General features: G+C 41.2%; 1 protein-coding gene across 2 annotated transcripts; it reads right to left on the reverse strand.

Annotated features, from left to right (window-relative positions):
* Positions 1-12,913: 12,913 nt before the first annotated feature.
* On the reverse strand, positions 12,914-85,378 carry AFTPH (aftiphilin). 2 transcript variants are annotated; one of them, XM_080685736.1, is made up of 11 exons: positions 85,304-85,378; positions 85,108-85,199; positions 51,755-53,712; positions 40,758-40,909; positions 38,121-38,247; positions 37,650-37,706; positions 34,740-34,862; positions 28,608-28,668; positions 27,024-27,107; positions 22,861-22,984; positions 12,914-14,058 (listed from the first exon to the last, which is right to left on the reverse strand). In XM_080685736.1, exons 3-11 carry the CDS (start codon positions 53,678-53,680, stop codon positions 13,914-13,916), a joined length of 2,799 nt encoding a protein of 932 aa, XP_080541862.1. In that variant the 5' UTR covers positions 53,681-53,712; positions 85,108-85,199; positions 85,304-85,378; the 3' UTR covers positions 12,914-13,913. The 2 variants fall into 2 exon arrangements, with proteins under 2 accessions (XP_080541862.1, XP_080541863.1); XM_080685737.1 differs by lacking the exon at positions 27,024-27,107 and having other exon boundaries at positions 85,108-85,376.
* Positions 85,379-134,506: the final 49,128 nt, after the last annotated feature.

Below are 134,506 nucleotides of genomic sequence, written 5' to 3' on the forward strand. Positions count from 1 at the left end.
CCTGCAGGCCTGGTCGCCCCTAACTGTCTTCCCCTGCAGGCCTGGTCGCCCCTAACTGTCCTCCCCTGCAGGCCTGGTCCCCTCCAACTGTCCTCCCCTGAGGGCCTGGGTCACCACCCCAACTGCCCTCCCCTGCAGGACTGGTCCTTCCCAACTGCCCTCCCCTGAAGGCCTGGGTTGCCCCCCCCCAACTGTCCTCCACTCCAGGCCTGGGTCCCCCCCAACTGCCCTCCCCTGCAGGCCTGGTTGCCCCCAACTGCCCTCCCCTGCAGACCTGGGTCCCCCCCCAACTGCCCTCCCCTGTAGGCCTGGGTCCCCCCCCAACTGCCCTCCCCTGCAGGCCTGGGTCCCCACCAACTGTCCTCCACTGCAGGCCTGGGTCCCCCCCGGCAACTGCCCTCCCTTGCTGGCCTGGTCTTCCCCAACTGCCCACAATTGCCCTCCCCTGCAGGCCATCTTGTGGTGGCCATCTTGTGTCCACATGGGGGCAGCCATCTTTGACCACATGGGGGCAGCCATCTTGTGTCTTGGAGTGATGTTCAATTTGCATATTACTCTTTTATTAGATAGGATACTTGCACATATATTTGGCCCACAGAATCTAGGGAAAGGTTAAATCCTAGTAGGAATGCAGGGATGTGACAGAACTGTCCAAGGGCACCCCCTAAGCTTAACAACTTGAAGTCTCACTGACACTTTCCTCTAAAAACCTAGAGCAAGGGAATCCTTAGCAAACCACACAGACCATGTGAGAAAGCTCTGCGGAGGCCCAGATGCTTCCGCTGGCCCTGGGTGCAGGTGCGGTCCTCTGGACCTGAGCTCCAAGATACTAAGGCCCCACTCCCAGGACTGATGAAGCCCACACGGTTCTCAGACCGGGACCCGCCAGCTAGTCCTGCTGGAGAGCTGGGGCCAGAAGGATGAAGCCAGCCTCTCTGAAGGCCTGGCCACAGGGGCATCCGGCCTGTTCAGCAGAAACGTCCAAGGCCACTGTGTGCAGTGGTGCCCGGCACTGCAGCCCCTGGGTGTCAGTGGTGCTGTTGACTCTGTGAGGGTGCCCCCTGGGGTCGTATAGTGCAAGTGCGTGTGGCCCTGGAGGCATTTCTGTTATTCAGCCCAGTTTCTAGAAACATTAGAAACAGAGCTTCCTGAGGCATCTGCACATGCACGGCCCCATGAAAAGACTCCAGGCAATGAGATGGTGACTTGTTTTCTCTGGGGGCCTTGCTACCCTCACCATCACCATCACCATCACTGTCAACACAGATGAAAGCCTTACTTCCAGCCCCACCTGCCGCACGAACCCCGAGAGCTGCCTTGCAGCAGCAGGGGACATTCCAACAGTGGACCAAGACTGGACTTATATTTAGAAACCCCAGGTCTCCAGAGCAGAGGAGCCATGTGTCATCCTAAGGATTCGTTTCCTAGGGCTGAGCAGTAACAAACTGCAAGCGTCTGGAGGCCAGAAGCCCACAGTCAGGGTGTGATCAGGGTTGGCTCCTTCCGAGGCGCAGAGGGAGTCTGCCCCGGGCCTGCCCCCAGCCTCTGTGGTTGCTGGCGATCCCCGAGGTCCTGGCTTGCAGACACAAGCGATGGGTCTCCAGTCTCTGCCTCCATCTCCACATCACCTCCCTCTGGGTGTCTCTTCTTCCTTTCTCTTCTCTCTTTTTAAAAAATTGAATTAAATTACATTGTTTATGGAAGTAAAATAGGCATAGCATAAAATGTACCATTTTGACTATTTTTAAATGTACAGTTCATTGGCATCAAGTACATTCACATCCTTCCCTCCTTTGCAAAGACAGTTATCCCTGGATAGAGAGCCTACCCTGATCCAGGATGGTCTCGTTTTGAGAACCTTATCTTAATTATATATGCAAAGACCTCCCGCCCCCCCAAAAAACGAGGTTATATTTACAGGTTTTGAGGGGGTCACCAGTCAACCTAGCATAGCCTCCAAGTCTCATCTGTGCAGTGGGAATCCTACTTCCATCTCTACCTCTATCACAGATGCCATCTGTGCTGAGGGTTCGGTGGCGGTAGGCCTGACCCATTTTGTTACTGTGTGGCCCCTAATGAGCCGGGTCTCCACATGGCCTGAGTTCCGGTACCATGGGGATTCCCTCTCCCCAGGAGAGAGAGGCCTCTCCTACTGTAAATAGACACCTGGCCACTGAAAGTGGGACGACAGGCCCGAAGGGGAGGGTCTGGGTGGGGTCGGGCTGGGGGGCTGCCTCGTTAATCTCTCTATCCATAGAAGGCATTCCTCATAACCCCCATGACTTCAATGCAGAATGGGTATTAGCCTTGAGACAGACAGGACTCTATTCCCTCCTCCACAGCCACCTTTCCCAATGGGCTGGGGCCTCTGGAAGGAGGCAATGCGATGAGGCAGAGACCAGGACCTGCTTGTGGCCTCCAGGAGCTGTCCCCGCCCCCCCCCCCGCCCTCCCCCCCCCACGCACACATCTTGGTGGCCTTCCAGATTCCCACTGCCCCCTGCTGGACTCCTCCCCTGGTCATGCCTGGCCAGAATGGCCTCTTACCCCTCTGAATTCCTTTGGCTCTTCTCTGGCTCTCAGCCCCTCACAGCGGGAAGTGCATAATGTGCAGGTGACCTTGGGCAAGTTACCCAACCTCAGCTTTATCCCCACCTACAGAGTGGAGATTATCATAGTAGATACTTCAGGGGGTGGGTGTGAGGCTCAAATGAGGTAACTAGCTTGAGAGGTCAAATAAACGCTTGGACCTGGAGCCAGGTCCTCCGGGTTTAAATCCAGTTTGCTGTGGGCTTTTGGGCAACTTTCTTAACCTCTCTGGGCCTCAGTCTTATCATCTGTAAGGTGAGATGAGAATAATGGTACCTATTTCCTAGGACTTTGGGGAGATTAATGAGCTGATACATGCGAAGCACTTGGAAGAGAGCTAGGTAAGAGCCAGTTACTATTGTTGTTGTTACCGTTGTTGTTAGGGAGTTTAACACGGTACTTGGCATGTAAGAAGCCCTGAAGAAAAAGTTGATGACAAGCAAATTAAAACCTAAGCACTCCAACCTGCCTTCTCCCCTGGGACCTGTTTTCCCAATTCGCTTGAGCTTCTAAGTGGGATGGGGGCACAGCAGGGGTTTGACAGAACTTGGTTGATTCAGGGACCGAGCTGCCAGGTGCTGTCTGTGTTTTCCTTTCTTATTTTGTGGTGGTGGTAATGGGGGTGGGGGGAGGGGGAGGCAGTGTCACCACCTTCATGGGGAAACTTCATAGAGAAGCTACAGACCTTCTCCCCAGAAAGGTGCTCGGAAGCAAACCTTTACAGTATGTCGCACAGCGTTTCGGGGATCCCTGGATCCCCTGAGGGCCAGGGTGAGAAGCCCCTCTTTGGATAACACACTCTCCCGTTGGGTGGTTTTACGCCAACCAAACAAAAGCTAGCCTTGCTCCTTCACTCATCAGTGGGCGGCACGGCTTCCACCCTGGCTGCCAGGCCCATGCTACCTCCCCCACGTCCCCTGGCTCAGTGCCCACTGTAAGCCACAGCCCCTGGCTAGGAGTTGAATACAGCACCTGTTCGGCATTTGAGGGCTTAAAAGAAGAAGAAGAAGAAGAAGAAAAAACACACAACAGACTCAACTTAAAAAAAAATCAGACAGAGGGATCCTCCTCCCAGCCAAACATTGTAAGTCCCAGGACTCTTCTGTGCTGAGTGGGACTAAAAGGCATTTATGACCAAGAGGCCCTGGACTCACCCTGAGCTGAGTGATCCAGGAGTTACCCGAACTCTGGTGGCAGGGGGACTGTGGGCTGGGAGATGAGCTAGCTTGCAGGGGAGGTTCTGTTGCTTTTATTCATGGATGATGTGATTTCCCCCCGCATTTAACGTTAAGTGTAGTTTCAGAACTTTAGTATATGTTTCTGGGAAGATGATAACCCAAACAACATCTGTTTACTTGACGTCAGTTCTGTTCTTGGAATTGGCCTACTTGCTGTGGGGCCCATCCATCCATCCATCCATCCATCCATCCATCCATCCATCCATCCATTGTTTATTAGCTGCCATCTCTATATGAGAAGCTGTTCTAGGCACTGGGGACACAGCAGTGAACAGGCAACAAAGGTCTTTGTCCTAAGGAAGTCTTGGCGGGAGAGACGGCTAACACAAAATAAACAAAAGATATATGTCAGGTGGTAATGTGTGCTGAGAAGAAAAACACAGCAGGCAGGGGCTAGAGAGGGCAGGGCGTGTACAGGAAAGGCTTCTTTGAGCAGAGGCCTGAAGGAGTGAGGGAGGGAGCCCTGCAGGGGTCTGAGGAAGGTCCCAGAGAGGAAGGAGGGCCGTCCACCAAGTGGTCAATCCTGGTTGATACCTGCAGGGCCAGTTCCCACAGCTGGGGATGTCAAGGTTTCTGGATGACCCCAGCCCTCTGCCGGAGCCCTTTCTGGGGCACAGGTCCTCTCTGGCTGTGCGCTTGGGTCTTCCTTCATGTCATGCGTAGAGGACTCTTTCTGCCTCACCCTTCCCCCCTCCCTATTATACCTATGCTTTGCAGAGCCCCAAATCTTCTGCCGAACGCTGGATGAAGTTGGAGATATTTGAAGACGTTGACCTTTAGGAAGGTTATACTATTTGCTATAGACAATGTTTGTGTCCCCCAAATTAATATGTTGAAATCCTAACCCCCAGAGTGGTGGTATTAGGAGATGGGGCCTTTGGGAAGTAATTAGGTCACGATGGTGGGATCCTCAGGTATGGGATTAGTGCCTTTTAAGAGACCCCAGAGAGCTCCCTCACCCCTTCTGCCATGTGAGGACACACTGAGAAGATGGCTGTCTATGAACCAGGAAGCAGACTTTCACCAGAACCTAGCCAAGCTAGTGCCTTGATCTTGAACTTCCCAGCCTCCACCACTGTGAGAAATAAATTCCTGTTGTTTATAAGCCATCCAATCTATGCTATTTTTGTTAAAGCAGCCTGAAGGGACTAAGGCCTATCAGAAGAAATATAGGGGGTCGAGGGACAAGCTAAAGGACACCAGCAAAAACCAATCAGATAAACCCAGAATGTGGGATATTCTACAAGACAAATGACCTGGTCTCTTAAAAGAAAAAGAAAAATCGAGGCAATGAAAAATAAAAGGATGGGAGAACTGTTCTAGATGAAAAGGAATATATAACCAAATGGGATGCATATTCCTTTAGCAGACCCTGGTTAGAACAGGCAAGCTATAAAAGACATTTTAGGGACATTTAGGGGATTTTAATAGACTGGATTTTATTGTTAATTTCTTAGGTGTGATAACAGGGTTAGCAGAAGACTATCCCTTGATTTTGGATATGATGTTGGTGTGTGTGTTTGCGGTGGGGCCGGGGGAGGCGGGGAGGCAGTGACATAATTTATTCTGAGATTGTTCAGCAAAGTAAGTAAGTAAGTAAATAAAATCTAAGATATCTAAGTTTCAGCTTGGTTCCAGGCAGGAGAATGAGATGCCCTAAGGGATACAACTCACCTTCCTGTGCTCTGCCAGGCCCAGGTGCTTGACAAACCCCAGGGTATGGCCTTTCTGTGTGATCAGGGATGGGATGTGCACCAGCACCTGGCACCTAGTAGGCCAGTTCCAAGTTGAAGGAGTGAATGGACAGTCTTTGTGGGGTTCATCTCCTAGGATGGGCTCTGGCTGAATACGCCCGCCCAACACATTTCTGTCCCACCCACCCTTCAGGCCACCATAGAACAATTGAAAACATGGGCCCATCACAAGATACGGGTGGGTGTCAGCCAGGGTCACCTTTAAGGACGTGACTAGGAAGGTCTGAGGTCTCCCTGAGTCCCCTCAGCATCTCCCTGAGGCCGGGTCTTGGAACTCAGCTATTTCCGTAGCCTCTTGGTTTAAGGCAAAAGTAGGTTGCTCATAATCTCTCAGTCATGAACAGCTGGCCTGCTGGTCCCTAATTATTTCACTGAATTGGGTGCTGCATGTTTAACAGCCTATGCTACCTCCGGGTGTCTGTTGTTCCCTACCAGGCTCCGTGAAGACATGATTATCCACAAGAGCGCGTGGTTGGCAAACCACGGCTCGCAAGCCACATGTGGCTCTTTGGCCCCTTGACTGTGGCTCTTCCACAAAATACCACGGCCTGGGCGAGTCTATTTTGAAGAAGTGGCGTTAGAAGAAGTTTAAGTTTAAAAAATTTGGCTCTCAAAAGAAATTTCAATCGTTGTACTGTTGATATTTGGCTCTGTTGACTAATGAGTTTGCCGACCACTGGCCTATACCCTAAAGGGCTCCTAAGTCAGGCACCCGATAAGAACTTAGTGATAATATTAATAAAAATAGCTAACATTTATTGAGCAGTATTTTCAAGTGTCATGCTAAGTGTTTAACACAAGTTACCTCTTTAATTCTCCTAAGTAGTTGTATCCCCTGGGGCAGCTCATTCTCCTCCCTTGAACCAAGCTGAAACTTAGATATCTTAGATTTTATTTATTTACTTACTTACTCTGCTGAACAATCTCAGAATAAATTATGTCCACCCACACATACCAACATCATATTCAAAATTAGGGGATATTCTTCTGCTAATCCTGTTATTACACCTAAGAAATCGGTTTGTTTTTTAAAAATATGTTTTTATTGATTTCAGAGAGGAAGGGAGAGGGAGAGAGAGGTAGAAACATCAATGATGAGAGAGAATCATTGATTGGCTGCCTCTTGCACACCCCACACTGGGGATCAAGCCTGCAACCCAGGCATGTGCCCTGACGGGGAATCGAACTGTACCTCCTGGTTCATACCAGTAGGTCAATGCTCAACCACTGAGCCACGCCAGCCGGGCAATTGTGGTATTTTTTTACTTGAATTCCTATCCCCATTTTACAGCTCGTTTCAGTGACACAGTTAGGAAGTGGCAGTGCCAGGACTCAAATTCTGCCACCTCGTTCCTGCTTCTCTTCCCAGAGCGATGATCAGGCCGGACTTTCTATGGCCTCAGAGGCTCGGGAGTACTTTGTGCTGGGGCCGTGAGCACTTGACAGCCACATGGGAAAGCCCTGGGCCACCAGGGCGCTAATGCTGCAACTCCGGGCGGGCGTCTGTTGTTCCCTACCAGGCTCCGTGAAGACATGATTATCCACAAGAGCGCCTGTCCCTTTCTCACATCCTTCAGAAGCACACCAAAGACAATGACAACTTGTGTCATCTTGTGTGGAAGTGCCTGGGAGGACCCTTTCCCCAGGGGTCAGCCTGGGAGGTATAGACCAGGGTGCAGACACACCCCTTCAGCTGGGAAAATGGCTTTCTTGTCAGTCATCAGGGAAAGGGCTTCCTGGCGGGATCCCCCAGCACTTGAGCTGGGACAGGTGCCCTTTCTCGTCTGTGCTCCTTTCCCTAGAACCTCCAGGTTGGTATTAGACCAACACTTGTTGTCCCGGGTGGGCTCTGCCCAGATTTCCCACCCCTGACTGCATTCTTTCAACAGGTATCTGGTGACCGGCCCACGAGCGCCAGCCTGCTTCACAGATGTTAGGTTCCAGCCACAAAACCAAAAAAAAAAAAAAAAAAAAAAAAAAAAAAAAAAAACCGGGCTGGGAAAGAGGAGTCCAGATTTCACTGCAAATGAAGCTTCCCAGAGCTGCTGACTAAGGATTTTTCTTTCCAAACATCTGAAACAGCAAACAGATTGTAAATTAAGGGGGAGTTACAAGATAGTAGCTGAAGGGAAACAGGCCTCCCTGTGTTCTGGGTTCTAGCTGTGGCCTCACTGACTGGACCTGGGCAGCCGGGAAAGGCGATTAAACCCGATGGGGGAGAGGGGGCCGGGGTGGAACAGGGGTGCTGCCGGGGCGTAGCAGGCCACTGGAGAAAGAGTGCAGGCCTCTTCTGTGAGCCAAGGGAGCGCAGTTTATCCTAACAGGAGGGGGAACACTGGTCTGTCATTCTCTTGAGCCTCTGAATTAATGAATCCCACCCAGATCAAAGTTCAGGCTCCCAAGGCAACACAGCAAAAATAAAGTGAAACGAAGTGAGACACCCCCCCCTTCAGCAACGCTCCCTTGACCAGAGCATTGAGTGAGGAGCTGGGCGGTCCTTGGGCCACACTTCTCTCCTCCCACTGAGTCAAAATACTCATTTTAGTCAAATGTCTCCAGCCAGCTGAGGGTTGGATTTATAATGAAAAAGAGCCCCGGGGTGATAATCCTGCTGGATTTGGGGTCCCAGGATGGAGTGCCTGGGCCCAGAACTTCATGGTTAGGAGCCACCTCTCCTACCATGCCCGTAGCAACTCCAGCCCCAACACGCTAGTCCTGCTTTGCCTAGCAGAAAAAAAAGGGGGGTGGGGCAAATGGGATGGTGAAAGCTGGTAGATGGCTGGGCAGGTTTCAACATGGAGCTTGACTTCAGGTGCCCTTGCCATGTCACTTGAGTTTAATGACTATCAGTGTGACGTTTCCTTTCAGGAATATCAAGCTTTGTCTGAGGGCCTAAGCGTGTGCTTTATCTGTGCCTCTCTGAGCCACACTCAAGCCTTTCTCAGGGGCCGAGAGGTGCTTGGGTTTGTTCAGAGCTTGCAGAATTGAAGCGGTGATTGATAGGATCCTATATAATAAGAGGCTAACATGCAAACCAACTGAATGGCGGAACGACCGGTCGCTATGATGCGCACTGACCACCAGGGGGCATACGCTCAACACAGGAGCTTCCCCCTGGTGGTCAGTGCGCTCCCACAGGGGGAGCGCTGCTCAGCCAGAAGCCGGGCTCACGGCTGGGTTAGGCCCGCTCCCTGTGGACATCCCCAGAGGGCTCCTGGACTGTGAGAGGGCACAGGCTGGGCTGAGGAACCCTCCACCCTGAGTGCACGAATTTCGTGCACCAGGCCTCTAGTAGGATATATTTTGGAAAAATTCAGATGGGGTTTGAGGTGGGGTTCTCAGTATCTTCGGGCAAAGGCAAAACCCAGATTTAGGAAGGATCCCTGTCCGGTTCTGGTTCCCAGGATCTCCTGCTTAAACTGGGTGAGGAAGCAAACACTGCTGGACACTGTGCCAGGGACCAGGGGACAAACCTGACCCAGAAGCTGACCCAGGAGCCTGAAGCCAAAGCCGGAGGGAGAGAGTTGAGCAAATTGGTCATCATAAAGCAAGGCGACAGGTGCTGCAACAGCCCTGGCCACACTGAGAGGCTGACACGCTGCTCTGCTTGAGCGTTCAGTCCCTGGAATCAGACAGACCCGGGGTTCAGACTCTTCTGCTTCCCGGCTGAGGGACCTCGGGGAAGTTAGAGTGCTGCGCGGCTTGGTTTCCTCACCAGGCAATGGAGGCGCGTTCAGTTCAGGCACCTCTCAGGGTTACTGGGAGGATTCGGAGAAAGGGGGCCGAGCGCAGAGCCCGTGTTGGGCGGTCTCGTGAGATTCTGGGGCCGTACAAGGTCCCTAAAAATATTCAGGCAAAGGCTGACGGGCCACCACTCCAGAGGAGATTCAGGAGAATGTAAATGAAAAGCCAAGAGTCAGGAAAACTGGCTCAGGTCCTGCCTCTGGCTACAGATGTGTAATGTTGTGCAAGTCCGTTTTCTTGTCCAGCCTTCACTCTGCAGCTCTCAGGATTTTATCATTGTTGGCTTTGAACTTTTGCTAGGAATGGAACCCACCCTTTCATCAAATGAGATCTTCTGCAATCCCTCCTCCCAGGATATAAGCCCAAGGTGTTACTGCTGGACACCCTTCCACTGCAGGACACAGAAGCAGGGCTCCTGGGAGTGGTTTGCAAAGCACTGGGCCAGCCAATGTTCCAGCCCTACCTTAGTTTTCAATTCTATAGACTTAAACCCCTCATTTATACGTGAGGTATGGGAGACTTAGAAAAGGGATTACCCAAGATCTTATAGCTGCTTCTTGGCAATTATATTTAGAACACACAACTCCTAGACCCCTTCCACCCCACCAGGATGCTCCCTACTTCCACCCATGATTTGTCTTAGCATTTGTTCCCCCAAAGGCCCAGTGCTGGCCTCTATAGATTCTCACCCAACCCCCCTCCCCCAGAAAAGCACCAGGAACATGGCAGATGCAGTCTGAAGCATCGCTGTAGCTGGAGACAACTCGTTTCTCTGTGTATTCCTTTACTCAATGAGATGCTGTTTGTATGGGCTGAGAGGTGAAAAACAGGTATAGCCCAGACTTAGGGTTGTCCTACAAACTCTGTTCTCTCCTTTTTCCTTACTACTAGACTCCTTCTTGAACTGCAACTCAGAATAAATATGTCCCAGTCTTTTTAGCAGTTACATATGGTGCCACAAGTAAACTCTGGCCAATAGAATGTAATGGGACATAATGTGTATACTTTATGGAAAGTGTCCTTAATGGGAGGAGAATACCCTTCGCCCAGGATAACTGTAGGCATGGTGGTTGTACCAACAGCCACCTGGGACCATAAGGTACAAACCATGTGTTGAGAACAGTGGAACAGGATAGTAAGAGCTTTTCTCTGATGGTCTTACGAAGCCTCTTGACCAGCCAGACTGTTTCCTTCTGTTTTACAGGCAAGAGAAATAAGCTTCTATTGTTGAAGCCACCATTACCATTTCTCATCAACTCTGTCATTGATTGTAAGATAGCATTATTTTATACATCACTAAGAAAAAGAAACCACTGCCAAATAAATGGATACTCTATCCAACTGTATGATACATTCCAACTTCAAGTGTGACACAAGTATGAGTCTTATTACATGAGACGCAGTATTTTGTGTTTTTGTTACAGCTAAGCCTAATCCTGATTCAAGAAACATGAGGGAACAGAAAGATGACAACTTCTAAAGGACATGATAATCATGTAGAGGGAAAAACAAGTTTCTGTATAAAAGAATGACTCATAAAAATAGTAGTGACTGGCCTGTGTTGCTCAATGGTTTGAGTGTCGACCCATGAACCAGGGTACATGCCGGGTTGCCGGCTTGATCCCCGATAGGGGGCATGCAGGAGGCAGCCTATCAATGATTCTCTTATCATTGATATTTCTATCCCTCTCTCCCTCTCCCTTCCTCTCTGAAATCAATAAACACATATTTAAAAAATAATAGTGACACATGGCTCAACCTAGGAAAGTTTCTCCTATACTCCCCAGTCTGGCTTGGACTGACGGGGGAATTATGCATGGCTATTTGGATTTGGCCATCCAGTGAGACTAGGGGATGAGTGAATGGGTTTTAAGCTGGTTGCTAAACCCGTCTCCACTATGTGTGACTTGGCTGTGAGGGTTGCTGACTCTTTAGTTTCTTCTCCCCAGTTCTGCAGGGTCCTCCTGGTTGACTTCGAGAAAGACAAATGGACAGCTGATGACCAGGACAAGCTTGCATCTGACAGACTCTCCCTGGGCTGAGATCACAGGACGCTCAAGGCTCTTCCTGCAGCAGCCATTGCTACTGCTTTCTGGGGCGAATGGAGTCCTGGTCTAATGCAAAAAAGAGCTGAGCACTTTCGGTTGATTAGAGCCCTGGCTTTAACCTGACAATCCAATATTAATGTATCTGTTGTGATTAAAACATCCAGAGCCAATATAATTAACAACAGGGAAATCTGCCTTATTTAAAAGTGGCTGTAAAATGAAACATCCATTCTCTGGGTCAAAAAGCAGGATTCCTTTTATGAGGAAGGTCCACTTCAGTTTTAAAATAATGCAATAACTTGTTATTCTCAGTGCTTCCTTCTTATTTTAAGAATATATTTTTATTGATTTCAGAAAGGGAGAGGAAGAGAGATAGAATCATCAATGATGAGAATCACTGACTGGCTGCCTCCTCCACGCCCCCTACTGGGGATCGAGCCTGCAACCCGGGCATGTACCCTTGACTGGAATTGAACCAGAGACCCTTCAGTCTGCAGGCTGACGCTCTATCCACCGAGCCAAACCAGCTAGGGCAGTGTTCCTTTGAGTGTCTTAAATTTACCAGGGTTCCCAAGGCCTTCACAATTTTGCTGACTCTATCATTTATTGACTATCTACTCATGTTACAAGTGTTTTACATTTATTATTTAATACATCAACCCAAGTTGGTGGTGTCGTTCCATTTTAAAAGATAATTAGGGCTCAGAGAAGTTAACTTCCTCAGGATAACACAGCTAATAAATGGGCTCTAAACTTAGGTTGGTGAAGGCTGCCATTACAATTTAGTTTTGTAATGTACTGTAGAAGCAACCATTTAAGCTTCCATTCCTGAAACATGTGAAGTTCTGCTGAGAATATTTTATCCTTCCATTCAGAAGGTCACTGGGCACTGAAGACCTGTGACTATTCTGAGGGAAAGCCTTCTCTAAAAGGAAAAAAAAGTTGGGGAAGTGACTGGGAGATAAGCATGGTCATTCCAGGCCATATTGAAATGACACTCAGGTAACTGTTGCAATGGCCTGTGTAATAACCTGGCAACACAGGAATCTCTGTCAATGATGGAGGGGCATTCTATAGCAGATGTGAGGAGCTGGGCTTCAGGGCTACTGACTGCCTATTTCTAATGAAATATATCATGTGAGTTTTGGGGGAAGCAATATTTAATATTTTACAAGCACTTTATAGAAATTTTCTGCTCACTTTAATTTTATGCCTATATTTTCCTGGAAATAAAAAAATTCTCTACAAATCCCTACTTAACCTTGCCAATTCAGATGAAGATACATCATAATGAATCATGGGAATTTCTTTTATGATCTCGTGTTCTACATAAAAAACAGCTCAGCTACTAAAATGACTGATCCAATTCTTATGGGCCAGATTCGAATTCTCTCTGGTTTTGGAAGCCCTACCAAATGGTTTTCTCTGAACTGAAGTACATTAAAATGGAGTAAGACTTCACATCCAAACTCATTACATTTTCCCCAGATACCAAAGGACAAAGACACCAGGCTACATTTCTTTTAAATTATTTTATTTTTGTGTAAGCTAAAAGGAAATTTACACACTGAAATCTCCAAAGACCTTGGGCATGCACATTACCCTTGTTAGAAGTTCTTCTACATCTCTCTCTTTTTTTCCATAGGAATTTCCCCAAACATTTAAAACCCATAGTTTTTACTGTATATACAGCCTAAACCATAGCAATCTATGATTATGTCATTTACACTGTGCAAAATCCTCAAAAAATAGTGGTATGATAGAACAAAAAAAAAAAAAAATCAGTAACAAGTAAATTTCATGGTAAGACATTCATATAATTTGGTCCTTCTCCAAACCAAACTGATTTAAAACAGACACACAATCACTTTAAACCCCTCCAATCAAGTTCTGACAATGATCCATACCCTTAACAAAGGAGCAATCGATGAAGTACCTTGCAAAAGGTCAAACAGCAATATGCCAGATTGAAAAGATTAAAAAAGAGCACAAAAATTTTAACAAAAGCCAGATCTGAAACAAATCCACCGCGCGCGCATACACACACACACACACACACACACACACACACACACACACATTTAACAATGACTTTGGAGCTTATATACGATAGTAAAAGTAATTCAACATATGATATGAAAAATTAATAGGACATTCAATGCAATCTGAAAAGACTGAAGGGGATTTCACAGACAGTGGAGATTTGAGTTTTTAATTTTCTTTTTTTTTTTATTTCAAAAGTTTTGTAAGAAGGACACCACCAGTGTATTTCACAAAGACATAAATGTATACACCCCAGCAACACAAAAAGAATAAATCTTCAAAAATGTTCACCCCCGATTATTTACATTTTTTCTAATATAAATTTAGGACTTCAGTATGTAAATAAATATACATTACTATGTATACTTTTCTAGTGTGGCTTACCAACCAATCAGCTGAACTTGAATTTCTTTTTAATTACAGCAGGTATGCTTTTGATGGTAGGGGAGGGATGGAGAGAAGGAAAAGCCACTGAAACTGTCCACTTCCTCTCAGCGATCAGTCTGCTTTCTCCTGGGAGCTCGTGGAAGGTGTTAATGTGGCTGGGAACATCAACACCTTGGCATGCATGAACGTTAAGTCAGGAAGGCTAGCGATCACCTTGATGGCTTCTTCACTGAGGTGCTCTTCTCTTTTCGGTTTCCTATCGACACATGCACAAAGAGAAGTGTGTTAATGTGACACTGCTGTGGACCAAATGGGGGAGCACCCACTCTCAAGGTGGTCAGTTAGCAATCTATGGGACTTGAGCACCTTTATCTCTGCTGGTTCCTAAACCTCATGATACGCATATGCTGTGTGCTTCCTATGCCAGATGCCAAGTTTCTTATGAAGATGCACACCTTATTTATGTATGTTCATTATAGCTGGGCATGTACATATGGATATTCACATGTACCCGCGTATAGCTCACAGCTTTACTTTTAAGGCTAGGAGCATCTACCCAGGCATCCTTTCAAAATGTTACTAAGCAGAAATATAATTCAGAAGCCCTAATAACACTTCACCCAATTGGATTTCCCCCTGCTCCCAGTGAAACTACCAAAACTACCTCAACATAAAACAAAACATGTTTGGCACAAGACCTTGTAAGCCATTTTAACCTCAGGCACTCTTCATCCCCAAAGGGGAATTCCAGGAGAGAAAGCCCTCAGTTCACAAACACCCGGCCTCAGCCCCAATGGGATGCAGACAGTGGGTCCAAATGCAGCAGCCAGGGCCGGCTGCTGACACTGAGGATGTACATAGGCAGGAGGGGCTCGGGAACAGGGGAAATCTCAAAATCCTGTGGGTTCTCTAGATGAAATACATTTTACTACAATGGCCCCAGGTGCTGGAAATGAGCAGTTTGGTGCCTAGCACATATATGAAGAACTCCTGGTGACTCATGTCTTCCCAGCAGGTGAGCCACAGAAAATGCGAACAAAGCCTCAAATGTGTCACAAATTGAGCACATGATTATAATCCAACCTTTACTTTTTCAAGGAGATTAAAGATATTGAAAGAATAGTTATAGTGATAAAAATACTAATTTTAAACCAAAGTTAATTTAAAATAATTTACTCTAAAAAGTCTGACCTCTTTTATGATAAAGGATAGTTGGTACTCTATTAGGTGTGACACAAGTTATTCCTGCCACCTAAATATTTTCTTTGTTCTGGGGATGGGCAGCAGAAAGTCAGGAGATAATGCAAGAAAGAGATGAAGACCTTTATTTTATACCTAGATTTTTCTATTGTTACCATTTTTGAATTCAGGATGAAATTAAATCAAGCGTCAGACTTTTAGGACCGAAGTTGTTCAATGGGGCATAGGGGTCAGCTTTAGGCACATTGAAACTATCAGCAGATCAACCAATACTGAACTGAGTTCTAGGGTTTCTCAGCAGAATTTTTTTCTGATAAAAATATACACTTAATTGTACTTAAATGGTGGCAAAACTATTAGGTAGATGTTTGATGGGGAACTGATATCTGCATCATTCTAAAGTAAAACCAGATTGTTCTCTTTTTAGTCTAAAAGTGAAAAAACTGGAAGTATAAAATGGAAAAGGTTAGCCCAGTGGTCGGCAAACTGCGGCTCGCGAGCCACACGCGGCTCTTTGGCCCCTTGAGTGTGGCTCTTCCACAAAGTACCATTGGCGGGCGCGCACGTACAGTGCAATTGAAACTTCGTGGCCCATGCGCAGAAGTCGATTTTCGGCTCTCAAAAGAAATTTCAATCGTTGTACTGTTGATATTTGGCTCTGAGACTAATGAGTTTGCCGACCACTGGGTTAGCCTCTCACCCATCGTCAATCTTAGCATCACCAACGATGGGGGTCACTCAGACGTTATGTGTCCTCTGATGTGACACAACACCTCTGATGCATTCTAGGCAATGGTTTACCTGTCTTCATCAACCCCTAGATATAATTTCCAGTTTACAGTAAGGGGAATCAAGAAACATACTAAATACTACGTGGACACAGACAAATCCAGAGGTTGAAATGGTCTTTGGCATAACTAGATTGATCATTTTAACATGCTAGTGTTATAAAACAAAAAACAAAAGGGATCAAGGGTAGCTAAGCTGGATTAAAAGGGACTTAAGAGCCGTAACAGCTAGGTACAATAGCATTAGATTGAATATTGGTTTGGACAAAGCAGAGAGAAAGGACATTGTCAGAGAAATCTGAATATAGCCTGGGTATTAGATGAAATGAAAAATTTTTGAAATTGACAGATGGAGATCACTGATTGCAAGAGTAGATTTAATTCAGTATGGACTATAAAAATCTCATCTTTGGCCCTGACCGGTTTGGCTCAGTGGATAGAGCGTCGGCCTGCGGACTGAAGGGTCCCGGGTTCGATTCCGGTTAAGGGCATGTACCTGGGTTGCAGGCACATCCCCAGTGGGAGGTGTGCAGGAGGCAGCTGATCGATGTTTCTCTCTCATCGATGTTTCTAACTATCTATCCTCTCCCTTTCCTCTCTGTAAGAAATCAATAAAATATTTAAAAAAAAAATCTCATCTTTGGTTAAAATAACACACATACGTGCATATTTACATAGAAAAAAAATCTGAATTTGCTCTAAGACGTTATAGTGATCTGAGTGGTAAAAATGTGATAATTTAAAATTTTTGTTGGTTTATATTTTGTAACTTTCTACAACTTAACCTACTGCTTTGCAATGATAAAAGGTTACTAACAACAGTAACAAAATTGTATCTCAATGGACTTCCTCATTTGTGGAGTACAGTTGGGGTATGGGAAAGGAAGAACCTTCTATCCAAGGAATACTTGGTAAACATTATTCTAGGGTTTCTACCATTGCCTCATTTCAGAGGCACTACTTGGAGGCAATATGAGGCTGTATTTAAAAATAAGAAAAAGTTTTCTTTGTGCATTTATCTGTAGTCACTGCACATTGATGTGATCTTGTTTTCTTAAAATATAAGGAAGAACATGCTTGTGGAGAATTTGAAAATAAAAAGTTGTATCACGACCTTTTCTCAAAGCCAAAGGCAGTGACCTAATTTTCATTTATAGTGTCTCCAGTTAAGATTTATCCTTTTTGTCAAGGAAATACAATTAAGAGTCCAGAAATAAACCTATACATTTATGGCAAATTGATTTCCAACAAGGGTGCCAAGACCATCCTATGGGGGATGAGGGGAAAGAACAGTCTTTTTTTTTTTTTCAATATATATTTTATTGATTTTTTACAGAGAGGAAGGGAGAGGGATAGAGTTAGAAACTTCGATGAGAGAGAAACATCTATCAGCTGCCTCCTGCACACCCCCATGGGGATATGCCCGAAACCAAGGTACATGCCCTTGACTGGAATCGAACCTGGGACCCTTCAGTCCACAGGCTGATGCTCTATCTACTGAGACAAACTGGTCAGGACAAGAACAGTCTTTTTAACAAACAGTGCTGGTACAAATGGATATCCACAGGCAAAAGAACAAAGTTGGACTCCTATCTCACATCATATTAAAAAATTAACTCAAAATGGATCAAAGAGCTAAATGTAAGAGCTGAAACTATAAAACTTCTTAGAAGAAAACCTAGAACGTTCTTGACCTTAAAGTAGGCATTGGTTTCTTAGACAGGACACCTGAAGCGCAAGCAACAAAAGATAAATTGTATTCATCAAAACTAAGAGACTTTCGTTAATTCTCTTCAATGAGGTGGTCAAGCAGCCTCCCCAGCGGACGCAGAGATGCGGATCTTTGTGAAGATCCTGACTGGCAAGACCAGCACCTTGAGGTCGAGCCCAGTGACACCACTTGAGAATGTCAACGCTAAAATGCAAGAAAAGGAGGGCATCCCGCCTGGCCAGCAGTGTCTGATTTTTGTGGCAAATAGCTGGAGATGGCTCCACTCTCTCAGACTACAATAGCAGAGAGTCCATCCTGTACTGGTACTTCATCTGCGGAGTGGCATCAAGGAGCCCTCCCTCCACCAGCTTGCCCAGAAGTACAACTGCGGTGAGATGATCTGCCACAAGTGTTATGCACGCCAATACCCCTGCCCGCACCCACCATGCTGTCAAATGCCGCAAGAAGTGTGGTCACACCAACAACTTGCGCCCCAAGGAGAAGAGTAAATAAGGCCTCTCCACCACCTTCTTGGCCCACAGGGTGGCCTTCCTGCCTATACCCCATGGCCCTGGGGCCTCAATAAAGTTTCCCTTTCATTGAAAAAAATAACTAAGAAACTTTCACTTTTTCAGGACACTATCAAGAATGTGAAAAACCTGCAGAATGACAAAATACTTGCAAAACATATTCCTGATCAAGGTCCAGAATCCAGAATATGTAAAGAATTCGTATAATCTATACTAATAAGAGAGAAATATGGTAATTGACCACCATGCCACACGCCCACAGCCAATCAGGAGGGATTATGCAAATTAGCGGGACAAAGATGGCAGTGGCCACGGAGCCAGCCGGAGCGGGTGGGAGGCTTGGGTCATCCCCAGTGACAGAGGAAGCCAAGCTTCCTGCCCGCCCTGGCCGGCCGCTGAAGGAGAGGCCTGTGGGCGGTGGCCACAGAGCCGGCCTGAGAATGTGGGAGGCTTGGGTCACCTAGGCCGGCTGCCGAGGGAGGGGTATGCAAACGGCCCTCAGCCCCTCACCCAGGCTGGCCACGTCACCATCGGGGTGAGGGTCCCCGCTGGGGGGCATGGCCAGCCTGCAAACAGCCCTCAGCCCTTCACCCAGGCTGGCCAGGCACCCCAGAGGGGACCCCCACCCTGAAGTGGGTGTGGCCTGCCTGAAAACAGCCCTCAGCCCCTTACCCAGGCTGGCCACGCGCTCCCAGCGGGGACTCTCACCCCATGGGGGTGTGGCTGGCCTGCAAACTGCCCCAGCCCCTCGCCCAGGCTGGCACCATCCCCAATGGGGACCCCCACCCCAATGGGGGCGTAGGTGGCCTGCAAATCACCCCAGGCCCCTAGCCCAGGCTGCCCCGTCCCCCAAGGGAACCCCCACCCTGATCTGGGACACCCTTCAGGGCAAACCAGCCGGCCCCCACCCATGCACCAGGTCTCTATCTATACTAATAAAAGGGTGATATGCTAATTAGACTGGGAGACCTTCTGGACATTCTTCTGGACAAAGCCATGGTGGCGGGGCCGAGGTAGAGGTGGTTAGGGGCCAAGAGGGGAGGGCAATTGTAGGTGATCAGGCCAGGATGGGATGGCAGTTGTGGGTGATCAGGCTGGTTGGGGGGGGGGGGCATTGGGGGTGATCAGGCCGGCGGGGGGGCCAGTTGGGGGCAAGTAGGCCATCAGTGGGGGTCAGTTGGGGGCAATCAGGCTGGTAGGGGGGGTAGTTAGGGGTGAGCAGGCTGGCAGGGGGGGGCAGTTGGGGGTTAGCAGGCTGGCAGGCAGAGTGGTTAGGGGCAATCAGGCGGGCAGGCAGGTGACAGCTAGGAGTCAGCAGTCCCGGATTATGAGAGGGATGTTCGACTGCTGGTTTAGGCCTGATCCCACAGGAATCGGGCCTAAACTGGCAGTCGGACATCCTCCAAGGGGTCCCAGATTGAAGAGGGTGCAGGCTGGGCTGAGGGACAACCCCCCCCACCCCCGTGCATGAATTTCATGCACCAGGCCACTAGTAATAATAATGACAAATTACCCAATTAAAATATTGGGAAAGGATGTGAATAGACATTTCTCTAAAGAGATACAAATGGTCAATAAGCACCTGAAAAGATGCTCAATGTCATTAGCCACCAGGGAAATGCAAATAAAAATGACAATAAGCTATCACTTCATACTCATCGGATGACTACAATCAAAAAGTCAGACAAAAACAAGCCTTGGTGAGAATATGGAGAAATGGGAACTCTCATACATTATTGGTGGGAATGTAAAATAGTGCCACCATTTTGGAAAAACAGTTTGGCAGTTACTCAAAAAGTTAAACAGAGAGTTACCATTTGACCCAGTAGTTCCTCCCAAAAAAATGGAAAACATTTGTCTACACAAAAACTCATAATAAATGCAGTAGCATTACTCATAACTGTAAAAAAGTAAAAACAATCCAAATGTCTAGCAATTGATTAATGCAATAGCAAAATGTGTTATTCCACAAAATGGGGTATTATGCAGCCATAAAAGAATACAAAGTATTGATATATGCAACAACATGGCTGAACTTGAAAACATTATGCTAAGTGAAAGAAGCCAGGCACAAAAGGCTGCATACTGTACGATTCCATCTATGTGAAACTAGAGGCCTGGTGCACAATTCATGCACCAGTGGAGTCCCTTGGCCTAGCCTGCAGGATCGGGCCAAACCCGCTCTCCAACATCACTCCGAGGGGTCCTGGATTGTAAGAGGGCACAGGCCAGGCCGAGGTACCCCACCAGTGCATGAAAGGGTCTGGGGAGGGATGTGGGAGGTTAGCCAGCTGGGGAGGGGCCGCAGGAGGGCTCCAGGGCGTGTCTGGCCTGTCTCACTCAGTCCCGATCGGCTGGACCTCAGCAGCAAGCTAATCTACCGGGTTGGAGCATCTGCCCCCTGGTGGACAGTGCATGTCATAGCAAGCAGTTGAGCAGCCTTAGCATATCATTAGCATATTATGCTTTGATTGGTTGAATGGCTGACCGGTCGACGGGACACTTAGCATATTAAGCTTTTATTATATAGGATAACCAGAATAGGCAAATGCAGAGAGAGAAAGCACTTTAGTGGTGGCCAGGGGCTGGGAAAAGTGGCTGGTGAGTATGGGGTTTCTTTTAGGAGTGATAAAAATGTTCTGGAATTAGATAGTGGTGATAGTTGTGCAACCTCATGAATATACTGAAAACCACTGAATTGTACACTTGAGAAGGATGAATTTTATCTCAATTAAAAGGTAAGAAAAAAAAAAGATGTACCCCTTTTGATAAGTAGTCCTTTGGCTTGAATAAACTTTAGTTAGAGATCTGTGGCTACTAACTGGCCACCCACTGATTAAAATTAGGAAGTAATTTTTCTATTAGTAAAGGTAAGCAAGAAGATGAAACGTGCTTTCTCTCATACATGCAAGGCACTTAGAAAGGATGGGATCTTGTTTGTTACATGTAAAATTCCTCTACCTAGACCACTGTTTCTTAACCTTTTCTTACCCTACAGTCCCTCAATGCTCTTCCGCTCTATCTTCTATATACTATCAAGAGCCAAGAAGATTTTGCTGAGCTTTACATTCTATAGTTTACTCAGAAACAAACACAAAAATGACAGAAACAAAAGGAAAACAACAAGACACCTAAAATGCTTTCTGGAGCCATATATGCCACCCCCTTTCTCTTCTCTATACAATTGAGAAGTACTTAAGGGGACATTTTATAGTATTGCCTTCAAATTGTAAGACTTGTGAATATTTGCACTTCTCACCATTTTCAAACAATTAATTCCTTAAAATAGAAAATACAAAGTTGGCAACTTGTTTTCTTTTCAATTTATTGTGTTTAAATATAAAGCTGAACAGGTAGTAGAGAGTAATTCAATGCAGCTACAATACTGATGGTTAGTAGGATACACACTATAGTTTTAGTTCATTCCATAATAGTACAGAATAAGGGGAAACATCAAAATAACTTCTTAAAGTGATAGAGGAGTTGGAAAAGTTCCCTAGTATACATACAGCATGTTTCAAGGATGAACTAAAAAGTTAGGAGAGTTAACAATGTGGTTTAGAGCTCCTCCTAATGGTGCAAAGAATGAATTCTCATCATTGGGCCGTCCATAACTCTACTAAAAATAGTTTGTTCAGTGAGACTGCAGAGGAAAAAAGGAATGGAAACAGTATGATTGTCCTTAGAAGAGACTGTTCAAAAAATAGCTGGGTAAAGCCCAAACAATAAAAACATCAGCTTTTTTTTTTTTTTTTTTTAAGTTAAATGTGCATTAGCTTTTGGTTAACATATATAGAAAAAATGGAGAAACTTGAATGAGAAGAATTTCAATTTGAAAATACGATTTATTTGGGAATAGGAAAAGTTAGAAAGCAAGCAAAACACTAACAATGACTTAATTTACAAGTAGGTTGACTTAATAGTAGGTTTTAACCATGTCAGGTAGCCTTACTATGAAGAAATAGGGGTAATGAGAGCAATGGAGAGAATCTGTGGACAAATGAGCATGTGCATGCTACAAATCCATTTCAGGGAAAAGTTAAGGGTATCCATAATTACAATTACAAAACAAATAATAATGGCTTTTCATAATTATAAATAATTTTCGTAATTTAATAATAAATCTCTGTAGAATGAATGCTTAAACATTTTAAACTGCTGATGTATCATGGATGTGGGATAGCAGAGTTGGTATGCCAATCAACCAATATTTGCTCTTGCAGTAGTGATTAGCTTCTTAATAGGAACTGGCTTATTCCTATGGCTAACATGTCATAGCAATGGCTTATTCCAGTGCTTAACCATGTAAAACTAAAGGTTTCCCAAGTAACATTTCTTGTATCTGGTTCTGACACCGAGAGATAACTGCTTTTCTAGGGCCATGTCCCTGAAGGGGGTCCCAGAAACCTCAGTAATCAGAGGTGCTGCACATGTAAGAATTCAGAAAATAAAACAGTGACTCTAGGAGTGTGAGACTGGGTTCCCAAAGATTTCAGGAATTATGAAGGGTAAGAGGGACTCTTTCTACAGTGGCTTTATGATCTCAATACTTAACCAGAATTCTTCTCTACAAAGTTGGGGGTGGGAGGAGAGAAAAATCCCTATCTGTTAGCCCTTTCTAGTTTCTCATGAAATAGCCTGCTCTAATATAGTTCATAATTAAACATCGGACACTATTTTCTAGAATTAGGCATTATTAGTTTTTACAAACATAAAGTGAATCTTAATACAATACACTGAAATACTGCCTGCCACCTTATGTGCTTTCCCATTTAGGCTGCTTAAACGCAGAATTCAAAGTCAGGGTGTAACGAACACTAACTGCTTACCTGGTAGATGTGCTTGTCTTCTCAACTGTGGACATGAGTCGTGCAAATGCATCAGTCACTTTGAGGCTTGAGGTGGAGATTTCCAGCTTAGATGTTGTTAACTCATACAACTCTGGATCCACACCTTATAGTATAAAATGATAGTCAGTGACGGCAAGCTACAATTGGTCACTCAATTAGCCACAATGCAAGATGCAAAAGGCAACTATTCTGTAAACATCTGAGTCTTTTATAAGCACAACACATCTTTAGTATACTGTACTACTGTATTTATTTTTTAAATTTTAAGTGTCACTTTTTAGAGTTCTTATAAAATAGGAAAATACTTTCAAAATTCCACTTTGGTATATGTATCGTCTTTAACATAATACCACCCAAACATTCTAAAATTCTATCTCCTGTAGAAAACTCCCTCAATTTTGGATTAGTTTGCAATATGAAAGTTAACAGTGTTTTATAAGTAGAATGCACGTGATTTGTTATACAATAGGATGACTCAATTGTTAAGTTGACTGATTAACCACATTTTTTGAACCTCCCTCTCCCGCTACCTTCTTGACCATTTTCCTGCATTCTTTTCTTTCACACCAAAGGATTTGGAAGGTAATATAAAGTTTCAAATATGGTAAATGATTTGGTTAGTTTAAATATTCTGACAATTTGAGGGAATAAGATATTACTCAAAGCATTAAATTATTACTAAAGATATATATCAAGTTGGTTTTTCCTAAGAAGTTGGGAGGGTATAATATTCTCAGAAAAAGTGAAAAAAGAACTACTTTTGGACGAAATAAAACTTGTCTCAAGGGTTACTTATATTTCTATAGTCTCATATCTAAATCTAGTAGCTATTAGACCAAATATTTTTTTTAATATATATTTTTTGATTTCAGAGAGGAAGGGAGAGGGAGAGAGAGATGGAAACATCAATGATGAGAGAGAATCATTGATTGGCTGCCTCTTGCACACCCCCTCCTGGGGATCAAGCCTGCAACCAGGGCATGTGCCCTTGACCAGAATCGAACCTGGGACCCTTCAGTTCGCAGGCTGACACTCTGTCCACTGAGCCAAACTGGCTAGTGGTAGACCAAATATCTTGTCAGAGGAATTCAAAATGAAGCTGTGTTAGAGTATTAGACTTGTTGTAAGTCTATAAAAATTCTCCCCTTATCTGACTTCAATAAAATAGACATATCTATTTTTATATTTCTCTTGAATATAGATTTATATTAAATTAAGACTATGAAAACATTGAAAAGAACAATTAAATATTTCAACTCAAGCTAAAATTTGGATAATAAAGATAATGAAATAAAAAAAATTTTAATTGTATATTCTTCTTGGTCCCAGCAAATTGAGAAAAGTTTAGTAGTTTCAGTGTTTAACAGAAAAAACAGACTGTAAGGGAGAATGTCTTATAGTTTCATCAATCTTTATTTTTTAACAAGCTCTGATGATCAGCTAATAAAATTACATATAAATGCACATATTGATATTAACAATTTTCCTCCTTTTAGGATATTTCAAGATTAAAAAAAACACAAAACCCCACAGGAACTGCCTTCAACTTAGGAAATGACTAGCAGATGTAAACACAGATCTCAGATGTTTACAGAAATCAAACAAGCAAAGCAGCTTCCACACTGACCATGTCCAACAAGGGAGGAAGGCCATAGAAAATGTTTGTTGACTCTCCCAAGTTCTTAATGTTTCATTAAGGTACAGTTTCAAAATATATCTAGAAGGCCTTTTATAATAAGTATATAGGCTATAATTAAAATGTACAAAATTATAGATGCCTGTCTGTAAAGGGACTAATCGAATCCAAAGTACCTCTTTCCTCCACTGTGAAAGGTTAGCTTCTAAGTAACCACAAAATTTCAGTAGCTGTTTAAGGAATAATGCAGAATAAAAAACTGCATTCTGACTGGCAACAGAAAATTGCTGGTAAAAATTTACTAGGACTTGTAAAATACTGGCTATTTGGCTGTCAAACAGTAAAGTGGGAGATTAAAAAACAAAATAATCAACCTCCCCCAGCCGAAAACAAACACTATCATATCACATGCACGAAAAGAAAACAACAGTACTATGGCCTTTTTAAAAAAACAAAGTAACTCCCTACTCTATACTAATAATTAGACTAATTATTTTTAATGGAAGAATTTTTTTTAAACAAAACCTTAATGAGGCATAGTTTAGTTACATAACTATAGCTAGCCAACCAAGTTCTATGCCAACCTCCTAAGTCTCACACACAAAATAATTAACCGCAAGCTGAGACAAAATGACTTTCCCAGAAACAAGTCAGAAGAAGTGCAAGCAAGTAGTGAAATGGAATACTAAGGAAGGTGTTGATACCTGTAGCTTGATGGTAAGTTTTAACAAAACCCAATAGCAATAAAAAGAAGGCAAAGCAACTTTATAGTAATCAAGTTTATACAGCAGCTAGAGCATATAATGAAAATACGGAATGAAAATATTTAAAAGGTTCCAAAGTAATGAGGACTGCATTTGACCATGCTAATTTCATTTCTATCACAGCTTTAAGCTTCCCTCAAAGCTACTGAGCCTGGTTATCAGGTCATTTCTGTACTTCTTTATATGGTTAGATTATCTATGGATGATTTTTAACTGAGTTTAGAATGTAACCAAAAATTAAATTTAAACCAGATTTTTAGGCATCCAAAAATAGCGACCTCCTTTAAATTATAATACAGTTCATGACAAAACAAAGCTAAGAGCAAATTAAAAATGGGAACTTGGTAATTCATTCTTGGGACCTGTATAGTTATAAGGAAATTGATACAGATTTTCCCCATTTAGTATTAAAAACAACTAATTAGCTCACCCAGTCATTACATAGCTCAAATGTATTTAGAAGTAATAAAAGTTAATAGTAAAATATCATTTTGAAGTCACAACCAGACACAGATTGGTTTTTTCATATGCTTGCAAAATCTTAGAAACAATGAACATGATAACCAGGGCTTAGATTGGAGGAACCGAGTCATTCTACCAAATGGCCTTGGACCTTCCTTACAGCAGGATCAGATTTCCATAACCAGACCTTGGAGAAGGGCATCCACATCCCAGGTTCACCCTTAGCTGACTCTTACTCTCCCCCATTTCCCATCATGGCACCTAAACTGCTGGAAGTGGGTGGCAGGGTTATCTAGTTGAATAGGATAAACCCAGCAAATTCTCAGGAACCAAGCTGACTGTAACTGGCCACCAGTGGGGGCACAGAGAGATCCTTGCTATGCATTCTGGGCATCAGCATCTATACATAGCACCCCAATGGCTATCTGATGATCAATGGGCATGATTACCAGATCACAAGTTGGGATGACAGAGTCATTAAAATCATATTAAATAAAATGTAAACATAAATTGCCATTATATTTTAATCTTTTATTCAGTTAGACAATGACAAAATACATTAGTTCTTTGGTCAATGAACTGAACTTTCGCAGGGCTGAACATTAACAGGCACTCCAAGTAAGGTTTATTTCTAACTTTTAGTATCTCATAGCAATTATTTTCTATTATTAACTTTTTTCCTCCACATGGAAAACTAACAGTAAACTTTCTACTTAAGAGCTACATGAAGACAATAATAGTTCTATGTGGCACTATATAACTAAGTGCTAGATTCCAACATTTTGGAACCTAATTATACATTCAGCACTAATAAACAATTAATTGAATGCTAGCATTTGTAAAGGTTTTATTATCACAGGCACTACAATGTAGTCATCTTTGTGTACTAAAATATTCTTATATCTCTAAACTTTTATTTTTTTCAAATGGCTTTATAGAATATGCTTGAAAAAATAAGCATATCAAATATCACATTTTTCATTTACAGGAAAAAAAAAACAAACTCCTGCCTTTAAATAAAGACAGGACTGTTTTATTCCTAGAAATGACTCTGAGCTCTGAATATTACACTCTGAGAAAGCTTTCCTTAAAATACATTTCACATAAGTCATTTGCTATAGTCAGCTACTGGAAAATGACAATAGTTAGGTGAAAGAAAAGTATTATAAAGACATCATAGAGAATACAATCTACTTATTTCCTTGTTTATAGGAAAGTCAAGTGATGTGGTCATGCTCTCAGTAAATAAACTAGAATTGTGGTTTTGACACTCTGCTGACCTGGGATTGTGGTGCTGCTGCTAGAGCTACTGTCATCCACGGGCCCAAAGAAATCAAGGTTCAGAAGAGTGGAACCTCCACTAGCTTGAAATTCAGTGACCATGTTGGTAGGCAGCCACACAGAAGGTAAGCCAAGGGAGGAGGGGTTATGTGTAAAAAGGGGTAAGACACACACTTGAACATGCAGGTTATAATTAGTAGTCATTACACATTTTAAAATCAACATTAAAACAATGTGTACAGTATTAGTTTTTCATTACTAAGGACATTTCTGAAGTAACAATTTAATTTGATGTACATTTTCTCATGTACAAGTTAAATAATTTAACACTTAGTAAGGTTTTAGTTAGAAGTTCAGTTCTTTCAAACTCGAAGCCATAACAGAAAGACCAAGGGAAAATATACCCGTTAAAGGGAAACAATACTTTAATCTCAACCCAACATTAAATCAATGCATATGCCCAAATCAATCTTTCATGTTAGTAATGCTGGTTTCCAATTAATAATGTTTAAAAAGTGACAAAGTTTTCCGTTTTAGGACACACACCAATACATTAATTTAGTTTAAAATAAAACAATATGTCATGACTGCCCTACCCTGATGTGCAACCTCAAGCTGTACTGTTCCCCTTTAACTCTGAAACAGTAATCAGAAATAATATACATTTTTAAGAAGTTGTTTGTTAATAAAAAGCACGATGATTTGACTAAGTAAGACACCAGACAACAGCAAAGGTGCATCCAGGCTTTCCTTCAGCACTGTTATTCAATTGGATGCTTTCCAAATATCCTAGCCCCCATTCTAAGGCAAAACTGACAGAATGCTTTAGGCAATGGCTCAAACAACTGATGACATAAAGGATTAAGAGTAATTGTATCTTAGGGTCAAATTAAAACTTGTGGTGTCAACACATTGGAAAGTTAGCATTTCACATTATTTTAAAGACTCCACATTACTAAAATAAGCTTTTCCTTTCTCAAGAATTTCTCTTAAAGCCGTGAGTGAAAACAATTATTTCTGGAACTACTTACCAGCATTTTGAGATAAATTTTAGAAAAGGATCATGAAAATCATTCACTTTCTATTTGCATATAAGTGCTTTATAAAATATTATTAAATCTGAAAACTACATTGAGTCAATAAATATGGGTCTATTTGCATTGTTTTTAGTTAAATAACTGTGCTTTGTGCTTCAAAGCAGCCTCTAGTCACAAGACTTTGCATCCAAGAAAATTCTATAAATTAAAAACTGCAGAAACAAATTTTAAGTAAATTGATACTACCTAAAATATCATTTAAACTACCTACATACTTTTAAAAATAAAGACTTTTTTGACTTAAGATGAAGAAACTAAAATTGTACCTAACTACTACTACCTATATTTAGCCATTAATGCTAATTAATAGTAGTAATGGCTGATTTCTTGAGCAATTACTATTCAGAAAGAAAGCCTGAATTTCCAAAGATAAGAATAAGAAGTTACGTTCAAACAAAAAAGGAAATCAGCAGAGAGAAGTTTGTCTGAACTTTGTAGCTTTCTTAACTCTAGCTCTGGTGCTAGAGGCTCTACGGAGAGACGTACCATCTAAAGGGTTAGTAAGGCCACTGCTACTCCAGTCAAACTGGACGGGTGGTAGAGACTCCTAGAGTTGAAAACCAAAAAATCAAAATTAATCAGTACAGAATGTATCAATGAAAAGAATCCTTTACAAAGAAAAAATCTATTATAGCAAGATAATTAGGCAATAAAATTCCTAAAGACAAAACTGGGATAATTTACAATTTCAGAAGGTTACCTGCAAATAATATTAATCCAAACTGAAATTGCAAAATTTACAAACAGTACAGCTTGACATTGAAAAAGTTATATTTGAAAAATGGAATTATCTTTACATTTCAAACAGAAATGTATGGACTGTTTCTATGTCAAGATTTCAATCAATTCTCAAATCATTATTTAAGCTATTGGCTTTATTACAATGAAAACATTAAAATGTATAAAATATCACTGACCCTTTTCACTAGTGTGATAACTTTAAATGACTTGGCACTTAAAAATGGCATAATGCAATAGAGAAGGTACCCTACTAAAATTGAGGAAATGTGGATGATCTGAAACTGAGCAACGAATCAGTAACTATTTGTATGACCATTTATGGTTAATTTAGTTGGTCTCGATATATGCAAAATGAGAAAGCTCAAAGTCCTAGATCTCCGGTTCTTTACAACTTTCCAAATTGTACATATAAGATGGAAAGTAGTACAAAACATTTTAAAAATGAGTATCGCTTTAAGAATATTCTTTTTATTTTATTTTAAAAAATATTCTTGGTGAGAAAAAATTGTGGTTTTTGGTTTTCTTTCTTTCATGTTGGGGCAGTGTTGACAACACTCACTGAAATAATCTGTGTTTTATTAGACTCAGTATCAACGTCTTTTTTTGCATGTATATATATATATATATATTTATATACACACACATACACACTTTATTGTAAGGTAAGTACTATTTAAACTTAATACTCATTTTTTTTTTCTGTGTAAAGACATTGAAAGGAGCATGAAACCATTATTCCTAAAAGTCTAAAACCATAATATTGTAATAACAATTATCTTCATAACTGGGATACCAATGACAGGCATATTACTATAAGCATCTAGTTGTCCCAAATTAGGTCAGACCTGGAGGTTGGGGGGAGGGATATAAACAAAGTAAAATGCTAACATTAGTGGGTGCCAGGGGTTAGGGATAGTTGTGGGAGTGGGTTGAGGAAGTATTAAGGGAGTCCTTTGTGCCGATGGAAAAGTTCTGTATCTGGATTGCAGTGTGGTTATATGAATATTTCCACATGATAAAAATGACATAGAACTATGCACATATATTGTACAATGGTCATATTACTTGTTTGATATTGTACCATAATAATGAAAGATGTAAACATGAGGGAAACTAGTGAAGGGTACAAGGCACCTCTTCTATATTATCTTTGCAGCTTCCTGTGAATCTATACTTATTTTAACAAAAAATGGTGAAAATCTAGTGTATAACCTACTTGTAAGACTGATAAAATTTAGAAAAGGTCTTCTTTAGCTGATCTCAAAAACTAACAAACAAACAAACAGCTCCAGGCATTCCAACAGATTCAACTTATATATTCTATTTCTACACCTTTAGTCATATTCAACATTGACTGAATGAACAAAACCCAATTTATATAGTAACAAAATTTCTGGATAAATGGAGCAAAGCTCTTTCATTAACATTTTATCTAAATGATGTCAAGTAGTTGGATACTTAGAAATATTTCAGTGATCTGCTAAAATTTTAGTTTTTCATATAGGTGTGTATGGCATTTTAAAGACATAGCCAATAACACAGGCTGGGAACAAAAGTAGGTTTACAGTTGTTTGTATGGAAAATAATACAATATTAATAAACTTGAGGCCTGGTGCATGAAATTTGTGCACGGGGGGGCAGGAGGTGTGTTCCTCAGCCCAGCCTGCACCCTCTCCAATCTAGGACCCCTAGAGGGATGTCCGACTGCCTGTTTAGGCCTGATCCTACTGGACATCCCTCTCACAATCCAGGACTGCTGGTTCCCAACTGCTCGCCTGCCTGCCTTCCTGATTGCCCCTAACCGCTTCTGCCTGCCAGCCTGATCACCCTCTAACCACTCCCCTGCCAGCCTGATTGATGCCTAACTGCTCCCTGCCAGCCTGATTGTCCCTAACTACCCTCCCCTGGAGGCCTGGCCACCTCTAAATGTCCTTCCCTGAAGGCCTGGTCACCCTTAACTGCCCTCCCCTGCAGGCCTGGTCACCCCTAACTGCCCTCCCCTGCAGGCCTGGTCCCCCCCAACTGCCCTTCCCTGCTGGCCATTTTGTGATGGCCATCTTGTGTCCACATGGTGGCAGTCATCTTTGACCACATGGGGGCAGCCATCTTGTGTGCTGGAGTGATGGTCAATTTGCATATTACTCTTTTATTAGATAGGACAATAATACAAGAATAAACTCTGTGTTTTGAGTACTCACAACTGTAAACCTACTTTTGCCCCACCTTGTATAATAATGAGGTGCTAAAACACAAATCAACATTTTGTAGAAATGAGACAGATGAAAAACTGGACACCTATGCAATTATAGGCTAACTAATGACATTGACAAGGCAACTAAAAAGAAAAGCATTGGAATGAAGCATTTTAAAACAACTTGAAGCAATATGGTATGATTACTGTGGAGACAAAAGTACTAAAAAAAAACAAGGTAATAAAAAGAGCCAAAAAATAAAAGGAGACTAGAGACAGAATACTTGGGTTCTCTGGTCTTAGCTATATCATTGATAGATGACTTGGGGCATATTACTTAGCCTTTCCAAATATGTATTATAAAGGAGAGCACAATTATAATTTTTTTCTTTTTTCTAACTCTAAAATTCATAATTGAAATAGCCACATCAAGTAGCATACAAGAGGAAGTTAGCTAGTGGTGACTAACTGAATAACTGCTAGTCAGAGAATTGAGTGTACTCAGTAGTGAATGAAATCTAAAATAATAAAAGTATAATATGCTAATTAGACTGGACATCCTTCCAGAAGACCTTCCGGATGAAGCTGGGGCTGCGAGGGAAGCCCGGGTCCCGGGTGCTGGAGGGAAGGAAGGCCTATTCATGCATCGGGCCTCTAGTATGGTTATAAGTACTGATCCTTCTAAGAGGGGAATCAGTAATGACACCAGGAATGGTGTGATCTTGAAATTCAGTGGATAAAGATAAAAACAAGACAACAAAAGCATCACTACTGCTTTTTACCTATAATCTATCTTAGAAAAAACACCAAAACACCATTAACACTTGCTAGTAAGTTATTAAATTCCTAAACAAGAGATGCAATGGTTAAAAGATTAATGAGTACAAACTAATTTGGAAGAAAGAATAAAAATTCAGTGGGTACCAAAATTGAGCTAGAATAGACAAAACAAAAAGCATGCAGTCACAATGAGAATTATGTAACTAAATTTGAAAGTCAATGTTTAATGCTGCCCAAAACAAACACTTTATAAAAGGAAGGTTTGGTATATTTTTTTTTGGGGGGGGGGGCGTGGAGAGGAAGAAAAGATATTAAACAGGTCTTTTCTGACACATTTTGTTAAGTTTCTAGCACTAAAGGCTATATAGCTTTTTAATCTGAAAATTATGAGTAGCAGGAAAACGTAACAGTCTTACTGCACGGCCAAAAAGTAAAGTAAAAGTAATATGTATGTTGCATGCCAAAGAATAGTGGTAAGAAATAGCACTTTATATAAAGATATCTTTACAACGTATAGCAGATGTTTCTTAAATATTTTAACTTGAATCACAAGTATGGAGCCAAGCAAAGATCTCACTATTTAGTGATGGCAGTCAGGCATCTCAGCACAAAGTTCTGATATGCTTACTGAAATCTGTTTGAGTGTGTTTGTACATATTAGAATGACGACTTACATAATCTCAAGTCAATTCAGAAATAAGTATGAACAACTTCCATTGGGAAGTATTATTTTCATGGGTTCTCAGAAAAGCCTAAACACTAAAGCTAAAGAGGATCACAAACTACAACAAAAAAGTATAAAATAAATTTTTAAATCCACTATCTTTTTGAAAAAAGAAATGTGTGCACTAACAGAATAAAAGGATATGTTTGATTAAAAAGACCTTTTTTTATATAAGTACCAAGAAAACAAGTTCCATTTTTTAACAAAAAAGTTAGATGTGCTTAATGTTGCTAAAAATTTCTACACTTGCCTATAAATAGGGAGACAGTAATCCTTTGATTGCAAGTACACAGGGGTGTATGTGCATGAATAGATGGCAACATACTATGGAGCTGCAACTAACCGCCATTACATTAACACATTAATTTCCATTAAAAGTCTTTCGTTAAATTGACACATGTTTGTATTAGGTCATCTAGATTTTTTTAAAGCATGTCTATAATTAAATTATATAATAAAGATACGTATAAGGTATGACTACAATGAAATACATAAGATCGGCCAGCTTTGGTAAAATAAACAATAGCTTATGGGGCTGTAATACATAGACTTAGATAGAAGGAGGAGAAGAGGGGAAGGAGGAAAGCAAAACTAGCAACAAGTGGCCTAAAATAAGAACAGCCCCATTTTTAGTAAATGAGCCAGCACTGTGAGTATAAGAATGCTGATTAAGGTAGACATGGAAATGAGTTCTAGGAGAAGTAATTTTGGAATATGCATAGGTAAGGCAGGCATGGGAGGGCAGTAGATATCCAGAGGGCAATGAAAAGAGGATAAATCTAAGGACAGATGCTACCTACTGAGATATTTTGCCTAAGCCATCTTACCTATTTCCCAAAAGAGTTGGTAAAAGACCAGGTATTTTACGCATCAGGCCTCTGCTCACGAATTCAAAGGGATGTAAACTGGCTTCAAAGGGATGTTTAGCTGTGCCCAGGTATAAACCACAGTGGTACACAGCAGTAATATCATATGTTTCTTGAAACACACTTGAAAGGGAAGGACCACGCTTTGTATCATTATTTTCTAAAGTATGTTTTTCAAAATACCAGTGCTGCAGGTGTTAAGACTCTTCTCCCCTAGTCCCTGCAGAAAAGGGTCCTGTGGCCAAGAATATTTGAGACATGAATGACAATTAAATAGGGTTATTCACTACCGGATTCTTCTGAGTCCTTAATGTGTGTGTTGTGAATCTCCAAGGGTGGCTGTAAGGCATGATATGAAATATTTCCCAAAGTTACATCACCCTAAAGCCCTTCTTTAGTGTTGCATCTCTGGGGATTAGTATTTAATGGAGCACACATTTTGGGAAAGGCTGTCCAAACATACATTTTTGTGTTAGATATAATTGAAGATGATATTTAAGGTTAAGAAATGACAAACACAGCAAGGATATGTTTTAGAAATGGTAACGTTCACTTAAAAATATCAATCTTCTAAAAAACAGTATTTAACCAGCACTAAATCCGTTTCTGGTCTGATGTGGGAAAAGTAAGCAACCTAAAATGGTTATTTTCCTCAGATAAACAGTGAGAGGGAAGCTTTGATATTATATATATTAAATAAATTTTGTGCTTAAATGTGCTAAGCAGGTAAAGAATAAGAAAGGTAAAAGAGCTTTCTTTTTTTCTTAATGGATAGTTTTGTTAAATGTCACATCATTTTCAAGTAATAGTTTTATTCAAACTTCCCAAACACCAGTTTTTGATGTAATAAACACATCTAAACTTTACAAATTTTGCAGGCTTCAAGAAAAACACACAATAGCAGACTTGAAGCGTCGGTATAAATGCAGTGTTCCCCATTTTTGAGGACATCCAGCACTTACCAGATTTGTGTATCATTAATGACCATACAATGTTCAAGCTGCAAGGGACTTTTAGAGATGCATGTTTCAAAGTCTTCATTTTAAAGGAAAAGAGACTAAGTTCTAGATAGGTTTAAAGGACTTACTCATGACCAGCCAGTTCTCAATTTGTGCCTTTTATTCTTAGAAATGAAAGATAATTTGTTCATTGTATTCCAAGTGGTGTTATTTAATAAGTAATCAAAATCACACCCATCATGAAGTCAAATTTTAAAAACATTAAAAAAATTAAGTCTATACATGTATGTCCAGTGTGTGTGGACATACATGTATAGATATGCCTGAACATATCTATACACATACAGATATTTTTACCTGGAATTGGTCAGATGTACATGTATTCATTTCTGGTGACATGGAAGTTGTCTGACCGATGGAAGCAATTTTTTCTGCAGCAGATAGTGGTTTCAAGGGTTCCTTGGTAGGCTCTAACATACCCTGAAAAAGGTATATTAGCCATTAATTTGGGGTAGGGGAATCAACCTATAAACTTTACAAGAAATTTAATCTATAAGGAAGCAGAAAGGATAAAACAGATTATTTGGAAAGTTACTAAAGATAAAAGGAACGATTCTTAAATTTTGTTTAGAGAAAATTTTATTGCACTATAATGGGAACTGTTTCACAATAATACCTTGGGAACCCAAACTTTGTGAAGTAAGACCCTGTATTTTAAATCAAATTTGTTTTGAAGTACCTGGTTGTCACTGCCACACAAAAGCAAAAGCACAAGCTGTGTTGGCGAGGATGGGGAGAATCTTTAAGCAGTGAGCACAACAGATATTACATCCCAGCCCTAAGAATCCAACAATTTTATGATGTTTCTGACACTGAATCCACAGGAAAAGGCCCCCTTCATACACATTACACCATGGTGGTGCTCGGAGAACTGAGAGCTAATTTTAAAACACATGGGAATCTAGTGTTTGATTCTAGCTCAACTAAAATATGGGAACCTTAATACTTAGTTCTTTGGACTGCCCAAGCAGAGACACAACCATTTCAGAGGAGAAAACATCTTACATGTTCCACTAGGTGTATGAAAATCTAATATGCTTTTTGAGTTAGAAAGAAAGATATGTGGAATGGGTGTAGAAATAAAGAAAAAAAAATCAGTATTTTGCATCAACACTCTACCAAACACTTAAATATAATGGGTTACTGGCCTGAAAAAAGCCAAGCTTTTATACATTTAAAACTAATACTTGGTAAGTTCTGAGTATTTATCAACCAGACCAAATAAATGTCTCCCTCTATTGGGAGTGGAGTGGGGGTGGGGGAGAATGCAAAATCAAAGCTGCTAAGTCAATAATGTTAGAATCTGTAAATTTCTAGAACCTCCCTCCCCAAAATTTAGAGCATAAGCTACCTAAAGCAGTTTATAGATTGAAGTCATGAATACACGGTCTAGCTCAATACCCCTTGCATAAATGTGCCCTTATACTAGTACAAGGAGACAATGTATTTGGCAATTACTAGTCTTAGCCAACTTTTCTAATGTGACCTATCACTTAAACCAGTGGTTCTCAATCAATAGTAGTCCTCAATCAATAGTTTCTGCATCCCCTGGGAATTTGTTAGATGTGCAAATTCTTGAGCCCCACTCCAGAACTACAGAATAAGAAACTCTGAGGGTGGTGCGCAGCATTCTGTGTTTTTAACAAGTCTTCCAAGCACTTCACATTGAAGTCCAAGAACCAGTGACTTAAATGATCATTTCAGATACTATTCCTCCAGATGAGATCAAAAGATATTGAACATCTCACACTTGTAAGGCACCATGGGAAAAATTAAGGCATAATTAAAATTTGAAGCCAGATATGAAAAAGAATAAACTTCTAAATGTAAAGCATTACTAAAATGAATGAGAAAATGATGCATTCACTAAATCAACTTTGGAATTAAAAGCTTACAAAAATAGTAAATTATTACTAACAAAGATTGTAATTAAGCTAGCAAAATAAAGCATAAATATTCATCTCTAACTCTCACAAAACTTTAAGAACTGACTAATGTGATGAGCCTATACATAAGCATTAAGTAAATTATTGCTGAATGAAAGCTCCCACAAATAAAATTCATATTTCCTACTTAGAATATGACAGTAACACCAACAACTTCGGGAATGCTATTCCTTGAGGAGAAGAAATACAAAGAACCAAAACTTTAAATAAATATTCTGGATTATATTTATCCATAGCAGAAAAGAGTGTAAGGATAATCAAGGAGTTTTGAAAATGTAAGATAACTATTTATTAAGGAACAGAAACTGGTAAGAATGAATGCAGAAAAGTTTTTGTCCAATTTCACAAAACAAACAAAACTACAAAACAGAACAAAGCAAAATGGTCCAATTCAATATCAATAATTAGAGCTTTTTCATGGGAAAAATTTTTAGATTAAAGAAAGGTCAAGCTCCACAGCAAATTCATTTTTACATGCACATAAAGAGCTAAAATTTATATTCTACACCAAGGGTTCCTTCGCTTTTTCTTTCTTTCTCAAATATAGTATTTTCAAGTTATTGGCAAAAAAAAAATTTTAAATATTTTTAGTTTACTAGATAGGACATTTTAATTCACCAATAACTCAATGACACACCAAAAACCGCAAACAAATCCAACTTTAAAATGTGACTGAATCTTGATATGGTACAGAAGGAAAATTCCTCAGTTATCCTGGACTACCTGGCATATCTAAAAAAAACAAAACAAAAACAAAAACAAAATTCAACACCTTTACAACATTAATGGTAAAACTAAGGACCAATTATGGGCATTTTCAGTTACTACAATTTTGTACTTCCAAGCTTTTATATACATCTATAGTTTCATTATTTAAATTGATCACAACTGGATTAACACAAATGGTATCTAAGTCTTCAGATATTTTAGCTTTTTCTACTTGAAAGCAATTTAGAAAAAAGAAAAATATACAAGAAAAAAGAGAGACCTCCAGAAATGCATTTTACAAAGAGTTATGAGCACTAACAGTATTAAGATAAAAGTAATTTTCAATCTAAAACAAAAGTCTGTAACTAATGGAATATAAAAAATATCCTCAGATCAAGACTTAAAGGGATTTATGACATCAAAAATAATATTATATTTATTCCCTTAATGTTCTCATACTAAATGCCCTTAAAATACATGTCATATTATGTAAATGATTTAATATAATAAATGCAGCAATGATAAATACACACAGAAACATTTTCATACTTACCAATCCTGCTGCATACATGGGCACTATAACAGGTTGCTTCTTATTGCCCGTGAAGAGCTATACATGTGTTAGAGAGAAAGAGCATATATTTAGAGAATGATCTGTCATAAAATGAAATAACTTTCCAAAATATGCTTGCAATGCTTTACTATCTACATCAAAAATGGTAAATTGAAGAAATTGTCAAATTGCTCATATGGGGTTGTAATTTTGATCTCCTAGTCCAATTCTTTCATTTTATAGTTAAGGAAAACACTACACAACTTTTTCTAAAAATAAGAAATATTGATTGGAGAAAAACTGAGATAGATTTATGTTTAAAAGTTGGCATATTCAAAATACATGAACATCTAAACCAATTAATATTTATTTTTCTGAGGAACTAGCTTATCACAGCTTAAATAGAAGTGTAATTATTTAAAAACATTCAAAAGTTGATTAAAGGATTTTCCCAGGTACTAACAAACTCACAATGTTTCGGGTGTCTATTCCCAAGGAGCACAACAGCTTCTTGTTGCTATGGGAGCCGCCCCACTGATATCTCAAGCCATGTGCATCGTGGATATCCTGTAGCTCAGTCCATACATCCAGCAGTTCCCTGTAAAGTCATGATGAAGCCACCAACAATGATTTGCTCAATAGCTTTCACCACGAATTCTACTTTTAATATGACTGTGAAATATTATACATTCCAATTAATCTTGAGTCTAACATGAACATACAACCAGTATCTGAATTAAATCAACAGCCAACACTTATAGTCATTAGAAAAGTAACTAAGTTAAACTCATTGGAAACAATATGCCAGTAATCAAGCACAAATTTAGCCTGTATGTTGTTTTTTATATTAAAGCAAAAATATTTAAAAGGAGGAAAGAAATAAACTCAGCTTTCTACCTTATTATTACAGCCATTTAATATTTGTATTTCCTCCTTGAGTTTTGATCCCCCAAAACACAGATGCAATTATAGCATATATATAATTTTGTATTCTTTTTTCAGATTTTAAGCATTTCCTCATTTACATATGTATTTTTCAATGGCTGTGTAATGTTCTATTAAGACCAATTGTACCATCATTTATTTAGCTATACTCCTACAGTTTTAAATAAGATTTTCTGTTCAGCTCTTGTTAGTAAGGCAAGAGTATCTTCATGTATTTTATGGTGTGTGTTGTTGTTGAGTTGTGTTATTTCCTTAGAATGAATCTTCTGGAAAGAGATTCCAGGGTCTAAGAGTATGAACTACCTGTACAACTAGCAATAAAAAAAGCAAACAAAAACATCAAAAACAGTTTTAAGCTGGCAAAAAATAAACATTTTTGTCCCCTTCCCTTCTCAGATTATCAACCCCAAAACAAAAATCAAGAAGCAAAAATAATCTCCATCTTCAATGAAATTAAAAGATACTTAAGACCTTGAGCCACAAATACTAAGGTCACAGAGAGCTACGAAGGGAAGACCTGTGGAGGGAAAGAATGCCTCTAGAGGTGAGAGTAAAGAAATGCAAGAGTCCAGGAATGAAAATAACGTTGAAATTAAAACTAGAAAATCAATCTAGACCCTCTAACAGCTACTAAGAGTTCCAGAAAAAAAACAGAGACAATGAAAGAAGGTAACTGTCAATACAAGCGGAACTGCCCTACACTGGAGAGCAGGAGTCTCTGGACTGAAAGGTCCCATCCAGTGCTCAGTCCAAGGAATGAAAAGACTCATATTTCATTGTGAAATTTCAGAACACCAGCAACAAAAGATCCTACATTATAAATTTAATGTGAGAGTAAATAAAATAAAACTTTATCTCCTATGTACTTTTTCCTCAGGAGGCTATTAGAGGATGTGGGGCCACCAAAATGGGATCTAAGTGAACAGAAGTCCCCAAGACAACATGTTTAAGAGGATTGAAATAGGAAGATGGAAGTTCCCAGGGAAAAAATGGAATGGCCAGCCTGACAGGTTTGATCATACGTAAAATTATATTAACAGGCTGTTGGCTGGTAGGGAAAGGCTTAGAAATGGAAAAAGAGAGTCAGGAAAAAGTTGTACTATAATGGAATTATTGGCTAAGCTAGGACCATTATTAACATCCTATATAATAAAGAGGTAATATGCAAATTAACCGTCATGCCCTTGCACAAGATGGCCACCCCCATGTGGTCACATGATGGCTAGCAGGGGAGGGCAGTTGTGGGCAATCAGGCCAGCAGGGGAGGGCAGTTAGGGGTGACCAGGCTGGCAAGAGAGGGCAGTTGGGGGCGATCAGGCCTGCAGGGGAGGGCAGTTAGGGGTGACCAGGCCGACAGGGGAGGGCAGTTGTGGGGGACCAGGCCTGCAGGGGAGGGAAGTTGGGGGCAATCAGGCCTGCAGGGGAGGGCAGTTGAGGGTGACCAGGCCTGCAGGGGAAGGCAGTTGGGGGTGACCAGGCTAGCAGGGGAGGGCAGTTGGGGGCAACCAGGATGGCAGGGGAGGGCAGTTGGGGGCAATCGCGTTGGCAGGGGAGCAGTTAGGCGTCGATCAGGCTGGCAGGGGAGTGGTTAGGGGGTGATCAGGCTGGCAGGCAGAAGCGGTTAGGGGCAATTAGGCAGGCAGGCGAGCAGTTGGGAGCCAGCAGTCCTGGATTGTGAGAGGGATGTCCGACGGATTGGACCTAAACCGGCAGTTGGACATCCCCCGAGGGGTCCCAGATTGGAGAGGGTGCAGGCTGGGCTGAGGGACCCCATCCTCCCCAGTGCATGAATTTCGTGCACCGGGCCTCTAGTGATTATCATAATGAAAATACCAAATAAAAATTTAACCGAAAACTATAAGTATATTGGGATGATGAAGGAAAATAGCAGATGTAAGATCTAAATTCTCATCTACCATACTATGAAGTCAAAAGATGGAATGTAAGATTGACTGCTTAGACTACTGATTTAGAAATATCAGAAAAAAAGCTAAAAAATGGAGACACACGGAGGTTTTAAAAAATCATGTATTTTTAGTACAATATGATTTTTTTAAACTTTAACACAATGTTTCAGAACCTTAATGTTTAAGATAACCTTATAAAATAGAACAGTTGACACCAACACATCTACATGCTATCTAACAACTGTCTACTACTTACCCACTTTCAGTTAAGGCCTCTCTTGTTTTTACTGGCAAGGTGCTTGTTTCCAGCAAGTGCTTCAGGGAAGTAACTTCCTCTTCAGTATCAGGGACAAACATGGAAGGAAAACATGCTTCGAAAATTCGCTCCAGGCGGTTTAGTAAAGCTGTCTGTACCAAAACACCCCCCAAAAGTATATTTTCATTTCTCAAGTTTTAATGTCATATTTCTTCTTCTTCATCATCATCATCATTATCAACACACACACACACACACACACACACACACACACACACACACACACACACACACACACACACACCCTCTGTCCATTACTATAAGACAGAGAGGGAAACTACCAGTCAGGTACATGTGAAAGAAGCACAACTACTCATAGAACAGCTGTTTTAAATGATTACTTTAAACAATCTTGGTGATACAGTGATGAAAAGTAAATGTAGCTACACAACAAGCATTATACCTGGTACTTTAGAAACATGTTATTTAATCCATTAGAAAATTCTACAAAGAAGAAATTATTACCCAATTGTAAAGTGAGAAAGCAATCTCAAATTCTGAATAAACTGTCCAAAGCAAAAACAAAAACAAATACTAGATAGCATTCATATTCTTTACACTACACTGGGATGTTTCTTATCACCACTCACATATTCTAGATTTAGGACCAATAAGATCGGATGCTTGTAAAAGTATGCTACTATAGTTGAACAAACCTTTTTTCTTGGACATAAACTTGAATTCTGAAAGCCTTTCAGAAACATCTCTGCTGCTAAGAGAGCATACCAAAATAGGAAAGAATGTCTCAATTTTTACTTAGAAATTCAACAGCTCATTTATTATTCTGATGATCTGTGTTATCATCTAGAAATTCCATTTCTCTACTTTTCTATGGTATGTATATATGTATTTTTGAATAAAACAATGCCTTTCCTCCAAGCAAAACTCATATATTCCCAAGAATTTTCACTAAGAAAGTTGGTATTTGGAGTTTTTTCATTAATTAAAACTTATTGGATTTAGATTAACTTACATTTTTGGTTACAACTAGGTTTGTTCTACATGTGCAACCTACAATAACATTTATTCTCACTCTCCTATTTCAGATACATGTAAAATTGAATAGTAGTTCAATTTACTAATTAAATATCAAATAGGAATACAAATTGTTAACATGTTAAAGCTTGTTGGAAGATTAAGTGTATTTCTGAAATGACACCCAGTGTACAAGAAAATGCCACATCATGGTGGTACTTCCTGCCAAGTAAGGCACACAAGTTATCACTTGATTTCTGTTGTTTAGTACAGTCAGCAAACAGGAAAACCAAAAGGAAAAATTTTCACAAACATTTTCCAAACTAAAATCTCTCTTTTGAAAGCAGTAGCAGAGCAAAAAACTTAACACTGCATCATTAGTCTCAGGTACTCTTCTGCTCTCTGCAAGTTACTCTAAAATCTTTATTATATTCATGTCTGTGATATGAGAAAAGTTCTCAGTATCAATTATGAAACTTCCAGTAAAAAGTAGACTCAAGATCCCAAGGCTTGTGAAACTTGAGTGTGTCAAGGGAACCAGCGCTTAAAGGCTTCAACAGGGGGAATGGACAGACATTACTTTTAAACGGATCAGATAACCATCTAATTGGAAACATGAGGAGTGTTGGCATCTCCTGGGCAGGGAAGGTAAACAAAACTCACATAAGACCAAACTTTTATTTCTCTGTAAATTAAAACAGAATCATTCTGGTATCTTCTTTGTTAAATGGGATAAAAACAAAAACAAAAAACATTTATCAAAGGAAGAAAGAAATGACTCCAAAACACATTCAATCATTTGGGCAATATTACACAACAAGTCTTAGATATACCAGCAAGCAAATTCTTAAATTAGTGGGATGTATGTGAGGAAACAGAACATTACATTAACCTGATTACCTCAATATTTTACTTCTTTCCCAATCTTTTCTCATAAAGAATATGAATTACATAGTAATTTGAAAAGAAAGTTCCATATGTCTAGGATTAGACATTACATTAAATTGCTTCAAATCTATTGTTGAATGAAGCAGGCAATTTTTTTCATAAAGGGTTAGATAGTAAATACTTTCGGCTTTGCAGGCCATCCATAAACCAGCAAGTGTGGGTGTCTTCTAATGAAACTTTATGTACTAAATAGGTGTCAGGACAGATTTGTCTCTTCGGCCACAGTTTACCCAACTGAGGTAGGGCAATAAACAAGTAACAAAGATTCAAGTAGCCAGAGTCCACTAGATGAACAGCACTACCCAACACATACTGCCACTATATTATAGTGTCTCAAAGCAGTTCTAAATTCAATTTCTACAAATTATAGGAGCTTTGAGGGCAAGGACTATCCCTTATCTTGAATCTCTAGTACCTAGATTCCTACACATAACTGGTACAGGAACATTAACTATATCAACCTAAAATAGACTTTTTTTTTAAAAAAAGCTTCACTTTTATTTAGGACTGCAGGGGGCATATTTGTTCTATTTACTAAAGTATATCTTATTGTAAGCCACCTAAACAATTTTTGTACACAAACTGGATATATTTATATAATTTTAACATTTATAAATAATAATAGCTGAATGAATGCCTTTATGTAATGCACTATGCTTGATGCTCTACATATATTACTTGATAAACCCTTTAAAAGAAACCCTGAAAGACAAGTATTGTGTCCATGTTATAGATGAAGAAAGTAAAGGGAGATTAATATAACTAACCAGTCACAAGCTGGCATGGTGCACAGCAAGGATTTGACCCAAAGCTAGACGCTAAAGCCTACTTTCTTTTCGTTAAATGTTTTTATCCACTTTTTTTTTTGTATTTTAAACATTTGTAGTCATTAGATAAGGTATTCAACTATTAACTGCTGATTTGCTTTAAAAAGCAAATAATTTCATTCAACACAACAATTCATAGTTTTCAACAAAGCAAATTGAAAATTTTTACTTGTCAGTGCTATGCTCTACATTAATGTGAGGGTAACAAAAGTGTACATACTTAAGCATACTAAATTTTAGCTGAGATTATAATAGTAACTAAATAAAATGATATTCACATCAAATACTTAAATTTTAAATGCCTTCAACACCACAGTCAAAGAGGAAAAAGAGCCATCAGTTCTCCCTTAAATTTGGAATTTAGAAACTGGTGACTGGTTGGCTGAATACCAGTTTATATAACTCAGTCATGTCCTTCAATTCATACAAATCTCAAATACTAAGCCTAGCAAACAGCAGCATATCTAGCCATTAAACATTTTAAGAACTGGGGGCTCTAATAAATGCAGGGTTGAAAGTCAAATGCCCTTCAAGGGAGGTGCTAGATTCCCTTTTCATTTTCTCTATTCATGTCCAGTGCTAGGAAGCCAAATAAGGAGGTTTACTACTTGCACAGAAGGACACTTATTCCCATAAGAGTTCCTACCTGTCAAAACTATTCTGAGAATGGAAACTAGCCCAAAGCAGCAGCTTTGCTCTCAAAATAGTTTGATGGGTAAATATAGAGCCAGAATTAGGGGTACTCCCACACAAATTCTCATTTGTCTCTATTACTTTCTGGTATCCACCAAAAAATCCAGTTAGGCAACACTATTTCTTACACCTCTGAAGACCACTTTCCAAGTTCATTTCTGAGATTATTCAGTAACAGTTAACATTTATTGAGCACTTATTATGTGCAAGGCACTGTGCTAATTAAGGACCTTTAGATGCACAATTTTATTTTATCTTCATAATAAGAGTTTTGAAGTGAGTACTTTGATTATTCTTTAAATCTGAGGTTCAGGGAAGTGGATAATGCAAAAGTCAGTGCTGAAACATGAATCTGAATCCAGCAGTGGGACTCCAGAGCCTTGCTTTTAGCATTATACTATGCCCAGGACCAACTTACACAATAGGCACAGGGCCTAGGGCCCACAATAATTTTAGGGGTTCATGAAAATGTTCTAATATCTAATATTAACATACTCATCTTTATACCATTATAAAAGAAAAATTTAAATATCTTTTATGGGGAAGGAGCTCACAAAAGTCCTATGTGGCCTTGGCTATCCTACTCTCCAAAGGAAAACTGGCTTTTGTAGCATTTCTCATTTCAAACATATTTGTTTTCCTATCAGCGTCCTTTATTACCTTAAGTGTTTTTATATTTTCATTTTTTTTTTCAAACCAGATAGGATTTCTGGGAAAGCAAAAACAATTAACTACCCGATTGTTTAATTCATCAATGGGGGACAAAGGATCATGCATGAATTCCCAGTTCCATCATATCTCTGTCTAAGGTTGGAGGAAGAAAGCCCTAGGACCGTGGTCAGCAAACTGTGGCTCGCAAGCCACATGTGGCTCTTTGGCCCCTTGAGTGTGGCTCTTCCACAAAATACCACGGCTTGGGTGAGTCTATTTTGAAGAAGTGGGGTTAGAAGAAGTTTAAGTTTAAAAAATTTGGCTCTCAAAAGAAATTTCAATCGTTGTACTGTTGATATTTGGCTCTGTTGACTAATGAGTTTGCCGACCCCTGCCCTAGGATAAACTAGTATAAGCAGTCTTTTACCCACTTGTGCAAATAAGTCATATTATCTAATGCAGAATTTCCCCACTGGTAGCCTCAGTCACAAACAAGTTACAAGTGTTCTAAAAATTTTGAAAGCTATACATAGACATGTGGTTCCCATATGGTTAATTTTAGGTGTCAACTTGACTGGGACATGAGGTGCTTAGAGGTTGATCAAACATTATTCTGGTTATGTCTGTGGAGGTGTTTCTAGATGAGATTAACACTGGAATTGGTAGATGGAGTAAAGTAGATTGTCTTTCCTAATATGAGTGGGCCTCATCCAATCACTGAAGACAGCTCAAAGACTGTAGAGATTGGGACTTTTCAGTCTTCAAAACGCACGAGCCACCCCCCACCCCCACCCCGCCACTCCCCTCTCATCCATTCATCCATCCATTCTCCTGGTTCTGTTTCTCTGGAGAGTGCTAACTAATACACTCTTATTTTATAAACAACTGGAGTATGAGCAGATTAAGTGTACTGAAGGTCTCATTCAGTTTTTCAAAGTAGTGTGTAAGACCAGTACAACTAGGGGTCCTAGACTCTGGTTCTTATGCCATTCAAATATGTACCTCCTTTAATGTATTTTGTATTTAAGGTAATTCCTAAAATTCCTTAAACATATTTCTAGTTAGTTTTTTCTTTCTTTCTTAGGAACAGAAGTTGATTATTGTTAATAGTTTTAATATTGATAGCATTAGGTCTTGCTCTTAAGTGGAAGTTTAGAAGAAACATAAAATCCACTGGGTAATATAATCTTCCATTTAAAAAGATACCTTATGCCTCAACACCATTAAATATTAAGTAAGATATCAAGTACAACCTACAATTGTATACTTGTCAGTTTCCAATTTTAAACTATATAAAAGCGACTGGTTATAATATTCATGAGGCTCTAAAAAGATGCTTTGCAATTTCTACATAATTTTTGGATAAATCTAATAAAACATTTCTATTTTGGAATCAAAGCCCAGAATTTCAAATTTTTTGAGGGAAAAATAACAAAAGGAATCACTATCCAAATACTTCAGATTAGCAAAGAGCTATAAGGCCAAAATCTTAATTTCTTGAGATATAATGACATATAACATTATATTAATTTCAGGTGTACAACATATGATTAGACATATGTGTATACTACAAACTGACCACCACAATAAGTCTAGTTAACATCCATCACCACACAGTTACAAATTTTTCTTGTGATGATGAGAATTTTTAAGATATACTCTCTTAGCAACTTTCAATAAAATACACTAGTATTATGAATTATAATCATCATGCTGTACCTTTCATCCCCAGGACTTATTTATTTTATAACTAAAAGTTTGTATCTTTGACCACTTAATTTCTTTATTTTGTTGCTTACTTCTGTTTTTAGTCATAAATTGAAGTGTTTCTCAAATAAAGGACAACTTTCACAAGCCTCAGGCAGATGATTAAACAAACAAAGGTGAAAATATAGGATTAGGAGAGAAACCAAGATGGTGGCCTAGGTAAATACCTAAACTGCTGCCTCGCACAACAATTTCAAAACTACAACTAAAAGACAAAACGGACATCATCCAGAACCACAGGAAGGTTGGATGAGTGGAAATTCTACAAACAGAAGGAAAGAGAAAAGCACACTGAGACTCGGAGGAGCTGCAGGAGGCAGAGGTACTGAGGCGCGCGTGTGCACGTGCAGGTGCGCGCGTGGAGAGGGCTGGCAATTGAGTGCGCGGCTGGCTTTCTCAATCAGGAGGGAGACAAAAGCTCCTGACTGCGCTGAACTCCAGTTCTGGGGAGACTCTGGGGACCCAGACTCATATGGGGTGAAACTGGACTGTCAGGAAATAGAAAGGCACACTGAGACTCAGAGCAACTGCGGAAGGCAGAGGTACTGAGGTGCATGCGCATGGAGAGGGTGGGCAACTGAGTACGCGGCTGGCTTTCTCAAGCAGGAGGGAGACAGAAGCTCCTGACTGCACTGAACACCAGTTCCGGGCGAGACTCTGGGGACCCAGACTCATTTGGGGAGAAACTGGACTGTCTGGCAGCAGGCGGAACTCGAGGGCGGCTTTCTCTCAGAGGTGCTTGCAGCGATTACCACAGGACACTGAGACACAGGGGCCAATTAGGGCAGGGCTGATGGGAAACCAATGCTGTCTGCTCCACCCTGAGACTCCGCCCCATCCAAGCTGAGCACAGAGGCTTTTGCAAGTTCTGTCTCATAAGGGTGTCTTCAGCACAGAAGTTCTCCCAGTGTAGACACAGCTGATCCTCACAGCCAATTGGCCTGGAGGTCAATACCTCCCAGTGATACCAACAACAATCAAGGCTTAACTACAACAAGACTGTGCACACAGCCCACAAAGGGGTGCACCAAGAGTGTCCACCTCAGGTAACTGGGAGGCTGAGCCACTGGGTCCTATAGGACACCTAGCACACAAAGCCACTCTATCAACTCAGGGAAGCAGCCAAAGTGCAGAGACAAAGAAACAGATCACAAATGAAAGAAATGGAGAAAAGCAAATGACTGGATATAGAGTTCAAAACCACGGTTATAAGGTTTTTCAAGAATTTCCTAGAAAAGGTTGATAAATTTAGTGAGACCCTCGAGGATATGAAAAAGGACCAACTAGAAATTAAGCATAAATTGACTGAAATAAAAAATATTATACAGAGATCTAACAGCAGACTAGAGGATCGCAAGAATCAAGTCAAAGATCTGAAATACAAAGAAGCAAAAAACACTCAACCGGAAAAGCAAAAAGGAAAAAAAATCCAAAAATATGAAGATAGTGTAAGGAGCCTCTGGGACAACTTTAAGCATACCAACATCAGAATTATGAGGGTGCCAGAAGAAGAGAGAGAGCAAGATACAAAAAACCTATTTGAAGAAATAATGACAGAAAACTTCCCCTACCTGGTGAAAGAAATAGACTTATAAGTCCAGGAAGTGCACAGAACCCCAAACAAAAGAAATACAAAGAGGACCACACCAAGACACATCATAATTAAAATGCCAAGAGTAAAAGACAAAGAGAGAATATTAAAAGCAGCAAGAGAAAAATAGTTAGTTACCTACAAGGGAGCACCCATACAACTGTCAGCTGATTTCTCAACAGAAACTATGCAGGCCAGATGGGAGTGGTAAGAAATATTCAAAGTGATGAATAGCAAGAACCTACAGCCAAGATTACTCTACCCAGCAAAGCTATCATCTAGAATTGAAGGTCAGATAAAGAGCTTCACAGATAAGAAAAAGCTAAAGGAGTTCATCACCGCCAAACCAGTATTATATGAAATGCTGAAAGGTATTCTTTAAGAAGAGGAAGAAGAAGAAAAAGGTAAAGATAAAAATTATGAACAACTAATACATGTCTATCAACAAGTGAATCTAAAAATCAAGTGAATAAAAAAATCTGATGAACAGAATAAACTGGTGAATATAATAGAATCAGGGGCATAGAAAGGGAGTGGACTGACAATTCTCGGGGAAAAGGGGGTGTGGGGGGTGCAGGAAGAGACTGGACAAAAATCATACACCTATGGATGAGGACAGTGGGGGAGGTAAGGGCAGAGGGTGGGGTGGGAACAGGGTGGAGGGGAGCTATGGGGGGAAAAAAGAGGAACAATTGTAATAATCTGAACAAGATTTATTAAATTAAAAAAAAAGGTATCTTGGCTATCAGTCAAGGTTCCTTTCTGGAAAATTAACAAGTAAACAAACAAACAAACAAACCTGTTAAAACAATATAAACAATGGTCTTTTGGAAAAAAGGACTGTTTTGAAAGAGGACTTTTGTTGTCATTCTGTTTTGTTTTAAATCTTAGCCCAAAAAGTGAAGAATAGTTTGACCTCTTTCCAATTTATACAATAGAGATACCACTACCTGCTTTTCTCTGTTAATGAGAAATATATTGAACTCTAAAAAAGAAAATTTCACTGTAGAGGAAGAATATTTATCAATACATGGTCATGTATGGCTTAAATCCCCTTTGAGGTTTGCTAGACCCATTTCTGAGAATTAGTTTATCTAAGAACATTTTATAACTTGGAAAAATTTCTTCTTGATTTTTCCCCTAAGTAACAAATTATTGCAATAAAGCCACAATAACTGATTTATCTCTTGACCCAAGGAAGAGATATTTTATTAAAATGTTAAGAGCCTTGCTGGAGTAGCTCAGCATATCCTGGAAAAGAAAGAAATTGCAGGCCACAGGCTTCCTTCACAACAGCAGGTTAAGAATGAAAGTCATTTGTAACTACTCAGTCAGCAGGGCTTACCCATTCCCCTACCTCAACTTCCTTCCAAAGTTCTCTTCTAGCCCTTTCCAGCAGTCTATTTCAACACCCACCTCCAAGTTCTGCTCTTTTTGTGTAACTCATTCAGCAAAAATAAAAGCCTAAGGACTGAGCCAAATAAATCTCAGGAAGTCTTAATGCATCTTGCCACATATACACCGTTTGTTTTATTTTTTTAAAATAGAATCATATTAAAAATTTTGGTGTTTCAGATTTTTTCACTCATTTTAAAATTTACTGTCATTTTATCTGCACAAAAGTCCTTTGAAGTATATATTACAGATAACTGAGTTCAGAGGTAACTTGTCTTAAATCATAAAGCTTATAAGAGGCTGAGTCAAGATTCAAACTCAGATACATAAGATTCCATAAGGACCATATACTTTATTACCTCCTATATTCAGTTATCAAATTATACATAAATAACTTCGATCAACTTGTATGATGCAAAAAAAAAATCCTTTTTAATGTGGTCATACTTTAAAAAATTCATTATCTGATGATGTTAAATGTTCTAACGCCATAAATTAAAGATCATCCAATACCAGTGTCACTTATACTCTAGTAAGATGAAACTAACTATGAAAAGGATTAGGTCAAAAACAACAGTCTTTGCTTTGCATTGTATAATTAATTCACTCCTTCTTTACAATTGCAAGCTTCTGCCTCAATAATAAATTTCTCATCAGATATAAAACATTAGCCAAACCATGTAATAACTGAATTAGCAAATTTAGCTATTAAGACACTCAAAGTCAAATGAAAAGTGATTAGCTGTGCATTTTGAGGGTTTCTGGGGTATCAGTCTTTTCATCTGTCCTATGTGACTGCCAGGCTTCCTTCCGATGATAAGATTCAGCAGCTTGCTAATCTCCAACTGGTAATACCATAATTTCGACAATATCTTAAAGTATTAAAGATGTTAAAGCTATGATGTATAAGCATTTCAATTAACATTCAGACTTTGGAAATACTGCCAATTAAAAATGGTTTGCTTAGCAAAAGATAACTAGAAGAATTTATAGATTCTGATTTTATTCTCATGATCTTTAAACTAAGCTTGAGGACCAAGTGTTACATATATCAATTGTCAGTATAAAGCAGTTAATTTTCAAGTGTTCTCTTCCACACCCCTGGGGTTGAGAAAAGGCAAAATGTAGCCGGAGGACAACTTGGGTATCAAGCTGCACCTCTAGGGGCTAATTTAGATGAAAATAAACCTTAAAGAATCTTCTCTAAAAGAGACTATACCAGAAGATGATAAAGTACAGGAGAATAAAAAATATTCTCCTTGATGTCCTTACTCAACGAGAGTGGCCGTAAATGTACATTTGCAAGAAATTATAAGCAAATAATACAGCCATAATAAGTCAACCATGATTGTCTCTTACTAGATCTAAACCTTACTCTCTCACCCTTACCTCAGGTCTTTTAGTACATGTTATTGGTAAATTATGAGGCCCAAATCTGTTTGTTTTTTTCAAATTCTTTTTCTATCCTTCAAGTCCCTGTAGCCTTCAGCATAGGTTGAGATTTCAAATTCTGCTTGCTTGCTTCTGCTATCAAAACTATACTTCAATTTCCTAGGTCTTTCTTTGATAGACAAAATGAAAAGACATTGTTTTCTGAAACTTAAAAAAGTCTTCTAAATATCAGTTTAACCTTCTTTTAAAACCACTGTAAAAGTAAACACTGAAGGATTCACTAGAATAATTAGCTAATTGATGAATTTTTACATTTTTGATGAATGTAAAATGGTTTGCTTAGCAAAAGATAACTAGAGAAGTAGAATTTATAGATTCTGATTTTATTCTCAGGATCTTTAAACTAAGCTTGAGGACCAAGTGTTAATTTTGATAATATTCATATTAATCAAAAAACCAGTATTTAAAGAAATATTAAAAAACTCCTTGAGACAAAGAAAATTTTTACTAAGCATTATTGTAAGACTGTTTATTTCAAGTTTACCAAAGGCTTGTAAAAAATGTAAATGACCTACAAATCAGGCAAGCATTATGTCTCATAAAGACTGCTTAACAGATTTTAAAAATGTTTTTTGAAAAGTTAAATTAAGAAGCCTCCATAGTTTATGTCATATAAAATAGAGAAAATTAGTAAATACCTGAACTGAAGTGGCCGTTTCCTGTATATAGCCACCAGCAACTGCTCCTTTGGAAGTTGCTAAAGGGACACTGTGAGTTTTGAGGGTTTCTGGGGTAGCAGTCTTTTCATCTGTCCTATGTGACTGCCAGGCTTCCTTCCGATGATGAGATTCAGCAGCTTGCTCATCTCCAAAAGCAGCCCAAGAACAACTATCTTCCTGTCCATCCTCAAAAGCATTCCAATCTACACCTTGGCTAGGACCAGCTGAACTGAAGTCCGCAAAATCATCAGAGTCTTGAAAAGCACTGCAGTCATCTTGAATATTTGGCACAGAATCAAAATCTCCAAACTCACCTTCTTGCCCAATTTTTAGTTTTGAAACTGATTCAGTTCCTGTAGACTTTCTTTCCAACTTACATTCCTCTGAAAAACTATCAGAATTTTGTTTTCGGTCTAACTCGGTAAATATAATTTCCTCTTGGCAAGAAACAGCATTTGTATCTCCAAATTCTCCAAAGTCATCACCTGGTTCACTAATATGTGGAAAGTGCTCTGAAGACTCTTCAAAAGTGACATCACTCACTGAATCTTGAGTACCAGTAACAAAAGGTGGAGTTGTGCCACTGGCTGTGCCAAAGTCACCAAAATCATCTTCATTAGTATCGTTGCAAGTCACAAAGTCGTTACTACTATCACCATTTTTTACACTTATAGGACCGCCCAAAACATTTTCTTCTGTAGGATCAATGCTGGGGCTTTGGTAATCAGTAAACTTTCTATTTTCTTCTTTGGAAGAACTAACTTCATCATCAGCATCAAAAGTTTTAACAGAATCCATGCATAGGCCAGTACATTTGGAAGTAAATAAATCAAGTTTTTCCTCAGTTTTACATTGTTCTCTCCTATTGGCTTCCAAATTATCAGCTGAGTCTACCAAAGTCCAAGCCTTTGATTGTACACTTGAATTTAAAATTTCATCCTGTTGTAATGTTGGAAGGCCTTGTATTTTAGTACTGAGACCTCTGTTACTCTTCATGCTTGTTTCTGAAAGGCAAATCTGATCCTCTCCTTCAATGTGCCCTTTATCATCAAAGCTTCTACCCAAAGACACTTCTTTTACAGAATTCAGTTCATTAGCTCTATTAATTTTATTGTTTTCCTGAATGGTTAGCGCTTCTCTATCATTTAAAATTGCACATCCTATTTCTTCTAGTTGTATCCTTTCCTTTTCGGGAAATGTGGCAAAATCTGCAAATTCCTCAGCAGGACTATGTGCACAGTCTAAATTATACTCAGTACCATGAGTGCTAAGAGGCTTTCTTCCTTTTGAATCCACTTCAGTGTCCAGATCATCTGTTCCCGGAGGATTTACAGTTTCCAATACTGTAAACCCATTTGTTAGAATCTCCAGACAAGGAGGCTTTTCACCATTGCAGCTCTCTAAATGCTTGTTTTGATTAACAACATTCATATCAGTTCTAAAATCTCTTGGAGAGAAACTTTCAGGTGTTCCAATATTCTGTCTCTGCTCCATTATTTTATTTAAATCTCCTGGACTTTCTATGCCATCAATGGAAGTATCTAAAGTTTCAGATGGAATTACTTCTTTGCTGGTGGTAGAGAGCAAAACATTAGACTGTCCTTTCACAGGAGAAGAAAGTTCAGTAGTGATATCCTTATCATTACCATTTTTAATGGACTTAAAGCTTGTAAGGCTATCTACATTTTCTGAGAAATCATGAATTGGCATAAAATGGTTTGAAGGTACAAACTCTTCCTTGGGACGAGTACAATCTGGTGTTTCAAATTCAACAAACCCTACACTGGAAGGGCTAACTTCTGAAAACCCTCCAAATTCCCCAAATTCATCCTCATCCTCATCCTCGGCTCCATTGTCCAGTGGTGGTGGGGATGAAGAGTACATTTGAATGACGTCTGGCTCCATTGTTCACTTGCTTTCAAATAATTAATTTGTAACTGGGGAAAAAAAAAAAGATATTTTTTGAGGATAAGATCTTTCAAAATTCTCTAAGCTACTTCAAAACAATGCAAATTTACAGTGCTCTGTTTTGTATATTTTAAACTATTTTCCTCTTAGGTGAGATGACTTTTCACCACTATAATAATAATCCAAAAATTTTTCTCTCTTCTAGTATATGTTTCTAAGGGCATTGGTAGTACATTACTAAATTTGGGGATTCCAACAAATTTCAAATAAACACAAAAGTATATCTAAAAAATTCTCTTTGAGGGCACTTGCTTGTTCTCTTAAGCCCTCTTTCCAGTTTACTCAGGGCTTACCTTATGAATTTGTATGAGCTCTTTATAAATAAAAGATAATGAACATTTTATCTCTAATAATTATTACAAATATTTTCCTCACTTTGCTTTTCAATTTTTTACCCAAGTTGATTCTTTTGTTTTAATATACTTTATTTTTTTAATAGTTTTAGGTTCATAGCAAAAGCACAGAAGATACAGAGATTTCTCATATATCTCCCTGCCCCCATTCATTCATAGCCTCTCCTATTAAGAATATCTTCCACCACAGTGATATATTTGTTACAACTGATGAGCCTACAGTATATTAACATATCATTAATACCTAAAGTCCAGAGTTTATATTAGGATTCACTCTTGGTGTTATGCATTCCTTGGGTTTAGGCAAATGTATAAAGACATGTGTCCACCATTATAGTATTATACAGAGTAATTTCATTGCCCTAAAAAATCCTGTGTTCCACCTGTTCATCCTTCCCACTCCCCTGCCCCTCCTGGAAATCACTGATCTTTTTGCTATCTCTTAGGTTTTGCCTTTTCCAGAATGTTATATACTTGGGATCATACAGTATATATGTAGCCTGTACATACTGTATGACTGGCTTCTTTCACATAGTAATATGCATCTAAGGTTCCTCCATGTTTTTTTCATGGCTTGATAGCTCATTTTGTTTTAGCAATGAATAATATTCCAGTGCCTACATGTACAATTTAATATTTTATAATTTTCAATTCTGAAATCATTTAGGATGCACAAGAAGAATACAGTTATCGTATATTCCACTCAGTTTCCCCCAATAATATGGTAATGATAGCACTTGATTAAACCACCTTGTTTAGTTTTTTTTCCTTTGTGTTTTGTGTGTGTGTGTGTGTGTGTGTGTGTGTGTGTGTGTTTCTAGGATATTTATCACATATATAGATGAGATTTGAGTACTGATCATCACTACAATTTGGATAAGAATTGTTGCAAAAATAGTTTAATATTCATCATATAGTTCATTCCTTTTTATTGCTAAGTAGTATTCTATTATATAGATACTAGAGGCCTGGTGCATGAAATTTGTGCACGGGGGGGGGGGGTGTCCCTCAGCCCAGCCTGCACCCTCTCCAATCTGGGACCCCGAGAGGGCAGTCGGACATCCCTCTCACAATCCAGGACTGCTGGCTCCCAACTGCTTGCCTGCCTGCCTTCCTGATTGCCCCTAACCGCTTCTGCCTGCCAGCCTGATCACCCACTAACCACTCCCCTGCCAGCCTGATTGCTCCTAACTGCCCTCCCCTGCAGGCCTGGTCCCCCCCAACTGCTCTCCCCTGCAGGCCTAGGTCCCCCCTAACTGCCCTTCCCTGCAGACCCGGTCGCCCCCAACTTCCCTCCTCTGCCGGCCTGGTCACCCCTAACTGCCCTCCCCTGCAGGCTTGATCGCCCCCAACTGCCCTCCCTTGCAGACCTGGTCCCTCCCAACTGTCCTCCCCTGCAGGCCATCTTGTGGTGGCCATCTTGTGTCCACATAGGGGCAGTCATCTTGTGTGTTGGAGTGATGGTCAATTTGCATATTATTCTTTTATTAGATAGGATTAGATAGGATAGAGGCCTGGTGCATGGGTGGGGGTCGGCTGGTTTGCCCTGAAGGGTGTCCCGGATCAGGGTGGGGATTCCCTTGGGGCATGGGGTGGCCTGGGTGAGGGGCCTGTGGTGGTTTGCAGGCTGGCCACGCCCCCCAGCAACCCAAGTGGAGGCCCTGGTATCTGGGATTTATTTATCTTCTACAATTGAAACTTTGTAGCCTTGAGCGGAGCCAAGCCTCCTGCTCGCTCTGTAGCCACAGACATTTTTGTTGGGATTTATTTATCTTGTATAATTGAAACTTTGTAGCCTTAAGCGGAGGCCAAGGCAGGCCAGGGCAGGCGGAAAGCTTGGCTTCCTCCATAGCCGGGGAAACCCAAGCCTCCTGCTCTCTCCATGGCTACAGCCATCTTGGTTGGGTTAATTTGCAAACTTGCTCCTGATTGGCTGGTGGGCATGGCTTGTGGGTGTAGAGGAGGTACGGTCAATTTTCATATTACTCTTTCATTAGACAGGATACCACAGTTTGTTTCTCCATTCACTCCACGTATGACATTTTGGTATTTCCTGTATTTTACAATTACAAATAAAGCTGCTATGAACATTTATGCACAGATTGTTCGGAGAATGAGAGTTTTCATTTCTCTAACTTAAGTACCCAGGAGTGTGAGTGCTGGGATACAGTGTTTAACTCTATAAGAAACTGCAACCCGGCCAGTTTGGCTCAGTGGTTGAGCATTGACCTAAGAACCAGGAGGTCATGGTTCAATTCCCAGTCAGGGCACATGCCTGGGTTGCAGGCTTGATTCCCAGTGGGGGGCTGTGCAGGAGGCAGCTGATCAATGATTCTCTCTAACTGATGTTTCTCTCTCTCTCATCCTCTCCCTTCCTCTCTGAAATAAAATATATGTGTGTGTATATATATATATATATATATATATATATATATATATATATATATATATACTGCCAAACCGCTTTCCCAAATTAATTTTTAAGGGGTCAAACCAATTGATCTTCTCATTAATAATTTTCTTCATTATTTTATTATTATATAAGCTTAAGATTTAGTAAATAGTATCACTTTTATTTTCTTCTGCTTTTGGAGTGTATTTTTAATATTTAATTTTTAATCCATCTAGAACTTATTTTAGTGTATGATCTAAAGCAAATCTAAGTAAAATCTTTCTTAAATAGCCAAGCAATTATCATAATCTCATTTACTTAATAATCCTTCCCATATCCTTTAGTTTATCGTGTCCTCTTTTTTTTTTATATACATTTACTTAAATTTATATCTACTTTATTCTGTTCCTCTGTACTAAACAGTCAAAAGTGCCACAAGACAGGCTAATATTAAAAGCAAAGGGAGGATTAACAACCAAAGTCCTACAATAAAATTAGCCCATAAATAATGAATTGACATTTCCTGTAATTCACAGTTGCCAGTAAGGTACAAGAGGAACAGGTTTATTACAAAATTCAATCAGTTTTGCAACTTAAAAAGAATCACTTTTTTTGAACTCTCAGAATAAAATTTTATATGATCTTCCAGTTTTAGGGAGAAGGTGCCTTAGAAATAATATTAATTTAAATTAGAGATGAAGAAAATGGGCTAAGTGATGATCAACTGTTCCAAAGGTCATACAGGTGGTTAGTAGAGAATGGCTTCAGATTTTTGAGGTCAATGACTGATCAGTCATTGAGAGTTACTTGAAAGAAATGAGCAAGTCATGAGAAAAGTAAAAGGCCCCATTGTAATATACCTACTTTAAATTGTTTTCCTTATGAAATCAGCATCACAAAGAATAATTGTTTTAGTTCTGAGATACCTTTGTGTACTGCTGATTTAAAAAGGAAAAAAAAAAACAGTAAAAGATATATGAGTGTCCCCCCAAAATGTATACACACACTTTGAATAATTATAAAGGTAGTGCTTATTGATAGATCCTCCCTTCTCCCAACTGATGGACGGAGTATGATGTAACCTGCACCTGCGGCCTGGACATTCCTGAGCACCTAACTAGGCACCTTATATGGACTATACATGGAACCACCAATCAGCACCTGCCAAATACCCTAAGCTTTTGATTCCTAAGTACCTAAGTGCCTAATCATGTGCCTTATATGAAACCACCAATCAGTGTGTGCCGAGTACCCTAAGCCCCATCCCTTCCCATTCTTCCCCTCAAAAGGCGTGTTCACCTCTGCATGTGTTGCTGTTCTCCCCTTGCGAGACAGTCCGGCAGGGTCCTTCTCCTCTAATAAAGCCTGTAGTCCTGGTTTTCGGCCTTTCTCTCAAATTCTTTCATTTGGTGCCGAAACCCGGGAGAGGTGCACAGGAGCGTGGACGATCCTCGAACCTAGCCCCAAGCTTCTGACTCCTGATATGGCTCTGCTCGGTGGCATGGTTCTGAGTTGACTGGCCCGCTCCAGACACCTCTCAAACCTTGCCGTACCAGGACATGTGGGGATCTTGTCGCTTTCTCACCAGTAGGCTTCAGGGACCTTCCTGACCACCCCCCCTCCATCGTTCCCTTGACCTGGAAGGGCCTCAGAGTTTTCCCGTCTACTCGGCTACACGAAAGCCCAGGTACCTGGCCGGGAAACTCTGCTCTACTCCACGGGAAAGGTCTCGGGGTGACGACCTTGGAACCTTCTCTCGTCTCTCTCTCTCTACAGGTTGGCTGAGGAAAACGAGGACGCTCCTTCTTTCCTCCCCAACTTCCCAGTGGCTCTTCCCTCCAGTCTTGGGAACGTCTCAGTCCAAACCCCCTTGAAACACACCCTTAGGGTGTCTCCTCGCCAATCTCTTGACCCTTGGTCTTTCTGGCTACATGAAACCAAAGAAGCTCTACCTGGCCACAATATAAACTCAACAATGTCTCTCTGTGGCCCGAAAAAGGCACTTTCGATTCCAGTATCCTCCAAGACCTAGATAATTTTTGCCACCAGACAGGGAAAGCTTTCGAGATTCCCTACGTACAGGCTTTCTTTTTCCTCCGCTCTCACCCCTCGCTTTACCCCTCATGTTCCACCCATCAGATCATCCTCGCAAAGTCCTCTTTGCCCTCTCAAACTGGTCCTCAGCCCCTTTCTCTGTCTTCTGACTCTTTCTACCCAGCCGATCATTCCTCTCCACCTCACCTGCTCCCACCACCCCTTACAACCCTGCCACAGAATCCGCACCTCACGCTCTACCTCTGAGAACTCTAACCGTCTGCCTTCCCCTGTGGGCTCTCTGCCGAATCTCCGTTTCTGTGACCGCCAGCAACCGAATTCACAGGTGGCTGGCCATTCCCTTCTCACTTTCTGATCTTCCGGAGAGCCCAAATCCTGAGAATGTGAGCTCCAAAACAGCCTTTCCCATCTAACACTCATTCTCAGGCCACCCAAAGACTGCCTTCCACAACAGCTTCTTCTATTCCCACGTCCATTCTACCCCTGAGGGAGGCAGCAGGAAATGAGGGCATAGTCTGAGTCCATGTCCCATTCTCTATGTCCAGCCTCACAGATTGAGAGGCATCTCAGGTTTTTTTTTCCAGTGACCTGACCACCTTTACTCGCCTGACATATGCCGCAAACTTCACAAAATAGATACAGGTCCACAAACCCCACAAAAAGACCTTGTTAACCTGACCTTTAAGGTCTTTAATAATAGAGACAAAGAGACCCAAATCCAAAATCAAAGGCGAGATAAGGCCAAGGCTGAGGCCCAGTAGGAGGCCTTCCAGCTCCTAGCCACCAATTTCAAACCCCAAATGACGTGCCGGTCCTCCAACTGCGGGTAAGTCAGGGGCTAAGCCTCCTCTGGGCCCATGCTTCAAATGCAGCAAGGAAAGACACTGAGCCAAGTCCTGCTCAAACCCGAGACCCCTGCCTGGGCCCTGCCCAAGGTGCAGAGGGGAAGGCCACTGGAGATCAGACTGTAGTCTGGCTCCTTCAGATCTGGCCTCAGCCAGTCCAGCATGGCCACCCTCTGGATCTGGTTTGGAGCTCCCAGACTTCTTGGGACTGGCCACCGAAGAAGCTGCCCAGGCCCTGACAGGGCCCCACAGACTTACATCACCAGGACAGAGCCTCGGGTAATGACTGTGGTGGCAGGTAAGCCGATCTCCTTTTAATCGACACTGGGGCCACTTATTCTGCCCTCCGAATTCGCTGGGACCCTTGTCCACTCCTCAGTCTCTATTATGGGGTTGACGGATTAGTCTCACAGCCATTAGCCACCTCACGTCTACACTGCATCTTACTAAATTCCCCCATTCACTCTTTTCTCATTCTACCTCGGTGCCCAGCCAGGGCTACCATGCATCCCCTCATAAAACCCAGTTGTCCCAAACCACAGTCACCTACCTCAGTTTCACTCTCTTGACCCACAAGGCCGAGCCATTCCTGGGACTGTAAATGCTTTATCTCCTTATCTCCTCTAAGACTGTCCCCTCCTCTGAACAAGAAATTTTCTCCTTTCTCAGGCTCACTGGGTACTCTCGCCTCTGGGTTCACAACTTTCGTCTTCTTACAAAGCTCCTCTATGACATGACATGGCGAAGGGACCCCCCTCACTGAACCTTTAGATCCCAAGGCCAACATTCTCACCCCTTTAATGCTCTGAAAACTGTTCTGACCTCAGTGCCTTCTCAGCCCGCCCCCTCCCCCACTCCACCCTTCCCAAAGAACAACTTTCTTGACTGCACAGGCTTATCAGAAACTGAGATCTTTATCTCTAGGAAAAATGCAGCAGTTTTAAAATTCAAGTGACTAGAGGCCTGGAAACAGGCTGCGGGGCCTACTCCCTCCTCCCCCTGCCTTTTCTCCAGCCTCATCTTCCATTTGTCCTTTCCTTCCCTTTCTCTTTTCCCTTGGATAACAGCCCATTCTAACATTCCCTCCCACTTTCACTGCAATACAATCTCAATCACTCATCTGTCACCCCTTATTGGTAGCCCCATGGCGACTACCCTCTCAGCTTGGAGTGCGGAACTAGAAAAAGGAATCTCATACCCTTTAGTCCACCTCTTCTCCTTATACCTATCAGCTTATCTCCGTGATCAGGGATTTTTCTTCCTCTGTGGGGAAAACACATATATCTGTCTCCCCATCAGCTGGATAGGAACCTGTACTCTTGTCTATCTCTCACCCAATGTAGATGTAGCCCCCAACGATCAGTCTTTACCTGTCCCCGTAACCCATCATATCTGACACAAAAAAGGAGTCCAGATAATCCCTCTCCTCATAACCCTCGGCATCACAGCAGGGGTTGGAATTGCCATACGGAGCTTAACCACTGCTCTACCCATACTTTGAAACCCTGTCGCAGGACCTACAAGAAACATGTGGATGCCCAGCAAGGGGCAAAACTGGGAAAACAAGAACCTTACCCCCAGGATAACCTATTCTCCCCTTTCATATCACTAGTGAGGCAACTGAGACCCCTACTCTTTCCCCCCCCTAAAAATAACATCTAGGTCTCAGTTGTATTTCAGCTCCAGGCCCAGAAAAGCAGCAAAACCAGACAAGTGATGCTGTGGCAGCCTCAGGACCAGCTTTTACCTCCCAAGTGACTCAACAGGGTCGCTCTCGAGACTTCACCAACCAGTCTCTTGGGGAAATAATGCTGCTGCACCCCTTGTCCAGCACGGAAAACACTACCTGTTTTTCGCTCACTTACTCCATGGCTCCTCCCACTATTAGGTCCACTGGTATTTATTCTTTTAATTTTGCTCTTTGGCCACTGTCTCATGTGCTGTTTCACTAGTTTTTTGCAGAACAGAATGCAGGCAATCGCCAACCAGAAGGTGGGAGAGATCTATCTGGCCTTGAATTAAGAACCTAGAGACACCTATGTCACCAGAATCTTTGAGACCCCGGGTAGATGCCCCTGACAACGCCCCCTCTCAGCAGGAAGTAGCTATGGAAGACGGACCTTCACCCCCTGACCTTGCCCGGACTCTCAATTTTTTTTTAAATATTACCAAAAGCCTGGAATGATAGATCCTCCCTTCCCCCAACTGATGGACGGAGTATGATGTAACCTGCACCTGCGGCCTGGACATTCCTGAGCACCTAACCAGGCACCTTATATGGACTATACATGGAACCACCAATCAGCACCTGCCAAATACCCTAAGCTTTTGATTCCTAAGTACCTAAGTGCCCAATCATGTGCCTTATATGAACCACCAATCAGCGTGTGCTGAGTACCCAAAGCCCCATCCCTTCCCATTCCTCCCTTCAAAAGGCGTGTTCACCTCTGCACATGTTGCTGTTCTCCCCTTGCGAGATAGCCTGGCAGGGTCCTTCTCCTCCAATAAAGCCTGTAGTCCTGGTTTTCGGCCCTCTCTCTCATTCTTTCACTTATTAAAATAAATTTCATTTTCAAAACTGAGCTATTAGCTGTTAAAGTGTGTATACATTTTTCTGGGACACCCTGTATAAAGTAAGTCCTGTTTTTTCCCCTTGTTTAGAGTCCTGTTATCTCCTTCCAATGTTTAGTGTACAGGGTAATTTGACTTCTAACAGTTTCCCTATAATTATGAAGTTCCTATTATTTAAAAATAGTCTGATTGTTAATGAGAGTGTGGAGAAACGGACACCTGGCACATACATACTGCTGGTGGGTGTGCAAATTGTTATAAAGCTTGCAGAAGGCAATCTGGCTATACTATACAAATTCCAAAAAAAAAAAAAAAAAAAAAGGAAAACAAAATGCTCCAAAGAGATTATTTATACAAATTATGTTATATTCTTACAATAGCATACTATGTAGCATTAATGTCATGATTCTTTTTTAAAATTTAAAACATTTATAATGATGGGAACATGTTAAAAAAAAACACAAAAACCAGCTTAAAGGGTTCCAACCAGTTAAATCAGGGACAACTGAACATCAAAATAAAAATAACTGATTGTAATCCACTGAATAAAATAATAAACTCAATTCTCACAGATATAAACATGTAAGTGAATAAATTGAAAGTTAGATGAAGAACAGGATATGCACAGCTTCAAAATACCTCCCCACAACATAATTATAAAGGAAAAAGTGTAACTTTATAGTGGTGAAGCCTGACACTTAATCAAGTGATCAAAGTGAACATCATTAGTAATAGGAATATTGAAATCATGCATCAGTTGACAAATGCAATGAGAAGAACGTAGAATCACTTTCGGAATATTCCTGCCAAAAATATATAACCTCAACTGAATCATGAGGAAACGTCAGACAAACTCAAATTGAGAGACAGTCTTCAAAACAATCTTCACAAGTATCAATGTCATGAAAATTAAGGAAAAAGTGAAGAACTGTTCCAGATTGAAGATGACTAGAGAGACATGACAAGTAAATGAAGCATTTCACTCCCAAACTGATTCCCAGTTTGTAAAGGTCATTATTGGGATGATTATAAAATTTGAATATAGTCCAAGGATTAGATAACAGCAACGTATTGATGCTAATTTCTTGATTTTGATGGTAGTATTATGGTTATGTAAGAGAATGTCCTTGGTTGTAGGAAATACACATTAGAATATTTGGCAGAGATAGGACATTGGGTTGGTAAATCTCAAAATTATTTTGGGAAAATTATTTGTACTGAAATTGCAACTTTTTCTAAATCTGTGACCATTTCAAAATGAAAAAAAAAAAAACACTAGTAACACTCAAGGAGATTTACATTTGTATTTAAATATGTATGTTTTATAATAAACGTGTTACTTATACAATAAAACCTTATTTTAAAAAATATGACAAAATATACATAACAAAATTTACCATATTAACCATTTTTAAGTATGGTTCGATGGCATTAAGTACATACACACTGCTGTGCAATCTTTATTACCATCCATCTTTTTTTTTAATCTCCCCAAATATCAAAGTATTTTCTCTACCCATTAAACAATAACTCCCCCTTTCCCTTCACTACTCCACCACCCCCCAGCTCCTGCAACCATCATTCTACTTTGTCTCTATGAATCTGACTACCCTAGATACTTCATAAAAGTGAAATCATATAGTATCTGTTCTTTTGTGACTGGCTTTATTGATTTTATATTTTTATTGCATTTTAGAGAGAGAGGAAGAGAGAGGGAGAAAGAGAAACATCAATGTGAGAGCAAAACATTGATCCTCTGCCTCCTGGACGCCCCCTACTGAAAATCAAGCCTACAACTGGGGCACGTGTCCTCACGGGGAATTGACCCAGAGACCTTTTGGTGTATGGGACAACGCTCAACCAACTGAGCCACACTGACCAGGGCTATCATTTGTTGATGGGTTGCTTCCACCTTTGGCTATTATGAATAATGCTACTATGAACATAGGTGCACAACATACCTTATTTTTTTTTAACTTTTTATTCTGAAATAATAATAGACTAACAGAAAGTTGTAAAAATAGTAGTCCTGTGCATCCTTCATCCAGCTCCCCTTAATGGTGATATCTCATATAGCTCTAGTAAAATAGCAAAACTGGAAATTGATCTTGTTTACACATTAGTATTAATTAGACTACAGACCTTACTCAGTTCATTAAAAACAATACAAAACAAAACCTTGCAATCTTTTGGGTTTGTGTATAGTTCTGACCAATGTATCCCATCTACAGATGTGTGAAACTACCACCACTACCCTTATTCCCACACCCCATCCCTGTCCTTGGACAACCATTAATTTGTTCTCCATCTCCATAGTTTTGCCATTTCAAGAGTGTTATGTAAGTAGAATCATACAGTGTGTAACTTTCTGAAGTTAACTTTTTTCACTCAGTATGAGTGCCCTTAAAGTCCATTTTGGTTGTTGCATGTATCAACAGGTCAATCATTTTTATTGTTGAACTAGAGGCCCAGTGCACAAATTCATGCACCAGTGGGGTCCCTTGGCTTGGCCTGCGGGATCGGGCTGAAACTGGCTCTCTGACATCCCCCAAGGGGTCCCGGATTGCGAGAGGGCGCAGGCCAGGCCGAGGGACCAGGGACCCCACTGGTGCACAACAGGTGCTGGGGAGGGACTGCGGAAGGGCTCCAGGGCGTGTCCGGCCCATCTTGCTCCGTCCCAATCAGTCAAACCCAAGCAGCAAGCTAAACTACTGGTCAGAGTGTCTGCCCCCTGGTGGTCAGTGCATGTCATAGCGAGCAGTTGAGTGGCCTTAGCATATCATTAGCATATTACGCTTTGATTGGCTGGCTGAACAGCCGATCAGTCGACCGGACACTTAGCACATTAGGTTTTTATTATATAGGATAGTATTCTACTGTACACATATACTAGTTTGTTCAACCATTCACCAACTGAATACATATAGGTTATTTCCAGTATTTTGTTATAAATAGTATGCATACATTAATAATACCTATACTAATAGTATGTTTAACTAATCTATATATATAAAAAGCCAGCGACTGGAACGCTGTTAACGACTGGAACGACCAGTCGCTATGATGCCCACTGCAGCCAGCAAACCGGCCCAGTTGGGGGGTGGGGCCAGCTGGTCAACCTCCTGCAGCTGCTCCCCCCGGCTGGCCCGCCCCTGATTCCCTCCCTCCCCTGAATAGGGGGCATGACTGGCCTGCCAACCGCCTGCGGCCCTTCCCCCCCAGCTGGCCCCACCCCCGATGGACCCCCACCACCCCGATTGGCCTACAGCCCCTCCCCCGGCCTGCCCTCCCTACCCCAACAGGGTGCGGGGCTGGCCAGCCAACCTCCTGCAGCACCTCCCACCCCCCAGCCCCACCCCACATTGGCCCCCCGACTTGGATCAGGGGCAGAGCTGTTGGCCCAGGGGTGGGCAAACTTTTTGACTCGAGGGCCACAATGGGTTCTTAAACTGGACTGGAGGGCCGGAACAAAAGCATGGATGGAGTGTTTGTGTGAACTAATATAAATTCAAAGTAAAGGAGCAGAGGGGAGAGCAAGAGAACCGGATAGAACAGCCGGATCCGGCCCGCGGGCCGTAGTTTGCCCAAGGCTGTGTTGGCCAACCACCCATGGCTCCTCCCCAAGACCACTGGCCCCCGATTGGCCTCTCCAACCCCATTCGGGGGCAGGGCCGGCTGGACCACCACCCACAGCCCTTCCCCACGGCGGGCCCCACACCGATCAGCCCCCACCACCCAGATTGGCCTGCAGCCCCTCCCCCCAGCCAGCTCTGCTCCCAATTGCTCCCCTCCCACACACCAATTGGGGGTGGGGCTGGCCAGCCAACCTCCCACAACCCCTCCACCAGTTGATGAACCCCAATTGGCCCCCCGACCCCAATTGGGGGCAGGGCCTGCCAGCCAATCGCCCATGGCCCCTCCCTCCAGCCGGCCCAGTCCTGATTGGGCCCCGATCAGGGTGGGCCAGCCAGCTAACCTCCTGCCATCTCCTTCTCTTGACAGGCCCGGCCCCGATCCGCCCCAATTGGGGCCTGGCCGGCTGGACCCCACCCATGCACAAATTCACGCACTGGGCCTCTAGTCTATATAGTAAAAGCCTATGTGACCATTATGGCAGAACGACCAGAATGACTGGTCGCTATGATGTGTTCTGACCATCAGGGGGCAGACGCTCAATGCAGGAGCTGTCCCCTGGTGGTCAGTGCACTCCCACAGGGGGAGCGCCACTCAGCCAGAAGCTGGGCTCACAGCTGGCGAGCACAGCAGGAGCCTCTCCTGCCCCAAGGCAGTGCTAAGGAGCAGTGAGCTGGCGGGTGGTAAGGAGCGAGGGGTCCCGGACTGAGAGAGGGCGCAGGCTGTGCTGAGGGATCCTCCCCCCGCCCCACCAGTGCATGAATTTTGTGCACCGGGCCTCTATAATAAAGTATATAATAAAGATGTTAAGAGCATTTATATACAGGTTTTTATGTGAACGTAGTCCTCATTTTTTTTCTGGGATAAATGCCCAAGAGTATAATTACTGTGTCCTATGGTAGATGTATGTTTAGTTTTGTCAAAAAACAAACAAACAAACAAAAAAAACCATCAAAACCGCCCCCCAAAACCAACAACTGCCAAAGTATTTTCCAGAGTGCTATACCATTTTACATTCCCATAACACTTTATTCTTGAAGAAACATCTGATCTTTGTTTTAGTGAAACCTGGTTGTGGTTAACTGCTTTTTCTAAAATGTTTTGTTTAAAAAATGAAATATTTTATTGGTTTAAGGCCTATTTCAAACTCAGATATTAAGGCAAATACAAGGACCTGTATCAAGGACTTTGTAACCATACCAACAACACAGAGAGCAGTTTTTCTTCCTATCACACCTTGGCAATGTATGCTCCCTTTTTCTCCTTCTAGGTGTAACAGGCTGTATCAGACTCCCGGACTATGATCATTTCCTTATTCCTCAAATCTGTGTTAACTATTGAGGGAAGAACTTGGGTACACATTCTCCTTTAGCAGGTGTCTTGGTTCTGGCCCAACTCACCCTTCAGAAACCTATGAGTGCCACTCCCAAGTTTCAGCCAAGAATGCCAACCAGTCAGTGTGGAGGAGGTCTGAAACTTTCCAGAAAATTCTTCTGTGTCCAGGCCAATTCACTAATATTTGTTAACTGAAATATTATTTAGTAATTGTTAATTCAAGTATTTTTTGTATAATGAATTTACCTATTAAACCTGACTTAGACAAATCTACATTTTTAACATAGAAAATATGGATTTTAAATAGTTATTTCTACTTAACAGAAAAAGAAAAAGGGATAGAGGAGTTACCTACTGTGCCTGGCACATAGTAACCTCAAGAAATGTTTCTTCATCCCTCTTATTTCGCACCACAAGGAATCCTAATCAGTGATCTATTTTCTTTACAACCTGAACAAAGTCACGTGTGTATGTGCAGTACACGAAGAGGGATGTGTGTTTAACTTGCTATTTTTATGTCTGCTTATTCCGAAACCTACTAGAGGGGAGTAAACAAGTAATGGGGGTATCCAAAAAAGATTCAGACTACAGTATATACAAATACTAGTAGTAGACATGAAGTTCTCATGATTGAGTAGTAAATGGGGTATCTTAAAGGTAGTTAGAACATGAAGATAGAGAATTTGGACAGATCTCCTCTACTCTGAAGATTTGTCCATGGGAAATCACATCTTCAGAGAGAGATTTGTGGACAATATAGACTTTTCAACAAATGGTGCTAGATCAACTGGACAGCCACACAAGTAGAAAAAAAAATTGATTCTACCGGACACCTTACACTAAAATCAGCTCTGGATGGATTGTGAACCTAAATAAACCTTCTAGAAGATAATTTCAGAGATTATTTTCATGACCTTAGGAAAGGCAAGATGTTTTAAACAAGACCCAGAAAGCAGTAATCATAAAAGAAATAATTATAAATTGGACTTCATTAAGATTAAAAACTTACGTTCATCAAAAGAACAACATTAAAAGAGTGAAAAGGCAAGCACTGCCTGGGAGATATTTATAGTAAATGTAACTACCAAAGAAGTCATATCCAGAATATGTAAAGAATTCCTACAAATCAATATGAGAAAACCCAATAAGAAATGGCCAAAATATCTGAACAGGATTCACAGAAGAGGATCCAAAGGCCAATAAACATATGAAAAGTTATCAGGAAAATGCGCATTAAAACCACAATAAGACACCACTACACACCCACCAAAATGGCTAAAATTAAAACAAACAAAAAAATTTAACCATAGCCACTGATGGATGGCAAAGAGCAACTGGGATTCTCATATTTTAATGGTGGGAGTGTAAACTGGTATATCCATTTGGAGAATTACTTGGCAGTATCTACTAAAACTGTACCAGGTACATACCCCACAAAAGTGAGAACATACATGCCCTGAGAGACATGTACAAGACATTCACAACAGCTTTATTTTTAACTGAAAATAATGCAAATATCCATCAACAGAAGAATGATTAAATAAACAATGGAATACAATGAGATACTTGGCATTATTATTACTATGGGCAACAACATGGATGACTATCACAGACATAATGTGTGAAAAAGCCAGACAAACACACACAAAATACATACTATACGATTCCATTTCTATGAAGTTCAAAACAGGCAAAACTAAATCTACAGCCGAAACCGGTTTGGCTCAGTGGATAGAGCGTTGGCCTGCGAACTGAAAGGTCCCAGGTTCGATTCCGGTCAAGGGCACGTACCTTGGTTGCAGGCACATCCCCAGTAGGAGGTGTGCAGGAGGCAGCTGATCGATGTTTCTCTCTCATCGATGTTTCTAACTCTCTATCCCTCTCCCTTCCTCTCTGTAAAATATCAATAAAATATATTTAAAAAAAAAATCTACAGTGGTAATGCAGAATAGTGGTTACTTACAGGGAGTTGAATACTGACTGGAAGAGGACAAAAAAGAGTCTGCTAGATGTCCATATTATTTCTTGATCTAGATATAATTACACAGGCACAAACATTTGTAAAAATTCACCCCATCGTACACTTAAACGATTTGTGCATTTTGCTATATGTATGTTAGACATCAATAAGAAACAAAAGTTGTTTCTCAGAAAGTCAACATACTTAGATTAACAGCAGCTACATTACAAGTAAATGAACATATGACCATAGTTATAAATATACTATTTTAAAGTTTACTTATTTATACCTTGCCTTATTCTGGGATTTAAGGCAATATATGTATGTCTCAAGTGGATAGTAGTATATAGTATGGGGGAAAATCTTGGACTTGGAGTAAAATGGATCCTAGGTTCAAATTCCAGTTTCCTCATTTACTAATAACTATGAGTTTGCTTTCTCTGAGCTTCAGTTTCCTATCTATAAAAAAATAATCTAGCAGTTCCTACCTTTCAATGCTGTTATGAGAATTACAGAAAATAGACCTTCAGTACCTGGTACATTCTGTGCACTCAGTAAATTATCAACTATCATCACATTTTAACTTTCACCAAGTCTGTGGCTCAAATCATAATCTACCCTTAACAAAATCTAAGCCAATGTTTGCTTAGTTAGCACAAACATTCACATGACTCTGCATATACTTTACTAGTTTACATGCCTGCTTAAGAGTCATCTTGTCTTATGTATTATAGGATTGTACACCTGAAACGTATAACGTTATTAACAAATGTCACACCAATAAATTCAATAAAAATTAGTAAGTTTAGAAAGGATAATCTTGTCATAAAGAAACTGAAGAGCTCTACTTCTGAGCCACATGAAGATTTGGATTTTAGTTAACTATTTGATTTTCAATACATCTAGAGATGACTGAACCATATGTTGAAAAGTTTTCATGCCTCTAAAATTTAACATCTACAAAAATGATCTTTTTATTTTCTCTTTTTGAGTGCTTTGTTCTCAGCATATTAATTCCATAGCAGCCAACAAAACAGGGAGAGCCCCTAAAAAGAGATACTTTTTAGTAAAGAATTGAGGAAGGTTTTGTTGTTGTTTATTATTAGGACTACCATCCTCTCACTTCAAACAAGCTGCAAACTTTAAGGCTACTTAAACTTCCACAATCCCAAAGCTAAATATTTTTCAGAGATCTCATAATTCCTTCAAACTTGTCAATTTAAAAACTAAAACCCAAGACACTATAGGTATCAACTATATCAATATGTCACTATGTCCTCAACTGCATAATAATATGCAGTATTATTTAAAACATCTATTAAAAATAGTACTAGTATCCTAGTAATTCCACGTGCTTTTGTTCTCTGTTTACACCAATATCAAATTAGTATGCATTCAATACTTACTATGTGTGTGGATACTTTATGAAAAGCGCTCATTAATTATCTCATTTAGTCCTTACACTAGGCCAGCCTTGGGCAAACTACGGCCCGCGGGCCGGATCCGGCTGTTCTATCCGGTTCTCTTGCTCTCCCCTCTGCTCCTTTACTTTGAATTTATATTAGTTCACACAAACACTCCATCCATGCTTTTGTTCCGGCCCTCCGGTCCAGTTTAAGAACCCATTGTGGCCCTCGAGTCAAAAAGTTTGCCCACCCCTGCACTAGGCCATAAGGTAGGACTTGCTATCATCATTTTACAGTGAAAAAATAAAACCTTAAAGAGGTTAAACAATTCCTCAAAGTAGTATTACTAGTAAGTGGTGGTGAATCAGTCACAAGCTAATAAAATAACTGAAAAATGTCTTACTGCATTAACTCCTGATATAACTGATAGCAAATGTTAGAATTAGTCTTCCCTAAAAGATTTCTGAGTTGTTCAGAAAAAGGTTTCTGAAACTTCCAAAAAACTTGAAGGAGAAAAATAGGTGCTTACAAACTAAGATGAAGAAAAAATAAACAAGAAAAATGCCAAGAAGTGAATCTCTTGTTTCAGTATTAATGTACATAGTAGTAAAAATGCAGTGAACTTTTTATCTTCCTGGTTTTGATATCAATAAGGATGATACACAAAAGTACGAATACATAATGTGAATGACAACATGAGCAGCAACATACAGTGTATGTTACTAAACTGCAATGAGTTATCATTTTATAGAAGCTAGTTTTCAAAGATTCCTAAGAACTTTTCTTTTACTGTATATTTTAGCCTTCTATTCAAGTCCATAAGCCAGTTTACTTATGTTTGTACTAGTGGCCCGGTGCACAAAATTCATGCACTTGGGGGGGGGGTGTCCCCCAGCCTGGCCTGTGCCCTCTCACAGTATGGGAGCCCCGTGATCAATCGCCCCAAAGAGGTAGGCCCTGCCCACCCATCCAGGGCTCCTCGATGGATTACCCCAAAGAGGTAGGCCAGAGCTGGGGGTCCTGCCTCTGCAGCACTTGCGGGGCCATGGGAAGCCCAGCAGAAGCCCGGTGGAAGGAAGCCGCGTGGAGCAGCCGCCGGGACCCACCTCCGCAGCGTGCGTGGGGCCACGGGAACCCCAACCCGCCCCCGCAGCATACGCGAGGCTGCAGGACCCCCAGCGGAAGCCACGTGGAGCGGAAGCCGCGTGGAGTAGCCGGAGTAGCCGCCGGGACCTGCCCCCACGCTGTGCATGCAGCATCAAGCCCTGCCCACCCTGGTGATGGATTGTGACGACGTGACAACCACCTAGGCTTTTATTAGTACAGATAGTTTCACAGTCAAAATTAAACAAGATAAAAACATTAGAAATTGTTTTAACTTCAACTCATCATATCAACTATTTTTTGAGAGTTTACCAGCTATTTTTCTCACAAGGCACTTCTAATTGAATTAGAATAAATGACATTGGATAACTACTGATAACAAAGGCAAAAGAACAGAAGCAGCAATGAGGATAGATACATTAGCCCTTGGAAAACAGGTTTTTCACCCCCAGTACTTTTTACTTTTGTTATATTATTGCAAAATGAATTAGCCACTGTAATTTCCACCCTAACATTCCCGAAACTTTACAATCTAAAAGCAGGGGTGGGAGGTAGTAAAAAAATAAATAAATAAAAATAAAAGCAGGAACTACTTCAATTTCATGCCCTTCACTAAAATCTTGCTTACACCCACAATATTGTCCAGAGATAACCCCTGGACATTCCATTGATTTCTCAATTGCTTGCTCAGGGGGCTCTTTGAATTTCTTCATTATTACTGATGCTTTCTCATCAGCCTATAAATGTTCAAGACTCTACCATCCTCAAACAAATCAGATCAAAACAAAACAAATCCCTTCCTTCCGTGTTCTTCGAGCTCTCCTCCTCCTTACCACGAAGCTTCTTGAAAGAGCCCTGTTTACTATCTCTACTTCCTAACCTCCCACTTACTCCTCAATCCAGCACAATATGGCTTCCACCTCACCACTCCACTGAAACCGCTCTTGTAGGAATTACTTTACTTGAGCTCAAAAGACTGGAAATGTGCAGACATAGGCCTCTGTTGTTGAACACCCATCCTCAGGGCCTGGCTCATAGTAGGAACTGAACACATTACTGTATTATTGTTCTTACTGGGGCATTTATTCCACTGGCCACTCTTGAATTGCCGCCCCCTTCCCCTCAACACGCTATCTTTCTATAACTCTAGCTCTGGAACCCTAGCTCTATTCCACCAAATAAATTAGGAAATATCTAAATTCAATCTTAGGTAAGTGTGACCTGAGAGAGGCTGGCCTGAAATGTGACACATGAAAGAAAACAAGTCCAATCGTTTGTGCTGCAATGTTATCTGAAGAAAGAATATATTGAGAAGGGTGGTACTCACATGCAAGCCAAGAAAATAAAACCAGCTAAAGGACAACAATTTGTTCATGCATTTTTAACGGACTAGCTAACATGAATATGTGCTTTGACTTGAGTCAGTTCCTCAGAATAAGTGGAGGTGTCAGCTGGTGTCACCAGAGTGTGATGCTACTCTGGACAGTCCATTTAATTTCCCTTGCTCTTATTCTTTGCTCCCAGCAACTTTCTTTAGTACTTCATGTAAATTTTCCCACAGATTTTGCAATCAGCTGACGTGAACAGCTGACATGCTTTGAAAGAAATTTCTTGCTGTAAAGTTTTAAATTAGCATTCTGGACAAGACTGATGAGTTAAACCTCAAGAGCCCAGGGAATTTTTGGGAAAAACAAACAAACAGGAAAACCCACTTTGTGGACTTTTAAAACTAAAGACACCACTCTAGTCTGTAACTAAAATATGTACACCCTGGCAGGCCCTTGGCAGATGGCTTCCTCAGACAGTACTACTCTTTATTATAAATGTCCACAGTGAGAGCAACTCACCTTTTAAAGAAAACATCTACTGAAAGTTATAAAACTACATCCAAATACAGTTAAAATTCAATTACCTGGGCTAATGAGGAAGGAAGCAGACAACGTCTTAGATAATCTAAAACTTACAAATTTGGCCTTAAAATATGACCTATGTAACAGAAGATTTATCTCATAAGCTATGTCTTTGTCAAGCGCTATTAGTTTTACTTTGTTTCTTGACCATCCGCTGACTGAGAAAAAAAAAATGACCTAGAGACATGTGAGGCAACAGGAGGAAATCAGACAATGAACCACACTTAAAAATAGTCATAAATTATCAACAGATAATAATGTATAATGACATTCTTGGGGGGAATTATCATAAAAAAAGCTTTGTATAGTTGAAAAATCAGATATAAACACATTCCAAAATAGTGCTCATGATAGTACGTGTGTGTAGTATATAAAGCTAATGCCACAAGTGGATCTACCTGTACCAATAACTTCATGGAAACTATGGAAGGAATTCCCATCACAAGCAGATTTCTAGCTGGTTGACCTTTTAATAGTGTCATTGCTTGGTTTAAAGTTTTACTTTCTCTTGGTAGAAAGGCTAAAGGGTAAAAGGAAAACATGTAACATTTATTACTTGCAATGTGCCATTATACCGCTGATTAGAAATTTTTTGAGGATTAACCTGCCTTATAAAGCAGAATTTTTCAAACTTTATACCTGTAAACCACAGAAAAATACATTTTGCATGATGACCTCCATATACACACATGCACAGAGGCGGTTAGGGGCGATCAGGCCAGCAGGGGAGGGCCGTTAGGGGCAATCAGGCCAGCAGGGAAGGGTGGTTAGGGGCAATCAGGCCAGCAGGGGAGGGCCATTAGGGGTGATCAGACAGCAGCGGAGGGCAGTTAGGGGCGATCAGGCAGGCAGGCAGAGTGGTTAGGGGCGATCAGGCAGGCAGGCAGGCAGATGAGTGGTTAGGAGCCAGCGGTCCTGGATTGCGAGAGGGATGTCCGACTGCCGGTTTAGGCCCGATCCCACAGGGCAGTCGGACGTTCCCCGAGGGGTCCCGGATTGGAGAGGGTGCAGGCCGGGCTGAGGGCACCCCCCAACCCCGTGCACAAATTTCGTGCACCGGGCCTCTAGTAGGGTAAATAAAAAGTGTCGCTATTTTAAAAAGGATAAAGCTGTATACTAGTATGACTAATAGGTAAAGGGGTCTAAAATACATTTTTTAAGTGAAAAAGCACTTTTGAGAGGCACTCCTTCTTAATTCTCCTCCTACCTATTATATCTGTTCTTTCTCCTCCTTGAATGGATCTGCTTCTTCTGCCTGCCTCATAAGTGTCAGTCTTCCCCGGGCCTTGGCCTCCCTATATCCTTATCCCTGTGAGATCTCATCCAGCTTCTGTTTTTATATGCTCGTAATGCTCAAACCTCTATCTATCTGTAGGCTGCCCAAATTCCAGATCTGTCTACCCAAATACCTTTCTGAATATCTTTACCCGAATGTCCCAAAGTCATATCATATTCTCCAATTCCAAAACTGAAGTTAACCTCTACTCAAAAATCACACTGAAACCACTTGTTTCTATATGATACTCTGAATTTTAAGTCCAGAAAAAAATTACCCCTGACTGCTTCCCCTTTTATATCCCACTGCCCAAAATTAAATCAATTACAAATTAAATCCTTAACATCTCTTAACCAATACCTTATTTTAGGGCCTCATTATTTTTGGCCAATATTATGGCAATCCACTTGAAACTACTTATCTTAGCCAATATGGCTAAGATATTCTCTCTTTGCTCCAGCCAGACAAAACTACCCCCTGGATCCTCCACTGGCACCATGCTATCTCCAAATTGTCACACTTGCCCTTTTTTCTAATTTCCTATTCCTGTCTGTTCAGAGAACCCACTGACTAAGCCTTCAAAAACCCTATTCAGTCATGAAGTTTTCTGTGAAGTGAGAGCAGCAATATTTATCAAGTCACTATGTGATAGGTATTGTGCAAGGTGCTTATTCATACATTATACAATTTAATCCCAACCATCCATTTTATAGATGAAAAAACAGGTTCAGTGGGGTCATATAATCACAGTTTAAGGTCCCATAAAGAGTAAGTATAGAGAGTAGGGCTTTAACATTAAAGCCTGGGTACTTTATGTGAGGTCGACTGTCAGAATAAAGCCTCCTTCTTTATATCTACCTCTTTTATTGCATTTAACAAAGTGAATCAAATTTGTTTCACCTACTAGACTATAAACCAATGCTTCTCAATTTCAGTTTTGTATTAAGTTTTTTTTTTAATAGAATAGGTGCATTTTAAGTATGCACCTGAATATCTGCATTTAAAAAGGGGTTTCAAAGATGATTCTGATCGTTAGCGAAGGCTGAGAACCACTGTGTTAAGCTCCAGAGGATAAAAGTATTATGGACTGTATAACTTTGGGGATGATATAATGTCTCTAAACTTCACTGCTTAGCTGAGAAAGGTAAGTCAATGAAACAGTTCTTTTTCTTTTAAAAATTTTCCCTTACAATTATTTGGTTGTACAAATATTTCTTGAAGTTCTGTCATACACATTTACCCGAGACTATCACTAAAAAATTAACACTCTTAAGACTTCAAATACAAAAAGCTCACAACATTAAATCTTCAATACTTTTCTTAAAAATGAAACTTGGAAAATTTCCTTAATGGATCAAATTTAAATTACTGCAATAATCCTTGAAACAGATAAAATAATGTATATAATTTAAATATTATACAATTATTGGAAAAAATACAGCACATTTAAAAAATTAATCACAGTTTCACTTGCAACTGAACTTTAAGAAATAAATGTGAACATGAGAAACTTTTCTACACTTCCAGAAACCAAGGTCACTGGTAACCTGATTAAAATCTGTACTTTTGTTTTTAGGTGTAACACTTGCACTGTGCTTCATGTAAACTTCTGAAACCTAATGAGACAGAAACACATCATCTATTGGCTCATGATGATGTAGGGGAAATAGTCTAATAAAATATGTAAAGGAATGCAAAGAAATGGTGACTTAACTACAAGTAAAAAGTGGATATTCAAACATTCTGTTTGGGTTTCGGGTAAGAGAAAATTTGAATTTGATAGCTGAAACTCTTGGTACAATTTTTTTAAAAAAAGGAACAAAAATGTTATATGAACATTCAGTATAAAAAGAGTTAAATGATCTCTTGACGATAGGTTCATTGTTTTTTATAAATAGCTACTAAAAACAAAAGCTTTAAGAGAATACATCAATTTTCACATTTTGAATGTCTCTGCAGAAGTGTTTTATCTGCAAATATTCCAAAGTCAACATTTCTACATCCACACAATAAACAAGATTGGAGATGCTAAACCACAGAAAATACTACAAAACATAAGCAATGACTAAGAATAAAACAACAAAAATACCTACTAGGGAGAGTAGGTGAGGCAGAAACATTCATTTCATACATTCAAAAAATTGTGGTCTCATTAAGACACATGCAAATATTAAAGATCCTACTCCTATAAGTCTTCCTTTGAAAAATATTTAAAGTTAGCATTGCAAGAATAAGAAAGTGTGACTTAGGAATGGTCTCCTCTATTATTATCAAAACTGTTAATTTTATTTAACATAAAAATTTAATGTGTAGCAATGTAGGGTTTTTACCTTTGTTGTTAAATTTATTGTTAGGTATTTTACCGCGCGCCTCCTCCCCCCCCCCGCCCCCCCCCCCCCCCCCCCCCCCCCCCCCCCGCTGCCACCCAGTTGCTCATTGTAAAATGCGGTCTCTCCACTTCTGTTTTCTAATTGGTGAGTACTGTTTATAAAAGTGAAAGCTCGTGGTATACCATACCATCACATCATAAGCAAATTGGGGTGCAATGGTTGCCCTTTTCTTTTCAATTCTTATGTCTTCATTTTTCCTATTGATTACTAATGCCTCCAATACCAAATCTAATGTGATCGCAGGAATCTGGTATTCCCCTGTACGGTAATGATTTTTGGTTTGAGATATATGTTTTACAGATTTTCTCATAAGTATTAACACACTCAGATTAGCATATAAATTCTTCCAGGTTTTATCCAGGTTATCTTCTCATAATTCTCACACAAACAATCTTATCTACCCAAGGGCTTTAACTATAGCCCAACCCTCAAACTTGAGCTTCAGTCCAGCCAAGTCAACTCTCTACTAGTCCTCTCTACTTGAATTCCTTAAGATTTTGACCTAGCTTAACAATAACAGTGTTCAAGTTCCCTCAAATCTTACCCTGTTCCAGGGCTCTCTAACTCAGAGAGTGTCCCTACCACACATCCACTTACTAAGCCAGAAACTTAAGACTTCCCCACCCTCCACTATCTCTAAAGAATGATTTTTATTTCATAAACGCCGCAATTTTAAAATATCTCTTTTCACTACCCTTGTTCTGGTCTAAGCAGCCATTACCATCTAGACGAGTTTCATGAACTATTATTTAATCATGTTCAATCCAAATATCTTTTAAAAAGCCAATCTGATCATGTAAAATGCTTGTGATGTCTAAAAAAAAAAAAATAAAACACAAAAATACCCTCTAAGTTTATTAAGCCCAATTCCATTTCTTTAGCCACACTACTTCACCTCTCTTTCCCCATTGTTATCAATTCTTTAAGCTAGGCTTTCTTTCAGTTTTTGAAAGGCAGACAATAACATTCTTTTATGCCAAAGGGCCTTTGCACCTACATTCCCATTGCCTAAAACATTCCCACATATTTTTCAATCCTCACCCGAGGACATGCTTACAGAGAGGAAGGGAGAGAGAAACATCAATGTGAGAAACATTGACCAGTTGCCTTCCATACATGTCCCCAACGGGAAATCGAACCCACAACCCAGATATGTGCCCTGACCAGGAAACGAACCAGAAACCTTTTGGTGCACAGGACTACGCTCAACCAACTGAGCCACTCCAGACAGGCACATCTTTTAATTCTTACTAGTAGATGAAGGATTGATTCCTCAGGTAAGTTTTCTAACACCTTTCCCCAAGTCCTCTTACTGGTACATATACTGCATAGTATTTCTTTCAGAGCATAAGAACTGTAGTAACTTATGGTTTGTAATCAAACACTTATAACTTGAAAAATGACTATGCAAACTGTGTATACTATGAAAAACATATTGGCAGGCTTAAGTATTTTTTAAAAACCTACTTACTACTTTCTAGAATAATAAAGTTAATTTTATATTTCTTCATAAAAAAGTCAGTGTCATGCTCAAGAGCAGCATTGCCCACTTTAAATACAAGCCTCATATATAATTTATTTCCCAGTAGCCAATTAAAAAAGAAACAGATGAATTTATTTATAATTATTTTACTTAACCCAAAGTATCACAAATATTATTATAACATGTAATTGATGTAAAATAAATTATTATATATTTTACATCAGTTTTCAAAAACTGGAGTGAATTTACACTTAAAACACATCTTACTTTGGACTATCTTTATTTCAAACGCCATATGTGGATAGTGGCTACTGTACTGGACAACACAGTTTTAGAAAATAATATTCTATTTCTTGTACTTAAATAGCTTATTAACAGAGTCAGAATTATTTTCAAAAGAGCATGGCATTAAGCAATGTTAACCTCTCATCAAACAAGGGCACATCTCAAGTTTAAACCCTACAAAAAATTTTAAATGACGCAAACATTCCACACTGCTAAAAAGCCTAAATAAAGATTATTCAGATAAATAATTTAAAAACTGCATGTTTACTGATCACCTAAGGAGATTACAGGAAGATGGCTACTCTCAACCACTGCTGATAGCAATATTATTACATATAACCTCTTGGAAAGCAATTGGCTTGCCCTTTGGTTTAGTAACTCCACTTCTAAATGTCAGTCCTATGGAAATAACCAAGGACAAAGACAAAGATTTGCATTCAAACTTGTTCACAGAAATGTTTTTCTATGATAGCAAAAACTGGAAAAAAACCCAAAAATTTGTAGGAAATAGCAGAGAAAACTTGAAACTCACCGGATGGCATTCTACACAGCCATTAACAATCATGTTTTAAGGAATATTTAATAACATGAGAAAATGCTCACATTTTAATAGTAAAAGAAAAATCTATGCAATGATTCCTAAATATATGTTGTGTGTATAGATACACATATACAGGGTGTCCCCCAAAAAGTATACACACTTTTTTATGATAGCTCAACTGATGTTTCTTTCTTTTCAGATTTAACCCATTGGAATTAATAATTATTCAAAGTGTGTAAACATTTTTTGGGGGGACACCCTATAAATGTGAATGACATATATCCATAGGAAGAAAAAAATAACTAAAGGAAAATAAAAATGTTAAGTTACCTTTGTAGTGTGATGACTAGTAATTTTTTCTTCTATTATTCCTTTAAAAATATGTATTTATTGACTTCAGAGAGGAAAGGAGAGGGAGAGAAAGCATTATCAATGATGAGAGAGAATCATTGATTGGCTGCCTTCTGCAAGCCCCCCTGGGGATCAGGCCCACAGTCCAGGCATGTGCCGTGACTGGGAATTGAACCGTGACCTCCTGATTCACAGGTCCATGCTCAACCACTAAGCCAAGCCAGCCAGGCTATTATTCCTTTTAATATACATTTACCGATTACTACTCTGTGCCAGGCATTAAAACAGAAGGCCTCTGCCATCAAGGGGCATCCTGGTTTTCTTTACATTTTCCACAAGGAGTATATATATGTTATCCTTCCATAATCTTAAAAACCATAAAATTATAATATGGAGTGAATGCTAATTTTGGCAAATCAGCTGTAAAGCAACATTTTTGGATCAGCTGAGGAAGAATGTGAATATGGCCTTTTTAGGTGAAAATTTCCTGTGATGACAGGAGGAGTCACTAACTGAAACAAAACAAAAAAACTATAAAGCCGTCAGTACAATAAGATTTCATTTTTGTAAAACGTACATATATGCATGGAAAGATATGTACTAAACTGTTAACAGTGGGGCTCTCTGGGTAGTGAAATTGTCATTTCTTTCTTTTCTATTTTCTACAATGCTCCTGTATTCTTTTGTACTAACAGATTATTTTTTTAAATTAAAAAATATGTACATCCACTATTTACTGAGCACCTACTATATACAAACTCTAGGTTCTATAAGGAGAAGTGAGTAAAAGGAGTCATGACCTTTGAAAAACTAACTATTAATTAGGGGGGACAATACAAGAAAACAGTAAAAGCCAATTAATGAGGCAGAATATAAACACCATATGAACTAAAATGTGGCTATAAGGATTCTAAGGAAAAGATCTTACTTGACTGGGAAGAGGGAAAAAATGCTGAAATGAGGAAAAAAGCTTCATAAAGGAGAAAGAATTTGAAATGGGAAGGATTTTAATTGAGAGAGGAAAAGGCAGGCACTAAAGATAAAGCATGTGACAACTGTCAAGGAGCAGGAAATCACATAGTAGAGTCTGGTTAGAAAGCTGGATAGTTGGAATAAGGCAGTTATGCTGACGACCTTGAATTTTATTTATTTATTTATTTTTAAAATATATTTTATTGATATTTTACAGAGAGGAAGGGAGAGGGATAGAGAGTCAGAAACATCGATGAGAGAGAAACATCGATCAGCTGCCTCCTGCACACCCCCCACTGGGGATGTGCCCGCAACCAAGGTACATGCCCTTGACCGGAATCGAACCCAGGACCCTTGAGTCCGCAGGCCGACGCTCTATCCACTGAGCCAAACCGGTTTCGGCGACCTTGAATTTTAGAAGGTGGCACCTCTGTGTAAGTTTTTTGAGTTTAGCAATGGGAAAATTATTAAAGGTTCCAATTCAAGAAACTGTTCTACCACTTCTCATCACCTCTGTTGTCACCACCATCTAGGTTCAAGCCACTATCATCTCCTAGCTACATCACTGTAACCACCTCCTAACGGAATCTTCCTGCTTTCACTCTTGCCAAACAGATCCTTTTGAGTTCTCTACTCAAAAACCCTGCAATGGTTTCCCATCTCACAGAGTAAGAAGCCCAAGTCACTGGATTGTCTACAAAGTCCCTACAACATTGCCCTCTCACCCTCTAACTTGCTGATCACAGCTACTATTCCTCTGCTTGTAATTTCTTGAATATTCCAGGCATACTTTTACCTCTCTCCCCCTTATTCTCTTCTCCTTCTTCAGAAATGTCTTGAGCCTTTTCTAACTCAATCCTATATAAAACTGCAAGTACCACCAACCTCCCACCCCAATTCAAAGTAAAAAAGTTTATACTTGTCTATCTATTTTTCTCCATAATATTTAACATCATCTGCCATCTCTGTATTTCATTTGTCTATCCACATATACAAACATGTGTGTGCACATACATATAAGAAATTGAAGCCCTATGATGGCTAATTTTTTTCTTTGATTGTTCATTTCATATCACCAGGTAAAACAAAGCCTGATATATACAGCAAGTGCTCAGTTAAGTACTTGCTGTATGAATGGCAGGAAAAGAATACCATGGTGTTAGTAGATACTTAATTGAAATGATTTGCAGCATATTATAAATATTTATGTAAATATGTGAATTTATTCTAATTTACTAGATTTTCCTCTGGGAACTATTCACCAAAATACTGCTTATAGATTAAGCTTTGAGCATACAGACAACCTTTAATTTATTAGCAATTTATCTTTGCAAGGTTTATTTAAGTTATTCATAATGGGGTGGTAGTGACTGAGGAATGATAGGACAGAGTCTTAAATCTATTTTCCTTCTCTTTTCACTCCTCCCAAACTAATAAGCAATGACTCCCCATCTTCCTATTACTGTATAGTTTCAGACCTTTTCCCTTTCTCAGGGAATAGGTCTAATCCGAACTTATGAGCCCCTACCCTAGGGTAAGGCCAGAAATGGAAACTAGGCGTGTGATACAGAGCTACTGAGATCACTGGCAGCAATCAGAGGAGAGTCCAGGCAAGAGAAACGGCTGCAGAGGAACCTGGAGAGGGCAACATTTCTTAATTCAAATACTTTTAAGTTAGAGGCTTCTTGAATTTTAAAAGTCAACACAAAATGACACCAACTCCTTCCCTTTCCTCTTTTAAAATATACCATGCTGAAAGACAGAGTGATACTTTATATAGCTTTTTAAACGAAAACCTGAAACTTTTAATTTTATTATGATTTCAAGCATACAACAAAGTTTGGGGGGGGGGTGTAATGAATGAGCAAGTACCCACCACCTAGTTGTGTTGAAACTTAATCTTTTACCAAATCAGCTTTAGATTTAAAGACAGTAAATTTATGGTTCAAAACCCTTGGGCCCTTCCGAGATCCTTTATCCCTCTCTAATTTTCCAGAGGTCACTTTTAATTCTGATTTGTCATTTACCATTCCCAGGTATATTTTTATACTTTTGCTACATATTCCATGATTTCCAGAAAAAAATATTGTATATTTTTGCATATGTTAAAACTATATAAATGGTATATTACAGTGGTTGGCAAACTGCGGCTTGCAAGCCACATGCGGCTCTTTGGCTCCTTGAGTGTGGCTCTTCCACAAAATACCACGTGCGGGCGCACACGTACAGTGCGATTGAAACTTCGTGGCCCATGCGGCAGAAGTCGGTTTTCGGTTCTCAAAAGAAATTTCAATTGTTGTACTGTTGATATTTGGCTCTGTTGACCAATGAGTTTGCCGACCACTGGTATATTATATCCTGGCTGTCACTTAACAGCTGTTTGACTTTAAGCAAGTTACTGACATCTCTCTGCCTCAATTTGCTCTCTGGAAAATGGGGATAAGCCTACTAGCTTATAGAGTTGTTGTGAGGATGAAATGAGTTAATATACTGTATATCACTTAGAAAAGTAGTGTCTATTAGTGTTAGTAATTATATAAAGTTGCAAAAAGACCTGCGACTGTGTATATATGTTTGTGTATTAGTTTTTAACTAACTGTAAGCAGAACAAATTAATATTTAAAATATTTTATAATAGGATTTGCCTAGATACATGATTTTCATAAAGGCAATTGGAGTCTGCAAAATTTATCATGCAATTATGGACACATTATCTTTGTTTTGATATGGAATTATTTTTATAACAGTCTCTAGGTAAAAAAAAAATCAAGAAAACATCAAAATTGTAATGCCCTACATATTATGCTAAATCTACTCAATTTATTTCAAGAGCCTTTTTAATATTTAAAAATACCTATATTTTGAAGATTAATATATTTAACTGATACATAAACAGAATAATTAGATCTAAAGAGCATTTACTAGGTTCCATGTAATGGGCTATCAGCCGTGGGCAAACTACGGCCCGCGGGCCGGATCCGGCTGTTCTATCAGGTTCTCTTGCTCTCCCCTCCGCTCCTTTACTTTGAATTTATATTAGTTCACACAAACACTCCATCCATGCTTTTGTTCCGGCCCTCCGGTCCAGTTTAAGAACCCATTGTGGCCCTCGAGTCAAAAAGTTTGCCCACCCCTGCCCATCTCAGATGTTTTACGCAGGATCTGTCTTTTAATCCATGTGAAATATCTTCATGGACAAAATTTAGAAGACTACCACAGGTACTTTGTTTAAACATGTATACAGGGTATGGTAAAAATAGGTTTACAGTTGTGAGTATGCAAAACAGTTTATTCTTGTATTATTTATTAACTATTGTATTACTTTCCATATGAACAAGTTGCCCCATCCTATACTTCTGTGAAGAGTTAAAAATTACTACAAAAACGAACATTTAAGCCGGCAAAGGGCATAAATGTAAACTGCATAAATTTTATCAACACAATAGTGTTGAAACATTTGTTTCACCTAGAGTTTGGCAAATATCTGTGTCTAAAAGGTTAACTGAAAGCAACAATTTAAATGTAACATAAAGGATTAAACTCTCTCCCCCCCCCAAAAAAAAAAAAAAAAAACTGGGGAGTACCAACGTAGCCAGTGAAAGGGAAGATTCAAGTTCTACTTTTCTTCTCCTAAAGCGAGAACTTTGAAATGGAACCTTTGCTTTTATTTCATTTATTCCCAGTAAAATATTCACATGTATGAGTTAATCCTTCCCTGGCCCCAGTAGAAAATTTAGTGGGAAACCAAGCTATAACTTGCATTAACCAACAAAAGAAAAACCTAGCCATGCTCAGTACTTTCCTAAAGGAGAAGGGGCCCAAGCAAGACATGAGCACCTGCCAAGCTGGGCGCTTAAAGAATGGTCCAACTTTTCGAACGCAATCTGGGGAAGAGATGCAGTTTATTTCTTGAGGAGCGCAAGAAGGGAGCAGAAAAGGTCCTCTCAGGAAGGGATGCATGAGCTTTGGGGCCGTCTCCTCCGCCCGTAGGAGAATTCAAAATCCGCTTGCTTCAGAGACCCTTGGGAGCAGCACACTGGTCGCGGCCAGCCTCCGGCCTGGGCGAAGCAGGCAGTGTTTACACCTGTCACGAGGGAGGAGGAGGGAGAAAAAGGGAGCCCCAGCAAAGCCCCAAACTTCTCAGCAGCTCCCGGGAGGGAGCGGCCGGCGCGGAGCTGTGGACAGGTGGAAGCGGAGGGACAGGGCGAGCCGGCGGCGGCCGGGGAGGTGACGACGACTCTCACTTCCCCGGCCGGTGCCTGGGGTGGCAAAGGAGGAAGCTGTACGCTTCGGGCGCCGCCGCCGGCTTCCCCGCACCCGCCGCGGAAGAGGGCAGAGCCCAAGCCCGGAGCCCGCAGGCCCGCAGAGCCGGCACCTCCCCGCAGCCCCCGGCTCCGCGGCAGACAGGTGCCCCCTGCCCCGGCGAGGGTCTGGCGGGTGGGCTGGGTCCCCTCACCCTCTTCCCCCAAGCGTAGCTGGGGGAGAGGAGCAGTGGCTCTTACCTGGCTCGTCTGGGGCGGCCGCGATGGGCATGGCTCAGGGGACCGGGGAGGAACTGGCTCCCCGGGGAAGGACTGGCTATTCCGACGCGGAGCTGGTGAGAGCGGAAGGCAATCTACTCACAGCCCTGTCAGCGAAGCAGCGCCATGGACGCCCACCCGGAGTTTCAGCGCTGCCGCGGAACCCCCATCCCATTACCCTCCGCCCTCTTCCGCCGCCGCCGCCGCCGCCGCCTCCACCTCCTCCTCCGCGGAGACCCCCCGCCCACTCCACACACTCTCCCATCATGCAGCGGGGGAACCGCTGCTGCCTAACGTCACTTCCGGGCGCAGGTGGCTAGGTCGGGGCCGGACGCTTGTGGGTGCTGGAGAGACGTGTGGGGGGGCAAACTCCATGCGAGTTAGTGTCACAGAACGCTACCCCACGCAGGCGCCATCGCGCAGAGCGCCGGCCGCCATTTTGGGTGAGGGCAAGTTGCCCCATTCTCTACTTCCTTGGGAGTCACGGAGTCGTTCGAGGTCGGGAAAGGGCGGCGACGTCCTTCCGCACTCCGCCGCCCGCCGAGGCAGCCCTCGGGGCGAGGGACAGGTGCTTCTTAGCCGATTAATATTAACGTTCAGCTCAGGACGAGTTAAGTCTCTTGCTCGCCAAATAAAATTACTAAGGTTTTAAAATACCGTATCGTATCTTTAAAAAACAAAGTGGAGCAATGATCAGCTTGTCCTTTTCGCCCCGAAAAACGACTTTTTCATTCACTAATATCTTCCTCTTTTTAATTCAATATGACAGAAGAGGAAGCTGATATTTAACAAATAAAGAAGAGATTGTTATACATGAAACTTACGAGGGGAAGAAAGAGGGAAAGTCGCCGCCGAACTGACAAATCGTCTTGGAGACCAACACCACAAAAACGGGATTTTGTTAACGGATGGAGACTGTGTTTTGTTTTGTTTTGTTGGTTTTTTTTTTTTTTTTAACCGATGCTGCGGGAGAATATCCGATGAAACTAAAGACATCAAATAAACTTCTGCGTTTCTCTAACAGGTCATAACAGATTCTTTTTCTGTCATCAGTCTTAGCAGTTGGTCATTGCGTGTTTATAAGTTTCCCCCCGCGTTTATCATGAATAGTTAGAACGCCGCCACAGTGAAAATCAGAGTGCAAGGCTACAAGGATTATTGTCATGGTCTGGGGTGATGAGCCGGGGCTCCTACCCTGCAAATCGTGAGCCCTTCTCACACTTGCCATACCTGCAACGGTAATCGGAATAATTTAAAATATTCCAAAACAGCAAAGCTCAACAGCTACCCAGAGAAACAGGATGAAAAACACCCCCGTCAGCCACCGGGAAGTGTCCACCCCTTTGAATGGAGGAATTTCACAAATCGGGGAAGATAAGGACAAAAGCAGTTCATCATGGTTTATCCCATCTCTGCAATGTTCTAGGCAAATTAACTTGGAGCGCTAAAATAGACCCGCATTTATCTCTACAACTCATTCGCTGTCAGATATGCGTAGACTACATAATTTTAAATTGGAGTACCATCAATTGCTTCGTGGCCGTGCTGGATTTTTGGTTATTGTTAAAGCGAGAATAATCTACTAGAATATGTATGGCTTGTCAAATTTATTCCTATTGTATTTCGCCCCCTGCTGGTTTTAGCTCTCGTGCATGATTGAATATACATATATATGTTAGTGTAAGTTTATTACCAAAGAAGGAAGGAAAGAAAACTATTTGTGTGTGTGTGTGAGAAGTAACTGGAAATCAATTATTTCAGATGAACACATGCCTGTTTTTATTTGATAACTCTACTCAATAGAAATATCAGAATAATAAGAACATATGACAAAATCTTAAAGCTGAACCTATATCAAGAAAATGTTTAAAGTGAAATATTTAACTTAAACATCAAAACATTCAAAAGAAAACCCTGTTTTCAGAAAAAAAAACCTTCCTGATTTCATAACATGGGATTATGATTTTTTTCAGGTAAATGCAGAAGCCAATTCTGTTCACTAAGGACAATTAAGAAATCAGAGTCCAACGTTGTACATAGAACTATTTGGCCAGCTGACTTGTGAGTGCAATCAACCAATTGTAACTGGTAATCCTACCATAATTCTGAAGACAGCATTTCAATGCTTGTGAAATTGTATTGCAAAAGCAAAGTCTTTATCTCTGAATGTTTTTAAGATGATGAATCTGTGGGAAACATACTTACTATATTCATTGCATTTGGGTCCAATGATAGTATTGTTTTTGTTTACCTTTTAAAAATTATGACCATAACTACATTAGCTAAAATTTTGTATCAAGAAAAGAAAAAAATAAATGACCAGTTATCATTTGTTGTATTTACTTTGTTTTTTTCCTCCTGTGCAGAATTTTTATAAAGTTGTAGTCATCATATAAGGTGATTTTGTATCCTTTTGTTCACTTACTAGTATGTTATAACTATTCCTTACTATTGCTTAACATTTTATAGAACCTTAATTTTACTTTCCTACATCATTTCAATGGAGTAGACAGGCTGATTTATCCATTATCCTACTCATAGATATTTTCCACTATTATAAATAATATTTTGATGAACATTTTTTTGCATGTGGCTTTGTCTGATTTTAGGGATTTCTTCTCAATATAAAAATGGTTGAGCCAAAAGGCTATATTTTACTGGTACTTCATCATCTCAGGTTATTTATTAAAAGACTTCCAATTTACAATGTCACCAGTGATATAAGAATGTACCAATTTTATCTCCTCACCAGCAGTGGATAATAATTAAAAGAAATCAAAAGATAAAATTGTATTTTATAGACTAAAAGTTGAAAGAAACTTAAACTCATATTGTATAAGATATCAACAAACAAACAAGCACAAAACCCCTGCAATGTGTGGTTCTGGAAAAGTAATTTACACTGACTTTGTATAAATTACTTAACCTCTCTGGTTCTCATGTCAAATGAGAGAAGAACTAGACCACAGATTCTCAGCTCTACTAGGACAAGTAACTACTGTGTTTAGCACATGTATCTCTTTGAGAATATGGTCAAAGATTTGTCCCTTTCTGCAGAAAATGCTCATCCCCCAGATGCTCAAATTTCTTAAACCTAAATCTCATTAATGGAAGAGAGTCTATAAATGCCAGTTTAAGAAACCCTGTACCAGAAGGTCTCTAAGGTCCTTTCCATATTTAAATATTTTCCTATGATTTTATTTTATAACCCAGTAAACACTTTTTAGTGGATAAATAGTGATATATTCATAGATGCATTACTATTCAGCACACTTAAACTAGAGCTATAGGTATCAATCTGATTAGATTATAAAAACAAAAGTGAATTTTCTGAATGAATAAGTATGAATTTTACAATGAATGTTACTTTAAAACTAAGTCAATACTTTATTACTTATGGATGTGCATTTTATAGTAAAGTATAAAAATATGGACTGGCATGATATATACAAATTCATTATGGCCTAGTATGAAATGGGTCAAAAAGTATTAAATAAGACTTATCTGTAATTACAATGTTTTATATCTTTAAAAGATCTGATGTAAATGTGACAAGCCATTTATATTTTTTCCAGATATATTAAGATATATTTGGCAAATAATTACATACATTTAAGGTGTAAAACTTGATGTTTTGATTAAATCATTTACATTTAATTCTAGGTGGAGGGTACATGGATGTTTGTTATATAATTATGTGCCATGTTCTATATTCATTTTTTTATGGTTAAAAAAATAACTTTTCTAGGACCAGTTAGTTTAAAACTATGAATTGTGAAAAGGGTCCTAGAGATAGTTCTTGATTATGCTAATGCTAATATATAGATTTGCAGAATATTTCAAAGTGCCTTTAAGTATATTATATCTTCTGATTCTCACACAGATCCCTATAGAGCCAATTAATGCCATTTTTCAGAAGATGTGGCCATATATTTTGAGATTTGTACAAGATCAAAAAGTTAGAGATGGAATTAGGACTAGAACTGTGACCTCTTGATTCACAGCCCCACCCTCCTATACCATCTGGCCTTCTCACTCTACAGAAGAGGAATATTATGGTCCCTCAGTTTCTTCATGGGTAAAAGAAAATTTGCCTCATTTTGTCATTTAATACGCTTTTTCCATTTTCTTTATGTTTTAATTATTTTCTTTTTTAAAAAATATATATATTTTATTGATTTCAGAGAGGAAAGGAGAGGGAGAGAGAGAGATAGAAACATCAATGATGAGCGAATCATTGATTGGCTGCCTCCTGCACGCCCTCCACGGGGGCTGGAGCCCGCAACCTGGGCATGTGCCCTTGACTGGAATCGAACCCGGGATCTTTCAGTCCGCAGGCCGACACTCTATCCACTGAGCCAAACCAGCTAGGGCTTGAATTATTTTCTAATGGAGTTTTTTTCTTCTTACAATGAGTAAGGTTAATAAATGGAACAAGCTTTTACTATAATCTAAAGTACCATACATACAGAATTGAAGCCATTGAATTTGCTGTAAAAAGTTTAGCAGCATGGGAAATCATGTAGTCCAAAAGTAGTCTCTCCCCCTAGTTTAAAAAATATATTTTTAAATTTATTTTAGAGTGGAAGGGAAAGGGAGATAGAAACATCAATGATGAGAAAGAATCATTGATTGGCTGCCTCCTGCATGCGCCACACTGGGGATCGAGCCTGCAACCCTGGCGTGTGCCCTGACCAGGAATCAAACCATGACCACCTGGTTCAACCACTGAGCCACGCCAGCTGGGCCCCCCAGTTTTACAGGTAAGATTCATAATGTCCTAAGAGGTTAAATGACAATGATGTCCTCAGTCATCCAGTTGGATTCTTGAGAACTAGAAACCAGATTTCATGTTCCTAATACAGAGTAAATTCCATTTTTACTCCACATTACTTCTTGTTTGATACAATCTTCTTTTTCACCAAAGCACATAAGAAACCAAAACTATTTGGGACCCAAATAAACTTGTTTTCTATATACTCAGCTAGCTATGACCATAATATAAGATGTGCTGAAGATAAACATTCATGCTAGGTATAAATTGTGTTAATCACATGGAATAACAGTATAAAAAGAAGCTTGTTTTATAACAACAATACAATTAAACCTTTTTGTTGCTAATGTTTTTGTTGCTGGTTTGATGGAGACTTCCCCATTTTATACTTGGTGAAACAACAGAGATTTTGTTTCTTAATCATTCCCACTGGTCTTTGTAGGACTTGCTTATCAAGTCTATTGCATAAATAATGAAAATTACAATTTAATGTTTTGATACTTTCTGGATTACTGGGTAGCTAGAACATTCTGGACAAATATTCAAAATGTCAGGACAGTATAGACCTTTCCAAAGATAAAGTTTTAAAGGATAGGCTCCTGGTGGTAGGAATTCAAATTAATACATAAGTAAGGACCCTGAAGACATTTCCTAAATGTAGAGGAAGAAAGGCTCATACCTAAATTTGACTCCTCTTTAGTTGGCTTTATTAACATGTTGAAATGACCATCACAGAAGTCACTGGCAAATTAAATGTGCTACTTAAAAAAATAACTAGAGCTACATTCATTATTCAATATGATAGCTACTAACCACATGTGGTTGTTTAGCATTCAGAACTTGTATAGTCTATATTCAGATGTGCCACAGGATTTTGAAGACCTAGTTCAAAAAATAATTTAATAATTTAAAGCTATTGATTACATTTTAAAATATGTTAGATATATTTGATTAAATAAAGATTTTGAAATTTATTTCTTCCGTTTCTTTTCACTTTGAAAAAATGTAGCTACTAGAATATTTTACATCACATAGTAGTTCAAATTCTATTTCTATTGGACAATGCTGAACTAGAGTATTACCTCTGTGGAAAACTTACGTCTGTTTTTAACTTTGTGTGGTAGTGGGATCCAGAGAAATGTGGCAGAGATAGTTTCATGCAAATTATACTTGCACGAGGGCAGAGATTTCTGTCTGTCTTATCCATTTCCATGTTCCCAACTTCAAGAACATTGCCTGGTACATGGTTGATGAAATAATATTTGTTGAAGATATAACATTTTCTTAAACCAATGGACTCTTTCTAAAAAAAATTTAATAGTTAATTGTTACTAGCTTTTATGAGGCTTTGCTATTTATCATGTTCTTCAATGGTTTTATAGTTACCCTATTCTTGATTACTTTTGTAATTTGTCTTTTAAGTTAATTAACAATTATGCACTCGGCATTGTGCTGAGGGACTGTAAAGAAATAGGCCTTGGTTCTTGCCCACAAACAAAAGGTTTTACAGTCTAGTTAGGGAGAGAAGACTAATATACTTGAAACAACTACAACATTGAAACTTCTGATTCTATAAAATGGAGAACAATTAAATGCTGAGGTGCATAGGACTAACAAAGAAACGGAGGTTCGGAGAAGAGGAAGATCTGCTGTCATAGTTGGGAGAAGCTTCACTTCAGATATGGGTTTGCTCTCGTGTATCTGATTGGTTCTACTGGAGGGGTACTTCTCCAGACTCGTCCATGCCCAGTGCCTGAGGCCTGCCCCTCCACGCACCAGCCCTTCCTTCCTAGGGTGTTCTCTCAACACTATGCTACTTAGTGAAGTGTGGTTCGTGTAAGTAGTGTGCTCATGCTGTAACTCCTGAATTACCTCTAGGATCTTCTACATTACTGGAAGAACTTGAGTACAATCCTCTCATTGTTATTTCTCAGGGTCCTACCATGTTTTGTCCTCCATGTTTTTAATATGTTGCATTATTCCCCCACTCCAAAGCCATGTTTCTGTGACCCTCATGGCTATCCTTTCTTCACCTCATTGGTCAGGTCAGGTAGCAGCAGCCCCATGAAAACCATCAGTGGAAACCTCCCTGTACCCCTGAAAACTCCTACCAGCGCAATGCTGCTAAGCCAGTAGATGCTCCCTGCCCACAGCCAATGCTCCTTCAAGTCTGCCCCATCACACTCCTGACCTGCATTGAAGCTCAGAGCTTGCAACCAGGCTTGGGATGCCGGCATTCTGGCGACTGCTCCTGTTGTCACAAAGAGAAGCAGCTTGGTACATGGAAAGAGAATTCCATTTACAGTGGGGTATACCCAGGTCAGGACCTTAGCAACATCAAGCCCCTTGCACAGAGCTTTCCTCAGCTGTAAAAATCAACACAGAGCCCTTGTCTCAGAGCTGCTATCCAGATGAGATGAACTACTGTGTGTAAGAGATTCCAACACAGAGCCTGGTGTTGGTCCTGTAATGGAAAATCCTACTGCCACTCAACTGACCTGTCCCCCCAGACCAGTAATTCAAAACCAGGGTTGATTTTTCCTCTCCCACCACACTCCTACCCCGGGATATTTGGTAATGTCTGGAGGAACTTTTGGATGTCACAGCTTGGGTGGGGGTGTAACTGGCATGGAGGAGGTTGAGGCCAGGGAAGCCACTATGGCTTCTGCAATGCAGAGGGTGACCTCCACAAGAAATAATTATTCAGCCCAAGACATCAGTAGTGCTGAGGTTGAGAAACCCACAACTGCCAGTTGCGTCTGTACTGTCTCAGGTAATTCTGTCCACTGGGGCCACTACTCCTGAGTCCTTCTGCCACTGCTCCCAAACGCTTAAAATCAATCCAGGAACCAAATTGCTTTCCAGAGAACTCCCTACTTCCATTTTGGACCTCTGCTGGCATGTTAGAGCTGACAGAGACAATAATTCCAGAGTACTAGCCTCTGGGCCCATATTAAGTGCACCAGACCCTTAATTCTTACTGCTCTGTGGATCCCATGAAGTAAACATTGCTGTACTGCTTTTCCTTTTAGGAAATCAGACCAGACTTCTCCCAGAACAGGGCATGAGAGACTTGTGCAGGGCCTCTGCTGGGACCTTCCTATTCTTCAAGGTGCAGGAGGACAAATCCTCAGACCCCAGCCAGGATCTTTGCCTCCGTTAATACTATCAAGATGAGAATCACTCCTATTAGGTGAGCCAGTCAGCCCAAAGCTAAGGACTCAGAAGCACACAGCATCCCTGGGAGCTGGCTCTCACTTCTCTCCGCACCTTTAGTCCTGCTGTGACCCTGTCTTAGAATATTTTGCCTCATCCAACCTGGTGTACATTACGTTTGCTCCCCACTTCCCAGACTGAAAGGCAAAGACAGCTGGACACAGTGAGCTTCCTGATGTGATGTAAAGTGAAGTACAGAGACCACAGATGAAACAGGCAGATCACAGCAGTACAGAGAAGGCAGAAGTACACAGTGTTCATGCCAAATATAGTTAACCTGAATCTAAATTAGCCTCTAAATCTACCTTCCAGGTGACAGGAAATACTGGAGGAACAAGTTAAACAGGATTACAAAGAAACAGTCATACCGATCCAGTACTTAGATTATTCCACAAAACAAAAAACTTTCAAGAGGGATATTCTAGATTAAAAGAGGTTTAAGATAAGTAACAACCAAATGCCATGTGTGGTTCTTTATAAGATCCTTATTTGAATAAACCAGTTATAAAGGACATTTGGGGGATAATTGAGGAAATCTGAATATGGACTGGCATTAAATGCTCTTGAGAAATGACTATTACATTTTTAAGGTATAATAATGAAATTATTAATATGTATGAGAACATCTTTACTGTTTAGAGGTGACTAAAGTGTGATGATGTATGTAATTTATTTTAAAATGGTTCAACGCCCCCCCCTCCATAAACATAGAGATAAAGCAAATATGGCAAAGTCTAGCAATTATTGAACCAAATGTAGGTGGTTGATACTTGTTTATTGTATTATTCTTTCTACCCTTCTGCTCTTTCGAATAATGCGAAGTGAAAGAAAAGACTACTGAAAAATAGCCGCCTGTACAGATGAGGTCTGGCTCTCCCTTACACTTATTTCCAAACTCCTGCATCCCCTGGGCAATCATCGTCAGACGCACATTTCCGATTCTGGAGCAGCTTGAGTAAACAGTGACCTTGTTAAGGGTTTTAAAGGTGTAGAAAGGGGAAAACGAACACAGACTGCCACTTCCAAATCAATTGTAATCAGTTTAAACCCTCTAATATGCACAAATACAGTAGAATTGCAAGTCTGCTCAACAAGGAGTTCTCTAATGCAGTGTTAGCAGGAGAACAGCGGGAATTATATTATCATTGGTAGTGCACTATTTAAGCGGCAGTACCTGCTGAAGCCCTCTCTGTGGCTTTCCAGTACTGTTTCTCTGCTTGGAGTGCCCTTCCTGCTTCTTGCTTCTTACAGTGAACAATTGTCTTTTTTTTAAAAAAGAGAGGTCAGCATCTGAACTCCTTTTCTATGTTTAGGAAAATCGTCAACTTATGAATCTTTGCCTTCCACTGTAATTTTGCTACTGTTAATGAATCGTAATGTAAATATCTGTGTTTTCCGATGGTCTTAGGCTCTACAGCAGCAGTCGCCCAAGACCATGGGAAAACACAGATATTTACATTACGATTCATAACAGTAGCAAAATTACAGTTATGAAGTAGCAACGAAAATAATTTTATGTTTGAGGGTCACCACAACATGAGGAACTGTATTAAAGGGTCGCGGCATTAGAAAGGTTGAGAACCACTGCTCTAGTATAAAAGCTCAAAGTGCCAGCGTGGAGAATTAAAGACAGCTGCAGAAAAAATTTTTGCCACTCTTTACATTTGAGATGGGGTTTGTCTTGCTCTTCTTTGAGTGCATGCTAGCCGGTGGCTTGATTTGCCCAATAGAATGGGTGAAAGTGGTGCTGTGTACCTTTCCAGGCTGAGCATTAAGAGATCTGGAGCTTCTACCTTTGCTGCTTAAAATGCTCCCTCTTGGAAGAGAGACACCATGTGAAAGGTACAGCTTCCCTGAGGGCACCACACTGTGGGAAGCCCAGTGGATGTGATGAGGACCCAGGGAGGAAAAACGGACTGCTCGAGTTCCATCTCTTTCTCAGTCTCATTCCCCCCTCAACCAAATAATGCTCCACCAATCAACACTGGCTGATTAGGTAGAAAAGAAACTTATTGAAATGATACTAAGCAGCTCACAGAAGAATATTAGGTAGCTGGCTGAGCTCCCAGCCCACAGCCAGCCATATGAGTGAGCCAGATGAGCCTTCAGATGATTTTAGACTCAGCAGACACCACTTGGAGGAGGACTGTCCAGTTGCACCCAGTCGACCTATAGAAGCTGGAGATATAAAATAATGGTTGTTGATGGTAAGCCACTCAGTTTTGGGGGTGGTAGTTATCCAACAAAGAAAGCTAGGCAGATACTTCCCTAGCTTCTTTTGCATCTAGGTGTAGCATGTGACCTAGGCCTTGCTAAGCAGATGCCTCTCCCAAGACTTTGAATTAGGAACTAATGACACATAGAAACAAGAACCACAGAGAACTTTCCCCAATAGTGATGGTAGCAATTGCAGCAAGACTAAACTGAGGCAGCAGGAACTAGTTGCTGTTTAATGTTCAGGAACTATTAATAATATGTATGAGAACATCATACCATGGCATGATTATCTCTGGCATGATTTTGGGAGATGTTTCTGTCTGTGTGGACTCTGAACCTGGTTCTTGAGTCATCCAGGAAACTCTGAGCTACCTAATATATTTTTAATAAATTTCTTTCCTAGTTAATTTAACGAATGCCAATTTCTGTTGCTTATGATTAAGAACTCTGATACATACATACTCCTCAAACTAGCTGGCTTTGTTTTTTTTCCTTAAGATAAAATTCAAAGCTTAAGAAAAATTCCTCCAGGACACCTTCACAGACATCTTCTCAGTATTCTACCCCTCCCCTTCATTTTTTTTCTTTTCTTTTAAGCCCCTGAAGTGCCTTGTGTGTATGTATAATAATGCTCTTATCATATTTATTGTAATTTTCAATTTAATAAACTATCTCTAGTGCCTAGTATAGTGTTCATCTAACATTTGTTGGATGAAAAATTGAATAAATGAAATTTAGTATATTTGTAACAGTTCTGGACACAAATAGACATCATTTCAAAAAAAATTTTTTTTACCACTCATAGAATTGTCAAAATAGAGCAAATTTTAGAGCATTGCTTTTATAAAATACTACTGTAAATTCTTTGGATATTACTGATAATCATCTTAATGGATTCCTTCTCATCCTAGTAACTGTTTCCCTTTTATGCACTGCCAGAGAAATTTCCATTTTTATTCCCATGATTACTTTTATTCTTTTTTTATGTAAAAATGTTGAGAGTGTGGGTTTAAAAATCCATTTACTGATATTCGCTAAATTTAAATATTTGAAAGGAGGAGTTGTATAAGAAAAATCATTTTAGAAGAAAAGAGATGATAGATACATATCATAGAGCTTCTAGTCTCATGTTTAGTGAAATCATGGCAAACACATTCTTCTCATTTGAGTTAAAGGTGAGTACAACTATTTGTATGGTCAAAATCCAGCTATGATGAAGGATTCTCCCATTGCACCAGGGTCTCCAGGTGTGGGCAGTGGCGACTGTGTCATTCAAAGTTCCACAGGTGAGAGTGAAGTGCACCAAGAATTGAGACTTGTTAAGACAAGGGACCATTTGTTTTCTTTTGGCTATTAGCTTATTAAGCCCTAACAACACTAACACATTGCGGACCAGTAGTTTTTTGTTTTTGTTTTTTAAAATATATTTTATTGATTCTTTACAGAGAGGAAGGGAGAGGGATAGAGAATTAGAAATATTGATGAGAAACATCAATCAGCTACCTCCTGCACACTCCCCACTGGGGATGTGCCCACAACCAAGGTACATGCCCTTGACCGGAATCAAACCTGGGACCCTTCAGTCCGCAGGCCGATGCTCTACACACTGAGCCAAACCGGTTAGGGCAGGGACCAGTAGTTTTATTGCTAGCTTTACCCAGTGGCCAGGTAAGTTTCTATTGAACGAGTACAACGTTTCACATAAATGTTAAAGGCACGCTTTAAAATTAAATACCCATTGCATTTTGAAGTTATTCATTACATGTTCTTACAATCTAATATCTTTTTAAAGTATGATACTTTGTAAAACACTGTGTAATATGAAGTGGAACTAAACAAAACTGGCAAATTCCCGTGATCCGTCCACAATGTGTTAAGTAGTGTTTCAAGGCTCCATCTCAGGTGCTGAGGGCGTATACAGATGAATAAGATACTCCCTGTCCTCCAGGAGTTTGCAAATTGGTATCAGGTCCATACAAAAATTTTGCATGTTTTATGTACTTTTCTATATGTTTTATAATCTCATAAGACAATTGCTAAAAAAATAACAGTCTCTCGCTCAAGGATCTATGTGAGATCTAGGTGAGATGCTGCAAATAAAGTATTAAATACAGGGCTTAGGACATAATAAGTTCCAGCAAATGTCAGCTGTGACTGATGTTGTGGTGATTCCATGGGTGTTGTATACCTACCGATGGAGAGACAGAACCAATCTCTTCCTGCCGTATCAACGGCATGGAGTTTAAGATGGACACCTGATGCCAAGAAGAGGATGGCATACCTTGAACACTGTGGCTCATCTCAGGACTCCTGAGCATGGGTTCAAGTGGATCAGTGTTCTAGGTTTCTGAAGGTTCTTCCTTCCCTGTTGTTCTCAAAGCAGTTTCTGGAGTGTGGTGAAGCAGGGTTGAATCTTGGGTTATACCCAGGTATAAAAGAGAAACTACAAAATCCGCGCACTAAGGAACTGGGGTTTTTGGTTCCCGGCTCTTGGGAGCTTTCATGAGCTCGCCATGGTGCTTTTATCCTCCCACAGTATAAAACATGTATGATACCCAAATGTTTACTGAATGAGTGAGCACATAAGTCTCAAATACATCACCTGTGTTAAGTCTGTTACCTTCCACAAAATATGTCCATCCCGACCAACTGACTTACCAAGGCGCCTGCTAGGAGAACGCAAGTTAATCCTCTTTGTAGCACCCAACCTGGAGAAGTGTGACTAAAGCTCGCTCTTGCCAGCTCCATCACAGGTCAGCCATCTAGATCTGCAGCCATGCAGCCACATAGGCCCACCACTCTCTGGTGGGGCATGTCTCAATACTCCCTTTGTTGACCATGGTCTGAGAGCCACTTCTGGATATGCTGGGTACCTTGCCATCTGTCACTTTTTGCCACTCCAGCCTCTTTCAAATTCAATCTTGAAGCTGTTTCCAGAGTGACCTATCTGTATTACAAGTATAATTGTGTCATTTATTATCCAAAACATTTCACTCATTTCTCCCAGTCTGCCTGGATGATAAAAGCCAGAACTATTTTGCTTAGTAAATAAGATCTTTCATAATCTGTTCTCAGCTTCTTGTTTTGCTACTTCTTTATATGCACTCAGTTACTTGGAGCTCCCTAAACAGTTTTCAAGCACACCTGCATTTTTCCCACTTGATTCCCTCTGCCTAGAACACCTTGCCCTTCTCTAACTGGTTAATGACTTTGAGTCCTTTAAGACTTGCTTAGACATCAACTTCTTTGAGAAGATGTTCTGACTCACCCATCTGAAAATGCCATTTTTCTATGCCCCACAGCACACACTGGGTGACACATATCACATGGCACAGTAATAATTAAGGTCCTTGAGAACAAATTAAATAGGATTAGGGAATATGAGTTATTGAGATTAACACAATCAAAATTAACAACACTTGCTGGTAAGGTCCAGGGAACATTTAGTTTATACCAGTGCTGCTCACACTTTAATGTTACCTGAGTTCTTGTTAAAATGCAGAATCTCACTCAGTAGGTTTGGGGTGGGACCTAAGATTCTGCCTTTCTAACAAGCAGCCAGGTGATGCCAGTGGTGCTTGTTTGAGGTGCACACTTTGAGTACCAAGAGGTTTAAACTATGTAAAGGGCACTCTCTTAGCTACTGGGAATTCTAAGAAATCTAACACATTGTCACTCCTGTTGGGGAGATAGAATATACACATAAAAAGACAAACAAGGGTTAGGTAATACCATAAAATTCTACTTTTTTCAAGGTGCAAAGCATCATTATCATTGACTTAGTATTATCTGTTATCTTTCTATAGGTTAGGTTAACATACCCTAAGCATCAAACCATACATATCCAGAGACATTTGAGACCACACATATCCACAGGGTGGTGGATATCCTATCTAATAAAGAGGTAATATGCAAATTGACAATCACTCCAACACACAAGATGGCCACCCCCATGTGGTCAAAGATGACTGCCCCATGTGGACACAATATGACCACCACAAGATGGCCAGCAGGAGAGGGCAGTTGTGGGCGATCAGGCCAGCAGGAGAGGGCAGTTAGGGATGACTGGGCCTGCAGGGGAGGGCAGTTGGGGGAAATCGGGCTGGCAGGAGAGGGCAGTTAGGGTGACCAGGCTGGCAAGGGAGGGAAATTAGGGGTGACTGGGCAGCAGGGGAGGGCAGTTAGGGGTGACCAGGTCGGCAGGGGAGGGCAATTAGGGGAACCGGGCCAGCAGGGGAGCAGTTAGGTGTTGATCAGGCTGGCAGGGGAGTGGTTAGGGGGTGATCAGGCTGGCAGGCAGAAGCGGTTGGGGGCAATCAGGCAGGCAGGCAGGTGAGCGGTTGGGAGCCAGCAGCCCTGGATTGTGAGAGGGATCCCAGATTGGAGAGGTACACTGGGCTGAGAGACACCACCCCTGCTCCATGCACGAATTTCATGCACCGGGCCTCTAGTATTCTATAAATAATTATTTTTATTTTAATAAGTAAATTATTCATTTAAATGTTTCAGAGTTCATTATGAAAACAGAAAATATATATGATAACTCCCATGAACCATTCCAGCATCTGTGCCCAAGGAATAAGAATCAGACTACCCATTGCAACTCTGTTTATAACAGCAGGAGAGTGGAAGCAATCTAACTGTTCACCTGTAGGAGGATGGGTAAATTAAATGTGGCTATTCACACTTAACATGATTGAAAAAGCAAATTGCTAAAGGATAGATGTAGCATGAAATTGTCCATGTAAATTTAAACATAACACAGAATGTAGGCTATCTATACTAATAAAAGGGTAATATGCTAATTAGACCAGACATCTTCTTGACATCCTTCTGGATGTCCTTCCAGACAAAGCCACAGTGGTGGGGGCCGAGGCAGAGGCGGTTAGGGGCAATCAGGCTGGCAGGGGCAAATGGTTAGGGGCGATCAGGCTGGCAGGGGAGAGCAGTTAGGGGTGATCAGGCAGGCAGACAGAGTGGTTAGGGGTGATCAGGCAGGCAGGCAGGCAGGTGAGCGGTTAGGAGCCAGAGGTCCCGGATTGCGAGAGGGATGTCCGACTGCCGCGGGGATCAGGCTTAAACCAGCAGTCGGACATACCTTGAGGGGTCCCGGATTGGAGAGGGTGCAGGTTGGGCTGAGGGACTCCCCCCCCGCCCCTGTGCACGAATTTTGTGTACCGGGCCTCTAGTTTTATAATATAAAAACATGCATGGAAAATGGTAGATGCAAACTGTAGGACAATGGAATTAGCTCTCTGGAAAGGGAGGTGTGGGTTGGGAGGTTGGGCTGATCTTTGTGAAGAGACATCAGAGAAAGTATTGGAAGGGGAAGACTTAGTTTTTTCCTGCCATATTTTATGTCTTAAAAAGAGAGAAATATTTATAGTAAGGCATAATGTTAACATCTGCATAATCTCCAAGGTGGGTAGCGCCTGAGATAAGGAACCAAAGACCCCCACGTCATACATGTTGAAAGTTAAAATTAAGAGGTCCTTAATGTTCTACCAATGCTTGTTCTTCAGAACAAATATAGTGACTCCCTTTGTCTTCAAGTGCATATTTTTATTTTATCCTTTCACATAAGTGTTTGAAATTTGTTTATAGGCAAGTCATGGGTCCCAGACCATCCACCAATGCTGACTATGAGTGGCTCTGACTCTACCACATCTGGATCTACTCCTACAAATAAACAGGAAAAGGTAAATATCCCAATATAGTATGAACAAAGAATATTAAGTAATTCACAGAAGAAGGAAACGCAAATGACCAATAACCATAAAAAGATTCCCAATTTTGCTGGTCATCAGAAAAAAATATTAGGACCACAGTAAGACATAATTTAACACATGTTTATTTGCCAAATTAAAAAAAAATACTAATAGCACTGAATGTTGATAAAAATGTGTAGCAACAGGAACTCTTATTTTCTTGAAGGTAGGAATCCATTCTGGAGAACAATTGGCCAATACCCAAAAAACAATTGCATATACCCAATGAACCAGCTGCAACTCTACCTCAGAAGTACATCTCAGAGAAACCCTTGCAAGCCAGCACAATGAGACATGAATGTTGATGGCACCATTGTTTGTAATAGCAAAAATTTGGAAACAAATTATGCCAGCATTCAAGAGAATGGATAAATAAATTATTCTACAGTTATGTAGTATAGAACAGTTAAAATTAATGACCTTTATAGAGCTACTAGAGGCCCGGTGCATGAAATTCGTGCATGGGGGTGTGTGTCCCTCAGCCCAGCCTGCACCCTCTCCAATCTGGGACCCCTTGAGGGATGTCCGATTGCCCATTTAGGCTCGATCCCAGTAGGATTGGGCCTAAACAGGCAGTTGGATATCCCTCTCACAATCCAGGACTGCTGGTTCCCAACTGCTCACCTGCCTGCCTTCCTGATTGCCCCTAATTGCTTCTGCCTGCCAGCCTGATCACCCCCTAACCACTCCCCTGCCAGCTTGATTGATCCCTAACTGCTCCCCTGCCAGCCTGTTTTCTCCTAACTGCCCTCCCCTGCAGGTCTGGTCACCCCTAACTGCCCTCCCCTGCAGGCCTGGTCCCCCCCAACTGCTCTCCCCTGCAGGCCTGGGTCCCCCACAACTGCCCTCCTCTGTTGCATGTTTGATCGCCCCCAACTGCCTTCCCTTGCAGGCCTGGTCCCTCCCAACTGCCCTCCCCTGCTGGCCATCTTGTGGCGGCCATCTAATGTCCACATGGGGGCAGAAATCTTGTGTGTTGGAGTGATGGTCAATTTGCATATTACTCTTTTATTAGATAGGATAGAGGCCTGGTGCCTGGGTGGGGGCCAGCTGGTTTGCCCTGAAGGTTGTCCGGATCAGGGTGGGGGTTCCCTTGGGGCATGGGGTGGCCTGGGCGAGGGGCCTGTGGTGGTTTGCAGGCCGGCCACGCCCCCCAGCAACCCAAGCGGAGGCCCTGGTATATGGGATTTATTTATCTTCTATAATTGAAAGTTTGTAGCCTTCAGTGGAGCCAAGCCTCCTGTTTGCTCCATGGCCGCAGCCATTTTTATTGGGATTTATTTATCTTCTATAATTGAAACTTTGTTGCCTTGAGTGGAGGCCTAAGCCGGCCAGGGTGTGCAGAAAGCTTGGCTTCTTCCATTACAGGGGAAACCCAAGCCTCCTGCTCGCTCCGTGGCCGCAGCCATCTTGGTTGGGTTAATTTGCATACTCGCTCCTGATTGGTTGGTGGGCATGGCTTGTGGGTGTAGCGGAGGTATGGTCAATTTGCATATTACTCTTTTATTAGATAGGACATGCATAAACATTACCTTTAAGAAACATGTATGTTGAGTAAAGGTAATGTTGAGTAAAAAAAAAGTTGCCAAAGGATACATACAATATGATACAGAGTGGGGCAAAAGTAGGTTTGCAGTTGTGAGTTCGTGAAATACTTTATTCTTGTATTATTTTCCAAATGAACAACCATCAACCTACTTTTGCCCCACCGTGTATTATGTATGTATAATATATGGAAACTTTACAATATCATTTATCATTTAGGGATACTTAACATATGTAATAAAAGCATGAAGATATACCTGGAAGTGACAAACATCAAATTGCTAGAGGCAATTGAAGCTCTGACAAATGGCAGAAATTGCTGAGATGACATGTTCTCATCCAGGGACGTCAACAACTGCCATGGCTCCGGTCAGGCAGACCCGGTCATCAAAGTTGACCTCACCATTAAAATGAGCTTTCTTGTGTGAGGAGACAGCTTGATTCTCCGCTGGGAGGACACAGCAGCAGGGAATCAGGATACAGATTGAGGCATCTTAAAAGCAGTCTTTTTGTCTCTATTATTTTTAAAAAATAATTTTTATGGTTACAAATTTTAAAAAATTGTTGTAAACATTTCAATAATTCAGCAAATACTATATTTAAAAATTAAACAAACAAACAAAAACAACACCCCAGAAGTAGATTTTCTATTAAGAAGGGAATCCGTTTTTATTAAATGGGACCTATGAAACAAATCACTGGATCTAAGATATTTTGTTTATTTAGTGCTGTGTTTTAAATGCCTTGCTCTTTTCTGATAAGGAAGCTGAAATGAGGGCCTAATGAACTAAACAACAAGCTGTTGTGAGCTGACGACTGGGGTAGTAATGAAGGTCTCAAATGAGAATGAATTTGTCTGTGCACTGATATCCATCAAGGTTCAGATTTTCTCATTAATCATCAAGGGATAAAACCATTGTTGTCAAAAGGCTTTTCTACAGAGCCTTATCCGAATCAAATGTAAACCTGTTCCATTTATATGGACATAAAGACTCGCGATAAAGGCTTAGGCAGTCCTGGAAGATAATGAAACAATTGTGGGAGATGATGTTGGTTCACAAACTGCCTATTACTAATCACATGGAGATGTGTACATGAACTTCTATTAAATTCAAAGCATTTTGTCTTCTTTCTCACCTTCCTCTGAGTTTTGTTTAAAACCACACAGTGAGATTTCTGGTGTTTGAGGCAGCAAACACCAGCTCTGTTATCTTCATTCTGCAGTGGTCTAAAAATAAACAAACAAACAAACAAACAAACAAATAAATATTCTTCTGACAATTTATAAACCTAAAACTCACTGAGGAGCTTTGTTTTTCCAGGGCGTGAAAAACATATATATATAATGAGTTAAGGAACTGGCTCTGGTGAGTGGCTGTCACACCACAGTCCTACACAACTTGAAGAATAGCTGGCAGGACGTCCCCCAAGTAGTACCTCTCCTTATAGCATCTCTTTTGATTTTTCCTTTTTCCTGCCCATCCTTCTCCTAGACCTGACTCCTTCCAACCTCTCTTAGCTGGAACTGGCTCTGATTTGCCACCTCTGGATTCACTGTGTGTATATATTCAACCCAACCCAACAAGGTGAGTCTTGAGCTTTAGCCAAACAGACCACCTGTTGTTCTTCAAACATACCTTTGGGGTCTTAAGACATCTATAAATTTTTTGTTTTGTTTATCTTATGAAGATGAAATCATCTGACTCCAGACGTAGTTTTGGGCAAATTACTTTTTAAAAATATTCAACAATATGGACATTTTCACCTATTAATTCACATAGTGCTTTCCCCTTCTTTTTATGGCTGCATAGTACTCCATAACGTGCCCAAAGTAATTTTCAAAAATCAATTTCCATGTTGATTAACATTAAGGCATTTCTCTTGTGCTTTGCTATGATTTCTTGATGGACTTGTCTGGAGAGTGGGGTAGGAAGTGGAAGGAAAGAAGAGTACTATGTTTGGAGCATGTCAAAGGGCTGCCAGCATGGTTTTGGATGTGATGATAACTCCAGTTCCTTCAGTCATCTCTTATTTGGGGAGATGGTCATTTCCTACACAGCACATTTTGCAAACAGCAAAGTAACTCTAATAGCTATAGCCCTATGTCGTATGATATGATCTATATATACTAATCTACACATATGACTGCAATCCAGGATGCAACTGGATGCTTTGGAAATGGTGTGAGCGTGAAGGAGGGAGGAAGTGGAGAAGGCAGCAGAGGAGATGGGACAAAGCCTGGACTGGTGGGCAGCCCTTGTTCCTTCCACCATTCCACTTTTTTTTAGGCAGCCAGTGATTTCTATCAATTACCAACATGGTGTTATAGAGACCTAACATTAGCTCATTTTTTTCTTAACCTATTGTATTAATAACTAGCTCTTCTCTGCCTTCATTTGGGAAGGCAGGCTAAGACCAATTGATGAAGGGTCTTTAATTTCTCACCAAGGGGTCTACAGCAATAAGGAGGCTGTAAGTGGATTGTGTTTGACTTGAGACTTCAGGTGTCAGCACAAAAGTTTGCTTTGCAATTACTCAAGTGTTCTTAGGAGATAAACAGCACAATTAGAGAACAGCCAACCTTGGGAAAGAACACAATATATCACCTGTCTGGTTGTGCTTCAACTCAATAGGTTACTTTTATCACTCAGGAGTGGCCTCATTCCTTTAACTCAACTCCATATTCTTTGTACACATTAACTGTCCATAACTATGTCCCCACAGCAACCCCATCCTCATAGCCCTGCTGGTTCTCTCTCTCTCTTATCATTGGTGGGTTCATCATGCACACTTGCAGCATCAAGCATAACTTCTAGAGATAAATACAACGAATCCCTAAGCCTGACTTTTTCTAAAGCATTTAACCTTATCATTACTTTTTTCTTCTTCATGGAATTGCTCCTTAATTCATCACTTATTTGGGAAGATGGTCATTTCCTACACAGCACATTTTACAAAGAGCAAAGTAACTAATAATTATAGCCATATGTAATATGATATGATCTGTGCATACTAAATTACATACCTGATTGCAATCTCACCCGAATAGCAAAATGCTAGAAATTCTCAATTTTGTGGAGTATATTTGAGTGTCTGAACTTGACTCAGCCTCCATGCAGGGCTGACTGCACAGGGAGGCTTTCGTTCCCTTTCCTTCTAATGTTGCTCACGTTCTGGCCAAAGCATGGCTGTGCTTCCCAAATCTCCTCCAACCTTCACTCCGTTCTTGGGTTCGGCAACTTGCCACAGGGTTTCCGTTCGACCTGGGCTTCCCAGGTTGAGATACTCAGTCTTTGTTCCCAGGACCAAGTGAGGGCAAGTTTCCCGCAGGCTGCCATTTGCCCAGAGCTTGAGCCCATGGAGAAGCCCTTCAGGGACTTGAAGAAGATGCCGTCAACATTCGGTACCTTGCTTCTGCCATCAGTCTCTTACATCGCTCCCCCGGCCAACCCTTTCCTACCCCTCTCTGGAGAACTGTCTCCTTTCCTGCCAGGGCTTTCAGCCTTCATTTCCACAGGAAATGCTTTCTCAGTCTCTCCACAAAGCCCAGGGGGAAAGGAACTGGCCTTTCATTCACAATTGGCCACAGTGTGGTATGGGAGGCAGTGAGAGTAGGAGTAAATGTTCTCCAGAGTTGACATAAATGCAGCTTCCAATAAAAACCAGATGCTGCTGTCACTGGAATGGGTAGAAAGCTTATTTTGTTAGGAATGATCAATGATGGGATTACCAGAGAGTCAATGTGTCAAGGAGTGACAGAATATCTACTGGATGAGGAAATGAAGATGGATTTCTTTTGTTCATGGTGTGTATGAATGGGTACGTGTATATGCGATTTCCTTCTTTTGTAAAGGAGCTAGTTTCTGAAAGTGAGAGGGCCAGTCTCCAAGGGGATAATTAGGATTTTCACAATTTACTGTGGGTGGAAAATTTCACTCTCTCAATATTGAGAAGTGCATGCTAATAGTTACCCCAGCCATTAGTTGTCTTGCCAAAGATTTCTATCGGACGTCGACATTCAGATAGATGTTCTAACAAGCATTGTAATCAGCAGAGACCTGTAAAGACTTTTCTGGAGGAAATCAATCTGTACCCAATGCATTATCCAGACATGTTTGTTTTCAGATTCATAAGTCATTTTGTTGTCAGAGCAGCCTTTTTTTCACTCTTGACTTTCTATTGAATTATTCTAGGCAGCTGTTCCAAATACTTTTCACTCTTCTCAAAGAACTTCTGACCTTCCCCACATACCCCCAGATGACCTGAACGACTAATTTACTGAGAAGGTCAAGGCCTCAGCTCTCCTCTCTACTGTCTCAATTTTTCTGCATCATCGTCCATCCTTTACTTTTTCCTTCATTCTTTCTACCTCTTTCCAGAGAAGCCACATCCTATTGTTATTTCCAAAGCTAACCTTTTCTGGGGTTCTTGATTTTATCACTTCTCCATCTCCTACTTTCTGGCATCTTCAAGTTCATGTTGTCTCCCAGGTCCATCCTCTAGCTATTTGAAAACGCACCCTAATGTCTTGACTGCAAAAACCTATACCATGACAAAACTTCCCTATCAGATTGCTAACCTGTCGGTTTGGAAAGTGTAGGCTATAGTGAATTTATGTGGAATCACAATTTTTATTAAAACTGGCCTCTTAAAACTCATAAATGAACTGTTTAAACGTCACTTCCAATGACCTCATCTTGCAGATTTCTGTAACCTTTGGCACTCCTGACTGTGGGCCATGATTAGAAAAGGAGGACAGTGGGAACTGGAGAGTGAGAAGGAGGTAAACCATAGTCCAGATGGGAAGTGCAGACTTTGCAAGCAGCCATTGAAGAGGTAAAGCTGAGTCAAACACACCAGGACCTTTGGCTTTGTTCCTTCTTGTGGAAGGTGGAGGGTGGAGGGTGGAGCGTGGAGGGGGCAGAGACAGGACAGCAGTTCTGTACATCCTGGTGGGCTTGGGTGCAGCACTGCTTTGACTTTTTTTTTAGGGACAGGAGTTAGACAGACACCCCAGAGGCCATGGAAGGTGGCCCCTTACTTTACGGATTTAAGCACATTGATAATGCTCACCATAGGAGTGGAAGATAACCTTAGAGGCTTTCTCTTCAGATTCTTACCAGGGTTTCCAAAACACCACACTCTTCCCCCCTCTCTGGCCTTTCTGTCACTGGCTCATCTGTTGTATGTGCTGTAAAAGCCAAAACACCCCAAAGTGCTCCTTCAGGCTGATTCCTCTTTTTTCCAAGTTTTTCTACCCTTGATTTCTCGATCGTTCCCATGCTTTCTGAAAGCTTGATGAGGCTGTCTTTGATGAGGTCCTGGGGCACAATTTATTTTAGATAATTTTGAAAGGAGGGCAAATATGCATCAAATTAGTGTAAATATGCATGAATTCACCAATTGGGAAGACTGTGCGTAGTGGTGGTGGCCACATACATACATGTTAGACATTACATTATCAGTTCCTATAGAAAGAGCAGTGCTCATTTTATAGGTTCCTGATATTGCTACATTCTTTCATTGTTTGTGACCTTTAATTTAATGGCAAGTCTCCTAGTCCAGTACCTGAGGGCCTATTCCTTTGAAATGCAGTGATATGTAATAACTCATGAGAAAATGTAGGAAGAATGATGGCATTAGAAAATTACCATTGGTCCCCACCACAGTAATAACTGTTTTGGGCAAGATGCATCAATAAAAGCTAAAATTAGTGAGCAAAAGTATGATGAGAAACAGAATATTTATGCAATATCAAATATAAAAATATTTCCCCATAAAATACTTATTAAAAAGGTTAAGTTAGTAATTTTACAATGGAGAAACCTGGCAGATACCACCTTACCCAAGTGATCAAAGGGGATATCACCATTAATGGGATAAATAGGCAACGTGTATCTCTTGACACGAAGCACAGAGAAGGCCACTACATGGCTTCTGGGATATTCCTGACAAAAAATGTATAAGCTAAACCCAATTATGAGGAAACACCAGATAATCCCACACTGAGGAACATTCTATAAAACAACTATCCTGTACTCTTAAAAATGTCAAGGTCTTTAAAAAACAAAAATGAACTTTTTCAAATTAAAAAGTATTAAAGAAACATGATAACTAAACACAATATAAAATTCCAAATTTAATTCTGGGCCAGAAAAAAGAAAATTGGTGAGGCAATTGGCAAAATCTGAGTAAAGTTTGTAGATTAGCTAGTAATACTGTTTTAATGCCAATTTCTTGATTTGGGCAATTATGCTATGGTTAAGTAGGAAAATGTAAATTTTTTTTTAGAAATACACACTGAAATATTTATATGTAAAGTGGTATCACATCTGTAATTTATTCTCAAATATTTCAGAAAAAATTGCATGTGTGTAGAGAGAGACAGAATAATAAAGTGTGATAATGTATTAACATTTGGAGAATTTGTGAAGAGTATATGGAAACTCTTTGCACTAGTCTTACAGCTTGTCAGTCTGTAATTATTTCATAATATAAAGTTTAAAAACATCTCATAATACAAATACTAACATTTATTGAAGACTTAATGGATATTTAATAAGGACTAAGTATTCTTCAATGTACCTTGCATGTATAATGTATAATTTATTTGAATTTTCACATTAACCCTATGTGGTATGGAAGCTTATTATAATCTTCAAGTTAAAAAGGAGGAAACAGGTTTAAAGAGGTTAAAAAACTTGGCGAAAGTCACACTGTTAGCAAAGGTTGAGCCATAATTTAAAGAGAGGCGGTCTGACTCCAGAGCTCATGTACTTCGCTTCTGTGCCATGTATAATTTACTGAAGATTGCTTAGATAAATTAGCCACTTGGCTGGCTTGCTCAGCTCTCTGGAAGATTTTTCAATGACATTTCATCACGTAGCTATAACCAGGCGGCTCTTGCTGCAACTGGATACACAGTTTTCTAACAGTTTTAAACAGGGTTAGGGAAGAGACGAATACTTCCTACTTGTATCCGGTTATTTCTCCTTCTCCAGAATCATAAAAAACCACACTTCCCAGCTTTCCTGCAGTTAGGCAAGGTCATGTGATTAGTTCTAGCCAATAAAATGTGAGCAGGAGTGATGTGTATCATTTCCATGGTGAAGCATTTAAGCGCAAGTGTGTCCCTTTGGTGCTCTCTCATCCCTGTCTATGGTGACTAAGCAGCCCACAAGTTGAAATGGTAGAACCACAGGTGGAAGTAACCTTGATCCTGGAATCACTGCAAGAAATACAGGTGCCTGGAAGAATCACCTGCCCCTGTTGGATTTTGTGTGAACAAAATATAAAACTTCTGTTAAATTAAGCCCTGAGCTAATGGAGCTTACTATAACTAGCCTAGCCTATAGAGACAAGAGCTTAAATAACTGTAGGGGTTTGACCAGCAGGCAATTAAAATGAGTAAGTAGCTAAGAGTGAGACTGAGAGAAGGGACTAGGGGTGGGGACTATGTTGCATTGGAGATGTGGGTCCCATTATAGAAAAGAACTGCTATCAAATCTAGCTCATCCTATCTAATAAAGTAGTAATATGCAAATGGACCATCACTCCAAGACACAAGATGGCCGCCCCCATGTGGTCAAAGATAGCTGCCCCCATGTGGACACAAGATGGCCGCCACAAGATGGCCTGCAGGGAAGGGCAGTTGTGGACAGTTAGGGGTGACCAGGCCAGCAGAGGAGAGCAGTTGGGGATGACCAGGTCAGCAGGGGAGGACAGTTGGGGGGGACCAGGCCTGCAGGGGAGGGCAGTTGGGGGGGGACCAGGCCTGCAGGGGAGGACAGTTTGGGGGGACCAGGCCAGCAGGGGAGGGCAGTTAGGGGTGACCGGACCAGCAGGGGAGGGCAGTTAGGGGTGACCAGGCCAACAGGGGAGGGCAGTTAGGGGTGACCGGACCAGCAGGGGAGGGCATTTGGGGGCAACCAGGCCTGCAGGGGAGGACAGTGAGGGGCGACCAGACTGTCAGGGGAGGGTAGTTAGGGGTGACCAGGCTGGCAGGGGAGGGCAGTTAGGGGCAATTGGGCCGGCCAGGGAGCAGTTAGGCATCGATCAGGCTGGCAGGGGAGTGGTTAGGGGGTGATCAGGCTGGCAGGCAGAAGTGGTTAGGGGCAGTCTGGCAGAGGCAGGCGAGCGGATGGGAGCCAGCAGTCCTGGATTGTGAGAGGGATGTCCGACCGCCCGTTTAAGCCAGATCCCACTGGGATCTGGCTTAAACGGGCGGTCGGACATCCATCGAGGGGTCCCAGATTGGAGAGGGTGCAGGCTGGGCTGAGGGACACCCCCCCTGCACAAATTTCGTGCACTGGGCCTCTAGTTCTCTTATGAAATACTTAGTCATTGCCAGATCTTAACCAATTTTTCTTTTCTTTCTTTTTCTAAGCTGGATATCTGGATATTGATGTGAAATCTCCCAATTTTTAAATGTTGTCAGCTCATACAGATTAATAAAACAACAACAATCCACTGAAAACAAAGCCAAAACAAAAAAGCAGATATCCTTTCTGTTGCCTAAGCATTATTGGTACATTTCTACCTCAAGGTTTTTGCACTTGCTTGCCCTTCTGCCTGGAAGGTCCTCTCTCTAGACACCTGCAAGGCTTGCTCCTTCCTCTCTTCAGGTCCCTGACCAAATGCCACCTTTTCAGCGAAACCTTTCCTGACCACCCTTTTTAAAATCACAACACCCTCTCCCTCACATCTTATGCTCTCTCCCCTTTTCTGATTTCTTCCTCTATAGTAGTTATCACCTTCTAAATAAATAATACTTTTAAAACTTATTGATTGGCCAACCCATTTCCTACCACTATCATCAAAGCGCATGAGGGCAAGATTTTTTTGTCCTGTTTTGTTCACTTAGCATGCCAAGTGCCTGGAATAGTAGTATCTGGCACATAGAAAGTGCCCAGTATTTATTTATTTGTCAAGTAAAGGAATTTTTAAAAACACCCCACTGTGTGGGTCAGACAAAGCTCAGCTGGAGATTTGGTTCAGTTCATGGGCCATCAGTTTACAATTCTGTATGAGACCATTATTGAGCAGACCATGGAGAAAAGTGCCATTGAGAGTTGCAAGCAGTTTCCTGCCTCCTACAAAGTAGACATTTGATTCATTTTGCTCTGGGAAATGGACCACAATGACTTTTAGGAAAAGTCTTGTGAATTCCAGGGAGCCTCATGCCTGCCTGTGTCTTCACAGAACACTGTGACAGCAGTCTACTTGTCATCCCATCTCTTCTATGAATCCTTAATTCATTCACACCCAATTTCTTTTCTGTTCTATTTAAAAATATATTTTTATTGATTTCAGAGAAAAAGGGAGAGGCAGAAAGAGATAGAAACAAGAAAAAGAGAGAGAATCATTGATCGGCTGCCTCTAGCACGCCCCACACTGGGGATCGAGCCCACAACCATGGCCTGACCGGGAATCAAACTGTGACCTCCCAGTTCATAGGTCGATGCTCAACCACTGAGCCATGTCGGCCGGCCTTCACACCCAATTCTTGTCTCCATTCTGGTGAGCAGACCTCTGGTTACTGTACTGCCTCCATGCCAGGACCTTACCAGTGTCAGGTGACCTTCAGGTCCTTGATTTGCCCAGGAAAAATGTCAAGGACAAGTCAGAATGAGAGCAAAGCAAGTTTTTATTCAGGTAGAGAAAAAGACAGAGGCCAGGGCATGGGCGCTGTGAAAGAAGCAAAAACTATGTGTCCGTCTGAGTGGACAGTGGCCAACTGGAGAGTGAGTTGTGGCCCGTGTGGTCAGTTAGTTCTTGGGATCTAATGTGTTTCCAAGGGTGGTGGTGGGGGGGTGGGGGGAGTGTTGTCTCCAAGCTTTGTAGAGCCAAATTCTGACTCCTCCTCTCGTTGGGAGGGGGCCTTGTTGTGACTTCCATGACCAGGGCAGGGGTTTCCTGCCATTGACTGTTTCCCTTTGGTCATGCCTAAAGGTGGGGGCTCTGGTGAGAGGAAGTCAGCTCCTACCTCCTCACTCCACTTACTGAGATCTTCCCCTAACTTCTTTCTATCCTGCCTCATTCACAGTTAGACAAGCCACTACATTTCCTTTTGCTTATTGAGGTGGTTTTTAAAAACATATTTTTATTGATTTCAGAGAGGAACAGAGAGGGAGAGAGAGATGGAAATATCAATGATGAGAGAGAATCATTGGTGGCTGCCTCCTGCATGCCCCCTTCTGGGGACTGATCTACTCAGGTTAGAAAGCTACGTGTCAGGCCCTGCCCCTGGCAGAGACACTGGTATTTTACTTCTAGTATGTCCAGGTATGTCCTCCAACATAATCCTTCCTGGCACATTTTTCTTCTTTCTGACCCCAACTCCTTGTTGCCTCCCCACCCCACTTCATGTTCTGTGTCCTGCTAAAGTCATTTTTACTTGCTAATCTGTATGTAGCCTTCAGACATTTTTAGATCTTTCATTCCTATTGTGTATTTACATTGTTCTTCCCTTCTCTATCCCTTTCCATTTTTCTTTTTTAAAAATATATTTTATTGATTTTTTACAGAGAGGAAGGGAGAGGGATAGAGAGTTAAAAACATCGATGAGAGAGAAACATCTATCAACCACTCCTGCACCACACCCACTGAGGATGTGCCCGCAACCAATGTACATGCCCTTGACCAGAATTGAACCCGGGATTTGGCTCTATCCACTGAGCAAACCAGCCAGGGCAAGGCAATCTCTTTCCATTTTTCTCTGGCATAGGTAAGACTTACTTGATCAACTCAGGTTAGAAAGCTACTTTATTTTCTTTAAATCATAATAGAGTCTGATTTGAGTCTAATCTGAGTCCGCATTTGGTATGACTGGTGGGAAATTCAGTCTTAGTCATTATTAGAGATTCCTCCCCTCATTCCAGAGTCAGATAAAGGTCCTGGGGATCTTATCCAGAGCAGAACATTTGAGGGGTGCTCCCAGTTCAGAGCAAGCTGAGTACTGTGGATATGCTTACTTTCCTAGTCTACACGGTACCCCGGGGTCTGGTAGCTGCTGGTCACGCTGGGGCATGAAAACAACAGCAATCAACATTTATGGAATGTTACTAAAGTCCAAGGAACATAGTTGTGCTTTCCATAAATAATTTCAGCTGAGCCAACTACTCTTTGATCTGGAACATACTTTTCCCAGATAACCATGGTTTTCCCTCATCTCCTTCACGTCTTTGCCACATATGACCTCAGTGAGACCTATCCCATTTACCTGCATCCGTGCCTTATCCCCCACAACTCCCCATTCCTTTCTCTGCTCTACTTTTGTTCCTATTGCACGTAACCTCCATCATAGTATGCTGTATGATTTACATAGTAGCAGTGCCTTCTGCCTGCCTGCCCCCACTGGAATGTTAGTTCCATAGGGTAGGATCTTTATTTTGTTTACTTCTGTCTCCCAAGCCCCCAGAACAGTACCTGACATAGTTCAATACATGCTGTGGAATACATAAACACTCATTATTACAGATGAAGACACTGGGGCACATAACAAGAAGTAACCATCCCATGTCACATAGCCAGAGCTTGGGTTCAAACCCAGGCCATCTGATTCCTTTTTTAACCACTGCGCTATCTTTGCATCAACTGAGTAGCCCAGATCTAGATCTAGCCCCTCCAGGCACATCACTCCTCCCGGAGGCCCCGCCGTATCCCCGGGGCACTGAGAGAGCATAGAGCGCAGGTCCCAGTCATCAAAGAACCCCTGAATCTTCCTCCTCCTCCAGTTCAGCCCTTCCCTAAACAGCGCCCGCTTCCAGAATCCTATCACACCCTCACTCACATTAAATTTTCATGGAGGCCAGGAGAAGAGTTTATCTTCTAGAAACACCAGCCTTCCACCAAGCAAGTGTTCCCGAGGCTAAGAAATATAGACTGGCCACTTTCCTGGAATGAGAAGGAGAAATATCCAGAAAACGAAACAGAATTAGCTTTGAATGTGAGTGAGTGTGCGTGTATGTCATGAGCATGCTTTTTATACCCAGAGCTCCCCTTCCCATACTGGCTGCAAGATTCTCTCTTTCTTTTCTGTTAATTCCAGCCCCCAAATCCAGCCATGATACCAAAACCTGCTGAAACGCCCCTGGATGAAACAGGCTTGCACGAAGCGCACCTGCCAAGAGTGCTGGAGGGAGTGAAGGTCCCACTGCAAGGGGGGTCTCTCACTGGGTGATTTCCCTACTTCTCTTCAATACCTTCAGCTGTTGCCTTCGATGAAAGCCTCCTGCGAAAGTGACTCCACATTTGGTGAGAAAGAATAGCTTTTCCTTTGTGTAAAGTCTCCTTCACTACCCTCCTGCCCACTGGGTGAGGGATGGAGAATGCGGTGATGTTTTGAAACAAAAGAGCGCTGGACCTGTTGCCAAGGCCCTAAAGCAAGCATGTCAAACTTGCGACCCGCTGGCCACATGCGGCCCACAACAAATACTCGTTAATGATTAGTCGTTTATTTCAGCCCTTTGTATTCAGCATGTCTCTATTGAAATAAACCTATGTTTCTATGAAAATTAAAACTTTTGCTTTTTTGTGGCCCACATAAACTTAAACCTTGTTTATTTGGCCTGTATTAGCCTTTGAGTTTGACATGCTTGCCCTAACGAGTGGAGAGGGAAAGAAAGTACTTAGAAAGAGGGAGGGAGCCATGGTTTTTCTGCTCTTTGAGAGAAACATGTGTCTTCAAAGTGCAATCTTTCCTTTCGGACCCAACCCTTTTGATGATGTTCATAAGGACACTAATGTTAACAAAGATGTTATTCTTTTCTCCTCCTCCCACCTCCCTTCTAGAAAATTAACACTCGTGAATATTATGGGGAGGGAGAGGCAGAGCATTCCCTTAATCCCAGCCTGTCAAAAAGTCCCTCGCACTTACCTGAAAAGACACCTGTGCCACACGACCAGGCTGAGGGGGATGGGTTTCCATCCTCGAACGTTTCCTGTCTTTCTAGTGACTTCCTATCTCTGTGATTGACAAGCAGTTTTACATGCTGGAGGTTGATTAAAAACAAAACCAAATTCTGTTATGATCCTTTCAGAGCTGGACCCTCCATGTTCCATCTCTGAGTGAGTGGCAGGCATGACCAGTGTGGTCAAAGAGGAGAAAGTTGAATGTTCCATCACCCCCAAGGAGAGGAAGACAGAGTGAGGGGCCCAGAGCCTGTGCTGTGGGCCCCAAGCTCTGAGGTACCCCAGTCACAGGTCTAGGAGAGGTGGGCCCACACAGAGGCAGCAAAGAGCCCTAAAAACCAGAGGAAGCCCAGGACGGTCCCTTTTACGGTCTCCCTTTTCGTCTCAGGTAATTTGGCTTGGGAGGGAATTCCCTGGCAGGCTTGCCTTTGGCAAACCATGCATTCTTTCACCTCACTGTGCTCGTTTGTAAAGGGAAGGGGTAGGCAAGAGGAACCTCTGAAATGCTGTGCTCCTGAGGTTGACAGGAGGCAGGAGGGGCCAAGTCTCAGGAAGCCACACCATCAAGCAGAGGTGGCTGCACTCTCTCTGGACCAGTGGTTCTCAAACTTGAGGATGCATCAGAATTCCCTGGAGGGCTTGCTAAATCAGCACAGACTGCTGGCCCCACCCCCAGAGATGCCTTTCTGTAGGGCTGAGGTGGGGCCTGAGAATTTACATTTCTATCCATTCCCAGGTGATGCTGGGCTGCACAGTCTGGGGATCAAGTGATGAGAGCCTCGGCTCTCATCCTCCCCCGCCCAGTGGAAGGAGCCCTCTGAGATGAGGATCACCTGGGTGGAGCCCCCCTGTAGGGGGCAGCCTGGTTCTGCCTCCGCCTGAGGAAAGGACTGGATTAACTGTGAAGTTAACTTCTGACAAAATACTCCCATTTCCTGAAAATCCCAGATAGATGCTAAAGCTGCCTCATGGATCTGGGTCTGGACCTTGAGCTGAGAGTCCTGTTAGGCTGAGTGATCCCAACCTGGGCTTGCTAGGGCTTTACTACCCCAAAGAAGGCAGCTTTGCTTATGTTGGCTTCCTAAGGGCAGGGAGTGTGTTCCCGCTGCTAGCAAAGTGCTGGATGGCTCAGTGATGGGGCCGAATAAACGTTCCACAAATTAAGACCTCCAGTATTTGTGCAAGAGCTAGTGAAAGAGAAGGGCGGAAAGGGATGGAACAAGTTCTGACATGATCAGTCCACAAAGGACACTGACCACTGTTTCTGAAAGCAAGAGTATCTTTTGAAGCTGGGTGATTCTCCCCTGTGAAACCACACAGGACTTCACAAAAGCAAAACAAAGCATTTTGACTGGCAGAGGGCTGCAGGGGCAAAAACGAGCCAGCAGGGGGAGCCTCTACCTTTGCTCCGTAGGCTCTTAGCCCCAAGTAAGGCACCCTCCACCCCCTTCAGTTTCTCTTCTTCTTAAAATAAATATCTGTTATATTGCAAGATGACTTAAACATTTATTTAAAACAGGGTAAAAATAAATAAGCAACACACAAAATAAATTCCTAAGCTAAACAAACACCTTCTATTTGTACAGCGATCAGAAGCGGACAGCCTACACAGTCCACAGGTAGACTGTTACAACAGATGACAACTTTCCCATTCACAAAGCTTCCCATTGAATAGAGTTGCCCAGTGTGGAAAAGAAGGCATTATGACTTCATAAGAGGAGCAGCAAGGCTCTGAGATGGGCAAAAGGTGTTTTTGGGGAAAAGAGAGAAGAACTAGGCTGATTCCTTTCCTTCCTCCATCCCTTAAGCCAGCTGGTCAGATTTGGGCAGAGACTCAAAGCAGGGCCTGAGGTCTATCCCAATAGTCAGATCACCTACCCTAGTGTAACCAGTTTCCCACTACCAACAGATTTCTGTCCAACCTCTAGATATTTAGAAGATGTGAAAATGGTACCATACTAGGCCACTGTCAGTAGGAGAAGCCTACTGGTTGGGTCTCTAAGGGTGGCCCTAGGCGTGTACGGCTCTGTTCCCACACTCTCTCAAAGTTCATCTAGTGACCTGACCATGCCATAGGGCCAAGCTGTGGATGTAGGTCAGAACACTTCATGCCATACGGCTGGAGATCAACTCACAGTGGACCACTGGAGTGACAACTAACATTAGCAACATTATCTGTTTCCTACACTGGTTACTGGACACATGATTGAAATCTTAGGCATCGTTATATGGCACTTTCCACTAAAGTAGTTCCTCAAGCTTTTTATCACCCCTTCTCCAAAACTAGCCTTTTTCCTGTATTGTCAGTCTGCTTTTAGTAGCGTTATCATTCACAAAGTCTTCCAAATAAGAACCTTCTTAGTTATTTTTTACTTTCTCTCTACCATACACATCCATCCAGCCAGGAAATCCTCTTAAATAATCTCTATCTTCTCCCCTCCATGGCCACTGGTTAGGACTCATCTGGATGTCTACTGGCCTTTTCTTCAATAATTCCATCTGTAACACTGATTCCAGATGATCAAAAAATCATATTTGAACATGGAGTTCCCCTGCTTAAAAACCATTGATAGCTCCCCAGTGCCCAAAGGGTATGAGGCTGCATTGCTTTCAGGAAAAAGGCAGGATTTGAATAAACAAATGAGTGAATAAGTAGAAGCAAACTGGTTGGGGAGAGGAATTGGGGGTAAGAGTTTTTTGAATTCCTGTCATATAGGAGACCACCCATTGCGATCCTGCCCTAGAGTTGAATTCTAACCAACACAGGGGAATCAAAATTGTATTTAAAATCTTTTAATCCATTATTCATGGCACCCCAATCAGGCATGCTTCTCATTTCTTTCCCTACTCTCCTTACAAATCCCTAAAGCACTTTGCACTATTTTCCTAAGACTTATACTAATGAGAAATGAGGTGCCACATGGTCAGCCCCATGTAGATAGCAGACTGCCCCCCAGAAAGCCTTTCAGGAGTCATTTGGATGGATACTTCCAACTAGTTTTCCCTTCTAGCCCTACCCAGCCTCTAGCTGGAGAAAAGAATGCGGTCTCAGAAGCTGAGACATATTTCCTCCTTTAACACAGGCCCTTGTCTTATACTCACATTAGAAAAATACATTTTTTTCTGAACATTCATGCACTGTTTATCTTCTTATAAAAACTGCTGTTACTGTTCTCATCCTCAATATTTGCATCTTGGGGTGGTTGGCCCTTGCCCTACGTTTGACAGGAGCTGACAAGTAACCACTTGTGGGTGTCACCGATGCCATGTCTGGAGTCTCTCAGGGATGAGGTGAAGAGAAGCTGGTTTATGTTTATACACCCAGGCAACCTTCACGTTTACTGTCTCTTTGGTCGTCTTCCAAACCAGGCGCACCGCACCCGTTACCATGGGCCTCCACGCTGGTTACTGACAGACTGGCCTGCCAGTTTGTGAGAAATTGTTACTTTTAACTTGAGCAATTGGTGTTTCACCCGAGGAGCAGTTTTACAAACACACTCAGAGTTTCGCCTGACAAAAATCCCTAACGCCCAATGAGGCGGTGAAACCAAAAGGTGTGGCCATGTACCCATCAGACTGTCTGCTTTTCTTCTTAAGAGACTGGTAAATATCAATCCATGTAGATTTGCTGAGATCTTCCTGTGTGTTTGACATGGATTTAGGCTTCAGAAACCCAAAGTTAAATAAGGTATGGTCTGTGAGGAGTTGTAAGTAGGTGAGCAGGACAATGTAATGCAGGGCCAACGTAGGGCTAGAAGAGCAGGCAGGAGTAAAGTGATGTGGGAGTACAGAGGAGGTGGTGGGCAATTGGGAGGGTCTGTAAAATAGTTGATATTTGAGCTGCGTATAAGAGGCAAGGGAGAACATTTTAAGAAGAACAGCATTTTAAGAAGAACAGTGTGAGGTACTTTGCTTGGTGAGATTCATATGTGATGCTCACAAAAGCCCTGTGAGAAGGAAACTATTATTTATCCCCATTTTACAGATGAAGAAGCAGAGGCTTAGGGAGGTTAAGTCACTTGCCTAAGGTCACACACCGAGTAAGTCAAGAGCTGGGACTTGAGATACTGCAGATACATAGTAAGCCCTCAGTAAACATAAGCTATTATTATTATTTTATGATGATGATCATTAAACCCAGGGCTACTTCCTCAATAGCCCATGCCCTTGACTACTGTATTATCATGGTTGCAAAAACATGTGAAGTAAATGTGTCTGGGCCTTACCCAGGATCACTAGAGGCATGAGTCTTCTATGGTGGATTCTTAGTGTTCTGAGTTAAAACTTGGAGCCTGGCCTACATTATGAAGAAGGAAGACTTGGTCTTTGTCTCCCTTGTATGCATGCCTCTTCTTTCAGGCTGCTCCTTCTCCACTTTCCCCAATTTTGAAAAGTCTATTTCTTTGTAAAGGATCAGACAGTTTAAGTAAGAACCTTAGAGCTTGGAGGATGAAAAAACACATACACATGGAGTCATTTAGCTCAGTTTCTTGATTTTACAGTTGTAAAAACTGAGGCTGTATTAACCAAGATTCTTTTCACTTTAGGAGACAGAATCTAATTTAAAGTGTCTCAAACAAAAAATAGAGATTAATTTTCAAGGATGAAACTCACTTTAGGGATTCACAAAAAGTCTCTAGTTTATTTTTGTTCTCTCTTTAATCTCAAATCTTTTATTTCTATCTCAGAACGTGATGGCTTCAATTGTTTCTGGTATCGTTGGAATTCTTTATAAAGTTGGTAGGAGATATGGCCATGGAAAACTCCAAGTTACATCATTCCATTTCAGTGATTTAAGATGAGACAGAGAGATTTCAATCTCCTTGTTTTAGTAATATAAATATCAGGGAAAGGTTCTGGTTGGCCAAGCTTGGGTCACATAGCTACTACTTGGTCCAATCACTGTAGCCAGCTAGATGTGCTATGATGATTGACCAGACCTGAGTTTCATGCTGTCCCAGTGTGGGGGTGGGTGGGAATGGCAGGTATTATGAACATCAGCCCCACCAGAATCATATGTGCCTTTATAGAGGAAGGAGGATGGCTTTTACCAGAAGGGCAGTGAGGTAATCAGCCTTCTAAGGTGGTCTCTAGTGATCACCAGGCCTTTATGTAATCCCCTCTACCTTGAGTGTGAGCTTGACCTAGTAACTCACTTCTAATGAATACAATAGGGCAGACGGGAAGTCCCTTTCAACATTGTTTTACCAAAATCTGTGATTCCCCATCCTCCCTGCTCACTCTGGTGAAGCCAACTCCCATATCGTAAGCTGCCCAGTGGAAAGGCTCACGTGGCAGGGAACTGAGTTGCCTCTGGCCAATAGCCAGCAAGGAACTGAGACCTTCAATGCAATGGCCCACAAGGAACTGCATCCTGCCAATGGCCACTGAATGAACTTGGAAGTAGATGCTTCCCCATCGTGTCGTAGCCAGCTCTTTGATTTCAGCCTTGTGAGAGATCCAGTGCTGGATGATCCAGCGAAGCCACACACATATTCCAGACCCATAGAAACTGGGAGATAATAAATGCGTATTGCTTTAAGCTGCTAAATTCTGGGGTAATTTGATACAGCAATAGAAAACTAGTACCGGGAGGAAGGACATGAGCAGAGAGAAAAACACAGAAAGCCACCACAGAACCTACTGGAATACAAAATACCACCATTGTTCTGGTTTTTGAATGTCCTGAGCTTTCCTTCCTTTTATCTAAAAATTATTTTTAAAATATATTTTTATTGATTTCACAGAGGAAGGTAGAGGGAAAGAGAGATAATCATTGATCGGCTGCCTCCTGCACGTCCCATACTGAGGATTGAGCCTGCAGCCTGGTCATGTGTCCTGATGGAAATCAAATTGTGACCTCCTGGTTCATAGAGTCTCAACCACTGAGCCATGCTAGCTGGGCGCCTGAGCTTTCCTTCTCAGACGTTTCCTTCCAGCTGTCTTCCTCTTTGCCTGGATTACCCTTTTTTTCTTCATACCTTTTATTCCTTCCCATTTTCCATGCTTTCATAACAGCCAGCAGAAAAGGGAAAGGAACAGGGAAGAGAAATATGTTAAGAAAGTAGCAGTGATGGGGGAGTTTGACATAACTTGCTTAGGATCACTTATCCAGGAAGTGGCAGTGCTGAGACACAGCCAAGCATGTCCATGCCACGGTGGCATACTGCCTGCCTCCTGGCACACAGGTAATTGTTTTTATCCAATAATGAGTCCACTTGTTCCTGCCGATGGGGCATGAGGCGGACTCCAACATCAGGCTTTCACGCAGAGAGGGCCGACCAGTTTGTATGACTTTCACAGAATTACTCTGTTCTTTTCTTCCTGTGCCAACAGGTAAATTTCTAAACAGACCTGCTGCCAGTTAACCCAGTCCCCTGGGAAGGAATCCCTTTTTCACTCTCCAGGTCAGATAGCTTCTGTGTTAAACTGAAGGCTGAGCATGCCAGGGAGGACGCAGTGCCACCTGTTCCCACAGGTGCCTGGGGCAGCCTTTGTTTACAGAGGGGGGCTGCCCACCCCAGTGGGGAAGGCCAGCCAGGACTTTGGAAGCCCAGAGAGGTTGTCCCAGGCCTCCACACCAAGGGGTGGGAGACCTTAGTTTTGACTTCTCCTGCCACACCAATGGAGACACCCGATGAGTGGAAAGCTATAATTCTGATCCTTCATCAACACAGTGTCAGAAAGTCTCATCAGCTGAACAAGGAAAACCTATAACAGAGGCTAGACTACAGGCCTAGTTTCAGAGACAGAGAAAAATAAGTTCCCTGAAATGCTATCCAATGCCGTGTGAGTCATAGCTGGACTGCCAAGGGATGTGTTTTTAGAGCATCACAGAGTGGACAGTCATTAGTCACTCTAAACCTTTAAAGGAAATACATTTTTTAAAGGTCAATAGCTTTTTCCCTGGAGAGGGTCCTTCTAATAGGGATGGATAATTAATAATTGTGATGTTGCGAAAGTGGCCTGAAAAAGGAAAAAATTACTTGGAACCAGCTTCTCACCCAAGACATGCCTCCTCCCTTCCTGCGTTGCTTCGATGTAGGGATTCAGGGATGCCAGGAAGTAGATCCCAGCTCTCACAGTCTTGATAGAGTTGAGATGCACATTTCAGCAGAGACCATTAACATGGAAATGTATCACAAATTCTCGTTCCTTCATTTGTATTTTCAAGATTCTTTATTAATTGCCATAACCTTTTTCTCATGACAAACATATGATGTATTTGTACATGCACCGGTACTGAACACATTCCTGGTGTGTAGCCTAATTAAAAAACAACAACTGGGGGAAGGCATTAGTTGTATGACTTTTGAAGGCAGAACTGTCTCATCATTTCTGGGACAAGTTTCCCATTTTTAGTTTTCATCCTCACTTTGAGAATTTCTCCCAGGCTAGTCTTCAATCCCAATTGCCCCCAAATTCCAAGCTTTTCCTTGAGTTGTTCTGCTGCCTCCTACCAGATTCTCAAAGGCTCCCTGTCTGTTGGGAATATGACCTGCTGAGGCCACACCGTTTCAATATTGTAGCTGGCCCAGGAATGGATTAGATAATTTTTTTGCTCAGCTCCTGCTGTGTTCTTGTAAGACTTTCCCTACCTTAAGAGTCATTAATAATGAGTGCCCTTATTGAGCACTTAGTATGTGCTAGGCTTATGCTACGCTCTTTATGTGAATCATCTTCATTCCTCACAAGAAGCATGTCCTTCTTGTCCTCTCTGCTTTGCAAATGAGGACACTGAGGAACAGAGAGGTTAAATCATGCACACAAGGTCACAAACCCAGCAGTGGTGCTGGAATCTGAACCCAGTCAACCTGGCTTAGAGGCTGTGTCTTCACCATGATGCTGTTGGCTGGTTCCAGACCTTAGCCCATTTCCTGCAGGGTCCTTTGGGTCAGGTACAGCTGTAGCATGAGATAAGGGTATTCAATAAATTCTATTCAAGAGTCATGTGTTGAACATCACCTGGGGACAAGGCACTGCTAACTCACAAACCTGGGGTCTGGGTGTTGGTGTGGAAATAAAACATGCTCATCTTTCACTGAATGATTGGGAAGGGAATCCTTCGGTGTGCAAGAGTAGGAGATCTGACCTGAGGCAAAAAAGTGACCTGTCCATGTCCCATTGTCTAGCCCTTCTTGAACCCTCTTCTGCTCTTTCTTAAACTTAGGACGCTTCCTCTTCTCCTCCACCCAGCATTGTCTCCCCATGCCTCTGCACCCGGCACTGCACTCAGAAGTAGGTCAGGTGCTCCTTGGTGCATCTTTGATGTAGGCTTTATCTTCAGATTATCCAGGAGTGCATACTTCAACATTGGTTTAATTACCTGGCTCTGGAGAAGCCGTGACGGGTCACAGTATCCCCAGCCTCACTGAGCTTATACTTTGGTAGGTGAAGGCAGACACAAGTCCGTATAATAGGGCAACATAAAACAAGAACTCTGAAGGGGTTGATTAATAGAAGGCATTGTTCTTTCTCGGGGAGAAGGAAATATTATAAATCTTGATGGGAGTGCTGGTGGCATAGGTAATATATTTTTCAAAGCTCATGAAATTTTGCATTGAATATCTGTGCATATCTCTGTGTGTAAGTTTTACCTAAATAAAACCTTTTTTTTGACTAAGAAATTTTAAAAGGCATAGTTCTGAAGGACACCAATAAGTAGACACAGAAGTATTTCTAAGTGTCATAGAGGTAGAACATCTATCTAACAGCCATTCATTCAACAAATATTTATTGAGCACCTAATATGAAAGGGGACTGTTCTAGGCCCCATCAGTGGAAAGACAAAAGTCCCTGTGTTAGGGAGCTTCCTTTCTAGCTGTGAAAGAGTGGGAGGATGGTAGGAGGGAGGATTTTGCTGGTTTCAGCAGAAGCCACTGAGCTCTGCTCTCAGATGGGCTCAATGACCCATGAAAAGGGGGTTTAATGGAAAAGACTCAGAAAGCAGAAAGCCCAAAGTCCTCACATGCTCCGGAGATTAGACCTGCTCTTTCAGGAGAGGCCCAGGGGAAGAGCCTGCCAATCTGCCAGCCCCGACACCAGAGGCTCCCTGAGGCGTGGGAGGGCAGCGTCCACACCATCTCCCCACCAGCGACTCCAGTGGGCGGGGAGGAGAGCGCCTCCGCCCCAGCTCTCGGCTCTCTTCCACACCACAGGGCCTGGGCTCTGGCCAAAGCCAGCAAACCAAGGGGTTGGAAACTCATTTTCTGAGCACTGGAAGGGGCGAGAGATGTCGGTGCTTTTGGAAACCAAACCTATGTCCTTTGAAACACCACAGAAGCGCCTGACCGAGTCCCTGGGAGTTGGGTGGTGCTGCTGGGAATCACAGGAATCCTAGGCGACAAGAGAGGGGATTCAGGTTTTTTGAAGTCTCAAAATGTTTGTTAAAAAAGGATCTGGGAAGTTTAAACACAGCAAAGTTTAATGACATTATACATAGTACAGGACAGTGAAGCAACATATAGTCATTACTAATTTTAAATAATCTAAGAGACATATAATCTCTGAATGTACAAAGATAGCACAATTTAGGCAATAAATCAGATTCTGCAATTGTCTTTTTTCAGTGACAACAATAAAATGATATTAGAGGGGTAGAGCTGGGGCTATGGATTGTGAGACATAACATTTCTCACCGCTCTCTCCAGTTTTTGCTCTTCCTAGAAACCATTTTTTTTTTTTGGTCCTTTAATTGGCCACATACATATTATTTGCTTTCTGTTCTATTAGTTGAAAACATATATGGCACATTGGTGATATGGAAATTTCATTTGGACATTGAATAGGAGAAAGGACTTAAATTCACAAAGAGTTTCCTTAACCCTAAAATCATGAAAAACTTCAGCAATGTTATGAAAAAGACCAACACAGACCCAAGGAATAAGCAAGCATCAGAGTTCTTCCCAGGCAGATTAGAACCCTTCTCTCGAGGTGTTCCCATCTGCTGGTTTCCCTGGGGGAGCATGCTGACCCACAAGGGCAAGGGAGTCGGGGAGGGAAAGACTCACTCAGTCAAGAAAGGCCAACACACTTTTGGAATTTGGAAAGCTGATGCAGCTTTGCAGGAGTCATCACATTTTTTCTTTAAAGGCCCAGATAGTAAATAGTTTAGGCGTGGCAGGCTACAGGGTCTCTGCCAAAACTCTCCAACTCTGCCATTATGGCATGCAAGCCTCCATAGACACAGCAAGTAAACACGTGGGCATGGCTGTGTTTCAATAAAACTTACTTTCCAAACACAGGCCAGGGGTTGGATTTGGCCCACAGGCAGTTGTTTGCCAGTCCCTGTGTTATTGGTTAAATGTCAGCAGGCCAGAGACAACTAGAAACAGGAGTGGGGATGTGGGGCTGGAAATGGAGTCAAGGAATGGGACGTGGTCACTAAACCCCTTTACCCTGTCCTTATGGACACGTAGGGAGCCTATATTTTTCCAGTCTCTCTCATAGTTTGACTGAGCTCCGAATAGTGAAATATGGGCAGAAATAAGGTATGCCACTTTTAGGCCTTAAAACGTTCCAGCAGACTGCCATGTTCTCACTTGAGAAGTAGAAACCTTTATCTGCTGGCTGAGTACAAAGAACCCAGTAGAAAACTCTGAGGCCCTGGAAATTACAAAGCCACTTGGTAGAAGGAACATAGGTTCTCAGATAATGAGGTTGATCAGAGCTTTCCTGCCAATGTCATCAGACTTTGACATGAGCTAGGCATTAACTTTTTATTTCACGAAGTCACTGAGAATTGGGGTTTGTTTGTTATAGCAGCCAGGCGTAGTACTTATTATAACTGTAGGGAGCGGTTATAGGGTTAAGCCTCCTGCTGGCAAAGCTGCAAACAAGTCCCAGCTTAGAGGGCACAGCCCTCTTAGCATAATTAAGCTTGATCTTGTGACTGCTCCCTAGATCCTTCCTGGGTAGCTAATGGGCTGTGGGAGGTGCAGCAAGTGCTGCCAAAACAAGTGAAACTCACAAGAACACTGTAACTATGGTGACCACTACCTTGTTTACCTCTGACTATAAAATAAAGGCTCAGCTTGCAATCTGGATCTGTTCTGTGGTCTCAGTCACGCACAGAAGATCCACCTAGACCCAGCTTATTCTCTTTGTCTGTCTTTTCTTCGTCCTTTGCCGGCCCCACTCTGGCTCACCGAACCCTTGGCTGTGCTGGTGTGGCACAATAACCAATACAGATTTCAAGCATCATGTTATTTTGGGCCACAGACACCCTAAAAGCTCAAGAATTTGATGCAACATGTATTTTGAATGTGGGGTGCAGGTGGTGTCGAAATTAGTAGAATTGTTTGAATTGGGGATTATAAGCCAGTCGAATACTGAGATACTACCCTAATCCTGCAAAGTCAGGGGATGGCCTTTGTAAATGAGTTTTCAAATGTTTCCTATAAAATGAGTCTATTTGATTCTCATAGGAGCTTTATGAACAAGATTATTGGTTAGAACCCCACCCCAGGTTTGTGAGTTAGTTATGAGAAACAGAGACCATTTAAGCTAGGGTAAGCAAAATTGGGAAATCTATGATAAAAACATAGTGGCATTTCACCAGGCTTACCTTTAAAAACAAAACAGAAGTGAAGCAAAGAATAAAATTGGCATCTCAATCTTCAGGCATATCTTAGACCAGTGGTCGGCAAACTCATTAGTCAACAGAGCCAAATATCAACAGTACAACGACTGAAATTTCTTTTGAGAGCCAAATTTTTTAAACTTAAACTTCTTCTAACGCCACTTCTTCAAAATAGACTCGCCCAGGCCGTGGTATTTTGTGGAAGAGCCACACTCAAGGGGCCAAAGAGCTGCATGTGGCTCACGAGCCGCAGTTTGCCGACCATTGTCTTAGACCGTTTCCTTGGGGTAAGTTCCTAGAAATGGAATTCCTGGCTCAAAAGGCATATGCACTTTTGATGCATTTTGCCAAATGGCCTGCCAGCAAGACCTCTCTGGCACACATTTCTACCAGCCCTGTCTGAATGTCTGATTTTTTAAGAAAGTGTTCTCTTCTGCCTTACCAAGTGCTTTTAGGAAGCCTGTCAGTTCTTCCTGTCCAGGTGATTCCTGACAAGAAAGATTGGCCTGGACAGCCTAGTGATTCAGGAGGCAGCATGCTGGCAGGTACATGAGAAGCCTGTCAGGAGAGTTTTGATCTGGAACAGCCTCTTGGCCCAGGAGCTGCCTTTTGTTGATCAGACAAGGAGCAGAAAAAAGGAAGTCTCAGTGTTCACATACTCTGAAGTTCACAAAAGTGCTGTTTCACAAACACAGGGACTTCTTACAATGTTTTCACCAGAAACTGAGCCCTTTTCAGACCAGAGGCCACAGATATGATGGCTGCAGGGACATGACATCAATCAAGTGCAGTGTAGTGTGAGTCCAGGGACCACACAAGGTCTGGGAATGGAGATGGCCCTGAGTCCTGCTTGACCAGGCTCATTATTAATGACCAGAGAACCATCAATGAATTCATAACCAAAATGTATTGTAACAAAGCCTACGTCTTAACGCACATTAACATTATGGATAATTCAGTTATCACAATGACCAAAATCAAAGCCACAGAAAGTGTCCTAGGTCACAGAGCTAGTAACTGGCAGTTTTAAAATTAGGATTCAGTTTCCTGAATCTTTACTGTTGTTTTTTCTGCTGCCCTGTGATGAATATTCTCATCCTCTCCCTCCCTGGTTACACCATCTTCAACAGAACCATATGATGGGGGGAAACTGACTCCAGAAAAAAAAACCCACCAGGTCCATTTATTAAGTGCTTACTTATTGCCAGGGTGTCAGGTGACTTTCTAAATGATGGAGCTGCTATCAACCTGAGATAGACTTGTAGCAATGAGCAAGAAATAAATCTTCGATGTTTTCACTCAATAAAACTCAGGGGTTGATTATGACTTAGTATACTATCTAAAGTGAGGTGGTTTGAGAGTTTGAGGGGTATGAGGGAACGTTACCCAGCAGCAATTACCCAGCGATTCTTAGCACTTTTCCCCCTCAAGACCCAGGTTACACTTGGCTTTGATGTTTAATACCACCCAACACTCCCATGTTAAGTAATTGGTCATTGGAAGAACTGGAGAGCTCATCCTCTTGGGAATGTGGTGGAGAAGAGAAGCTCAGAAACTAGAAGGTCTGGCTATGAGAATAAATGTCCACCTCACAGAACCACAGATGCCCAAATAGAAGGCATGTGGAGCTGTAGCATCCAGTGCCCTCCATTCTCCTCAGCCCTCAGCTCTGACTCTGTGCTGGGCTCTGCAGTACAGCCTCCTGCCCACCAAGGAGCCAGATACCCTTGCTGTCCCACCCACACATGGACTGCTCAGGGTGTGAGTGGGAGCTTCAATATACTTAGGAAAACGTGGGGTCCAGTCATCTTCCTTATTGTCCCCACTCTATATCCTCTTCAGGTCCATATTCCTATTTTCTGACTTAATTTGGAAGGCCTCTTAGAAACCCTTGCTCTTCCCCATTTCATAGGGATGAACAGTCTTCCACAAGGTGGAGACCCCAGGACCTATGAGCTGCTTCTACAAGTCAATGCCTCTTGGGAGTGTGAGCAGTGGGCATGCCCAGCAAAGTTGGCCCTTGGCACCTATTTTTTGATAACTATGTCATTCTTAGGTACCACAGATGGTGAATTTATCTCTGATCTCTTTTAATCTACAGAGATGCTATAGATCTGAACCATCTTCAATGCTTCCAGCAAACTACTATATTTGCACAAAGCTTTCCAAGTTCACCTTCATCTCAGCCCTTCTTTTGTGGGGCATCTAAACTGAGTAGGCCCTCTCTCTTTCTGTATCTGTTCCTTATCCTTGAAGCAAAATTCAGTTTCTTGGAGGGTCACCTTCATGACTCCCTAAGCTGGGATAATCCTTGGAAAACACGTGAAGTATTTGGAGTGCCCAACTCCTTTCCTTTCAGTGGCTCTCCAGCAGCCTTGGAAACTCTCATTTCTCAGCTCTCCCTCTTATGCTGTCTCTTCATGATCCTGGTTTTTCTCCTACAGAGTCCTGGCCTAGGAAGCAAGAGATCTGGATTCTATCTGAGCATCTACCTTTGACAAACTGTACTGAGTTTAAGCAGTTGATTTCATCTCTGAGCCTCAATTTTCTCCTCTGTAAGATGGCAACATTAGATCACCTCAAGAATGAGCTCTATGCCTCTGTCCACTCCCTCTCTCACTTTAAACCTGCCTTCTAAGTCCCAATCCACAAGGTCAATATGCTGTCCTTCCAGATATTTTCTTTGAATTCTTCCCAGGTGCCTTCTAGAGGTAGGGCCTTATCTCCAGAGTGTTACTCTCCTGATGGGAACACCATGCCCTGCATCAGCCATAACCCACAGTGATTTTAGAGTATGACTTTGTGGCATCCACCACCCACTGCAAACAGTCAGCCACTGAGAGCTCCTTGTCTAATTGGTCCTCTCTTGCATCCAAACACTTCACTTCTAGCAAACTTAGTGCATAAGTAGGAGTTTTCTTTTAGTCCATGGGGTGGGGTAGGGTGCATATTGAACTTATTGTACTACTAGAGGCCTGGTGCACAATATTCGTGCACTTGGGAGGTTCCTCAGCCCAGCCTGGGCCCTCTCGCAGTCCAGGAGCCCTCGGGGGATGTCTGGGAGCCCATGGGGAGTGGGCCTAAACCAGCAGTCAGACATCCTTAGTACTGCTGTAGAGGCGGGAGAGGCTCCCTCCACCGCTGCTGTGCTCACCAGCTGGGAGCCTGGCTTCTGACTGAGCGGCACTGCCCTTGTGGGAGCGCACTGACCATCAGGGGCAGCTCCTGCATTGAGCATCTGCCCCCTGGTGGTTAGTGCATGTCATAGCGAATGGTCATTCCTCCATTCAGTCGATTTGCACATTAGCCTTTTATTATATAGGATATATAGGATGAACACAGGTAAACTTTCCACTTAACTTTCATGGTGGGGGTGGCAGGTGCTGTCTCATATACAGAGTTTTTCATAAAAGGGGCAGAGAACTATATTCCATCCCCTAGACCTAAAAAGGACTAGGTACTTCATTCATTGCTTTACCGAGGAGTTACTTTCTGTAGAAAAAAGAAAATCTAAAAAAGAGAAAAGGATAATTTCTAGAGCCCTGGGTAGGTTGTAATAGGTTCTAGAATGGATTAAAAAAAAAAGAAGTGTGTGCCCTGTGGGCTAAAGATGGAAGACATTTATATGAATTAAAGGAAGATTGAAACCAGGCAAATACAAACACAGTCTCATAATATCTCATTTGCAAATGACTGAAAATCTACCCAGAAAGAAGGATGTGACAGTATGGATGACTAATCAAAGCAGGAGCCTTCCCAGTGAGGAATAATAATAATAATAATAATAATAATAATAATAATAAAAAGCAAGCATGACACTCCCACCCTCCTGCAAAAAAACCAAAGCAACAACAAAAAGATGGGATAATTAGTAAGGCTCTCAGGACTTTCCAGAATCACAAGCTCGTTAAGGCCTAAATGGTTGTTTTCTCATCTGGTGATAGCTGCTGGATGCACTCAAGAGGCTTATTGGAATAAGGATGCCCTGTCACTGCTGCTTTACCAGCCACTAATTAATCCCCTCAAAAATCAAAAATTGCTGGGAGGTGGGTCAGGCACATGAGCCTCCCCTGAAGAATTAACCAAGACAGTAACCAGCGTCCTAGCTCACCCCAGGATGACCTCTGGCAGCCCGGATAGGCCACTGCTGTCTTGGGCCACTCATTACCCTCCCGGGCTGCTTCCCGCTGTGTCTCCTCAGAGAGCCCCGCCCAGGAGCCTGACAAGCAGTGAGGAGCAAAGTCACCCCGCAGGCAAGTCACCTATGCTCTCCGGACTTGTGTTTCTCCTCTGCAACATGATGACCTGACAAGGTCTACTCTTCAGGTCACCTCCAAACTGCTAAGTTGAGGTCTAGAATATAAAATACCAGGTGAGGGTATCGTCACTCTGATATAGTCCTAACAGCAGCCATTTCATAAACTCGCATTACATGCCAGGAATTCTGCTAAGTGCCTATGGACCTTCTTTGGCTTAAACCTTACAACAATCTTGCAAAGAAGATTTTTACAGCCTTATGTTACAGAAGAGAAAAAGGAGTCTCAGACTGGTCAAAACTTAGAAAGATCACAGAGCTGGCAAGTGGCAGGATTTGAACGCCAATCTGTCTGTTTTTATACTCTTTTCCTTTGCACATATCTCTGAGTGGAGAGAAACTGATTCTCTTCAAATACAAAGAAGGCTTCCCAATTACAGAGCCCCAATCAAACCCTCAGATGAGTGCAGCCCTGGCTGACAGCTTAACTGTAACATCAGGAGAGTCCCTGAGTTAGAACCACTCAGCTAAGCTGCTCCTAAATTCCTGGTCAGCAGAAACGGTGTGGGATAATACATGTTTACTGTTGTGTTAAGCCCCTAAATTTTGGGATAATTTATTGCCCTGCAATAAATAACTAATACAGCAACTTGGCTATCATCCAACAAACATCTATTCATTTTTTTATTGTGACAAGTACCATGCCACATGTTTGGGATGCAGGGAACAAGATCAGCAAGGTACCTGCCTTGATGGAAATGATCATCTAGCTGGAGAGATGGACATAAAGGAAGCAAACATTGAGAGGGAAGGAGGCACCTTCTTTAAAATTAAGTTGGGGAAATTAAAGAGGAGATATTAGTCTGAGTCTCGAGGATAGAAAGAACCAGGAGGTTCTGGCATTTTCCTCCTCACTTGTCTTGATGTCTTCACTGCTTGCTGCCTTGTGATGCAGGGTGTTAAAGAAACTAACAAATAGAATGATAGACAATTCTTATTTTTCTTTGGGGCAGAATGTTCTCTCTAGAGAAAACGGCTTCTGTTGGGTTAATGCTTTAAAAAGCCCCTGGCCGGGCGGCTCAGTTGGTTGGAGAGTCATCCTGTACACCGAAAGGTTTCAGGTTTGATTCTGGTCAGGGCACATATCTAGGTTGTGGGTTCGTACGGGAAGCAACTGACGGATGTTTCTCTCTCATGTCTACGTTTCTCTCTCTCTCCTTTCCTCTCTTTCTAAAATCAAAAACATATCCTAGGGTGAGGATTGAAAAAAAAAAAAAAGCCCCTGGAAAAGCTAGTACTGGTCAAATAGGTATCCATAGGAGGGGAATTGGGGAGATTTAGAAGTTGCCTGGGAGGGGATTGGAGAGAGCTTGAAGCCAAAGAGGGACTTGGGGATAAAAAAGTGTCTTTATAAATATTGGATATTAACCCCTTATCAGATGTATCATTAGCAAATATGTTCTCCCATTCAGTGGATTGTCTTTTCGTTTTATTGATGGTTTCCTTTGCTGTGCAGAAACTTTTAGTTTAATGTAGTCCCATTTGTTTATTTTTTTCTTTTGTTTCCCTTGCCCAAGGATATATATCAGAAAGAAATGTTGCTAAGAGAGAGAGTGATTTTACTGCCCCTTTTGTTTTTTCTTATTCTAGGAGTTGCTCAGGGCTTCATTAAAGAAAGGGTCTCCTCCCTCTGAGAGACCCATGTGTTTTGTAATTAAAGAACACCAAGTTCCTCCTTGAACTCTTCCTTTGGGAGGCCAGATTTCAACTTTGCCACTGAGCTTTGAAAAACAGCATGTGGCCCTTCAGATCAAATCTGAAGTTGGTACATGCTGGGGAGTTGTGTTGCAGCACAGGGTGCAAGTGGCTCCCAGGCCTTGGAAGTTCAGCTGAAGTCCTTCAGATCCAGACACCCCCTCAAGTCACCCCCTTGACCAGCAAGCTCTGCCTCTGGAACTCCTGCACAAGCAACGTTCTGCCCACTTGGTCTGGCCCTACTTATTGACATTCACCTTCATGTATATTTCATATGTACATGGCCAGTCTTTCCAGGTAGGTCATAAATTCTTCAAGGGCAGATGGCATAGGACATCTATCTCTTTTTATAATCCACAGTGTCTAATACTTTGCCTTCATATAAAAAGGCTCTATTCATATCTAGCTTCATTAGCATCCGTTAGGAGTGATTCTCTTAAAGGAGAGAGGAACGATGGACATGAACTGACTATATGAACATATTTTAAAAGCACAGACTATATACAAAGGCCAATATTTGCCCTTTCAACTTAGCAAGTAAGATTTTTAAAATTGTTTACTTAATTTTTTAAGTTACTGAGCATTACAAGGGGATTTTAAAGTCAAACCCAAATTGTGAGGTAACCCCAATATATGACTTAAATCAGAGCCTTATGAGAATGTGTCTATTTCTAACCTTCTTAAATAAAGAGACTGTGGTTTTGTGCCCCGTAGTGTGTATAATTTATTTTATTTGAGGATTCAAAAATGTGGGATAAATGAATGGTTAACTAGAATCTTAGCATAACAGACCACACTACTCCATGAAGATTCTCATTGAAAAAACATTGTTTTTGGCAGTTCCTCATCATTTTGTGCATACCTACCTTGTTCACTTTTAAAAATAACATTAAAAAATTCTCTTATGCTGAACTAAAGATCATTTTTTATTGTATTAGGAGAATATGTCTTTTGTAATATTGGAACAGCTATAATAATTCGGAGTCAAAAAATTCCTAAGCACATTTTACAAACATTCTAAATATTATCGAATACACTGTCAATTTGGGCTAGAATTTATGTAAAGTAGACTTCAATGAAATTATACAAAGGGCATATTTTAATGGATTAGACAGTCTCAGGATTTGCACTTTTAATACTGTTTCATTATAAAATTGTGGAGGATTATTATAGAAATTGGTATCATGATTATGATATAACTCTGGCCTTACCAGCTGTAAGAAATGTTTTATTCTTGTACAACCGGTTGTCACCCTTGGTTCTCCAAACACGTCACAAGTGTCATTATTCCCATATTCTTTTAAGGCGGGAGGTTTAAAGTGCTCTCCAGATCATACACAACAAACCCCTGAGGCCCG

This window comes from Plecotus auritus (genome assembly GCF_963455305.1).
Source record: "Plecotus auritus genome assembly, chromosome: 8".
Lineage (NCBI taxonomy): Eukaryota > Metazoa > Chordata > Mammalia > Chiroptera > Vespertilionidae > Plecotus > Plecotus auritus.

Bases quoted from the DNA above. Each gene is read 5' to 3' on its own strand.
- AFTPH (XM_080685736.1), bottom strand. From the start codon at position 53,680: ATGGAGCCAGACGTCATTCAAATGTACTCTTCATCCCCACCACCACTG. The intron at 27,108-28,607 runs GTACGTCTCTCC...CTGAATTTCAAG, and splicing joins CCTTACTAACCCTTTAGATG to CTAGTGGAGGTTCCACTCTT. The intron at 22,985-27,023 runs GTCAGCAGAGTG...TTATACTATAAG, and splicing joins CAGCAGCACCACAATCCCAG to GTGTGGATCCAGAGTTGTAT.